This window comes from Primulina huaijiensis, chromosome 8, assembly GCF_012295235.1.
Source record: "Primulina huaijiensis isolate GDHJ02 chromosome 8, ASM1229523v2, whole genome shotgun sequence".
In the NCBI taxonomy this organism is placed as follows: Eukaryota; Viridiplantae; Streptophyta; class Magnoliopsida; order Lamiales; family Gesneriaceae; genus Primulina; species Primulina huaijiensis.
In genome coordinates this window covers 19,387,230-19,506,105 of record NC_133313.1, presented here as the reverse complement: position 1 = coordinate 19,506,105, position 118,876 = coordinate 19,387,230, and the positions used below count along the sequence as shown (strand labels likewise).

The 118,876-nt window shown below is 33.2% G+C and overlaps 14 protein-coding genes, 2 long non-coding RNA genes and 2 pseudogenes across 25 annotated transcripts; 9 read left to right on the top strand and 9 right to left on the bottom strand.

Moving 5' to 3' along the window:
- Positions 1-1,983: 1,983 nt before the first annotated feature.
- On the top strand, positions 1,984-2,902 carry LOC140983345 (transcription repressor OFP13-like). The gene has a single exon (XM_073450358.1). The coding sequence runs from the start codon at positions 2,043-2,045 to the stop codon at positions 2,727-2,729; it is 687 nt and encodes a 228-aa protein (XP_073306459.1). The 5' UTR covers positions 1,984-2,042; the 3' UTR covers positions 2,730-2,902.
- A 1,907-nt stretch (positions 2,903-4,809) lies between these two features.
- Positions 4,810-9,816, top strand: LOC140981992 (uncharacterized). The gene is made up of 8 exons (XM_073448404.1): positions 4,810-5,361; positions 5,454-5,545; positions 6,131-6,202; positions 6,305-6,411; positions 6,552-6,607; positions 7,301-7,475; positions 8,359-8,652; positions 8,852-9,816. The coding sequence occupies exons 1-8, from the start codon at positions 5,209-5,211 to the stop codon at positions 9,682-9,684; spliced, it is 1,782 nt and encodes a 593-aa protein (XP_073304505.1). The 5' UTR covers positions 4,810-5,208; the 3' UTR covers positions 9,685-9,816.
- Positions 9,817-11,828: 2,012 nt separating this feature from the next.
- On the bottom strand, positions 11,829-14,940 carry LOC140982978 (eukaryotic peptide chain release factor subunit 1-3-like). The gene is made up of 2 exons (XM_073449793.1): positions 14,811-14,940; positions 11,829-13,479 (listed from the first exon to the last, which is right to left on the bottom strand). Exon 2 carries the CDS (start codon positions 13,448-13,450, stop codon positions 12,137-12,139), a length of 1,314 nt encoding a protein of 437 aa, XP_073305894.1. The 5' UTR covers positions 13,451-13,479; positions 14,811-14,940; the 3' UTR covers positions 11,829-12,136.
- Positions 14,941-15,711: 771 nt separating this feature from the next.
- On the bottom strand, positions 15,712-18,829 carry LOC140983594 (protein SMAX1-LIKE 3-like). The gene is made up of 3 exons (XM_073450688.1): positions 17,448-18,829; positions 17,107-17,344; positions 15,712-17,004 (listed from the first exon to the last, which is right to left on the bottom strand). Exons 1-3 carry the CDS (start codon positions 18,617-18,619, stop codon positions 15,880-15,882), a joined length of 2,535 nt encoding a protein of 844 aa, XP_073306789.1. The 5' UTR covers positions 18,620-18,829; the 3' UTR covers positions 15,712-15,879.
- An 8,318-nt stretch (positions 18,830-27,147) lies between these two features.
- LOC140983264 (probable inositol oxygenase) lies at positions 27,148-31,293 on the bottom strand. Its single transcript, XM_073450227.1, has 10 exons — positions 31,004-31,293; positions 30,675-30,774; positions 29,956-30,037; positions 29,641-29,845; positions 28,653-28,712; positions 28,509-28,561; positions 27,931-28,000; positions 27,626-27,704; positions 27,440-27,521; positions 27,148-27,320 (listed from the first exon to the last, which is right to left on the bottom strand). The coding sequence occupies exons 1-10, from the start codon at positions 31,182-31,184 to the stop codon at positions 27,294-27,296; spliced, it is 939 nt and encodes a 312-aa protein (XP_073306328.1). The 5' UTR covers positions 31,185-31,293; the 3' UTR covers positions 27,148-27,293.
- Positions 31,294-31,825: 532 nt separating this feature from the next.
- On the bottom strand, positions 31,826-40,250 carry LOC140983467 (uricase-like; annotated as a pseudogene).
- Positions 40,251-46,297: 6,047 nt separating this feature from the next.
- On the top strand, positions 46,298-47,655 carry LOC140982150 (uncharacterized; annotated as a pseudogene).
- A 361-nt stretch (positions 47,656-48,016) lies between these two features.
- LOC140983015 (vacuolar protein sorting-associated protein 60.1-like) lies at positions 48,017-53,596 on the top strand. Of its 2 annotated transcripts, none has more exons than XR_012176374.1 (7): positions 48,017-48,209; positions 48,565-48,716; positions 49,498-49,591; positions 50,316-50,387; positions 50,486-50,597; positions 52,460-52,825; positions 53,371-53,596. XR_012176374.1 is itself a non-coding variant. In XM_073449870.1 (7 exons), the coding sequence occupies exons 1-7, from the start codon at positions 48,021-48,023 to the stop codon at positions 53,422-53,424; spliced, it is 801 nt and encodes a 266-aa protein (XP_073305971.1). In that variant the 5' UTR covers positions 48,019-48,020; the 3' UTR covers positions 53,425-53,596. The 2 variants fall into 2 exon arrangements, 1 of the variants encoding a protein (XP_073305971.1); XM_073449870.1 differs by having other exon boundaries at positions 48,019-48,209; positions 52,698-52,825.
- On the bottom strand, positions 48,825-49,490 carry LOC140983018 (uncharacterized). The gene is made up of 2 exons (XR_012176376.1): positions 49,113-49,490; positions 48,825-48,995 (listed from the first exon to the last, which is right to left on the bottom strand). It is a non-coding gene; the product is annotated as an uncharacterized lncRNA (long non-coding RNA).
- Positions 53,597-53,826: 230 nt separating the features above from the next.
- Positions 53,827-54,651, bottom strand: LOC140983016 (uncharacterized). Its single transcript, XR_012176375.1, has 2 exons — positions 54,374-54,651; positions 53,827-54,217 (listed from the first exon to the last, which is right to left on the bottom strand). It is a non-coding gene; the product is annotated as an uncharacterized lncRNA (long non-coding RNA).
- A 490-nt stretch (positions 54,652-55,141) lies between these two features.
- On the top strand, positions 55,142-56,657 carry LOC140983462 (uncharacterized protein At3g28850-like). Its single transcript, XM_073450524.1, has one exon. It carries the CDS (start codon positions 55,401-55,403, stop codon positions 56,532-56,534), a length of 1,134 nt encoding a protein of 377 aa, XP_073306625.1. The 5' UTR covers positions 55,142-55,400; the 3' UTR covers positions 56,535-56,657.
- Positions 56,658-58,815: 2,158 nt separating this feature from the next.
- On the top strand, positions 58,816-62,443 carry LOC140983379 (uncharacterized). Of its 3 annotated transcripts, none has more exons than XM_073450418.1 (7): positions 58,816-58,977; positions 59,120-59,303; positions 59,548-59,604; positions 59,749-59,845; positions 60,057-61,292; positions 61,463-61,675; positions 62,027-62,443. In XM_073450418.1, the coding sequence occupies exons 5-7, from the start codon at positions 61,206-61,208 to the stop codon at positions 62,090-62,092; spliced, it is 366 nt and encodes a 121-aa protein (XP_073306519.1). In that variant the 5' UTR covers positions 58,816-58,977; positions 59,120-59,303; positions 59,548-59,604; positions 59,749-59,845; positions 60,057-61,205; the 3' UTR covers positions 62,093-62,443. The 3 variants fall into 3 exon arrangements, 2 of the variants coding, with proteins under 2 accessions (XP_073306519.1, XP_073306518.1); XM_073450417.1 differs by having other exon boundaries at positions 59,448-59,604; XR_012176419.1 differs by lacking the exon at positions 61,463-61,675 and having other exon boundaries at positions 59,448-59,604.
- A 461-nt stretch (positions 62,444-62,904) lies between these two features.
- Positions 62,905-66,562, bottom strand: LOC140983269 (uncharacterized). Of its 2 annotated transcripts, none has more exons than XM_073450236.1 (4): positions 65,932-66,562; positions 65,019-65,162; positions 64,247-64,927; positions 62,905-64,069 (listed from the first exon to the last, which is right to left on the bottom strand). In XM_073450236.1, the coding sequence occupies exons 1-4, from the start codon at positions 66,268-66,270 to the stop codon at positions 63,065-63,067; spliced, it is 2,169 nt and encodes a 722-aa protein (XP_073306337.1). In that variant the 5' UTR covers positions 66,271-66,562; the 3' UTR covers positions 62,905-63,064. The 2 variants fall into 2 exon arrangements, with proteins under 2 accessions (XP_073306337.1, XP_073306336.1); XM_073450235.1 differs by having other exon boundaries at positions 65,019-65,174; positions 65,932-66,561.
- Positions 66,563-75,355: 8,793 nt separating this feature from the next.
- LOC140982195 (uncharacterized) lies at positions 75,356-78,681 on the top strand. The gene is made up of 4 exons (XM_073448616.1): positions 75,356-75,505; positions 76,608-76,877; positions 77,714-77,958; positions 78,144-78,681. The coding sequence occupies exons 2-4, from the start codon at positions 76,640-76,642 to the stop codon at positions 78,450-78,452; spliced, it is 792 nt and encodes a 263-aa protein (XP_073304717.1). The 5' UTR covers positions 75,356-75,505; positions 76,608-76,639; the 3' UTR covers positions 78,453-78,681.
- A 1,725-nt stretch (positions 78,682-80,406) lies between these two features.
- Positions 80,407-87,450, bottom strand: LOC140982424 (calcium-dependent protein kinase 1-like). 3 transcript variants are annotated; one of them, XM_073448920.1, is made up of 8 exons: positions 87,164-87,450; positions 86,008-86,938; positions 84,923-85,066; positions 84,637-84,789; positions 81,922-82,037; positions 81,673-81,840; positions 80,894-81,118; positions 80,407-80,769 (listed from the first exon to the last, which is right to left on the bottom strand). In XM_073448920.1, exons 2-8 carry the CDS (start codon positions 86,789-86,791, stop codon positions 80,638-80,640), a joined length of 1,722 nt encoding a protein of 573 aa, XP_073305021.1. In that variant the 5' UTR covers positions 86,792-86,938; positions 87,164-87,450; the 3' UTR covers positions 80,407-80,637. The 3 variants fall into 3 exon arrangements, with proteins under 3 accessions (XP_073305021.1, XP_073305022.1, XP_073305020.1); XM_073448921.1 differs by having other exon boundaries at positions 86,008-86,891; XM_073448919.1 differs by having other exon boundaries at positions 86,008-86,903; positions 87,164-87,449.
- Positions 87,451-88,922: 1,472 nt separating this feature from the next.
- On the top strand, positions 88,923-95,006 carry LOC140983485 (protein PELOTA 1-like). Its single transcript, XM_073450559.1, has 16 exons — positions 88,923-89,165; positions 89,349-89,431; positions 90,139-90,214; positions 90,404-90,478; positions 90,555-90,611; positions 91,421-91,466; positions 91,976-92,051; positions 92,346-92,421; positions 92,529-92,561; positions 92,659-92,727; positions 92,876-92,982; positions 93,557-93,629; positions 93,753-93,791; positions 93,986-94,080; positions 94,555-94,661; positions 94,796-95,006. Exons 1-16 carry the CDS (start codon positions 89,115-89,117, stop codon positions 94,867-94,869), a joined length of 1,137 nt encoding a protein of 378 aa, XP_073306660.1. The 5' UTR covers positions 88,923-89,114; the 3' UTR covers positions 94,870-95,006.
- A 2,379-nt stretch (positions 95,007-97,385) lies between these two features.
- LOC140982351 (GDSL esterase/lipase At5g33370-like) lies at positions 97,386-100,396 on the bottom strand. The gene is made up of 5 exons (XM_073448831.1): positions 100,092-100,396; positions 99,735-99,865; positions 98,809-99,051; positions 97,968-98,220; positions 97,386-97,803 (listed from the first exon to the last, which is right to left on the bottom strand). The coding sequence occupies exons 1-5, from the start codon at positions 100,321-100,323 to the stop codon at positions 97,571-97,573; spliced, it is 1,092 nt and encodes a 363-aa protein (XP_073304932.1). The 5' UTR covers positions 100,324-100,396; the 3' UTR covers positions 97,386-97,570.
- Positions 100,397-114,433: 14,037 nt separating this feature from the next.
- LOC140982199 (GRF1-interacting factor 1-like) lies at positions 114,434-118,048 on the top strand. 4 transcript variants are annotated; one of them, XM_073448620.1, is made up of 5 exons: positions 114,434-114,560; positions 114,740-114,850; positions 115,913-115,989; positions 117,265-117,349; positions 117,437-118,048. In XM_073448620.1, the coding sequence occupies exons 2-5, from the start codon at positions 114,785-114,787 to the stop codon at positions 117,842-117,844; spliced, it is 636 nt and encodes a 211-aa protein (XP_073304721.1). In that variant the 5' UTR covers positions 114,434-114,560; positions 114,740-114,784; the 3' UTR covers positions 117,845-118,048. The 4 variants fall into 4 exon arrangements, with proteins under 4 accessions (XP_073304721.1, XP_073304722.1, XP_073304723.1 ...); XM_073448621.1 differs by having other exon boundaries at positions 114,461-114,689; positions 114,776-114,850; XM_073448622.1 differs by having other exon boundaries at positions 114,462-114,689; positions 114,779-114,850.
- Positions 118,049-118,876: the final 828 nt, after the last annotated feature.

Below are 118,876 nucleotides of genomic sequence, written 5' to 3'. Positions count from 1 at the left end.
TTTATAAAGGGTAGGTCTCTTGTGAGACGGTCTCACGAATCTTTATTTATGAGACGGGTCAACCTTACCGACATTAACAATAAAAAATAATCTCTTCGCATAAAAAGTAATACTTTTTCATGGATGACCCAAATAAGAGATCTGTCTCACAAAATACGACCCGTGAAACCATCTCATACAAGTTTTTGTGTTTTATAAAATACTTATCCAAACAGAGTCTTAATGTTTGGTTTCGCCGGAAAAAAAGTTCAATTAATTCACTTTTGAACTATTCGATCCGGTAGAATATTCGATTTAATCCAAAGCTCAACCCTAATGGTATAAATTATTTGGTCTTTCATTATTCTAATTTTGTTGACAATGTAATATTTAAAAATAAATTAAATAATAAGAACAACAAAACGATAATAATTAGTTAGTGCAGAAGGGAACTTGCTCTATTTTTGTCGAAGTTGTGTCATTTTGTGAAAAAATAGAAACTATACGAATTTTATTATGAATGTGTGAAAGTATTCACATTTGGAAATATCTCGATAGATTTCGATCCAACGGTTGAAAACGAGTCCAACTTTATACCCTTTCATGTGCTTTCGAGCCAGCGCAGGTGGGGGTCTACTGGGAATGACACTACGCATCATTTTAATTGATAGTACAAGAAGACAAATTTTTTTAATAAAAAAAATCAAGTCTTTTTTTATATATTTATATAAATTTTTTTCATAGAAAAAAATTTATATTTATATTCAGTGATCAAATATAAGCTATTTTTAGGCAAACTATATCTTAAAAAATTACATATGTATGAACATGTATAGATGAGTGTCGAGATTCATTAATACTAATAAAAGATGCACACGCGTTGCATATATTATTATTATTTTTAGTTTGATCAAATAATACTAAAAAACTAACACGAAATTATTTTCAATTTAGAAGATTTGTTCGATTTAAAATGAAAGTTTTTTTTACGTAAAATATGGAGCTAGTGACTTAATGAGGTTTTTAATAGTGTAAGAAGAGTAATTATAAAATTAAATATTTCGATGTCCTCTAAAATAGTTACTCTAAGTATCTCACACTTAATAATATAATATAAATAGCTAATGATATTGAAATGTGAGAAGAATTGATCCCAGCGAAACATAGACTAACTCGATTTGGTATATATATAAAGCAATGATAACCTGCACACCATTCTCCTGCACACCTGTGGGCGCCTGTCTACGTGGTACGCCCACAACCACACAAAATTTTTTGTTTTGTTTTTTAAAAAATGNTTTATTGACTCACATGATATCTGGCTCTTCATGTGTGCTCCTACTCATTTTACCAATTCCATCAACTTTACTTTTGCTCTTTTCTAATTATATATATTAATTTTACTTAAAAAAATTGTGATCCTTCATTTAATTTGGCATGAAAGAAACATATATAATTCAAAATTTTTTTTAACCTTTTCAACAATATTTTATTTGACGATCTCAATTTTTAAATCTAAAGTATCAACAAAATTGTGTTGAAATGAAATTATAGAGAGTAGTAATGTTTAATTTAAAGAATGTCGTTGGGTCATGATGGCTGTGATTTTATTATTCCAAATAAATAATAATAATATAATAGTTTTATATGAAATTTCAAATTATTTATTTATTTATCTGAAATATAATTAGTATTCAAGTTGACAAAGTGTAGTGTTGGTTAATTTGTTGTGAGCTAGCTTTCATTTAATAACATTAAATAATTGGAAACTGAATTAGATACACTCATGAGAGGTCTCTAAGCTCACTACCGGGTTTTGTTCATGTCATCCTTATGGATAGCACCCTTATACACTCATCATATGACACGTTTACTGAGTAGATATATTATATATGATCGTTCATTCAATCATGATATATAGTAATCATTATTTATTATTTAGCACATGTATTATGTATTGAGTTGATGACGAGACATATTATATTAAATTAAATAACTTACCTCATAATCCTCCTCGATCGTCACTATTAAAACCTATCATTTTTGCATATAAACATCATCCAATGTCCAAGAAAATGAAGATCCCTTCCATTTTCAAGAATAGAAAGGCAATGCAACCATGGCAATGGCCCTCATGCAAGCATCCCAAAACCCTTTCTTTTCGAGCGGGCGATCATGACAACATGTTCAAGACCGTTAACTCTATGTATCTCGACCCGACCTACGTGGTGGAGACCTCGGAATCTTGGTTCACCAATACCTCGGAAAGCGCGAGCTTTTCGACCGATGAGTTCTCCCAGCCCCAGGAGAACACGAATTCGGGGGCGGAGTGGTTGGAGACGGTCATCCGTGGGGTGAGACTATCAGAGAGGCTGTTTTTCGAACCCAGAGACACGAGTTCTATACTCAAAGTGGATGAGAAGAATCATCAAGGAGCGTTGCCATTCAAAGAAAGCGTGGCATTGGCATTGGAATCCAGTGATCCCTACACGGATTTCAAGAAATCCATGCAAGAAATGGTGGAGAGTCAAGGGTTAAAGAATTGGGACTGCTTGGAAGAGTTGTTGGGATGGTATTTGAAGATGAATGGGAAGATGAATCATCGTTACATCGTCGGTGCATTCGTAGATTTGCTTGTTGGACTCGCTTCTGTCTCTCCTACTACGGAATCCTCCGCCATTCTGTGCCGTAACTCAGACTCCACTTCCTATTCGTCGGCCGCGTCATCTTTCTCGTCTTCTCCACTCTAGATCTCCGACCAGAAAGAGCCATTGACGAGGAAAATATTGTATTACAACCTTAACTTTCAATGCATCTTAATTAATTTTGTGTGTATAGTAATTAATATTTCACTTAATTAGAACCTGTAAAAACAAGTTTTCCCCCTATCTCCTTTTCTACACACAGTTCTTTGAAACATAACTTATTTTTGGATTCATGACGTACGAACATCTGGTAATTTTATGGAATTTACGACACATATCAGTTCGAATAACAAAACATCAAATGTGTTTGCAGCCTATGAATTTTCTTTTCACAAATTTATGAAAGAGATAGGAATCACTACCTAAATATGGTGGACAAATTATAGCTAGCTGTAGGAAAATTTGAACCGACTGGATGTTTCTATTGCATGGATGGTCCTTTTGAAACATATGGAGCAAATTATTTCCAAGTTGCTGAACTACCATATTTAATTAGCATTTTTAATTTTGAAAAGTTCTCGCAAAAAATAATATTAATGCATCATTAAATATTTTAAAACATATAAGAAATAAATACGTAATTAAATTCGAAGTCTTTTCATTTTTTTTAAAAAAAATTCAAATTTGTACCCCTTGAAAATATAAACTAAATTTAAGTGTTTGCATTTATTATATCATTTCATTTACTTTCGATTATAGTTTTGTATATTTTATATGTTTAATCTCACTACTTTCTATATATTAAATAAAATATAATTTCTTTTAATGTTATATTATATATTTCAACTTTTTAAAAGAATGTCGTAAATTTTTTAAATATTGACTGTAAATAAATTGCTATTATTATTGTGTGTATCTTAATTAGAATTTTTTTAATATAAATATTTTAATTTATCCTCAAAAATAATTAAAAATTTTAATAAAAATTTATTTATATAATGAATTACGAAAATTGTGACAATTGTTTTTAAAAAGAGTTGATATTCTTAATTTATTTTGTGTTATCAAACCACTTCATGTTTAAATATCTTTTCATTAGCAACATTTCTACGCAATCAAATTAACAAAATCAATTTAACGTTAACCTAATTTAAACACTATCTCAAATGATATTTTGACATAACACTACAAAAAAACGGTTGGATTAGCGACGGTTATAGGATAAAGCGACGGTTTATCAAAAACCATCGCCTACTAAATTAAAGGACGGTTTATGAAAAATCATAGTTAATATTGCGACTGTTTGAATTAATCCGTCTTCATTTTGTGTGACGGGTTTTTTGACTTTCGCTGTTGGCGATGTTTATATTTAAGTTCGTCCTAGGCGATGTGCGACGGACCTTCGCAAAATTCGGCAACGGTTTATAGACCGTCGCTATTAGCGACAGTCTTAATCGCCACACGCGACGGTTTTGCATAACCCGTCGCCGATTCTAGATCGGCGACGGTTTACAAAATCTGTCGCTTTTGGCGACGGTTTAATTCCAAACCGTCGCCAATAGCAACGGTTTTATCAGAAACCGTTGCTATTGGCGACGGTATAACTTAAAACCGTCGCTATTTTAAAAACCGAGGCTATGATTCTGTATATATACCCAGTTTCGCGAACATTTTCTTCAGCGATTTTCGCCTTTCTTATCTGGTAGTAGCGAATCAATTTTTTTTCAGTTTCGATTTTTTTACTTTGTACTAACATTTTTTCGTATTAATTTCGTAGATTTGCTCATCGGTGTGACCTTCCAGCGTTACGTGGATCTGCACATCTTCGCGCACGTCAGGTTTTTAAAGCGTTTTCTTTACAGAAAATTTAATATTTAATTTTAATTTTTGCGTAGTATTTTATTTATGAATTTTAGCGTAATAGATTATTTATTTTGTAAATAATGGGTGAGTTTTTTTTACTAGATAATTAAGTTAAGTTGATTAAAAACAGTCCTTTCATTAAGCTACGATTTTTTCAAAAACCGTCGCTTAATATATCGACGGTTTTGTCAAAATCATCGCTTAGTATATTTATTAATTAATAAAATATAGATATAGATAAATATTTTATAGTTTTAAAAATCTAAGAAAGTGAAATGATTAGATATGATGGTCATAATCGAATTATATTTTATAAATTTTCTACAATAAACTTTCATTATGTTTTATGAAATGATGATATAAGAAGGATGTATTTGTATTTGTTTAATTAAAATATTTGCTAGAGTTTGATATTTGTATATATTATCGAAGATAATCATTTTTAAAATAAGAAAATATTTTCATTTTTTTTAATAACTTTGAATATACTAAAAAAACTTAAATTTTTTTTAAAAAATTAATTAGTAAGTGAAAAAATTGTGGGATACTTTTATTATTTTAGAATATATTGGCTCAATCACCACCCAAACTCTACTCGTCGCCGCCACTGTTCGGCCCCTTCGCTTCCGATACGCTTTTGGGATTTTCTTCTGCCAGTTTTATTCTGTTCCACTTCTTTTACTGGTGAGGCCCAGGGAAAGAAAGGGAAGAGTAATAAGCTATGGATAACACACTGTTTGCTTATAACGAAAGCCTAACACACGAATCCGACGACTTCAAAACTGTGAGTTGGTTAAGCTGGGATGACTGGCGGTTCGTCAGAAGATCTCTTTTCTCATCTTCTCCAGATTTAGTTGCCTCTGCCCTTCAAAGAGTAAGTACTTTATGCAATAATTAATTTAGCATTTACTTTATGTCTATACGATTGAATAAACATCGTTTTTTTTTTTTTTTGAGTTTTTTTAGATACGGACGTGGCAGAGTAGGAGCTGCATTCCTGTGGCGGTTGAAGTTACAGCTTCGATTATTAAAACTCAGCAGCAAGATCCGTCCTTAAGGTAATCCTTGTTTTTTTACACATTATAAAAGAAGCATCTTTCGAGTTGGATATGATTAATCTGTGATAGTGTGTATGACTTTTTGTCTAGTTTTGTGGAATTCGGAAAAAAATAGGCTTCTCGATGCTTGTTAGTTTTTCGTGGACCCATTGAAACCGATCCTTTTTTTTTTTACCTTCATTTGTTTGGTGAAACTGTTATGCCTCTCAGTAAGTAAAATCAGCAATATAATATGCTAGTTTCGAAGGCCTTTTGGTTCGTTTGTTTTTATCTAGTAAAAATTTTAATGATGAAATTCAACAAAGTTGATTTTTTTGAATTCATATGTTAGTGCCTTGTAGAATTTCAGCTAGAGAATACTTCTTTAATATTTAGAAAAATATGTGTCCATTATTTAAATTATCACTTATTTCAAATGAAGTTACGCATGACACGATAAGTATAACAAGCATTCTACTCGATTACCTTAATGCATGTTTTAAATCCAGTTGATAGGTTGCTGAAGGAATCTTAATTTGATAGTGTACGTGGTACATTACTTTCTACTTTTCTCTCTATAGTTTTGTTTCTGTGTTTTAATCACAGACATGACTTGAATGAAAGTGCTCAGCAGTCAGAGGAAGCGTTGTCCATGCAATATTGCATGGCAATTATGAGGTAGCTATTCTATTTTCTGTTTTCAACATTTTGATCTTTAAGTTTGAGAATATGTTTAATGTTATTTTCTTTGGTTCTTTTTGTTTTTTCGGATTTCTAAAGGCTCGTCAATGGCATAATTGAGAAAACACGGATAAAGAATGAAATTTCAATTGGTGAAGCAGCTAATGCCATTGGCATCCCACGAATGCTGATCGACATTCGTCATGGTGAGTAACCCCTTAATATATTTTTGGTTGAATTTTAGTTTTGTCTTCTTTTAAATTATCTCAACAGTTATTTCATATGTCAACACGTTTGTGTTTGTTCTCTTACCTATGATCTGTTTGTGATATCGGGATACTTGTAGAAGGTTCTCATCGTGATCTCCCTTCTCTCCGACTTCTCCGTTGTGCCTCAGAAAAGGTTAGTTTTGATTCTAACTAATGACTAATAGCTTGTTATCGGATATTATGTTTTAAGTTTCTCTTTATTTCTCGATTGTTTTCTGCATAAATTTGTTGTGATTTTGGCTTTTCCTTGAAAACATTGGCTATGTTTGGATCTGTTTTTTGTTTTTTCCGCAAAATAGTTTTAGGAAAATAATTCATGGAAAATTTTTGGACAACTTCATATATTTTCTGTTTCGTTTTCCAAACATATCCCACATTTGTGAGGAAATATTGTATGGGATTATTTAAAATTTTGTTGATAAAAAGGTTAATCTAGCTAGCTTTCTAAATGACTAAGGGGAGTTCTATATGTTGTAGATTTCCCATTCTAACATATATTGCATTGATCATTCTTCATGTCCCTGCTTTTAATGTCTCAAACACACCTTATTCCTTTTCTTCAGAAACCTTGATCTGTTTGCTATGGAGGCCGGTGGACATGTTACCTTGGAATGGTTACAGAAATAACTTTGGGGAAACATTTTAATCTTGCCATTTATCTATTCCCTGAAAAACAATTGAACATCTATGTTCTTATCTGTTGAAGTTTCTATACCAGCTTATAATGTGATCTTTGAGTTTTATATAGTGTAATTGTATCTTCAAATGGCTATTGCTGTATGTTTTTGAGATATGGATGCTTTTGGATCTGTTATTTAACTTGCAGGCAAAAGATTGGTTAATATCATATTATTGGGAACCTCAAGAAAAGGTCATTCCTAATCAAAACATTCAGAAGGAAAATCTCGAGAAAAAAATTAAGCATCGACTACAGAAAGTTACTTTCTGTCGTAAAGCAAAAATAGCTGTACGAGCTAGTAATTCAAGTCTGAAGGGAAAATGTGAGTTGAATTTTTTTTTATCTTTATTTAGTTGAGTCCTGATGAATTTGCGTCATAATTACTTCATTTATGACCGGAACATAGTTAGTTAATTGTTTTTACCAGCCTGTGTATGTACAATACATCTTTCTCCCCATGAAAATCAAATTATGCAGCCTCTCAAGATTCACCTAGGTCGCATGGATTTTATGAATTTATAAGAATTTAGATAGTTTATAGTTTTGGTTCGAACTTGATACGAAGTATTATAATTTATAACAGGAAATAAAATTCATTTATTGCTTAAAGATTTGAAATTGATGGTTTTAAAAAATAAATTTTTCTTCTAAATGATGGATGAATGCCAAATTAGTGCAAAGTGACAAATCAGTGGCATATATTCCATAGCTAATAGTTACCGAGGTGTATTTGGATGAGTGAAGTGGGATTTTATGGATACTTTTATTTCAATTATTCTCATACCAATTTGTCTTGAACATCATATTCACATGATAGGATAAGTCTATTGCTGTTGAAAAGCATCAGGTGTAGCGTAGATTGATGTGTTACCTAATACGTATGGATTTTACTTGAAATTTATATGGCACCCATGTGTATAATGAATAATATAGTGGTTATGCCACATTAGGTTATGGTGTACTGTATAACAAAGCACAAAATAAATTTCTTTTTCTTGCTGTCGGAAAGCAATCATATTCTAAATTTGCTGAACCTGAGCGTATGATTTTTATTTTGTATTTATGAAAAACTTTTGAATGTATAAAAACAAGTTTAACTTACCATTTATTGCTTAGTTTATTGGGATTTTGCATTGTGCAGCTTAATATTATCTTATTTTCGCAAGGGCCCTAATCTGTGTGGGGGAAATGCTCTAACATTTCAGGTTATAAGAGCCAACTTAGCAAAATGAAAAACCGGCATTCCAAACTACTGAAGAAAGTTCTGCTTTTATATTCTTCATTTTCTCCTCAAGTGGCACATGTTCTGTTGGAGTTCTTGCTTAGTGCATTAGAATTGTCCAATTTAAAAAAGCACTCGGAATATTCACAAATTGAACAGAGTACTGAAAATAAGCAAACTGCATATGATGACTGGAAATCTATTGTCTTGAAATTATCCAGAAGAGAACCAGAATTTCTTGTAACGCTTGCTGACACCATTCTTGAAAAGATGGAAGGTAACTAAACAATTGTTTTTCACCTTATTCTCGCGTGTCTGTAGGGCATGTAATGTTGGAATATCATCCATGGTTGTTTATGTATCCACTAAGAGTTCTATTATGCATGTAATCTTACTGGCTGTCTTTGTACAATTAGTTCGAAGAACCCATCTTGTATTTTCATCCGTGGTTTAATGATCTTGTGAATCTTCATCAGGGGAACACCGGCTTCTAGAGAATTCACTCAAAGCTCACGGATTTGAGTTATTTTTGTGTTTGTTTGAGTCGCTTGTTCCACATTTGAAGATCTTAACTACTGGTAGTCTTGAAGAATCTTCAGAAAACCAAGGTTTTCTGGCTGTGAAACGCAAAGCATCTTTAACTGGACTTCTCCATAGATGTCTTTTGATATCCTTTCCTGAAAACAAGCAACTAATGGGATCTGCCTTAATTATCGCACGTCTGATCGGCGACTTCTCTTTTCTCCATAAACTTAAGAAACTTTCTTTACTTGGACCATCAGATTTGGAATCTAACTCTAATCCTCCAGGTGAGGTCATCCCTCTTTCTCAACTAGAAGATTCTCTCCTTCGCGCTCAAGAGAAATTTGAGTTGATCAGACAGTCTCGAATCAATGGCAAGGCTATAGAACCAAAAGAATCCAACTCGAGACCAAAGAGCTGTCGAGGTGTGGTCAAATCGTGGAAACCCTGTCCCATTGGCATGCTTCCTTGTACAACAGGTTTTTCGGGCCGTCTTCCGTTCTTTGACTGCACCAATGAAAGCTCGGAAGTAGTAAAATTATCCAAGAACAAAGAGTTTAGGGAACTGAAGCAATGCAACAAGAGAAAAGTTGAGTTCGCCATCCAAGACTTGGATGAGAATTCTATTAAGAAAGTGAAGAAGACTGAGCCAGATTGTGAATCATACAATGGGGGCCATATTAGTCTAGAAGGTGTTAAAGGGCATCTGATGATTGATGGAGTGCGGACGAAAGTTGGAGAGGAGGAGTTTTTTGCTATTGCATCTTCAGTAAGGTTATTAGTTTGATTATTATTGTGTTCGTCTGAAGTTTCTCTTCATACTCTATTAGTTTAGGGAAGATATTGCGATTTATCATCATTTTTCATAGTAAAACTAGCACCAATTGTTTGATGTTATAATGGACTCATTTATTTTGTGTGTGTGTGTATTCATTTTGATTAATTTTAAAATTGTTTACAATTTTTGTTTTTTTTTTATGCATGCCAAAAGATGTTAGTGTGTGTATATATATATATATNTAAAAAAAATCTGATTATTATTCCCAAACATATACATATGCACGTGTCTGTTTTTAATTAAAAATATTTTTTTACTCTCTAATACCTTCGTTTTTCAAGTGACCTCGAAAAGAATATAGCGAGCAAAAACAAGAACCAAAACATGAAAAAAATTACATGTACTTTCAATAAACGGATTTAATATCATACAATACATTATACATTGAATGATTGAAGAGATATAATCGATATGGAAAACATGCAACCCTACTCTAATTGATGATACAAGAAAAATAAATTAGTGACAGAAGAAAACGCAGAAATAAAGACTTCTGGGCATATAAAAAGCTTCTAAAAATGTGTAATCAAGACTTACCAAAGCTGCTGTAACACTCAATTAGGTATGTATCCTAGTCATGATTTGTCCATATTAATCAGGCATAATAAACTTCCAAAATTAAGACAAGGTTTGCTTGCAAAAGATAGCAGCCGAAAACATCCAGACGGATCAAGAGTTCTAATCTATCCTCGATACAAGAGTCTGGGGCCCTTCGTAGATTTGATCGTCGGTGTGATCTTCCAGCATTACGTGGATCTGCATATCTTCGCGCACGTTAGATTTTTAAAGCGTTTTCTTTACAGAAAATTTAATATTTAATTTTAATTTTTGCGTAGTATTTTATTTATGAATTTTAGCGTAGTAGATTATTTATTTTGTAAATCATGCGTGAGTTTTTTTTTACTAGATAATTAAGTTAAGTTGATTAAAAACAGTCACTTCATTAAATTAGCGATGGTTTGTATGTAACCATCGCTAAATTAGCGACATTATTTTTCAACAAAACCGTCGCTAATTTGACGACGATTATTGAGAAACCGTCGTAATAGAAGGCGACGCGACCTCCTGTTACGGGCCACCAAACCGTCGCTAAAACCGTCGTCTAACAGCCCCCTTTTTTTGTAGTGTAACAATATTTAAAATTTAAATATATTCATTATATTATATCTATAATTTTAAATAATTAATCAAAAATTTATGCTTATTAATTTTAATCATTAATTAGGCTTCGTGCAGGGGCTATCAATCCAGATGCAAGTGTAATAACACCACTGTCTGTAAAAACTCATCCACTGTACTGTGGTCAAAATCTCGATTCCTCCAAAACATTGAATGACTATCCATAAAATATGAAGATCTCACGCAATCCAAAGATATCAAGTGATCGAGTTTTACTCGAGAAAGCCAAAACCGATATTTGTTGAAGAAGAAGAAGAAGAAGAAGAAGAAGAAGAAGAATTGAAGTGTACATATATTTGACAAAGACAACACAGCAATTTTCTATCAGAAGTTTATATACATTTGTCCAAACAACATAAGATTGTGCCCGGATGTTGAGTTATTACCATACATTCTCCACGTGTATTTCTCATCCGGACAATGATCAAATTGTACTAACAGAGTAATCGAATATGGATGAATCATGTTATGTATCATATCTATAGCACCAATCATCCCATCAAGTTTACTACTTTCTTCTCATTATCTTACATTTTATACCAGCAGTAGGCACAAAGCACAAAGGAGCTATTGTTGTTTCTTGAACACGAAAGGATGTCAGATAAAGACTCATGATTTGAGAGAGGGATGCGGCATAGGTATAGGGCACAACTCGATGAAATAAAATTTCAAGTTTTAACATCTCAGGGCAATATCCTCGTATGTAATGACGCGCTAGCAAGCGAGACTACCACAGTGAAGTTCAACCCTCAAGGAGTTGCACGATATACTGAGCACAAATCAATAAGTTTTACTATTTAGTGTTTATCTCATTTATGGATTTCCACCAAACTAACATCGTGTTGTGTTTGGGTATTCACATAGCATAATTTATAGAAAGAAATAAAAAACAAATAAAAAAGTGGGCCAACAAATCATAAAAGTTCCACTTATCATGTGTGTCCCGCTTATATTCGTCAAATCATAAACTTTGGTTCAAGTAATAACCCAGATCTCACATTTGCTACTAGTAGAGCAGGAACAAACAGCTGGAGTTCATAAACATAATATTAAACAACAAGTCCCGCTAGACCACTCAAAGAACCAGTAATTATGACAGAAATTTCAAAAATCAAAAAGAAATTTAAATTCATGTAATGATATACCAGGAAACTCAAAAGCGGCTCCAAGCTACACTAACTTGAAGGTCAATCAAAAGCCAGGAAGGGCTCACTGACTCATCCTAATCCGAATCCTCATAAATTTCTCCTTCATCAGATGGCTCGTCAAAGGTTCGCATATCAAGTTGGTAGCGAAGAATTCCACCAATGCCACCGAATCCTCGGCAAAACTGGGATCCTTCTTGAGATCTATTCGTGACAAACTCAAGCGCGCAGCCAAAGTTTTTGTATTCATTGGCAAACCATTCGAGTAATGGCATTTTGTCTTGAACCTCCAATTCGGCAGAAGTAACCGAATCCTTGAAGTTGTTCTGGTCAGTCTCTTGATCCTTGGTCAAGTATTTAATGATAGTCTCATTGGTCACGCTGTTTTTGAAAACATAACGATTTACATCTAAGTTTTCCCATACAATTAAAGTTTCAACGGCTCCCATTTCTAAAGCTTTTATAGTGTCATCCACACCAAAAACATATTTTCCAGTGTCTTGACTGATTTCTTCAAAAAATTTCCCTATCAAACGCTTCTCTTGTATAAACTTCACGTTGGATAGAATCTCAGCAGATAATTCAATGGCCTGATTGAATCCATTTTCCCCTCCATATGACACATCCGCCACATTAAGTATCTTGGCTTGCAGACGAGGATCAAACATGTCAGATTGACTCAGCTCAGTTTTAAAATCAGCAGAACCGGCAAGTATTAGCCCTGATACATTTGGCTGACTGGTAGTAGGATTAATAAAGAATTGAGTTGCAAGCTCAGCGGTCTTCCGAACATAATTATGGCGCTTTTCCATTCGAAGACGAGCAAATCGAAGAGCTGATTGCCCACCTCTTCCGTGTTTTTTGGGAAGATCAACCGTGAACTTGTGAAGCACTTCGCGAGTATTACCACTTAAGGTCCCGAAAAGGGTACCATTGCCATCCATGACAATAAACCCAAACTTCTCATCAGATTCTAAGAGCTGAGCCAGAGGTTCCGTGTGAAATTTATTGTCACAAAGGTACAAAGAAGCGTTTATGGGCTTGAAAGGCATAAAGTCAAAGGTGACCTTTTTTTCTTTTCCATCATCAGTGACAACAGTTCCAGTGTAAAGAACTAGCCCATTCGGGGGTACTTTGTTGTACAACTTAAGCCTCTGCTGCGCAGATGTGATAGCACCTAAAACAGATTGACGATTCACCCTGCTTTTAATATTTGAAGCAGTACCATATTCTTCAGCCAGCATTTTCGTGATCCGGGAAACTTGATCACCAGGGGGAATGATAAGGGATATCATGCTAGTACCATTTCCTCTAGCAGACTCCAAAGCCTTGATCAGTTTCTTTATTTTCCATATTTCGATATTCTTATCATTTTCTTGACCATCAGTCATGGTGAATTGTCTTGTCAGCCGCAAACAACCTTAAAAAAGAACAAATGAAAAAATAATGTATATAGAGATTAAATCATTAAAGAGAAAAGGAGTAAAAGGCCCAAAAATTAGAAATGCTAAAAGGAAAAGGCAAATAAATGTCACCAAGAAGGAAATATTATATCACGATATAGAGAATTGTGTTTCAACCTTCGGACAAGAGAAGCGTTTCCTCCGCCATATTTCCAAACAAACATTTAACAATGCAACAATTCATGATGCACATCTTAAAGCATGAAAAGCTAGGAACAATACCAGGAAAAATAAAGTTAACAAGCGACTCTTTTAACGCTGCAAATTGATGTGATGGACTGTTTTCCACAATTCACATACTTTTCCCTGGGGCCCTCTATTTTATGGTGGGCATGAATTGACATGACAGGATGAAGAGTTCGAGACCCTTGCATATAATCGATATGGGCAATCTTACCTTCAAAAACCTGTGTGCATGCCCGTATGAGGGTGGTGCTGTACGCGCATGGGAACTTTCCATAATACACTTTTACACATTGGCAACCCAACGAAGATGCGATCCACCAACAAATAAATAAAACTTTAAATTTCGGATGTTCATTGTTTCAATTTTTGTGCCCCTAATAACAGAGTCACTCCCCCAAATTCTATAGAGAGGCTCCCGTATCCTATTTTGGACCCCTTTCCCAGAATCCCTGGATCAGGCCCTGCCCTTATGTATGTGTGCACGCGCACACACATTCACACAAAATTCACACATATGTATGTCAGAATGCAAGTGTTACTACGTTGTAACACATAAAGGATTCATCGTGTGCTTTCTGCCTTCACGACTCCCTTACCATGTTGCGTGAAAGGAAAACAAAATCTTATCCAACAAAGGAGTCAGGCAACTAACAATTTTACTATAATTTTCCCCTGGAACCATAAAATGACCAAAAAAGAAGAAGAAGAAAACTTATGAATAACAATTCCAAAATTATAAGTTTCACCAGAAAAAACCTCAACACCTTGATCAACTCACTGAACGGGCCTTGTCATTTTACCACGTTCATCCATACCCTCCTCATCAATCTCTTGAATACACATGAAATAGGGCGGGCCCGAGAGTCAAAAACAAATCGAAAACAAAAACCTAGAAATCCCGATATAAGCACATAAGAAAATTCTAAATTCAGACCCATCAGAAAAGGGCTGAAAAGATTCAAACTTAACATCAATTCAAACCAAAGGATACACTAAAATAAATAGAAAAGCGATGAAAAACACAGTGATTCGTATTAAGCCAAACATGTTTAAGCAGAAAAATCATCCAAGCACATCAACCGCCGAGATGTAGCTGACTCACCTGAGATGGGAAGTTTAATTTGTGAACGAGTTTGAAAGAGTTCCTTTTTCTTTGCAATAGCAACCGCCGCCGCTAACCTATACAGCGGCTCCGATTAATAGAATTGTGAAATGCCTCTTTGATAAAATTCCTCTTTGATAAAATTCCTCGTATTTATACTATTTTTATTTTTATTCATTTATTTACAAAGCTCAATTATATAATAAGATTATTAATAATTTAATTATATAAGTAAAAGAATAAATTTACATTAAAATTATTGTAAAAATATGCTTTAATGGTTTGAATAAGAGTTTAGTCAACTAAAAGATTGTTGAAATTAATTTTTCTCTATAAAATATTACTAGTATTTATTATAATTATGAATTCTTTAATTTATTTTAAATGTAAAAAAATAAACTTTCCATCATGTCAAAATAAAATCGAAATATTCGTCCAATATTTACTAATTTAAACAGAGCCAGAAATTGATTAAGGGAGGAGCTAATTTTTTTGAAAAGTTAATGTACGAATAAAATTTATAGAATATAAAAATAATAATTCGATTTTACCTATAAAAAGTAATAATTCAATTGGATTTGGGTCAATACTTAAAACTAAAATTCATTTAGATTAGGAGTAGAAAACAATTTGTTTTTATTAAAAAATATATCTATTATGAGCTTAAGTAGGTTTGAATTACGTCAAACACAAAAATTATTGTGAGATGATATCACAGTTTAATTTTGTGAGACATATTTTTTTTATTTTTGATCATCTATGAAAATATTATTTTTTATTATAAATATATGTTACAATATAGGTAGGGTCGATCCGTCTCACGAAATACTTACTCGAAAATCGACAATATTATATATTAGTTTGTAAAACTGTATAACGCATGAAAGGAAAAAAAAAAACAGGGGAACAATTGTGTATAAGGTTAGACTAAGATCCGGTAATAAAACTTACAACCTGAAATGTTTCAGAAGTATACCATCACCCCGTGTATCAAAGATCGAGAACTAGTCTGAAGTACAAAACATATAAAACAAAACAAAGATTTTGCACTTTTTCGGTTTTCTTACAACTAAAGCACCTGAATCTTGAACACAAACTGCTCATCCACTAGCTCTAAAATCCCATTATCAGACACTGAATGATACTCACCTTGATTGTACTCTTCTGTTGCAATATTCAGATCAAGCAAGCCACATTCTTCCTCTATCTTTTTCTCATGAATATACCTTTCTTTGATTGGAGGAGAACAAGCTCTTGATGCAGAACTAAAGCTTTCACAACTGAAAATGACAATGGCATCCTTGAAAACAACTTCTTCTTCACTGTCTGATAGTGTAAATGTCCCGTCCTTGATCGCCCTTTTGAAGCGCTTGAGAGAAAGGTGATCCATTTGATCGAAATCTTCCAAGAAAAATACCTGGCTGGGATTCTCCCGAACGCCTTCCAAGAATCTCTCGAACGGGCTTCCACCGTGCTCATTTCTTGCCCTTTTGTTGTTGCTTACTTCCTCAGTTGAATCGGCTATGGTTGACGAGAAACTACTGAGATATATCGGGTTGAAACTGTCGTATGAACCGAATATGGTCCTGGCAAGTTCTCTGGCAACTGTTTCTTTTCCATCAGAATCAACTCCTAAGAAAAGAAGCCAACTTTCTTCTCTGTTTTCTCTGTTCTTGATCATGTTTTTCTTGCTTTTCATCATCCCGGACCGGCACTTTAAGACGGTATTTGCTATCTCAGGAATTATCTCTCTCTGCCACGGAGCATTCTTTCCTAAAGTTTTGCAAAGCATTTTTATGTTCTCCGAGTTAAACTCTTTAAATCTGTGTGTTAGCTCCATATCTCCACTTGTTTCACTAGAGGAAGCCGAATTAGGACTAGAATTCGGGTTAGATAAGAGGTCCGGTTTTGTTTCTGTTAAGTAGTTCTTAAAACATGGTTTAGAAACTTCGGTTTCGTTATCGTGTAGAAAGATTTGGGGCTCAATAGGTGTATTGTTTGGCTCAAAGATTAGCGGCCAATCTAGAAGGCTTTTTTGAAGCTTAGATTTGTTCTGATCATTTGAAGATATAGAGGTCGAAGGAGATCGTGAAGGTAACTCGAAAACTACTTTTTCAAGAAAATGCGGCTTTTTATGAACAGATGTGCAGATTGAGTTCCATTTCTTGCAAAGATCTTTGATTTTTTCACATTCCTGAAAACCATAAAGTATAACAAGAAAAATATGAGATACCTATATGCACATTTCATTAATTACAAATATTTTTTTATTCAAACTCGAAAGAACTAAGTTTACCTGATCATTGCTAAGTTGTTCCGTGTTCTCATTTTTGTACTGCCGGAGCCATGAAGGCAAGTTTGAGCTGCAAGAAACAGCGCTGAACTCTTGTTTCGAGCTCGTTATACCTCGAGCTTCTCTCTCGAAGTTTGCTGAGCAGTCTGAACAGCAAACCAGATGTTTCTTGACTCCGGCCTTTTGAAATAGCCACTTGGAATCATCAACTGCCTCTTTGCTGAACCGATCATACGTTTCACTGCATCAAATGAAATAAAAGTCACATAAAACAATCATCCTGTATCATTATCCAGATTCCAACAACCCATTGTAAAAGATAAGAAAAATGCAAAAAAAATTACCCATCGAGGCTCAAACTAAGCGCCAAGCTGCTATTATCTTGGATTGTAAGAGGATAAAGGCTCCAAAGTGTCTCTAAAGAAGGGTGACCACTTTTGCATTTTGCATAAGTTTTAAAGTTAGCAACTCCCATAAGCCATATTCTTCTGTTTTCTCCAACTCCATTGATTAATCTGCTGAGTTCCATCATCATATACTCCACAGGGCATGAGTAAAAGCCTTTTCTTTGCTCTCTATGCTTACACCAAAACTCAGAAACCCAATCAAGATTTCCCAAGTACAAAACCGCCCCACTATTTGCATAAGCTTTTACAATGGACCTCAGCTCTCCAAGCTTCACTTCAAACTCTTGTTTCGAGATGTTTTGTAGCGTAAAAAGTGGGACACTTATGAATTGCACGGACTTCATGACACTAGGAACGTCTCTCCTGTCGAACTTATCGATCACTTTCCGAACAATCCTCTCCGCAGTAGATGAACACTCACTAACAATGACAGTGTTTCTTCTTTTCTTGTTCATCAATGCCTCAAAAACACTCATCACATCATCATTCTTGACTAAATTCTCGGTTCTGCCGAGAGAGAGACTGTTTCCAAGAACCAAGGATTTGGTAATTTCTTTGGAGGGACAACTTAAAACTGGACTCTTAGACCTACAAATCTCCAAGGAAACAGATTGTTCCACATTGATTTTCACTTGCGTGCTTGAAAATCCAGCTTCCCTCATGACTCGACTAATGCTAGGATCATCTAAAATCGAAATGATCAGCTGTTCAATCTCGATTTTGAGTGCTAAAATCGGCTGCTGCTGCTGGTTTTCAATCGAGCCACGACGTTGGTGTGCTTGAGCTCGTTTAAACGCTGCGATAAGGGCGTTAGAGAGAGACGGAAAATGAGAGTGAGGGTTTGAAAGAGGGATGGAAACAGCGGCAGGAAGCCGATTTAGAGCAACATTGAAGCAAAGTTCAAGTGCCCTACACTGGAGTGGATGGGAATTGGTTTTCAGGCAAGCCCTTTTAAGCAAACATGTGGATGAGGCAAGCATAGTACTTGCCACATGAAGAGGAGTAACTTGTGCATGTCCCCTCCTTCGAGCAAAATTTATCGCTTGCTTAACAATGGCTGCTGATTCGGGACTTAGAGATTGCTGAAGTGTGTATCCTCCACTTCTCATGGTTGTTTCAAGATTTGGAGTTCTCAAGATATATTCGAAAGCGCCGGGTTCGTTTCTAAGGATGTTGTGCTACTTTCTTGATGATAGAAAGACTAGGTAGGTTATGGGGTTTCCTGAGTACTTTCATAAGTTTGTGTAATCTTGGGTATGTGCATGGGAAGTTGGAGTTTTAATAAGAGATCAAAGTGTGAAGTGTGTTTGTGCTTTCCTTGTTGCTGTTAGTTTTGCATGCTAAAGTTATTTTAAAGAAAATTTGTATTAAAGGTGAATGCATGTGAAACAAAGCTAAGTTGTCTTGCATCTTTTACCAGTACAGGAGATAAAGCTGGATTGATAAATTTGAAGAAGTTAGATTGCTTTCTCTTTTTTAGAAAGTAACAACAATATTTGGTGCATAAAATATGCATACTTCATTGGTACAAAAGGACTCAAAATGGGTACAAAAAGAAAAAGAAAAAAAGAGTAGCTAGCTGATANATAATGTTGTCCAATATTTTAAATCAAATGTGTGAATTTTATAGGACTTTTTTATTTTGTTTGGGCTCATAAATAATGTTGGTAGAGTCATGATTAAGACATTATTATGTGACAACTTAGGAAAAAAGAGAATGAACATCAACAGTAACCAAAGCCTGAAAAGGAAGTGTTGTGTTGTGTTGTGTTTGAAGGAATTTGGGAAGTTAGAGTAGCTTCTTCTTGTTTTTTTGTTGTTTTGTTTTTAATTAATTAATTCATTTATTATTATTATTAATTTATTAATATAATTATTTTTGTGAGTAAAGAAAAGCAGAGAATAAAGCAATTTCAAATGATTGATACAATAGAAAGGACTAAAAGATGGGGACTCTTTTCTTCTTTTCTTTTTCAATTTTCCTTCCTTCTATACTCACGAGACCAGCTTGTTTTTGAATTCAGAAATCAGAATCAGACACGAATTAAAGCTTATAATCCATATTAAACATGCAATTAATTAAAGAACCCATTTTCTCACTTCTCATGTATAGGTGGTGGATAAATTGTAAGTAATGAATGAAAGGAAGTGGGAGTTGTCTCATGTTGGAAAACGTGCGAATAATAATCTTCTTTGTTAGCTCCAAGTTTGAGCTAAGGGTTTCGACCTCACGGGACATCATGAGTTTTTGGAAGGAGGAAGACGTTGATAAGTTGGATTTCGGTGAAACACACACGCGCGTGGTCGGCTCGGTGAGATCTCTTGACCGTATTAATCTTTTTGGACAAAATTTATTGGGAAGTGCGTCCGTCCAGAAGACTGCATTTGATCCCATGCATCCCTTGGCCTTTCTCTCGCATCTTTGCTGCATTCCCTTCTCATTCACTTAGTGCTTGAATGTTTTGTACATTTCGTTCGCTGTTATTAAGAGTTGTTGTGATGCATTCTCTTGATTCGAAGTCGTTGTATCTTAGATACAATTGCCTCAATATAGAACACTGTTATATGAGCAATTTCGTCTCGCGAATAAAAAACTTATCATTGCCTCGACTTACTGCTTCATGTTGCTACACATTATTCCAGTGTCAATGATCCAGAATAGTCACAATAGTCTCACGAACATACATGCCAGTCAATATATGGTTATTTTTCTTTATATTAATAAAATAATTTCTTAAAAAAATAATGAAGTAACGCATTCAATAATAGAAAATACAAATATATACACTATTTAAATTTGGTTTAGCAACTTTTATCCAACCCTAATAATTATTTAATTAGTGGCAATCTTTGTCGATAGAAGATACTATGATCATCTCGAGCTTCGCTCCCATCATGGAATGAATTATATAAAAGTGAATGATCTCATCGACAACAAAAGAATATGTATATATCTATCTAGTTAGCATAGTTTTAAGGGTAATGCGTGCATTAGTACATACGAGAGTTTACTCAGTGTACATCATAAATTAACAACTGCAGGTTTTATTGTCATAAAAAAAACATGATGACGTACATCTAACTAAACGAGGAGAGTTAGTTCTTTTATAAATAAGAAATTGTGAATTTAAATAATATTTATTTATTTATTTATTTTTTGTATAAATTTTGTTAGCTCAAAAGATAGTAAATCCATCTTTATTCACAAATATCAAAATGTTCGATCCAATATTGATTAGGAACATGAAAGTTGAAACTTCCACAAGGGTGGAGGTATATATATATAAATAAAGTGGTCAAAAGAACTTCTTTTCCATCTCAAAAGACTTGTAGCACTATTGCCTTTAATTAAGCTGTTAATTTTGCCACACCGATTGGTATATAAATTTTAGGTCCGATTTTGTACAAAATTTAGTCCGAAATATCATACATTTTATTTTTCTAATGCAACCTATCCTTTTTGAACTAAAAGTTAATATATTAATGTTAATTAAATAAATTATCCACCAAAAAAATTTTATATGTGTGTGTGTGAATGTTTTTTTTTTTTTGAAAAAATTGTGAGTATGAAGTAAATAATTAATGGTTATATTATGATCACATAGCCGTTAGAAGAAAAGCATGATCTATATATAATCAAGAAATCATTATTATGGGAAATATCCCAAAGGATAGGCACTAAAAATGTGCCTTTTAAGGTTTAATATATTGATCTAAAGTACCCATTATGTAAGTACTTTTTTGGGCAATGCAATTTTATTTTTGTCATCAATGGCAGCCAAAAACGCAGTCATATATATATATATATATATACACACACTAGGAATGTACACGTGCATCGCACGTGGGTGACTAATAACGAAAAATATAATCACGAGAATTAGATAATATTTAAAGTCGTTTGAATAACATCATGTTTATAAGTATTTATCAATCTAAATATATCAAAACACAATACATAAAAATACATCATGACAATAAATCAAATATATTCACTTATTTATATGATATTTTTCAATCTGCGACATAATGACAACTCTCTTAAATGATAAATCAGCAAAAATATTTTTCATCCAAATATCATTCAAAATGAAAAACAATAAAAATAAAATTAACAGAATATTGAATTTTACCAAAATCAAAACTAAAATGTACTTAAATGGAGTACACATAGACAAAGGTCATAAAATTCTCTTAAATTACTAAATTATCATAATAATGTTAAAATAAAACCATTAAACTTGCTATTAAGTTAAATATCACTTTTGCTTTTGCTAACTTTTAATCCATTGCGGATTTTATTTAATTTATATGTTTTTTTAGAATACATATTATAGATAATTAATTTTATATCAGGATCAATCATTTATAAATTAATATGAGTGAATAATAATTTCAGTGAAACAACATTTTAACATAATATCACTCAAATAAATATGTATATGTAATACTCAGTTAAAAAATTTATAAGTAAAATTATAATATATAACAAATGATAATAAACTATCCATATAATTTACATTTATTATAAGGATTATATTGATTAAACTTTTTTTAAGGATTATATCAGAAATTTAGTTCAAAAGTAGAAAATAATTTTCATTCTTTTTAATTTATTATTACTTTTTCTCTAGATGAAAAAAGTTAAAATAAATCAAACTAATCAAATTATACTGTAAATAAAATATAATTTTGTTTTGCAAAAAAGCATATAGAATCTACATGCACACAATATTTATTTTTATTGGAAAAAGATCATAAGAAAATGACATTTACTGACACGATTTTAATGAAACTTGTAGAAAAGTGTAAGCTTGATATATTAATTAAATATCATAGTTTAATAAGTTAAAAATAAAATAAAGTATCATATTAAGGTATTTTGTAATATTTGTCGTTAATTCAACCAAATAATGAAATAAGGTTACTATCATTTTCAATCTGAATCCTTAAATATATTTTTCTCAAATAATTTACAATGCGTTATTAATTTAGTTAAATTAACATAATATTAATCGAGTTATACCCGATCACAAATCAAATGATCTTATCCGAAAGTTAACCGATATACTATTCTAACCACACTTTATACCAACTATTTCATCATGAAAAATTTTGAGTGGAGGTGATAGTGACAATCATTTACCCACACATACGCTCCATTGAGTTGCAATAATATATAATAATAATAATAATAATAATAATAAATACTATTTATTAGTAATCATGACTTAGTTAAAATGGTGTTGTATATTAGTAATATTTAAACAATAGGTTAAAAGTTCTTAATATAATAAAACTAAAATAAATATAGATTAATATATAATTCTGAAGATGAGAACTTAAAATGACTACAAAATAAATCTTTGGAAATTAATATAATCTCATAATTTTGTGAAAGATGATAAATATATTATATAGATTAACTGAACTGTAAAAAAGATGATAAATATAGATTAATATATAATTCGGAAGATGAGAACTTAAAATAACTACAAAATAAATCTTTGGAAACTAATATAATCTCATAATTTTGTGAAAGATGATAAATATATTAGATAGATTAACTGAACTGTAAAAAAGATGAAGGAAAAGAAACAGTAATAAAACACGAACCATCGATAAATTAAACTAATTAAATCAAGAAAACTAACGTAACATCAAATAATTAAGTAAAAAAACTCATAAAAGAGGAAAATAGATCATCACTACAATAAAATGAAACACTAAAAGATCCAATAGATTAAACAAATTATGTAATAAAAGTAAAATAAATATATACTATATAGTTTGGATAGGAGAGTTCAAAATAAACATCAAAATAAATCATTAGAGACCAAGATATAATCTTCAAATTTTGTGAAAAGTGACACGACTTATTAAAATAATTAAATCAAGGAAACTAACGTAACATCAAATAATTAAGTAAAAAAACTCATAGGAGGAAAATAGATAATCACTAAAATAAAATGAAACACTAAAAGATCGAATGCATCATCAAACAAATTAATGTAATAAAAGTAAAATAAATATAGACTATATAGTCTGGATAGATGATCTCAAAATAACCATCAAAATAAATCCTTAGATACCAAGATATAATCTTCAAATTTTGTGAAAAGTGACAAGAATCAACCGACTTTGGGAAAAAAAAAAAAGAAGTCATGTAGAATCATAAGGAGGAAAAAATAAGAATGAATTCAATGTTTTCAATGAATATTAATGCTCATATATTAATAATAAGTAATTAGTTATAGTTATTTAAGATAAGTAAAGAAATTACAAGTTAACCCATATAAGAATATAATTTGCTAAGCTAGATAAGAAGGGCATATAGAGAAATTCACAATTGGAATTGATATATTTATATGTAAGTAGATTAAAAGTAAAATAAATATAGATTATATAGTTTGGATAGAGTAGTTCAAAATAACCATCAAAATAAATCCTTAAAGACCAATATATAATCTTTAAATTTTGTGAAAAGTGACAAGAATCAACCGACTTTGGAAAAAAAAAAATCATGTAGAACCACAAGGAGGAAAAAATAAGAATGAATTCAATAGAAATTACAAGTTAACCCATATAAGAATATAAATTGTTAAGCTAGAGAAGAAGGGCATATAGGAAAATTCACAATTGGAAGTGGTATATTTATATGTAAGTCTAAGTAATTAGGTATAGTTATTTAAGATAAGTAAAGAAATTACAAGTTAACTCATATAAGAATATAACTTGTTAAGCTAGATAAGAAGGGCATATAGGAAAATTCACAATTGGAAGTAGTATATTTATATGTAAGTAGATTGGAAGTGATATATTTATATGTAAGTCTAAGTAATTAGTTATAATTATTTAAGATTAGTAAAGAAATTACAAGTTAACCCATATAAGAATATAACTTGTTAAGCTAGATAAGAAGGACATATAGGGAAATTCACAATTGGAACTGGTATATTTATATGTAAGTCTAAGTAATTAGTTATAGTTATTTAAGATAAGTAAAAAAATTACAAGTTAACCCATATAAGAATATAACTTGTTAAGCTAGACAAGAAGGGCATATATGAAAATTCACAATCGAAAGTGGTATATTTATTACAAGTGGTATATTTATATGTAAGTCTAAGTAATTAGGTATAGTTATTTAAGATAAGTAAAGAAATTACAAGTTAACCAATATAAGAATATAACTTGTTAAGTTAGATAAGAAAGGCATATAGGGAAATTCACAATTGGAAGTGATATATTTATATGTAAGTAAAGAAATTACAAGTTAACTCATATAAGAATATAACTTGTTAAGCTAGACAAGAAGGACATATAGGGAAATTAACAATTGGAAGTGGTATATTTATTAGAAGTAGTATATTTATATGTAAGTCTAAGTAATTAGGTATAGTTATTTAAGATAAGTAAAGAAACTACAAGTTAACCCATATAAGAATATAACTTGTTAAGTGAGATAAGAAGGGCATATAGGGAAGAAATTACAAGTTAACCCATATAAGAATATAACTTGTTAAGTTAGATAAGAAGGGCATATAGGGAAATTCACAATTGGAAGTGGTACATTTATATGTAATAAGTAGATATATGTGTGTGTGTGTGTGTGTGTTTGCGCGCGCACACACACATGAGATATACATGGTATGTTGTGTATTTAATTTTTTTTTTACGACGATAAAACCCGCAACCACTATCTTTCAATAGTATGTAGCAAACCATGCTAGTCAGATAAAACATATTGTGCAAACCTTGTGAAACAGGCTCGTCTTATAATATGTTGGTAGGAAGAATCAAACTCATGACATTTGAACAAGCGCTCACATACTTCATCGACTCGAACGCACTAAGAGCAGATTTCACGTAGATAATATAAATGATCTACTTATAGTTCCCAAGATTAGATGTTATTCTTTGCTAGATTTTGATGTACATTTGCCTATAAGGATATTAAGTCTTTAAATTACAATATAAAAAAGATGTAGGAAAATTAAACGAGGCCTAGAAAAATAGTGATTGGAGTTGTAATTATCTCCAAAAAGGATTGTAAAATGGAATTTGGAAAAGTTTAGGGGACTTGAAATGGAGACAAAGTTTCCACATATTGATCTTTTTGCAGTCTTTTCTTTAGCAAAAGAAAAGGTATATACATTATCCTTTTAAATATTGTCACTCTCTTGCATTCATAAAGCCTTTTGCTTTCTATAATACATCGCCACTCATTTTTGCATCAAAATAATGGAAGCCTCGGATCTCATCAAACTCCCTCCCACCAATATTTGTTATGAAATAATATGTCCTATCTCGTCTCATATATATTCAAGAGTATGTCTCTTGTGAGACGGTCTCACGAATCATTATCTGTGAGACGAGTCAACTCTACCGATATTCACAATAAAAAGTAATACTCTTAGCATAAAAAATAATATTTTTTCATGAATGACCCAAATAAGAGATATGTCTCACAAAATATGACACGTGAGATCGTCTCACACAAGTTTTTGCCTATATTCAATGTGAAATAAAAATTTAGACTTCCAAAAAAATTTAAAAATTTAATTATAATGAATAAATTTAAATATTATTTGATGGAGAAATTGTTTTTAGACAGATGAAAATGAGGTAATTAGGGGTGTGATGTGATGTTATGAAAACTTTTTTGCTTTCACAAAAAACAATGAATGCCTTGGATCCCTCAAAAAAAATCATAAGATTCACTATGATTTTGGATTTGGTAACAAATAACCAAGAAAAAAAGAAAAAAGAAAAGTGTAATTCAGATTGTGTTGTGGGGGCAATTCCCAGCTTAGACGGATAGGGTTCATGACTTGGTCAAAAAAGGGCAATTCACACTAAAGAAAAAAGGTAAACGAGAATGTTTTCCTTTTTCTTTTCATATAAAAAGAAAATGGGTGTGCTGTAATAATTGTTTTGATCATTTTTTAAAAAATACAAAGGAGAAATACTAATAAGAGTATAAGAGCAGGCTAATTATGTAATGTGTGGTTTTAATTTGATTTAGGCGCATGGTAATTTGTTCAATGTTTGTAATAAGTTTTTTTGAGATGAAAAAAATTGTTATAATTGAGTCTTGAATCTGAAACCTCACACAAATACACACGTTATTCAAACTTGACAGGAAGGACAATAAAAGTTTCATCCTCGAGAAATGGATGATCTAGTTTTCATTGTACTTGTGAGAACTTGAACTTTCGACAAGACTAACAATTTCAACAGCTAGTAAATTCAATAGCCGATAATTTTTCAGAAGAAAAAATTCAGTAGTAGCAGAAATTCAGCAGCTGCAAGTATTGTGCAGCAACTTACATTTTCAACAGTCGAAAATTCAGTAGCTCATACTATTTCAATAGCCTCCCAATTAGTGTTCATTATTTGTCATTATCTGACATGAGTTTTGCTAGACTTCTGTTATTATTTTGAATCTGTAAAAACAATGTAACTTCAGTGTTATGGATGAAAGACTGGTTTTCGAGTTCCTGAAATCCGCGACTTCCGAAGTTTGTTGTTTTCGAATGCATATTTGAGAGCAACGTCGATATCAATCATCTCGGTTCGAGGGAATGACAATACTAACATAATAATTAATTTTCGGATGGGAAAAAAAAACCAATAAAAGTCGGTGTGCATTTATTTTCTCGGAACTCATTCAAGAGAGAATGATACAATATCATTCATTATTAAAAACAAAAAAAGATTAATCTTCAAAAGAAAACACAAATATTCTCTAAACCAGCCATGCAAAGGTTGAATGATTTTTCACCACTTGAGCTTTGATGGGAAATACTGTATCAGAGGCAAAAATAAATAATAAAAATCCACGTTTTATTAAATTAATCAAAACAAATATAATCAAGAAAATGTGTATTATATAATAAAAATTTATAAATAAAATGAAAATTCACCTTCTGAATGAGGGAGATGTAGTATGGCTTAACTTTCTCCACATCAATATTCACGTTGCTTTTGCTATAAAGATCATATTTGCTTCCACAATTTATTTATTTATTCACATCCAAAATATATATCGTTAGTTTGAATTCACAATAAATTATAATAAATAAAACCCATAAAACAAAAATAAGGCTTACTTGAATATTTGGAGCCATTTTAGGTTTTCAAAATCCTCTTCATTCATTAGGTGTCCATACGCTCCCGACCCATGCAATGCTTAATTACCATATTGACACACAATTATTAAAATTAAGTAATATGCAAACATTAAGTATAAACACACGTATGTAGGACCGAGCGCTTGCCGCTTTACTAAAAGTTATAGCTGGTGATAACTGTGCAATTCAAATCTTTTAAACTGCATAGCAACCCAAGCACCATGATTCGATCGCTCTACCTAACATAGACAATTATTGCACCTCAACAATGTATTAATACTTACAATAAAATGAATGATATCTGATAACAAATAATGCAGCAGATGGTAAGGTGGTTTTGTTTTCCTTAGCGACCTGAAACATGAAGACACGTATGTATAACATAGACTAAAACGAATTTTTTTTTTTTTTAAAAANAGTCTAGTCCACATCCTTTGGAATAAATTCCAAACTTAGTGTTGTAAGCAATATTTTTGTGATCAGGGTTGTCTTTAAAGAACTGCAAAGCCATTTTGGTAAATTTATTATAGGTTATATTTGCATAAATTTATTTTGCGTTCGACGAGGAGTAATTATTCATATATCTTAATATTATTAAAACATGTGTATCTTTCACGTATTAATAGAAGTTGACATTACGCTGATGATCGAATGACTAAAATTGAACCACATTATACGAGGATAACTACTTCAGATGTAGCATAGAAAACTCCAGATTTATGCATTTCTGCTTCTAATTTTGCTGTTTGTTATAACTTAGGCGGATTTATCATTAAATTTTTGAGTAATAATAGAGCAATTTGAAAAAAAAAAACTATCGTAATTTCATTCATTGGTGTGTGTATTAGTTAGACATACGTACCTTGTAATGAATAATGGACTCATCGAATGCGCAGCCTAGAGGGAATGTGTCACCTATGCATAATATACAAGATAAGGCTATTATATTAGCATATTATAAAAGATTTTATGGATATTCATAAAATTCTAAAATAAAATTTCTCACCAACAACTGCCCATTGTGGGAGACCTCCAAAACTTGGAAGAAGAAGAACTTTTCCAAGATCTATGACATTATGAACATAAATAGTCAAGAACTTAAAATCAGTTCAAAATCTCACCGTAATCTCTAAAAACTACTTCATATAATCGAAATTTTCGTCGATCAAGAAGTTTGGAAAACAAACACGAATAAAAACGCATAATTACTCATATATAAAGCGAAGGAGAATCGATTTATTCATCCGAGTTAGACTTGAGAGAGAGGCCCAAGAGACCTCCGCCTGAGCCAGAGCCTTACAAGGGGGGGAAAATTAAATAATTATATGTTATTTAAGTCCAAAATTAGTTTTATTCTTTAAAAGTTAACCTAAAAATTGTGCAACTATATAAATGGACCAAAAATATACACACCCATGTTTTAAATCCCCACTAAGAATATGACATGTGTTATGTTTCTTCCATGGGTTGCGTTATCTAACATTAATCAACTTTTATTTTGAAAAATGACCATATGATGTATTTCAATACACGGAGATTTTTAAGACGTCCACCAAACATTTTCACTCATCTAGCTAATATATGAGTGTCACTTCGGTGGTGGACACAGAGGTGAGCATAATGGGTGTACAACATATACACCCACTGTGCACACTTTACGTGAGCACCGATGAGGTGATACTCAACTATTGAATGTACAATTTTGATATGTTTCGTTACATCTAATAAATAAGTGTTTTATCATCGATGCTCACATAAAGTGTACACGATGGGTATATGTTGCACACTTACCGTGCCCACCTCTTTGTCCACTACTGAGGTGACACTTATCTATTAGATGAGTATTTTTATTGTAATGAAAAATTGAATATCCGTCTCACATTAGTTTTTGTGTATTTTGAATATTTGATATTTTTAAATCTTATACAAGTCTTTGTGGTGAGAGTTTAATATTTGAGGTTCAAGTACACGCACCGATCTTGAGTAGTAGTTACCATGAATAAGGGCAGTCAAGTGTAACCAATCTTGATTGGGGTAGTCTTTTCTGATGGCCTCGGCAGCTTGCAGCAAATGTTGAATCTGCGGTGCATCCAAATCAGGATCACTTTCATCCACCACTTGGTTTAGAAGCTCGCAGCATTCCCATATGCTCATTTCTATCCTATCCAATTTTCCGTATATTTCCCTCATTTGCATCACCTGAAAATCAATCGATTCAACTAGTGTCTTTATTTTTTAATCAATCACTGGAAATATATGTGTGTTGACTAAACGATGATTGATATGAAATGATTATCAGATGTGCTTACAAAATCATATGTTTGGTTGAGGTGCTTCAGTCGATAGATTTCCGTCACGCTCTCTTTTCTTTCACTTCCGGCTTCATAATCCCTGTCATTTTTTACACACAAACAGAATCAATACCCACCACCGCCTAGCATTTAGACAGTTTTTTTTTATTACCTAAATATCTGATTCTTCTGGTTCATCTCTATATTTCTTAAATAATTCGTTTATATTTGATTCAAATTTGAAATCAATGGCACATTCATCTTCATCCGATATAAATTGATTGAATAAAATGCTAAACAATCTTTTTGAAAAAATTCTATATATCATATTAGATGACTGTCTAGGCGGATTTTGAGTCGCTCAGGCAGGCTGCCGATTTTGTTAACAGCGTCTTCTTTTTAAAATATTGGAATAAGTTAACATTTATTTTATTAAAGCGGAAGTTACAATTTTTTATCTTTATATATGTCTTTTCGCGATTTTGGTCAATCATTTCTTAAATTTCAATCTTAGTCCATTTCTTTTAATTTTTTGTAATTTTAGTCATTTTCCTTATGGAGCCGAATGAGGTACGGATACAACACACAAACGCTTCTAATACCATGTAATAATCCTATCTGACTAAAAATTTTGCAAAACAAAATCAATTTTATTTTTTTAAAAAAAAATGAAAGATAATGAACTAAGATTCAATTTTCTAAAATTATAGATTTTATGCAAATATAATCTGTAATACCTGAATGAATTGCCATAGGAGTTTCGAATAGGAACTTCAAATCCCCCATTCAAATGATCTGTTTCAGAAACCACCTTTTGTTGTACCTCTGCTTCCACCCCTGATGAAAGATATTGCATATATCTTTATATTGCATATATCTAATTATACCATTAAATGTTTCTCACATGTTTCACCGTTTATAAACGATCCATATTCCTTTAAATTACAAAAAAAAAAAGACAATATATATTCAGTTAGTGCAAGTGTAACAAGTAAAATACAGAGAACTGGTGGAAGCAAAGTGCTTGAAATATAACAAGGAGGTGACCAAAAACATGCCAATGTACCTGAGGAATGGATTCCGGCCGATGATATCTGAGCACGCAAGGTACTTCTCATGTTCAGAGAGTGGGGAGAGATTGGAGGAAAGGGGATCGTGTTTCCCCAAGAAAATGAGGAACCAGAGGCCAAATTTGCTGCACTGATCATTGTTTTAGAATGGAGATGGTGTAAATTGATTGAAGACATTATAAAGATAGAGATGAATAGTATTTGATGGTTTTTGGCATGAAAGAGTGTTTGCTAGAATCTTGAAATGCGAAAAGTATAATCAATTCAACCCTCTTTTAGTGTGAGATACGCATTATGAATGAGTCTAAAGATGAAGGTGTTCAATTTGTGACATCCTATTGCACACACGAAAGATGTGTGAGTGCGATAGTTAGATAAGTAAATTTTGTCGAAACTCATGTTCAAGGCCTAAGTGGTTATAATTTTAAATATAAAATCTAACCATTGTTATAATTTTTTTTCTTAATTTGAGAAAAAGGGTTTGAATGATAAAATCCATAATGGATAGTTTTATTACACAACTAAAATATTCATTACATGGTAAAAAATAAGATTTTAATAAATTATTATAAGACATTTATATTATGAATTACTTCACAGGTGGGACTAAAATAAACCAGTATTGCAAATGAATCACTGAATTTCACACTATCACCCGCAACCTAATGAATGCAAGAAAATATTCGAGAACGGATCTTTCAGTACCTATTTGTACACTTTCTTGACATATTTTTTAGTCTGCATGTCGTAGTCTGTGCCGTATAGACACGAATACAGTAAAGCCTTTTGTGCAAATAAAAAGTTCAAGATTTGTCCAACTCAAAATGCAATAAGAATAATATAGAGTCAGTTTGACAATGAAAATAAATCTGGAGAAAGCCAAAGTCGAAATCAAAAGTCATTGCAACTAAATTATTTTTTTTTAAAAAAAATGATACTAGGTGGTTTAATACCCTCCCACGTACCGTTTATTTTAACAAAAATTTAACATATTTACAGTTGAGTGCATGAAAAGCACCACGTACACCAGAAGCATCTTATTGAAGTACCAAAGGGAAATAGACTGTCTTTAATGGTTATTTCAGGGGATACACCTACACTTGGCAGCAAATTTCACATCTTTGACGAAATGCGACTCAAGCTAGCTTCAATAGTTCCATGGGGTTTGTCTGCTGGTGAATATACATCATCTTCAAACTGTTAACAATCACCAAATTTGTAAAACATCAGCTCTTTCCTCCAAGCTTGGATATGACCAAGGTGTTGAAAATATAGACAACCAAAATTGAAAAGAAAAAAAGAAGAACAAAATTAACAAATGCGGGCAGGTGGGAATAATTGGTTTAAATTTCTGTAGTGCAAGTTTAATACCATACTCGAAATAAAACACCAAATAGATACCAAACTCCTTAGATGTTCAATTCATTGTCCGCTTAAGAAACAAAAATCCAACCAAAGCTTTGAATATATGAGAGCAATCTACACAACTCTTTTCAAATTTAATAGTGTTGCTCTTAACATTCCATCATGCAAAACTTCCCCTGTTAATATAATTAATACTTTTCTGCCATGAACAACAAAATGATCTGAGACATGTACATAGTACTTGGCCAACTAGAAGTGCATCTAGGCTCAAGTCATGACCAAACTTAGACCTTGTACATAGACACGAGTCAAGCTACAGCCATGAAACAAGCACTTCAGCCATGGACCACGATCCTTGGTGTGTTACAAAAGGCAGATGCCTTCTAATCGTGTATTAAAAGGACATTCATTTTTGCTCAAAGGCTAATAACTATTTGTCAATTGTTATTTTTAATAGTTTGTAAATCTTACAATGGATGATATATAATAAAACTTTTACAAGTATCTGAATTCTAGTATGTTATTCCTTGGTGCGCCTCACTTCAATAAAACACGTGTCCTGTGCCTTACACCTCCGCTACACAATACTCATGAGTCTTAATACGAATTTGTACCAATAGTAATAAATATGGTTACATAGAAATGAGAATGATAAAATTCACAATAACAGGACTAAGTGTAGAATGTAATTCAAGAAATAACATGCTTCACCAAACTCTGCAAAGTTATGGTTTCCAGTCAGTAGGAAGAGACAAGGTTATTTCAAAATTTATTTGGTTCTCTGTTCTGCTGCTAATAAAAAAATTCTACCTGGACCATAACTGGGTTATCTTTGCTAGATAATTTGACAGGCAGAAAGTGGATATTAGGCATTTTCAACTGCACTGATGATATATCAGGAAACCTGAAACACACAATTATCAAAAGTGTCAATATATTTAGGAATACACATGTTGTGGTTCAACTGGATGGGATGGAGTGCAGGGGGTAGAGGGGCGGCAGAGGGGAGAGAGATAGAGAAGACCTAACAAGAATTGCATTTGCCACATGATAGAGAGTACTTTGAACAGATGGACCGTACACCCCATCCGTAGGAGGACAAAAGAAAGTGTCCACCAAGACACTTTTTACATCCATACATCTCTCCATGAAGTAAATTTTTTTTGCAGGGATACTTGCTAGAGCATTGAAAGGGTACCTGAATTGAGAAATAATCTTGTGTTAAACACGATAGAATCCTACTACTTACAAAAGGCACGGGTTATCACATAAACAAAAACTGGACATATGAGTTGCAACTTCGGATCTAAATTTCGTAACTAAAGTATATTGTGTTAATTACCTCCAAGAAGCCGTGACCTCTGTTGCCAACATCCTCTCTCGTGTGTCAGGCAATATTGTGTACTTGTCTCTTACGAATCCTTCAAAACCTGACTGCCGAACAGTCAAATTTAGAGTGAGTCAAATAGGTAAATCAGTCAAATAAAATCAAGCAAATTTACAACTACAGATGAAATTGCAATTTTTGCAGTCAATAACTTTTTCTGACAAATGTAGGGCTGGAAACGAATCGAACCGGTTCACGAGCTTTTCGAGCCGGCTCGATAAATATTTCATTCGTATTTGAACTTATCGAACTCGAGCCGAAATTATTTTGTTTGATAGTTCACAAGCCGCTCGCGAGCCTTAATATTTTATTAATATAATATTATTATACATTAAATATGTATATATTTCGAGCATTTTGGACATTTCGAGCTTTCGAACTTTCATTCTCGAACTTTAATATCCGAACAATAGTTCGAATAGCTCCCGAATAGGTTCGAACATTTTGAACCAAGCACGAACTCGAACTTCATTTCAAGTCGAACTCGAGCCAAAAAAATAAAATTTTCGAACTTCGAATCGACCTCAAACTCGAATATACTTAATTCGAGCCGAATTCGAACCTTGAATTTTTAATAATATTTGGCTCGATTCAGTTTGTTTACACCCCTAGACAAATGATAATTACAGTTGACATCTTTTTCATGCATGTCAATGCTCTGAATAATCTTGATGTGGATGATAAGGTTAGGAGAGGAAAAAATTGAGCGGTCGCTACAAGTTCTTTAGAAGACAAGCAACAAAGACAATGTCACTCAAGCAAAAAAATAAAAGGTTTAGAGCAGATTAGGCAAAAATGTTACAAGATCTTTGATTTTCATTTTTTTGATCATAAAAGATCTGTAATTTTATAATAACTCACTTTGGTTGTCTTCAGTATGGCCAATCCTTCAAGACAAGAAATCATCTGCACTTCACCAGATTTTTTTTATCACGACTTCAGTTGTGTGCTTCTCCGATCCAAGCTTAAAACCTTGATATGAGTCATCAGTGACGCTCGTTAAATATGAAATTCTTCCATCTCCATGTCCTCTCACCTTTGGCAAACATTCTCCATAAAACATTCCCATCCCACCCCACCCAATAGCTAAAAAAGTGGGAAGAAGTTGACCTTTTACGTTAAAATATTGACAGAAGTGCTTTTATTTTGAAGTAGAAACCACAATATTTTTTTAATTTGAAAAGTTAACAAACAAGCCTTAGAGTCCAAAGGCTTATGATTTTGAGTAGCGTGTCTCAACTCATCATTGCAAGAGAAATGAATATCAAAATAAATCTTTTACGGGAATGTGTTGTGGAGTTTCAAATCCTCCTTGCTGCACCATTGAATCATGGTGCATTTCCTAGAGATGATTCTTGTTCTTTTGTGTCTTCTTTAATCAAAATTCATCGATTCAAATAGTGCCCTAAATTAACTTACCATGTTCATGTGGTTGACCATTTACATAAACGTGCTCCCATGGCTTCTCGACTAATTTGATTATTGCAACAGCGACTTACAAAATTTACGAGATTAAACCTGATCACACGGTACTGCCAGAAGATATATTTTGTTTCATAGCCCATGAATAATGCTGGTCACTAGCAGACAGAAATACTGTTTCTTCCACTCGTGCCAATTAGCTGTCCTAGATCTATAGCGAATAAATCGTTGACTTCGACACCACCCAAACCAAGTCCAATTCTTTCAAAGATCTAGCCCACAAGCCGCTCATGAATGCACAATGAATGAGCATATGATCCTGTGTTTCCATATCATTCCTACACAACACACACCAATTGGGGCACATAACAATTGAGGGCAACTTCTTTTGCATCATCTCCGAGGTCGGCAATTTACCCAGAATCGATATCCATGAGAATACCTAGATCTTTGTTGGAACTGGAACCTTTCATATAACATAGAAGAAATATAGAAAACGGGAAAGCTACTTTCGGGAAAAAATGAATAAAAGAAGGATTTGACAGAGAAAAGACAAGAGGATCCTCACTCCACACTCGCCTATCATCTACCCCTTTAATCAACCAAATCCTATCTAACACACCTAATAACTCAGTCAATTCTAATAACTCCTCATCAGTCACAACCCTTCGAAAATGCAATCCCATGATTGGGAAGACGACAAATTGTCAAAGTGAACAAAGTATGATATAGGTATATTATGAACCGCTGATAGCTTAAATAAAGACATGTAAAGATCTTTAAAAGAAGAATTCCCCCCCCCCCCCCCCCCCCCCCCCCCCCNCTCCCACCCCACCAAATGTCATCCCCAAACCTAGCTTTGTTACCTCTTCTAATCTTTATTGTCACTAATTGTTGAAAAGTAAGGTAAGATCGGGAAATAAACTCCCATGGGCATCTGAATGTCACATTTCTTGCTAAACCTGCATCCCACCCATTCTCTTGTAACTCATATTTACTCACTATGATCTTCTTCCACAATGTCCTATTTTCCACATAAACCTCCACCACCATTTCCCCAACATAGTCTTGCTTCTCAAAACAATATTCCCAATACCCAATCTGCTTTTTTCTTTATGTTTGCACACATGCTCCCAGGCAACCAAATAACTATGTGCATCACCATCAGCTCCATCCCATAAGAATTTCCTTGAAATTTTCTCCAGCGAGTCCTCTATTCCTTTTGGCACCCTAAAAGAGACATGTAATAAATTGGGAGTGCATTTAAAACCGATGTTATCAACGTTAACCTTCCCCATCTTGGCAGAAAAGCTCTCTTCCAACTTTTCGACGTCTTAGACAGAATGGGTTCCCAGAACGAGACTTGTAATGGATTTCCTCCTAAAGGCACTCCCAAATACTTAATCGGCCACTTCTCCTTACCACATCCAATTTGTTGTGTTAACAGTTCAACTTCTTATTTTTCAAAATATATACCCAACAAAGCACTCTTTTCCCACTTGATTTTTAATCCAGACATGTCGCAAAATGATCTCACAACTTCCACCAAAAACCTTATATGATCCTCTTTCTTGGCAAAAAAAAAAGTGTATCGTCCGCAAATTGAATATGAGATATCTCTATCCTGTCTCTACCAACCTCGATCCCTCTGATTAAATTCATGTCCTTAGCTTTATCAACCAACCTCCCCGACACATCCACTACCAAGTTAAACAAAAAAAAAGAGACAACAGATCACTTTTTCTAAGCCTTTTGTGAGAATTAAATTTATCATTTGGCCTTCCATTAATCATAATAGAAAATGATACGTTCGATACACATCATTTGATCCACCTTCTCCATTTCCCTCCAAAAACCCCGTCTTTCTTAATACAAAATCCAAAAAATCCCAATCTACATTGTTGTATGCCTTTTCGAAATCTACCTTCAATACCCACCCTTTTTTCTTCTTCCCCATTCCCTCTTCCAATAGTTCGTTCGCAATAAGACAACAATCGAGTATCACTACAAGAAATTCTGCATACAACAACGCACATACGACAACGGTTTTTCACAAAAACCGTTGTCGTATGTTTTTTAACAACGATTTTATCGAAAACCGTTGATTTTGGGGGGGGGGGGTCAAAGACAACTTTTTGGGGGTCAAAGACAACGGTTTTTGGGATCAATGACAACGGTTTTATAGAACCGTTGTCTTTGAGCGTTTTTTTTTGGGTCAACGACAACGGTTCTATGAACTGTTGTCGATTAGCGTGTTTTTTTGGACAATTGACATCGGTTTGAAGAAACCGTTGTCGATTAGCGTGGTTTTTTTGACAAACAACAACGGTTTTGAAAAACGTTGCAATATTTAGCGACGGTTTTTTCCAAAACAGTGTCGCTAATTTTAGCGACGGTTTTGACAAACCGTCGCTACGTTTAAATTAGCAACGGTTTTGGAAATAACCGTCGCTAATGTTAGCGACTGTTTTCAAAAACCCGTCGCATCTTTAAATTTAGCGACAGTTTTGACAAACTCGTCGCTAAAATTAGCGACATTATTTTGAAACCGTCGCTAATTTTAGCGACGGTTTGAATCCAAACCGTTACCAAATAAAAATATGCGCGACGGTTTAACCAAAACCTGTCGCAAACTGTCTATAAATATCTCCATTTTCTTTCCATTTTCCTCCACAACACTTAAAATTTTTCTCTTTTACACCATTTTATCACTTCACACAACACTTAAAATTTTTCTCACCACTTCATAACACTTAAAATTTTTCTATCTTACACCATTTCATCACTTCACACAACACTTAAAATTTTTTTTCTCTTACACAATTTTATCACTTTCACACAACACGTAAAATTTTTCTAACCACTTCATAACACTTAAAATTTTTCTCTTTTACACGATTTTACTACTTCACAACACTTAAATTTTTTTCTTTTACACGATTTTAGTTTTGATTATTAGTTTCTTTTAGATTTATTAAATTATTAAAAGTGTTTTTTTTTTATTTTTCGAAACAAATTAGCGACGGAAATCTTGACAGATGACCGTCGCTAATTTAGCGACGGTCGTGATTGCTACCCGTCGCTAATTTTAAATTAGCGACAGTTTTATTCATACCCGTCGAAAACCGTCGCAAATTTGATCTACCACAACGGATAAAAACAGTTGTCGTTGAACAGACTTTCAACAACACCCTCAGTTACAACAGTTTTTAAATGGCTACGACAACGGATAAAATCCGTTGTCGTTTGCCGTTTTTGTTTGTAGTAGTGTATCTGTCTTCCCTCAACAAAAGCATTATGAGATTCGGATATTATATCTGACAGCACATTCTTAATCCTTGCAGTTAAAACTTTGGCTATTATCTTATACAATCTTGTTGTGAGACTGATCGGTTTGAAGTCCTTAACCTTGATTGATTCATTTTTCTTCCGGATCAAACAAATGTATGTTTCATTGGTGACACCATTCATGATTCCGCTTTTAGAAAACTCATTGATAACCTTCCTTAAATCTCCTTTAACAATATCTCAGCACTAGTCTATCAATTCATTATATACAACGAGTTTTTTATAACTTCTAAACTTACTCGCTTGAAATCCAAAATCATTTTAGCAAAACACTTGATTAAGGTAATTACAAGCCATTTTCAAATCTTGCTGAAATCTCCATATTCATGCACTTAACTGTGATTCATCACAAAGCAATATTTTCAGTGAAAAGTTCCAGCGACCTTCGTCATACTTTTTACTAAACTATCTGACTATGCAAGCCACAATTTAAGTACACTGGCAACCCAACTTTTAATAAAATTACCTGCTGATAAAAGGAGGTAAAGTGCTAGCCAAGTATAATAGCATGTCCTCCACTGAAAGTTGTTCGTTGCATTTTTTGGCTTTCACATATACCTGCATGGTCTGGTCATCAGTATCCAAAAGACAAAGGAACAAGGAAATCAATAATGGCACTGCAACTACAGATATAGGACATCATGAATTGATTCATCCTGTGATGACATGAAAGTATCAGAAAAAAATTTCATGGCCACGTCTTACAAGCCAAGAAATGCACAACATACTAGCAATAAGTCAACTCAGCAGGGGTCTCAAAGAAATAACTAGACTAATGAGTTTAAAAGTTGAAACAAGCGCATCAAAAAGAAGCTAACAACAAACAACGAAAGCTATTGCATTTACATATGGAATCACACATTGTTCTTCTACTGAATCTCTAAGGTGATGCAACCAAATGTAAAGCATCCAAGTCAGGTTGAGGAATTCATCGAAGGACAGAAGATATGAAAGACCTTCAAAAGCCTCATTTTCTTCCCATCTCTTTCTGCTAATTATTTTATGATCACACTGAAACTCCACTCTCTAGAACAGGGTATAATATTATAAATGTAACACATCGAATATTAAAAGCAATAAAGAGTAGCTTATAATCCTTCTTTCTGGTTTTATCACTCAATAGCCAAACCTTTTGGGATGCTACCAAGAACCTCTTGGGTTTATAACCTAAGATATACGGATTTGTCTGATTTCCAAAACGCACACGCACAGTAACATATTTTTGGTACGAAAACAAGGAAATTCCCGCTTTGACTATCTTCATGAGTGTCAACTCTAACGTCTATAATGCCAAAAAAAAAGTTCTGTTTCCTTATATAATAATCTAATCCAGAAAACTCGTTCGTCAGACATGAAAACAAATATAAGTAGAGCCAAATGATCCCATAACATTAACCAAATCTCCAAGAAAATCAAATCAATAATAAAAGAAACTCTCCAGAAATTCTGAACTCCATAGACCATAGTACCATCATCAAAAGATACAATTGATTTGTAATGAGAAAAAACAGAAAGATCAATCGAATTACGGTGTTTTTAATGGTATCGGTGGCGAAGATATCAGAATTGTCTCCTCCAGTGTACGCGGGGATGCAATCGGAGAGAAGACTGATGCTGACGTTCCACTCGACGAAATGGTGAGTTCCGCCTGGTTGCTTCCAAACCCTCCCAACTCTCACTCTCGCTTTCCCGTGCTTCTGCTCCAATTTCAGACCCTCCATTCAAGAGAAAAGCTAGTGATGGAGATCGGGATTTAGGTATCAGTGATCATTCAGTCTCCGTGGCGCAAGTATAATTACTTTTTTCCTGTGAAACTGCAATTTAGTCATCTAATGCATCTTCGTAAGTTATTTTTGTTATTAGAACCTAATAATTAATATTTTATATTAATCGAACTGAACACACATTTAACTATTGAGATAAAAATTTATTAATCATTAGCTCTTACAAAATCTAGCATGCAGTATTAAAACTTAATAAATCAAAATCAGAGTAAAATAAGAAATGTAGAAATTGAAAAAACCAATAGGTAGTATAATCATAATATCATCCGCAACACTGGTGAAAAACCTGAATAAACTTATACAATCGTATGGAACTAGTATATGAAAAACCCAAAAAAAAAAAAAACAACAACCAGCACTAAACCAAACCCTGGTAAGAACTGCTCTGAAGGCATCATTTTCTAATGTCTCTCCCCGGCTCTTTCTGGTTCGTCCAACCTGAGACTTGTCCTGTGGAATAGTGCGTCCAAGATGAAAGCTAGGATGTGAGCGACAAGTCTGGTACGTAATATATGAGTATATAAATCTGTATGTGTATGCATAAATCATGAACCGGTGATCAGTTATCAAACTGAAAACTTGTCCTCAGACAAGAAGACGTTAAAAGTATGTAGCCTGTTCGCGGATCAGACGTCTGGGTGACTTGCATATCTCTAACAGACGCAGACCTACAATGTCTTGGGACACAATATCATGTTGTCATGTCGGATCTGATGGTAACTAGTGCTCGATCGTCTACAAGGAATGGAACTGGTTATCTCAAGGATACATGCTCGACATGATATAAAAATGCCGCGTAATATCATAACATGCATCATAAACCATATAACAAGTAAAATGCAATACATAGGCATGTATACTCAGTTGGATACCTCGGTCAGTATTTGTACATATCTACACTGGTTTGGGTAAAAGGTATATCTATGCACTGATCCTAAACATTACAAATCAACAAATGCATTACGCTCTGATCATGCTTTATATTTCCAGTATTATCCTCCAAATATCATTAAGGCCCTCAAATCATACATACATCCTTTGTAGCCCACTACAACAAAAATGGCTTTTCGCAGCGCGCAAATTCGCAGCGCACATTGCACGCTGCAAAGTTGAAAGCTGTTGAAAGTTCAAGATTATCCGCGGCGTGCTGCACGCCGTTAATACAAACTATTATTCGCGGCGCACCTATGCACGTTGTTGATAGTCATAGCATAACCGTCGCTAAGTAGCGACAGTTTCAACATTCCGTCGCTAAGATTAGCGACGGATTTTATTTAAATTCCGTCGCTACTTAGCGACAGAATATTTAAAACACCGTCGCTATATTGCGACGGTGTCTCAAAATTTCCGTCGCTAATTAGCGACCGAATTAAAATAAAATCCGTTGCTAATCTTGTTCTTACGATAAAAAAAATTTACGTTTATAATTTACTAAATCTTAAAAAAACGTACACTATAATAACAATATTCATCTTAACTAACACTAAAAAATTTAAAAAAAATTGAAACAAAAATACGTACCTTAAATCGAAATTTAAAAAAAAATTGAAACAAAAAAACGTACCTTAAATTGAAATTTAAATTGTTTGAGAGAGAAAAATTTTAAGTGTTATGAAGTGTTGTGGTAGGTTTTAGGTTTTAGGTTTTACCGTCGCTTTAGGTCTTAACTAACAATTTGCGACGGTTTAGGTTTTACCGTCGCTTTTAACAACAGTTTTGTATTAAACTGTCGCTAATGGCGACGGTTGTGAATTTGTCGCTAATAGCGACGTACTTATTCCGTCGCTATTAGCGACGGTTATAATATAACCGTCGCTAATTTGAATTTCTGGCGACGGTTATATTTAACTGTCGCTAATGTTAGCGACAGCTTGACTAAAACCGTCGCTACTTTAGCGACGAATTGAAAGAAACCGTCGCTAATATAAATATTGCGACGGATTTCAAAAAACCGTCGCTAAATATTAATGGCGCACATTTTATGCACGCTGTCGTTTATATGATTTTTTAACGGCACACATAAACGCACGCCGCGGATAAGTAATATCCGCAGCGTGCGTTTTAAGCACGCCGTTAATACTGTCAAGTGCAATAATATCAACAGCGCACATATGAGTGCACGCCGTTAAAAGTAATATTCGCAGCGTGCTTTTAATGCACGCCGTTGATGACGTGCTGCGGAAAATCATTTTTCTTGTAGTGGTCCTTCAGGGTCAACAACCTCGTAGCTCGATCCTTGAGTCGCGACTTGCTCCATGAGCTATGCACAACTCGTGTGAACATCAAAAACGGTTTTGGAAAATCCTAGAATACATTGGAAATCGAGAGTACAATGAAAGAGGTGTGATAATTTTGAATCCCGAGTGCCATGTTTATGCGTAGAGTTCAGAAGCTCCGAACTCGGGTTCGGAAGATCTGAACTATACGTGTCACCTGCATCTTGACACCTCATGGTTCTGAAGCTCTGAACGCCTACGTGTCGATGCTCATCGGCCATGATATTTTTTTTGGTTGCATGGATTTGGAAGATTAGAACTAGGGTTCTGAAGGTCCAATCTGATCGGTGGTTTCGAACTGGCCTTGGGTCTTTCCGAATCGATTAGTTTTTTTAAGTGTCAGGTTATCACATCTCAATTCAGTACTTTCAGAATAAAAATTCAAATCAAACCAAATCTTATCGGTTTACAAAATTTCAAATCAAACGAAACCAAATTATGAATAATTCCGATTTGGTTTGATTTAGATTATTAATTTTAAATTTTGAGTTTCATAATAAATTAATACATGAGATTTATAATTTACCAAGTTACATAATTTTTAAACTTATAAGAAAACGTAAAATTTGTTATTGTGGTTATGTTTATGGGGTAAATTCTGTAATAAATAAATTCTCGATGTAATTATACTACTTACAAAACTTACTAACAATCAATAAAATATTTCATATTCAAGATAAATAACATAAAAGTAGCAAAATATTTTACATAATTATTTATATTAATATAATCGGTGTGGTTTGATTTATTTTTATTTAAAACTTTAACAAAACCAAATTTTTTTGTTTGGTTGCTTTTAAAACCAATTTAAATTGTGGTTGACTCTAATCGATCCAAATAGTTTGGTTTTATAGCTCGGTTTCTGAGCACCCCTATTAAGAATGTTAAGCAAAAATTTAATCGATTTTCATTTTGGATTTTCTATTTCTGTACATTGAATTGAGATTTAGTAAAATAGTGTGTGGTAACCTAGTACGCAAAGTCTCTATGTTGCCCAGTCAAAAAAACTAATGGTGTACAACTATAACCGCTGACTAATCATCTCGATAGCGATAACCATTTGAAAAGTCCGAAGGAATGTTGTTTAGTAACTTATCATATGATAACTTATTTTTATGATTGGACATCTTCATTTTCATACTAACGAAACGTGACGTTTAAAATCACAGATGTTATAAGTATCGAGCTCGAACGACCTTTATCCTTATTTATATATCTAAATCGTCTATGAACGAGTTTAGAATATATGGTAACTAAAATGTGTTTCATGATCAATGTAACATGTACCATCTCATTGTACCTTAGTATATTCAAGGTATTTAACTATGTAACTTGTATGAGTATATAGATAAAGCGTAAAATATTGTTAAAATGAAGATTGTTTATTATATAAGAGTCAATAAAGCTCACACCACAAGTTGGGTTGTTAAACACCTCCTATAATATTATCATCATTTTTAAGCTCATGGGTCGCAATGTGGGTTAACTTCATTTGTTTTGGTTGGCATTTTTTCTATTAGATTTGAAATTTTGATGGTAATGAACTTTATTTTTTACAACACCAAATCTTGTTAGCTTCATAATTAAGGGAAACAGAAAATGAAATGTAGTCCGATTATTGAAATAAGAATTTTGTTTTGATTTCATGTGCTATAGGACATTTATATGTGGTTGGAACAGTTTTTAAGATGGATATTTGGACTTAACTCAACTCTAAAAGTTAGTTTAAGGGAAAAAGATTTTTCAAGTCCATATATACAAATCTCGAGGATTTTTAATCCAACCGATGTGAGACATTTTACACACCTGAAAATGTCTTGTAAACTTCATGCTCCAATTGTTCATTGCTGAGTAAATATTGTAACTTGGACCTAACTCAATCTCAAAATCTAGCTCAAGAGGGAGGATTTTCCAAGCTTATTTATACAACTTCCAATTATTTAAATCAGCCGATGTGGGATATCTAATACATCATCACATGCCCAAGAACGAACAACTGAATCATAGAGTTTACAAGACAATACCGGGTGGCTCTTAGGGAAGTCCAACACATAACAGTAGGTCTGAGCTCTAATATCATGTTAAGATTGAGATTTTGACATAATTCAACTCCAAAATCTAACTTAAAGGAGGATTGTCCACGCTCATATACACAACTCTCAAGGACTTAATTCATCTTATGTGAGATATTTAACATATCAGCTCACGCCCAAGAATAAACAACTAGAACATGAAGTTTACAAGATATTATCAAGTGATCCATATGAGCAGTTCAACATATAACAGTGAGTCTAAGCTTTGATATCGTGTTAAGATTGAAATTTCGAACTAACACAACTTCAAAAACTACCTCAATATGAAGAATTTTCCAAATCTATATATATTTGTTCTCAGCAAATTTTGAAATAAAAATCCAAGAATAATTTTTGTAAGAGATTGAAAATGTAGTAAGTAGTTCAGCAAAATCCCATAAGCACAATGTTTGACGTGAATTCTACAGGCTTGTAGGTCGAAGCCGCCAATATGAGATAAATCCAATATATATGCATTGACGAATTATTGGTCTATATATATAGATTCTACACACAGACTAATCAATGGATGAGATTATACGATAATATCAATTCCCTTATTATTGGTCTACCATTCGTCGTTTTATCAAAAATTATAATTGATGGTAACGATGTAACTCAAATCTTTTAAACCATACAACAGCTCCAACATTGCGTTTCGATCACTGTAACGAACATAGATAATTATTGTACTCAACAATCAATATCGCAAAAATTGCATTTGCTGCAATCAATGAGAAACGAACATGTGATCTTGACTTTGATACCAATTATAAGATCGAACGTTTTTTGCTTTATCAAAACTTATATCTGGTGGTAACGATACAACTCAAATTTTTTAACTCGTACAACAATTCAAGCACTACTTTTCGATTGCTCTAACCGATAGGAACAATTATTACACCCAACAAAAACCTTACTGCCACTTTACAGAACCGTATATGATATTTTCACCTCATACGGCTGTTGAGATCATGTTCTCACGATCGAATTTTATACTAAATTTTTTTAAAAAATTACATAATTTTTTATTTAATCAAAATTATGATGTCCAACACCTCCAAAAAAAAGTGTCGCTTGATAAAGTTCAAACATTTAACAAAATGGATCGAATTTAAATTTAAGATTAATTTGAATTGAGCTTGATCAAAAATATCATTTTACATACTTGTTTGGATTTATTTAGACATAAATTTCTATTTTTCAAATTTTAGAAAATGGATTTTATCATTTATCTCTTGGAGAAATTAATTAATTAATCTATTACTATATTAAAGTTGAGACATTTATTTGTATGTGGTGTGATCTTTTTATATTGCCTCTATCAATTTTTAAAATCTCCATATTACCTTTTATTTTTTTATTTAAACGATTTATTTACTAGGTTAAAGTCAAGACATATATTGGTCCTCCATATGGCTTTTTCATATTGCCCTTTATCCATTTTTATGATTATGATATTGCATCTATTTTTTATTTAAATAATAAAATTATCTTTATTCTACAACCTTCAAAAATTGATGAAACAAAAATAATAAATTAAAAAAACTAAGATTGAACAAGCATCGTATCAATTATACTCGAGTGTAGTTCAATTCTCGAGGTAGCCCGGGTGGTAAGATACCTAGGTGCTTGTATGAGAATCCGGACTCTTGACTGCCCGGGAAGAGAAGTAATGCACGGGTCTTGAATAAAGTGCTCGGTATATGAACTCTGATCTGGGCTATCCAATGAATAAATCGGGTCATCCATAACCCAGATCTTTATGGGGATATCATTTTGTAATGTTGTTTATCAATTATGTGTCGACAAAATTACAGATAACATTAAATGTGGAGACAAATTGACATATGACATTGAATATGCAAGATTTGTTGAAAAATTAAAGTCATATTTTTCGGAGTTGTCAAATTTAGATGATATTTGTCTTCTCTTGTTGACAAGTCAAAAGAACTCTATAAATAGATGATATTTGTCTTCTCTCATGCCATTCTCGAATATTGCTCTCATTTTCTCCGATTAAGCGCTCCATTGCTCACCACAAAACTGACACCTTTTCCAGCTCCTCAACGATGAACGATGGCGTATTGTTGGAGGGGGCCCGACAGGTGTAGAGCTAGCGGGAGAAATCAGTGTAGATTTCCCTGATAAAAAAGTAACAATAGTGCACCGGAGATCAAGATTATTGGAATTTATTGGAGAAAAGGCAGGAGAAAAGCGCTAAATTGGTTGACTTCAAAGAAAGTTGAGGTCATTTCGAACCAATCTGCCAACCTGAACTCTGCTGTTTATGAAACATCACGTGGGAGAGAGAACAGTAGCTGATTGCCATTTCCTTTGTACGGGTCTGGGAATTAGTTCATCTTGGTTAAAGGAGACGATCTTGAGAGATTAGCTTAGACATGGAAGAGAGCTTGATGGTTGATGCTAACTTGCGGGTCAAGGGTCACCCAAATGTCTTCGCCATTGGAGATATAACTGATATTTCGGTAAGCTTTTTTTATTTCATCCTAGATTAATAATAATCTCCCTTGTCCGTCGCTCTATGTAGCAAAGAGGAGTTATGTTGGGACAATACTGTACTTGAATCGTTCATTTATTATTCGAAATCGCTTCTTGTAGGAACTAAAACTAGGATTCTTGACCAGTTACCATGCCTCCTTTGCTGCCAAGAACTTGAAGTTGCTAATGAGTGGCAGAAACAAAACTAAACTCTCTACGTACACGCCTGGTCCGCCAGCAGCTATGCAAATCCGCTGCCTTACACTTTCAGGGCGTATTCATGGTATGATGAAATCCGGAGATTTGTTTGTGACAAAATCACGCGAGGAACTTGGTCTGAGGTCTTCGTTCTATTTGATGGAACTATTTCCAGCATTGAGAAGATTTGATTTACATTCTGGTGCAGCTTGTAGCAACACACTGTATTTTTCGCGTTTTCTTGTGGAATATTTGAAAAAGAGTGGTGTTCTCCGAGCATTTGGCCTTTGGTAAAAACACATATCGGGTGTGGAAAATATGGGACAGTGTGTGCTATAAGAAGTGACAGAAACAGAAATATGGATCTATTCGAATTAAAATTTTAAACTCTAAAATCTTTTAATATTTTTCTCGTTTTATAAAAACACCTCAAAAGTTCAAACTTTTTTATGAATTTCAATCAAGAAATTAAAACATTTTGTCGTGCTAAATATAAAATATGCGGATTATATGTAATGTTTCATATCTTTGTCAAATAATTTAATTAAAATTATCAGAATATAGTTGTTGTCAATAATATATCAACTAATTGTTTTAATAGATCCGGATCCTGTCGGGTTCAAATTCGAGTCTAATTAGAGTAAGCCCGACCCATTCGGATGAAATCGAAAATATTCGATCTCCTTTTATTTTTACACCGCTGCCGTTTGATCAGCGGAGTTCTGCTGTGTCGATTTCCTTTGAAATTTGTTTGTCATTCATTCCCGGTTAGAGAGAAGATGAGGCGAGTTTTTGGTGCGAAGAAAGAGAAAGAACCACAGCCATCACTTCAAGAATCCTCCGACCGGGTATGTAGTTTTAGTAATTCTGAATTCAATTTTGCTCAAGGGTTTGGGGGATTCACCGAATTGCCGTGGTTGTCTTTTTGTCGAATTTTATGAGTCGATCTCTGTTCTGTGCATTAGCGTCCATATGGCATTAAATGTATTTCTGTGGTATCAGTATTGCTGATTTTCTGGTTTAAGTTTGGTTGTAGTTTCCGGACATAAATGTAATTTGTGGCCCCTTATGAACTCGTGTTTCTCTTCGTAGACTCACCATTCTATATTTTTCTCTAGCGAATCAAATTTGTGTGATTTTGTTGTGTAGTTGAGTAATTACTCTGTTGGATCGTTAAACATGCGCAGATGGTTTTAATTTCAGATAAATAAAAGAGGTGATACCATTGACGAGAAGATAAAAAAACTTGATACTGAACTTGCTAGATACAAAGAGCAGATCAAGAAAACTCGACCCGGTCCAGCACAAGAAGCTGTCAAAGCTAGAGCCATGAGGGTTCTCAAGCAAAAGAGAATGTGAGTTACTTCCTTTACGTAATTGGTTATTAGTTTCTGTTGCTACTCTGTCCACATTTTGGTAATCGAATTATTCTTCTTGCTAACGGTTTAGATGGGTAATTTTCATTTTGACATGAGGCGATATAAAGGATTTCTTAAAGAAAGTCGATCGCCGAGCGTTGGGTTTCATTGGATTTGATTTTTATATGTTTGTACCTTTGATTATAAGAAGTTGGAAGCTAGGCTCCAGTCCAAAGTTATCTACAATGATGATTTGAAATCCAGCTCAGATGCCAACTGTTGATCTCGTCACCCACTCTGTTACCCTGTTTAATTTTGGATCAAAACTTCTGTAGTAAACATGACCCTTTGTTTATCTGCATCGATGATTAGAAATCCAGCTAAGATGTCAACTGTTGGTTCCCATCACCCAGTCTGTTTCCCTGTTTTAGTTAGGCTCAAAACCGACCTAGTGAACATAACCCTTTATTTATCTTACGAACTGTTTGACCCAGCTGATGTGAAGTATGGGGTCGGAAAGCAGTTTGTGGTTTAGTGGAAGTGTTCAACTTGAGTTTTCACAACTCTTTTCGATTTTTCGAGCCCGATGTGTTCTGAAAATAAAGATGGAGGATGAAAAAAAGCTTGGTATTTTGTTGATTGCCAGTGTGCAATAGTAAGGAAGTTAACATCCACTAGAACACACTTTACGTATTACTTGAATTGCAACATACAAATATAGTGCCAGGTCACTCACGTTTTGATAAAATTAACAGTTTTTTGAAATATATTCGAACAGGTATGAAGGTCAACGCGATATGCTATTCAATCAGACATTCAACCTAGATCAAGTTGCCTTTGCGGCAGATGGAATCAAAGATGCCCAACAAACAGTATGTTTTAGAGATCTTTCATTTGCTGTGTTCTCCTTGATGACTCCATGTCAAAATGCACACTCAATCCATTCCCCATTTTCCCATTGTTTTTTCTAGGAGAATTAAATTGTATTGTTAAATTTTCGGATATGCGTTTTGTAGAAGTCGAATGTCATAGATATGTGTATTATAGATTGTGTTGTTTATGTATCCACAGCCCTGATCAACAGATCTTCTGCATGATATTGATCTACTATTGACTTATTTTATGGTTTAGAACATTTGTTTTGTTGTGGTCTAAAGCAAATTGTTTTCTTTATGTTTGTTTTACTCTTTGCATTTAGCCCGTCAATTCTGGAGCTTTGTGATGAATACCTTATAGAACAATTTATGATCCTGTCATCGAGTATCACTTTTCTGGGTTCGTCAAATTCACAGAACAATGTCTTTTCCTTGTTAGCACCCCACAGGGAAAAGTTCAAGACTTGTGAGGCGGAGCTTATTCTGTAACGTGATTGGAAACTGCTGCCTACCTCCTTAGAGGTAGGGGGATCACCCATTTGTCATGAAGAAGGGGACTTCGGTTGTGATATTTTGTGACTAATCCTGCAGTAGTAATCTGATATGCTTTCGTGTGCCTATCAAAGATGCAAATGTTTTCTTGGTTGGCACTTTTAGAAACTCATATACATTTGTTTATCACTTGTGCTATTTATAACTAGTTATATCACATGTTTTCAAGATGTCTGCTTTGAAGTCGGCGAATAAAGAGCTCAAAGGAATGATGAAGACTGTGAAAATTCAAGATGTAGATGTTTGTGCCTCACTCCTAACACCCTTTCTCATTTAAGCAAAGGATTTTTTTGTTTGATATTTTTCTTATATTTCCTAGTGGAATTTTATTGTTTGTAGAACTTACAAGATGAAATGTTGGACCTCATGGATGTGAGCAATGACATCCAAGAGTCTCTTGGTAGAAGCTATAATGTACCTGATGACGTTGATGAGGATGAACTGTTGTGTGGTAAAGTTGAATCTAAACTCCGTTTGTTAATCGAAATCAATAGCATTTTTGTATTTTGATGAAGGATGTTGATCGATATGATAGTTTGCGAATTGCGTTGATGAAATACTAGAATTGTACTTCTGCATAAATAATGAAAATACGAAAATTTAAGCTGTTTTTGCTTTCATTCCATCTAATGATAATGTAGCGTCCTTACCCGAGCCACTACTAAACAGACTACTAAGCATGCAACATTAAAACTTAATAACAACAATTAAACAGCGGAAACCAAATACTTAATCATCTTACAACCCAAATTAAAACAGAGCAAACAACAGCAGTCTTAAACATTAATACAACCATATCGAAACATAATTCTAAACAATAAAACGATGAACCACATAAAACCTCCACTGGATCACCACCGAAAACTCAACTGCTCTAGCCACTGCCCTGGTCGTCCGAACCGTCCAACCTAAGACCTGCCCCGTGGAATGGGGTGCCCAAGATGAAAACAAGGACGTGAGCGACAATCGTCCAATACGAGAATGTACGAGTATACAAACTGATATGATGCATGCGAAATGCAATATGCTCGGATATCAAGGATCAAGTCAAGAATCTCATGCTCAGTCTAGAGGCGCCTGAGTGTGTAGTCTCTGATCTGCCCTAGGCATGTTTTGGCTCCCACACTCATCATCAAGACGTGGACCTACAATGTCCAGGTCATCAGAGCCCGCGGGTCCCGTCGGACACTGTAGCTCTCGATGCCCCATCGTCCACAATACAGAATAGGGCTGAGCGGCCCCAACAAACGAGGTATATCTCAAAAGATATCAGGCTCAACATGATATGTCATGCATAATATGCCAAAGCAGTAAAACATGTATAATGCAACACATAAATATGCAGCATATAAGTGTGTATACTACGCTTGGATATCTCAGTCAGTACATCACGTACCTTACTAAAACAATCTGACAGAAAGCTCTTAACCTAGACAATACCAACAATATGAAATCACTATCAAACCAGATTCTGAATTACCAAACATGCTATAAAGTTCTTCCTAAAGGCTTTAGGATTATACCTGCGTCCGTCGTCAGCCCACTGATGATGTCTCGATCTCAGCTCACCGACCCCCCCGAGTCGACACTAGCTCTGAAACTTCCCGACACCAAAGTGCCCTAGAAACTGACTAGAAAACCTAAGGTAAAAGACTATAACTCTCTCTCTGAAGGATGCGGTGTAGGAAACAAAAGAATTCGGCTTCCATTTATAGGCTGCATCCTGACTATTTCAGAAATCCGAATCAATCTTATCTGCCAAGTGGCAGAATCTCATTCGTCTGGTTGGATTTCTCGAGATAACGTAATCGGAAGTAGATCAGGTTATCCATTTAAAATTCGGTGGATCCAACAGATTAATCCCAAATTATCAATTCGTTAATAATACTTAATTAACAACTCTTTAATTATCTCTTAATTAATACTTCATTCAAAATAAGAATTCAGGTCATTACAGATAAACTTGGTTCTTATTCCAAACATTGTGCTATATTAAGATGATCAACCACCCATCTTCAAATTTCCATCTGACGGGTTCATGTGATAAATTCTTATCTTTTTTGCTTTGTACATGTGCAAACAGATGTTTTTATACCCTCTAATCAATTGATGGTGATAATAATTGTTTTGATTTTGATGTTGAGTGACATATATTAAAGTACTTGCTTTGAATTTATGTGTCCCATTAGACAATAAACATTAGCTAAATGTTTGTTTCTAAGTTTTGCTGCAATCACTCGGAAAGAGAAGAAAATTTAATCTCCTGCACAGAGTGAATAAATGATGTCACTCTTGCTTCTTTTTGCATGTAAGTGTGTCAGATTCTTCCACTAAATGAAACACGGATCACACATCCAAGCCTTTAAAGTAGTAGAGGAATATAAATCTGAATCAGGGGATCTGGAGCCCAACAACTTGGTGCACGGGGAGAGCTAGAATTTCTTCCTAATTCTCACTGGCATGCTATGTTAGGGTTCAGGCTAAGTAGTGTCTTTGGATGCTTCAGAGATTCTGCATTCCTTGAATGAACATATTTTGTATGGTTATTCAGAGCTTGATGCTCTAGAAGCAGACATGGGTTTTGAAACTGAAAGTGATGGAGTCCCTGCATATCTTCAACCTGACAAGGAAGCAGAACTCGATTTTCCATCAGCACCAACGGGCAAAGCAAATGTGCAGGTAACCTTTTTTTTCCCAAATCAAAAGTTTTTTCTTTTCTTTTCTTTTTTCTTTTTCCTGTAAAAGTTGTTTTTTGTTATGCTAGATTGCTGTAGTTTTAGCTAATTTTATTTTGCATATTTGAAAATATCTTCACTGATGTTCGAGAGATAATTGGAATATAACCTTATTTGTATATGGTTACTTATCATGTCTACATCTTTGAGTACCCCGGTCTACTGTTTTTTTTTATCATTTCAAAGCTTGAGTTTTGGCACAGGAGGAATAACAGTTTTAAAATTTATGTGATATACCCTAGCTCATTAATTTGAAATAAGAACCAAGTTTAATCGCTATGCACCATATACAAGAGCAACACCTCCTGCAGTGTATATTATTCGAAAAATACATTAAAATGTGCCTGAAAAAGAAATACGTGAGGAGACCTGGGCATCGCAGTTTGTAGGTTTATGCATTATTCTAAATTTTATGCACCATTTCTTGTTATTGTATATTTTGTTATGGCCATCTCTATCCTATCCTTGAGACACTTTTTTGCTTGACAGGATGTGGATGAACTAGGATTACCTTCTGTTCCTGAAGCATCACTCCGAAGTTAGAGATCAAGTTGCAGAACTTTGTTAAATATCAAATGTAATATTTCGTCTGTCCCTATATTGGCATTCTGAATTTTCATGGTTGTTTGACACAGATATTGGTATTGGATGATGTGAAACATACAGAACTCGTGATAAAACGAAAGCAAATGTTAGAATAAATATATTTTGTTGATGTCCGATTTGAATCATCAACTGAAACCGAGCCATCTTTTTAAAATCAGAACACGAATAGTTGCCATATCTTTCAATTTAAGTTTTCAAATATCAGAACTTTATCACCTGAAACAATGTACAAGTTATTTTAAACAAACAAAAAGCACCAGCACCATTAAACGATTGCCTAATTCGACCTAACTTGAGGACATTATCTTCATGATAAATCAAATGAGCGAACCGACAGAACTAGTATGAGCATCAAACCGGTGCATCAAATTACATAGCAATCAAGTTCAGTATTATATTCAAAATTCACCAACATTTTGCTTGCACTCAATCTAGTGAACACTAGGTGCTTGAGAAGAATATGGACTATTAGCTGAGGGAGAGGAAGAGGGAGAGGGGCTCAAATTCGGTGCAATATCTATGGCTTTTTCTTCAACTCTAACACTGACTCGTTGCCCCAATCTGCAGTAATTGGAAATATTACATATAAAATAGAACACCCCCTTTTCTGTAAGATCAACTACCGCTGGTCCATCCACGAAGGCCTTGAAGGGTTGATTTGTGCTGCAACTATCATATTCCCCTCTCGACACTTGGTTCACATCGTAAAAACCCGAATCGAAGTCGAAATCTGTGTGGAAATTAAAATGAAATAGAGAGAGATGTATCAAGCATGTCATTCCAATTTAAAGACGGAATTTTCATGTTTTAACTGTTTCAAATCCATGACATGAAATAGTTTCTTTTGTCGTAATGAATGTGAAATGCAAGAAAAATCAAGAATTACATAATTTGTCGCCAATCTGAAAGGACTGACAGGACGACCAATTGGTGTAGAAGCCATTTGCCGGCGGGATGGACCAAATTGAGTCGCCAACGATGTGTTGCAAACTATACGAACCATCCATCAACACAAGCAACAGTAGTGCGACTGTAAGAAAAATCCCACTTTGTTTTGCCATATTTTTTATGGTTGGAAGAAGAAGAGTATGTTTCATAGATGGCAGTTAAAAAGTTTGTAGGGTGCGTGACGGTTAAGGAGAAACCTCGTATACATTCTTTTAGATTATATTAGATTTTAGAATAACATATTGGTCTGAATCTTTAATTAGATCCCGTCTCTTTGAATTCTTTTTAAAAACCGGCCACGTATGAAAATTTAAAGAAATCGGATTTCATAAAATTTATGTATAATATATTCTATTTTATTAAAATTGAGAACATGATAGTAACATCTTAAGAAGAACACCAACTTTTTCTTATTGCACTTTTGTTTTTTGTTTTAAATTTCAACACACTTTTATTTTTATTTTTTTTATTTCACCAATTCAAATATCAATTTAGTCTCTCCATAATTTGTCAAATTTCACTTTAGTCCATCGATAATGATAAAAAAGACTGTATATACATGCATAGCGTGTGCAAAATAACTAGTTTTAATGAAGTGCAATGCGCCTTAAATATACCACTTGCATAAGAAATTATAATATATGAATTTCTAATAAATATGAAATTTGACCTGAAAAAATGAAAAATAATGGTAATTAATCGGCAAACCAGCTCAATGCACCGTTTCCCACCGAATCGTTTTCAAATAAAAGAAGGAAGCTCATATCTTTCTAGCCGTTAACGTCTACCACATTATCTCCTCTCTTGCATCCACACCCAACAAAATTTTGTTTCTTTTTAATCCTCAAACCTGTAAAATCCAATTTAAACTCTTGATCGTCCCTCGGATCCTGTTTCTCAATAGCTCAAAATCTTGAATCCCACCTCAGAATTCGCATATCTGAATCAGTAGAGGTGGACAAAAAATGAAAGGAGTGAAAGGGAAGCTGATGAAGAAATTTCAGACAGTCAAAGAAATTGGGTACTTGAAAACTGAGAGAATCCTTCAGGTAAATGTGTTAGATTATGGTTTTTATACATCCAGTTCGATTGAGGGTCCCGCGACTAGTTCGCCTTTGATGGCCATTCAGAAAAAACCTGTAAACCAACTATTTGATGACAAGTTTCAAGTTCAAGAACCTAATATCGTTGATGTACCAGAGCTTGTGAAAGGCCTTGATGATGATCAAGAATTGAAATTTCCGGCCGATAGTGATGATAAAGAAAATATCCGGCCGGAAATGAAGGAGAAAAACCTTGATGATTCGAAAGAAAATTCGTGGTCAATCAATACATGGAGGTCGAAAGATGAGATCTTGGAGGGTAATGAACTCCGGGAAATGGAGAGGGAAACGGTCCCTTTGTCAGAGATTGATGTGTCGTCTTTCAGGCGGCCAGATTTGGATTCGAGGACCCTTTTTGATCCCAAACTTCTTGCAGCTTTCGAGCAGGCGGTTATGGAAGTTAAGGCCCTAGAGGCAGAGAGGAGATCAAGAAATATGGTAAAAATCTTCCAAGAAAATGATGATACTGAACAACCCCCAATAAAATCCCGAAAATTGGAGGAAACCACCGATCCCCTACATGAATTTGATGAGAAGTGCCCACCAGGGGGGAGCGACTCAGTCGTTCTTTACACAACCGGCCTAAGAGGGGTACGAAAAACATTCGAGGACTGCCATAGGATCAGATCTTTGTTAGAAAATCTTAAAATCTTGTTCTTGGAGAGAGACATATCAATGCATTCGGAGTTTAAGGAAGAACTGTGGTTGATTTTGGGTACCAAAGAAGTTCCCCCAAGATTGTTTATAAAGGGAAGATACATAGGAGGAGCCGAAGAAGTGTTGTCATTGCATGAATTGGGGAAACTAAGGCCACTTTTTGAAGGGATTCCAATTGATAGGAGTGAAGGGCCTTGTGAAGGGTGTGGTGGGATAAGGTTCATTGTGTGTTTTAATTGCAATGGCAGCCACAAAATAATGGTCGAAGGAGGTTTTGAGGCAATAATTTGCTCGGAATGTAATGAGAATGGGGTGATTATATGCCCATTTTGTTGTTGAATTATTGTTCAAAATGTTGTTTATGTGTGCAGGGATGATATATTCTTTCATTTGTTAATAAAGGGTGTGGCTAATGTGACTTGGGAGATTTGACTTCCATTGTTGTGTACTATATTTTTTTGATTCATTTTAAATACATGTTAGAATCATATATTTATTTACCTAAATAGATTGTTGCAGATTACCTAAGTGATGCAATGCAATGCAATGCAATCCCTTGGCACAGTGGTAAAAGGTGAGACCCGAGATCTATATTGTAAGGCCCGAGATTTTATCATTTTAATCCGAGATTATTTGATTTATGAACTTTGGAATGATGAATTAGATTTCACGGTTTTTGTAATTAATTAGGATTGAAATGACACTAAAAAGCGATGTGAGGACCAAATCGCAAATAGTGAAGACTTCAAGGTTTAAAGTGCAATTATGGGATTTGAGGACACTTGTCTCCACCATAGAATGGGCTATATACACCTTGCATTTCCCTTCAATTTGACAGAAAGAAAACCGAGAGCTTCAGCACGAACCGAGCCCAATTCTCCGAGAAATCCCTTCAACTCTAGTTTTTGTGATTTGTGATTTCGTGTGATCCGTATATCAGAAATTAAATCCGGACACAGTACCATACTCCTCTCGTCGACAGCTACAACTGGACGTAAGTTGTACTGAGTTCTGTTATCAGTTGAAAATATGATGTTGTAGGAATTTGATATGATTTATATATGGTGTTCTGGATATGTTAGACATCGTAGAATTGAAGTCAGATCGAAGAACAGACTGATTATGAAATTGTTATGATTTTTTGATTATACCGATTGAAAATGGGACAGATTTGAATTATGAATTGATCATGGATTATATCAGATATGGGTTATGATTTGTAATTAATATCTGGTGATATTGTATTGACGGGAATATTGAGACTGTGCCGTTATGCCGTTAATTTGAATTGAATTTAGATTGATCAGATTCAGTATTGACTTGAGAATGGAATGTTGATATTATTATTCTCGATACGTCATTTCAGATTTACAGAGACAGTCTTGAATTCAGAACTTCTATTCTTCAGACCGAGACTACAAAAAGAAAGGTATAAGTCAATGTGGTATTTGGAGATCGACTTGAGTAGGACATACTTGAGTTTCCCTAAATCACATACTGATTGTTGTTAGATGCCTTGATTTGAATTGATATGCTTGTTTATATTGATTTATAGGAAGCATGTTATAGGCGAGTATTAGACGAGTAATCTTGTAACAGAAGTGCCGGATAGTGATGGAATCGTCATTGGCACATTGCACTCTGTTACAGGATAGTGTATTAGCGAAAGTGCTAAGGTTTGTGACGGATAGGTCAAGACACTGGATGTTGGTTATATCGATGTTGATTAGAATTGGAGTTTCTTCTATCACGGATATTCGATATGGAATGCCATCATCTGGAAACCGGGATCCCTAGACTAGGATTGAGTCTAGTCTGAGACGTGGAGTCACGAGTTTATTTACAGTTTTATATGGATTCATGTTTCAGATTTGACATTTATTCCTGATATTNTTTTATGACCCTAATTACTGGATTAATAAATTGATCCTAATGATGATTAAGAATTGATTAGCGTCCGGGTCCCCACATATATGGTCTTGAGTTCTAATCTCACTTGAGCAGCAGTTAAATTAGTTAAAAAATTCATTCATACTTGATGTATAAAAAAAATGTCGATTAATTTAACTCCACATCTTTTGTGACATGTAGTATTTTGTATACATTTTATGAAACTTTTTAGGATTAAAAAAAGAAAACGACATAAAGGATGAGTTTTGTAATATGTAATTCCTAAAAGCCTATTTAAAAATAGGCAAAAACTTGTGTGAGACGGTCTTACGGGTCGTATTTTGTGAGACAGATATCTTATTTGTGTCATCCATGAAAAATATTACTTTTTATGCTAAGAGTATTACTTTTTATCGTGAATATCGGTAGGGTTGACCCGTCTTATAGATAAAGATTCGTGAGACCGTCTCACAGGAGATTTACTCTTAAAAATATAGTCATGAACTCACACAACTATTAAAATTAAAATACTGACACATCTAAATTTATATATTTAGTTTTTTTTTTTTTTAGTTTCTGGATCTCGAAATTAAGATCTTATCTTAAATTTATTAAATTTGAAGTCAAATGGATTATAAGTACGAATTTACATCTTTAATTGGTTGGATGAGATGGGCTTTACTACGACAGATCGGGTCGGTTCAACCCAAACCCACCAATGAAGGAACACGAGGAATTGCCATGGTTTCAAAATTACTGACAGATAATAATCCACAATTCTTCTTACTTCCTTTCTCACGAGAAATCTGCTTCGCACTTCATTTCGTCAGAGTTACTGTGCACCAATTTTCAATCTGCTGCCTCGATTTATTCATATGTCCTTCAAACTCAGGTGCACCATTTTGTAATCCACATTATATGTTATCAAATGAAAAAATGAATGGCATTCACACAAAATTGTACAGCGTATATTTGATATACATCGCCACGAATTTATTCTCTCGCTTGTTACATCAGTGGGTTTCGTTATTTAGGTGATTTGATACACTGCATGACAGAATAGTGTGTGGTGCCAGCAGATACACCAAGAGTGGAAAACATCAAGGTGAAATCATGGAGTATGTTGTGTTTGATGGCGCTGAAGTAATGGTGGGTGACCCTCAGTTTCTTCAGAGAAAAATGTCTGCTGTTCGATTCTAGGGTTCAGCAAAGCTTCAGGTTTTGTCTTTTGTTTTTGGTCCAAATTTTAATAATTGTTTTTGGTGCGGATTTATTTGAGCCAGAATGTGAAGCTTATATGTTACATTGTTTGAATTGCATTTATAGAATAATTACGCTCAAAAGTTTGATTTTTTTCCATAGGAGAGGATGAGAGAGATATGTTGTGATGATGGTGGCAGAGAATCCAAAATTCATGCAAATATTATAGTAATTTTCTGAAGTAGATTAGTGTCTCTTGCAGAAGAACAGCGTTCCTGTCCTTATATTTTCTGCTGGCCTTGCGGATATAATTGAAGAGGTTGGTTATCTGAGTTTAGTTGTTTCTCATGATTCTGAATTTCTGTTGAGTTATATATTAGTATTTTATCAAGCTATATGCCTTGGAGAATTGGAGGTAGAAAACATTTCTATTTAGGGCTTATATTTGGTGGCTTCTTATCAGGTGCTGAGGCTGAAACTTCATAGGTCTTTTTATAATGTTAAAATTGTATCAAACCAAATGGTTTTCAATCAGAGCAGCAATCTTGTGTCATTTAAAGGTACTATTCTTGTTTTCACTAGAAGTATCCGTTGAAGTAACTTGTGTTGCCTCGATTACCTGTGATTAATTTTCTAATACTATATTAATGTCGTGTTTGGAGGTTTGTTGAACGACAAATAATCGAAAGTCAATGAATCTGAATGGACCACCGATTTTTTCTTCCTTGCTTAGAAAAAAATATCACTAAGGATAATCCTTTTTGGTTACAGGGAAAACAATCCATGTACTGAATAAGAACGAGCATGTGATTGATATGGCTGGACCTGTCCATGGTTAACTAGGTGATTCGAATGGAATGACAAATGATGCATCCTTTGTTAAATTGAGAACGAACGTGCTACTTCTGGATGATCACATTGGAGATTTGGGAATGTCTGATGGATTGAATTACAATACAAGAATATCTATGGGATTTGATTTGAAAATTTGATGGGTGTATTGCATCTTAAATTCAATTTTGCTTGGCAGGGAAATGTGTATGAGCTTTAGTTGGCAACAGTGCCTTCAGTTTTTGTTGTTATTAAGATTTTAATTTAATATGTCAATATATTTTTAACAGAAGTGATATGTCCATATTTTGCACGAGGGTGAAAATATTGATAAAATCACCGGTCGATAAGTTATGTTTCTAAATGATCTCATTTTTCATTTTAAACTTCTTCACTTGGATCTTATAATAAAGACTTTAAATATGTTTTTGTAATTAATGATTCTGTATATTATTGAGTGATTAAGACGTGTTGCAAAGGTGGAAAGAAATATGGGATTTCTTCAATGGAAACGTGGGATTTGATTTTTATTGATCATCTGATATATTTTTTTATACATCTAGGGATAACTCATAAGTATGTTATCAGTATTATCACAACCTAGCTCAGTATGATAGAATTTAGCATATGAGGATAAATAGGAATTTCATCCAGACTAGGACTGGGCATGGATCAATTAATCTTCATAGCACCTCTATAGAAGTTCAAGAAGTTGATTTTCTCACAAAAGTTTTGCATAAGTTGGATCTGAGTCCAATATTTGTGAGCTGGAATGATTGATGATATTTAATTTATCTAGGGATAATGCATGTCTATCTCTATATGTTGTAAATTGTACTCTGCAGACCAATGAATTTTATGAAAATGATATAGTTGAATTATTTGCTCTTAAGACTCTAAGCACTGTCCTATAAAAATAAGTCCACCTGTAATGGCATGCATACGTTTTGTTGCCAACAGTGCTCCAGTATTAGTTGTTTAATGAGAAATTCCCTGTTATTGTAACTTTCTCTTGTCATTTGTTATTTTTAGTAATGAATCATATATAACTGCAATTCTGAGACGCATTATTCAAACTATTTTAGACACATGACCTTATCAAGTAATTGTCGCAGGAATGACAAAATTGAGAGTTCTAGTGATACCTACTGCAAATCATTTGATGTGGTGTATATGGTGAGTACAAAACTTCTGATAACTTGCCCATTCGCTGCAGCAAATATTTACAGAATGGTTATCTCTACCACAATGATGGAAAAAGCTGATGTTTTATCCTAGTGGCTGCTGTGTCTATCACTGGGAAATATTTATGTTTCAGCTTAGTTGATATTGATTATTTTTGCCAGAGACAAGTGCGCATGTTCAGCTTGTCTCCTTGGATTTCACTTTTCAAATGTCAGAATCAAGCTTATGCATCTTATCCATGTGCTGGTGCAAACCCAAACAAATCTGCTCTTCGCAAAGAAATAATGGAAGAAAAACAATTCACCTTATCCTTCTGCAATGGGCATGAGCTATTGTTGTACAAAATAATCTCAAAGCCACGGAAAAGTCCATCTGTGAGATTTCTAAATACTACACCAGATGCACTTATTGTAATTTGATCTCGTGAATTCTGAGTTCAATGTCATATGAAAAAATAGCTACTAATGCACTTGGTGTCTCGAAGGAAAACAGTTTCTGGTAAAAAGATTAGAGGGGTTGATGGTGTGATTTAGTTATCAGTTAAGCATTTGATGAACATGTATCTTTTGCCATATGCCTATGGGGCAAGCATCTAAGTGCACGATACTCGTGATTTTTGAGTCGTTGCAACAGAAGATTTTACACCGTAGCTACAGATTTAAAATTATGCACTGGGTTATAGTATTAAAAAGATTTTTCAATTTCTAAAGTGGTTTGTTGTGCAGAATGATGCATCTGCGTGGGGAGTTGTGAAGCTTGCCTCTCAGCTTTGTTCACCTGTAAGTGATTGAAAGTTACGGGTCCCTTGCAAAATAACATGGCTCGAGTTGTTCCTTGTTTCCAAGGTGGGACGACTGTAACAGAGCTTGCACGTCCAAAGTAGTATTGTGTAAGCTATTTCAGTTGATGGCTTCTCGTCATTAGTACTGATTTTTTGGGTTCAGTTCTATATTTGCTAAATTAGAAATTCATACTGATAAAATTGGCTCAAATTTTGGATTCAAGAAATCACTGATTATTATATTATTATTTCATAAGTGAGATGCAGTCATCATCATTCTGTCATGATTGAATTGTTTATTTAGCGGCCTTGCTTAATTGAGTCGGATTTGGAAAGCTTTACTGCACTCTTTCTTTTCATTCTCGTTCATTAACTGATAGAAATATCAGTTTTTATCAGTTAATCCATCATATTTTTTCTTGACAGTGACAAAAAAATAGACGTACTAATAACTAACAAAATCCTTTTTGAATTATAGTTAGAAATTTTACAAGTTAAAATGTCACATCTATTCACCAAGAAAGGTTTATACTATAATATAATCTAAATTAGTGCCTGAGTTTTCATATGCGGCATCTGGTTCGAATGATATATCAACATATCATTAAACGCTTCGAATGATATATCATTAATGATATATAATATATCAATGATAATATATATGATTCTAATCAATTTTAGAATTTGAGTAAAAAGTGAAAATGAAACAAAGATAAATATGTTGTAATTCTATAAATATATATATTAAAAAATAAATTAATAAACGTTTGAACTTTTATTTAATTGAATTCTCTTGTTAAATATGAATTAACCAGATCGAGATCCAATTCAAATTCTAAGTCCATATAAACTTAGTGCTCAAGTTCAAATATAACAAGTGAGGAACATTCACCTTTGATTTAGTTCCTTAAACTAATCAAAAAACAAAAGAGAAGAAAATATATTTGTCAACTTTATCGTTTCATTATATTACAATGCAACTTTATAATTCATCAGGTTCAGTTGGTGCTAATGATAACATTACTGGTGATTCTGTTTTATGTATTGGCAAGCACCTAGTGAAATGGAATTCGATTTGCAGCCGATGATGAATGCTTGTCGATGCAACCAATCCCTTTTTCAGGTCATCTTCCAGCTCCCTGATCGGAATGGCAGCCAAGAAGCTCTTGATGTACTCCTTGCACGAATCTTTACCCACACATAGCACCGATGATTCGTCTTCGTCATTTCTCGGAGCGTCGTCATCATTTTGGGCTTTTTCATCAGATTTTCGAGCCTCGTTTTCAATCTGATGTATAGTTGTATCTTTATCAAACTTCAACATAAAGGCTTGGTTGCAACCCTCGAAAAGCCTCTCGCCTAGAGTGTCGATGATGTAGCAACAATTGTGTTCAATCTTCAGTACAAAGAAATGGTCGTTCCAACTGATGATATAGAGCAAGGGGTCGTTGGAGGAAGTTTCATTCTTTGAGGCACAAGTGCATATCTCATCCCATATGCTGTCAAACGTCATTGCCCCTTGGAGGAAATCAAACCCTTTGTCCTCTAGTCCATCCGGGTGGAAAAAACCGACAAAGGATTTTTCAGGTACGACGGAAAGTGGACGAACTTTAGCCTCGAGGACTGTCTCAAGGTCAAAATGCTTGTCGGGGAACCTTTCTCGATAAGTCTCGTTCTCACAGAGATTCCTCCACTCGAGCGAACCTTCACGGATCAGGCTGTCGAGCTGGGACTTAATCGGCATTTCATCTTGGTTGGACTGTAACCAGTTGGCAATCACAGCTACGAGTGCTGTGCATGCACTTTCACCAGATGCTCGTTCACTCCTCTGGTCGATTGAAGCAAAGAAAACTTGAGTTTTCAACTTCTTTAGTCCATCGCGGCTAAAAATCTCCTTATCCTCCCACACACCAACGGCAAAATTGTCATCTCCAAACACACAAGATGATGGCTGATCCGCGATTGAATCTTCTTCGGTTTTTTGTTTCTGTCACATTTATAGACAACATTTAAACATGAAATTGCCAACATTTTTCAAAGTTGGTATCTGTTGTTACGAGCAATCAAGATAAGTAAATGAATCGTGGAAAAAAACTACGATTCGTTGAGACGACATCAAGATGATCACGCGCGACTGAAAAAGAGCAAGGAAATGGATACAAACCTCAAAAGTGGTTTCATCCGAAGAGCCAATTTGCCGACGATCAAAATCAATATCATCTCCTCCTTCCTCTCCGTAATAATTTTTCAACAATGGCTCTCCTTTAATTTTAGGGGATCTGAAACTTAACTTCCTCTTCCTCCAGGGTAGAAGTCTGTTCTTGAAACCATGTGGCGGTGACTTATCTAGCTTTGATGCATCACTATCCCCGGAATACACTTGCCCCACATCTGAATTACGATGGCTAAAGTAGATCCAGTCCTCATCCTCACTACTGCTGGTGTTCGAGTATATGGAAACCCCAGCATGATTTGTATAGGCCAATGTTCCATAACTGAACGATTTTCGAGCAAAAGAGACTTCCTTTACTTCCTTAGTCTCCCTTTCATCAGAGTCATCGGATGATTCAGTTTCACGTGAGAAAGTAAACTCGGTGTCCTCGCTTTTAATTGAGCTCCTTCCATCACTGACTTCCTCTTCATGACCGGTCCTTTTACCTCTTTGTGCGAAAATCCCTTTAAAGGTATTTGCTTTTTTTGAACCTGTTCTAAGATCAGGTAACTCCTCTTTGTCCCGTGAAATGACCTCTCCATAACAAGGGGATCGTGGAAACGAAAAGATGGATCTCGAGGTCGATTCAGAAGTTTCATCGAGATTCTTCAATTCTAGAAGGAAAACTGACAGCTGCAATTATTTAAATGAACAAAGTCTTAGCCAAAATTAAGGTACAAAAAGAGTCATTTGAAAAAAAAACGAAAGATGACTAGTAGCTCACCGAAAGAGACGTGATACTGCAAACGGTGTCGCCGCATGTGGCCAGAGGAATGTTAAGTTCACTGCCATGTTTTGCAGCCGCAGTGGCAAAGTCAGCAAGGTTCAAAGATGCAGAGGCGAAAATAGGGGCCTTGTTATTTGAATTCTGTTTTGAACCCTGATTCAGGACATCATTCGTCAGCATTCTGATGCCATGAATTTTAACCAAAAATGGGCAGTCAAATTTTTAAACGTTTTCCAGTATTACCATCTCTTCCAATGGTTAAAAGTTCACATAGATATTATATTACAATACTCGAATCACAGCTATTATACAGACATTCGAAGTGAACAAAACAAAATATTTAAATTCATTGTATACTGTACTTAAACGAACATTTCACAATAAACATATTCTTCTTTGTTTTACTCGTCAATTCAACAGAATTTTTAGCCTGAAAAAACAGCAAAACTCAAGATAAAAATAATTTTCCACCAGAAGGGAAGAACACAGAAAGAAAAAAAAGATGTTAGTTCTTCAAATATGTTCATATATGACAACCTTTCAATGATCAGCTACCAAATATGTGTGAAAAATAAAGTTTTAAAAAGAGTGATCAGTAAGTTCTGAGAAGCATGGATCAGTTAGAATTTTCACCGCAGATCATCCTCTCAATCCCAAAACAAGTAATATATATAGGTAGAAAAATCAAACGTCTTTTCCTCTCTAAATGTGAAATTTTGGGAAAATGCATCATTTCTTGATTATAAGAACTAAGGTACATAATTCACCAGAAGTTCTATGCACAAGAAATTACACTGCTTCAATATAAAATACCACACCACAATAATAATTATAAAAAAAAAAAAAGGTCAAACCACATCACTTAACACCAAATAACCAAGAAAAAAACAATACCCATTGCCCAACTCACATTTAGAACTGTAACCGAAACCTCCCATGGATGAAAGACACCATCCTTGCAAATAGACAAATTGCAAACACTTTGAAACTCCTCATTCCATTCAACAACCCAATCTTCTTCTCTTAAAATCTCCTCCTTTGTGAAATTCCTCCTCACGCTTCTTCTCAATGAAGTCAAAACATTTCCCTTCGAACCTTTCCACTTTATTTCAACCGAAAATCTCGGAGCTGGAGGATCTTGTAGCTGAGATGATGATGATGACGATTTGAGACCTTTGAGTTGATGAACCGTGATATTGGCTACAAATTTCTTGGACGAGGCCTTCCAGTTAATCATCTTCACCACCATTTTTCTTCAAATCTTTTGGCTTTCACAATAAATATGACCAACAACAACAAATGAAAAAGACTCGATTTTTGCAGAGTTTTTTGCGAAATTGTGGGCTGGATGATCAAGAAAATGGATTTTTAAGAGATGGGACTCAATCTAAACAGGGAATATGAACGTTAGTTTGGATATATCGGAAGGAGATTCTATGCAAAGTGTGTAAGCATGCTCGTGTACACCACCACTTTCAAAGGAGAAAATAGAGATGCCGGCCTACGACACAAGGACCAACGCCTTTGCCAGGAAACTTTTAACATGAAAATGAGATGCATGTCAAACAATTATTAATTCAGATTGATTTTATTTATTTTTTTAACAGATAATTTGTTGTGTATTTAAGCGTCTTGATTAATATTTTCTATAATATATATCATTTTGATAGAAATATTAATTAATTTAATATAATATAAAATATATTTATTGTTCCATACCATTTCTAGATGAGATGATATTATAAAATAAAAACTATAAAATACATAAAAAGAAGAGTAGGTTTTTTGTGAGACGGCTCACAAATTTTTATCTGTGAAAAGGGTCAACCCTACCGATATTCACAATAAAAAGTAATACTCTTAGCATAAAAATTAATATTTTTCATAAATGACCCAAATAAGATATCCGTCTCACAAAATACGACTCGTGAGACCGTCACACACAAATTTTTGCCGAAAAGAAAACTCTTCCATTATTATATTATTAAATATAAGATTAACATGATTGTTACTTTTGTTATCTATAATATACCAATTTTTTCTCAAAATATCTTCTTAGAGATGACAATCTCTTTCGAAAACTTCCACTTTCATGATGACAAAAAACTTAGTGAATCTACACACAAAGTTTGATAAATAAAAAAAATTTATTACTTTACATATGATATATTATTGTCGAATTCGACCATTTTAACTAGATTATATTAGAATTACATTGCAAGAATATTATGTATAAAACATATTTTAATAATGAAGTATTGATGAAATACACCTTCTTTTTGACTTGCGAAAAGGAGTTGGGAATCTGGGAATGAATCACGCTACTTATTCCTTGTAAAATAAGAACAATTATTGAACCAGAAATTATTTGATTTTAAATACTACAAAATATTAATAAATACTATGCGATGCATGCCATATAATTTTTTGTTGTAAAAATTATATATTATTTTATTAGGGCATGATATTTATAGATTATTAATTTGATAAGATTTAATAATAATTTAAAATTTTAGATAAATTAGAGATAAGTCGGATAAAAAATCGAAAAAAATTGAGAGATAATATACAACTTACTAATAAACACACATCAGTAAAGTTAGCAAGCAAATATTATGAAGGGTAAAAATGTAATGAAACGATCATAAACTAGATTTAGTTAGTATTATGGGTGATATATTGTATTGTACTGAAATTATATACCTTATATCGTATCGATAAATGTGGTATAAGCAAATTTTGTACCGATAACGTATCGAAATTTTCGGTATACCGATTATATCGAAATTGTATGGTATACCGAGAGTTTGGTACAATATCGGTATATACTGTTTTATACCAAAAAACCTTACAATTTTAAAATTTATAAACTTATTATTTTAAAATATTAGATATTTTATATATTTTTTTCGATATTTCAGTATATATCGAAATTTTCAAATTTCATATCGTTATCATATCGAAAAATTCAGTATTGTTATCGTACCAAGATACCGAAAATTCGGTAAATTCGATATTTTTTCGGTACGATAATCTTAATATATCGAAAATTCGATATTTTTTCCCACATCTTGTTAATATAAGGTGGTCAAATAAGTAATAATATTGTATGAATATTAAAGTATAGTAAGCTATTAACGAATAATTTTGACTCAAAAACAACACAAAAAATTCATCTGCATACTCTCGATTTTTGCTTAAATGTAATTAACAATTACAAATATAAATCAAATATTACTTAAATATGCACAAATATATGCTCGTGTTCTTGTATGTATTACGTATTCACGGGTGTAAATATTTCAATAATCAAATATAAAAATGTATATAAATAATGACGATCATTTAGTTTGTCAATAACCCAAAATTTATGCTACTTGCTTAGTCAACTATGGTAGAATATAATTAAATATTTGGAGCTTTTTAAAATATATTATTTGACCAAGTTTATTCTTTATAATGTCGTGAAATGATCTAATTATAGTGTTGAGACTTAAAATAGAAAGTGAATTATTCTCAATGAATGATAGACTAACTCTATTTTGTAGTTATATATATAATGGATTGCTGATGGAACAAACAATCTTACGCACATATATATTAATTATATAGTAGATTTTTTGTGAGACCGTTTCATATTTTGTTCTTGGATAAATCAATCCAGTCTGTATCTAAAGTAAAAAAAATTAGCATGAAAATAACTTTTTTCATGGATCGATAGGATATTTGTTTCACAAAATTGATATGTGAGACGGTTTCATAAGAGTTTTGTGTTAATTGTAATAATTATAATAATATCAAAATTTTGATGCAATCCATCTTCTTGGAAATTTTGACTAATTTATGCGTTTAAATTTTTTCCAAAGAACATATTATTGGGGTTTCCGTACTTTTGTTTTGATTTTCTCGTACAGCTCCTCGTATCAGTCGTATGTATTCTATTATCAATTTTATGTTTTTTTTAATTAAAAAAAACCTTGGAAAGAAATTTATCAAGATAAAACGTAAATTCGAAATTTCTTCTGTTTATTAATCAAATTTAATAAACCAGTTTAATNAAGTATGTAATTTCCTTTAAAGGGAAAATTAAAATATAGCATTGAGTTGATTTAATTGGTTTTTGAGAAAATACTATTTTCAAGTTAAATAAATAAAATTTTATCCTGGATCTATATATAAGGACGCGATCGAGCATCGAGTCGTATTATTCATAATGTTTTTACATGTTTAGCTAAAACCAAGATAAGTCATTATTGTTATTGATTTTTTTTTATGACGATGAAACTCGCAACCGCTATTTTCTGGTGCACATTGAGTAAAACTTTTAAGCCAACATAGTAGTCTGCAAACCACGCTAATGAAGATAACCACACTGTTATTGTTATTGTTATTAATTTTTAGATAATTAGAATTAGGAGATCTAATAAAGCTCAATTATTATAAAATAATGTAACAAAAAAATATCATAGATTAATTATACCTGGTCGTTGTCTAAAATTTTAATTTATTTGATAATTTTAAAAAAATTAATTGATCTTGAATATTCTGACTGATTCTATATGTAAATATATTATTAAATAATTTTATGACTAATATATAATATTTTTAAATAAATAAAATATTATGCGTACAGAATTGGTCCTTTCGTACTGCATACATTTATCGTGCGACGTACTTCTAGTCCAAAACAATCAAAATCCAAATGATCATAATATATATTAATTATTTTATAAGACAAATTCCTTCTAAAATAAATTTTGTTATATTCTTTCTAAAATAAATTTTGTTAAATATAAATTATTTTTAAAAATATATATATACATATAATTTTAAATTAACCCATTTTTCAACCTACATCGCTTATGCATAAAAATAAAACCGAAAGTGAAAAGGTTTTCCAATATACTATTATTTATTCTATAGGTAGCTTTTCACCTTCTACGCTTTGATTTTTGTTCATTCAATATATTTACTTACTCTATAGGTTGACATTTGCACTATTGGTTTATTAGTATTGTTATTATTAAAAAAATAACAAATATATATGTGTATTTATAACTCATATAATAAAGAATTATGTTACTGTTTGGCTAGTTGGATAAGACGATGAAAATTATATAATACAAAAATAATAAACTTATATACATAAATAACATGACGATTGATCATAACTATAATCAAAGGCGGAGCCAACATAGGCCCAGTGTGGGCACTAAAAAAAAATTTAATTTTTGTATGTTATTATTATATATTTAGTTGTCTATACTAATTCAAAAAAATAAAAAAAAATTCTTTTTATAATTTGGTATATCCAAATTTTAAGTCAATTTTTACATATTATTAATATCCAAGTATATACTTTATAGTCTTCTGTATGTGTTTTCTCTTCACGAGTCACGAACATCATACACTTTGATTAACAATAAATCCAATTCATTTTAATTACTGCTTCATCTTCCATAATCTCTAAACAATCCAAAATGTCACCAAATTTTAGGTTCGTTTTTCGCTCAATGTTTATCGATCATTCAATTATTTTATAATTTTATGCTTTTTCCAATCGATAATGAATTCATTTTTATTTTCGAACGTATATTTTATATTTTATATCATATTTTGTTTTGATTTCAGATTTTGTACATGATGTTGTTCGTAATTTTTCTGACGTTTTTCCATTAATTATCAATGCTACTGGATGTGCATAACTTGTGTTCAAACTTTATGACACGTTATTTTTAGTTGTCATTAATCAGTGCTCTTTTTTTTGCTTTATTAATTATAATATATTGTTGCCTACACTGAACCAAGATCCTGACTCCGTCCTTGACTATAATAGTTGAATCAAACTTAAAATGAAAAAAACATGTATAATTAATTAATGAGTAAGTCTCTTGTGAGACGGTCTCACGAATCTTTATCTGTGAGACGGGTCAACTCTACCGATATTCACAATAAAAAGTAATAGTCTTAACATAAAAAATAATACTTTTTCATGGATGACCTAAATAAGATATTCGATCAACGAAATTTATCCGTAAAATTATATGAGAAGAGTTTTTGTATTAATTAATATAACATCATTGGCATTATATGTCGGTCCATACAATAGATGTAATAATAGCCTAAAACATGATGGGAATTTTGAGTTGGGTCAAACCATAGACTTTATTTCCATTGCAACTTTATTATGCCCTAGGGAAAAAAACAAAGGAGGGAATTTTTTGATGATTTTACCAAACAATCTAATACATTTTAAAGTAACATTATGTTCACCAAAAGAAAAAGAAAAAGAAAAAAAAAGTGTTATTCCATTTTCATTTGTAATTTAATGCAATATAGTCAATAGTAATGAATGTGTGGTTCTGCTTTCATGAGCTGTTCTAACTGTGACCAATTATTAAAATTTCGATTCCCTCAATCAGCATGTTCTCAGGTAAGTTTGTCACACATGACTTTCCAACATAGGTTACTTGACTAACGTAGTTTCACTACAACAAAAATGGCTTTTCGCAGCGCACATCGCACACTGCAAAGTTGAAAGCTGTTGAAAGTTCAAGATTATCCGCGGCGTGCATAAGCACGCCGTTAATAAAAACTATTATTCGCGGCGCGCCTACGCACGCTGTTGATAGTGATAGCATAACCGTCGCTTTTAACATTCCGTCGCTAGCATAACCGTCGCTTTTAACATTCCGTCGTCGCTTTTAACATTCCGTCGCTAAGATTAGCGACGTATTTTATTTTAGTTCTGTCGCTACTTAGCGACAGAATGTTTTAAAAGACCGTCGCTATATTGCAACGATGTTTCAAAAATTCCGTCGCTAATTAGCGATCGAATTAAAATAAAATCCGTCGCTAATCTTGTTATAACAATAAAAAAAATTACGTTTATAATTTAATAAATATAAAAAAAACGTACACTATAATAACAATATTCATCTTAACTAACACTTAAAAGTTTACAAAAAATTGAAACAAAAAAACGTACCTTAAATCGAAATTAAAAAAATGAAACAAAAAAACGTACCTTAAATCGAAATTTAAATTGCTTGAGAGAGAAAAATTTTAATTGTTATGAAGTGTTGTGGTAAAATATGGTTCGACTGGTGGTATTTAAAGACAATTTGCGACGATTTTTGGTTTTACCGTCGCTTTTAGCAACGGTTTTGTATTAAACCGTCGCTAATGGCGACGGTTGTTAATTTGTCGTTAATAACGACGTACTTATATCGTCGCTATTAGAGACAGTTATAATATAACCGTCGTTAATTTGAATTTTGCGACGTCGCTAATGTTAGCGACGGTTTTAACCGTCGCTAATATAGCGACTGTTTGAAAGTAACTGTCGCTAATATAAATATTGCGTCGGTTTTCAAAAAACCGTCGCTAAATATTAACGGCGCACATTTTCATGCACGCTGTCGTTTATATAATTTTTGAACGGCACACATAAACGCACGCCGCGGATAATAAAAGCACGTACTTATCCGCAGCGTGCGTTTTAAGCACGCCGTTAATACTGTCAAGTGCAATAATATCAACAGCGCACATATGAGTGCACGTCGTTAAAAGTAATATTCGCAGCGTGCTTTTAATACACGCCGTTCATGGCGTGCTGCGAAAAATCATTTTTTTTGTAGTGTTTATAAGCTATTGCGTTAGTTTGAGAATTTAACCATGTAAACCAAATAATAGTGACAGAATCTTCCACGTAAAAAAAAAAAATGTGTGGTTCCTAATTCTTATTATTGGTGTCCATTATGCACATAGCTCCATAGGCTTTTTGACTTGTTGAATTGACCAATATATCGAAATGACAAACTCGAGTCGACTCACTTTACTTTGCCACTAAGTAGTAGGGTTTGCATGTATCTTTTTTTTATATTCCCTGCTAGAACAAGTTATAATAATGAATAAAATAGCTAAATTATTAAATTATATATATATATAATTAAACTTGATTTATATTCGATTTTTTGCATCGAACTAAAAATTCATTATTTGCCTTGTAGACAAACCGTCGTGGTACTTCTCAAAGATCTTCGGGCTCGAGGGTCGAATCTATAAAATGCAATTTTAAATTAGAATTCAATAAATTGTTGTGTCTTTGACCCAAATTGATTCCTAACGATGTTGATTGTATCGTTTCCGAAACATAATTTGAAAATTCCAATAAAATTATGACATAGTTTATGTTCTAGAAGGTCTCAAATTTGTGAAATAATTAAAACATAAGTGAAATCCATCGAACGAATAATGCATAGGATAATTGTGCACGCAAATTGAATATCAAATGATATACGTAAATAGCTGAGTATTTCATATTTAATATGAGAATATTAATTTTTGAACAATATGAGATTAATTTAGAGATGTTGTTGCCTCTATTTTTTTTTTTTTTTTTAACTGAAGAATGTTATAATTGGATCTCAAACATGAATTATTTTCTAAACTAAAGACTTTGTTGTCAGATGAGTTACAATTCATTGACTTGTTACTACGTCTTTATTTTTATTGAAGTGATAGATCTTGAAATGTATCTTTTAAACAAAAATTCTTGTGAGACGGTCTCACAAATCAATTTGTGAGACATATATTATATTCAAGTCGTCCATAAAAAATATTATTTTTATTGTAAATATATGTATTGTTAATTCGTCTCACGAATAAAAATCCATGAGACCGTCTCACAATAGACCTAATATATCTTTTATTTGGTTATTTTGTGACATTGATTTGGCTGCCCCAAAAACTAAAATCAGGGAGACCCATTTTCAAGAAAAAGTAAAAATAAAATAAAGAAATGAGGGAGACCCAATCGAGTTGGATATACGATCATAAATTTGAAACAAGGAAATGAAGCACAAAATTTATATTATGACGATTATTGGAATAATTTTTTTTAAAAAAAATTATGTTACATTGATATCAACTTATAGGCTTAAACAAAATTTTTTAAAAAAAAAACTAACTTATAGGCTTAAACAGATCAAATTAACCTTTTTAAATGAAAACAAACCGACCGAAACAGATCAAATTAACCTTTTTAAATGAAAACAAACCGACCGAACCCAAACGATAAACAATGGGTCTGTCAACCGTGTCAATTTGTGTTCACAAATGAGGTGATACTCATCTATTGGATATGATGAATCATATCAAAATTGTATATCCAATAAATGAGTGTCCCTCATTGACCGACACAAAAGTTAGCACGGTTGATGAACAACATAACAAAACTATTTATATATATACACACTGTTTTAGTTTAGTAAACCAAGAACATGTAATTAAATTATCACAAACGAGTGAATACAATAAATAAGGATTATTTAGAAGTTAGATACAAAGTTTTGATTTTTTAACTTATAATTATAATCTTTGATTTTTTTCCTTCATAACTTTCTCATTTTTTTAAAGTACATAATAATATACAGGGTACAATTTTTGTGTATAAACATATAAATAAGACGAGATTTTCCAATACAGTTTGACAGAATAATATTAAATAACAAAATTTTCCACTAACATAAATTATAAGTAATTAACGCAACAACTTGCAAAATGAAATCAACCCTATTCTCTTACGTTTATTCTTCATAAATTAGCTAAGTCCAAATTCGGGATAATGGTTTGGGTCTAACCAGTTTCCGACCCAACTCGGCTTGTTTGGGACGAGTATGAGTATGAAACGATAGCTTGGATCGGGTAAGAGTATCAAATTTTGTGTACTGACAATTATGAATCCTACAAGAGTACAAGACTCAGCTCATACAATTACCCCCAACATGTGTATAATATATTAATGAGTAAGTCTCTTATGAGATGATCTCACGAGTTTTTATCTATGACACGGGTCAATTCTATCGATATTCACAATAAAAATTAATACTATTAGCATAAAAAGTAATACTCTTTCATGGATGACCCAAATAAGATATTCGACCCACGAAATTGATCCGTGAAACCGTATCACAAGAGTTTTTATGTATATTAATAGTGTATCTATGTGATTTTATATTTTTAAAGTACAAAATGACACAAATATAAATATATTTTTAATTATATTTCCATAACAATATAGTAAATTATATCATTTAACAAATTGTATCTCATCTTTATGTATAAAAATAAACATAGCTTAAATGTATAAAATATATATATATATGGTGATGAGAAATAATTTCAAAAATAATATTTTGAATTAATTATGTAATAAGAACATTAATTTGTTTATTTTTTGTTATTATTATATTATTTAAAAATTAGATATTTCAAAATATAATATAAATATAATTTTTGACAGTTAAAAATGGTAACGGATCAAATATCGGTCCGACCCGTTGTCATCCCATACCCTAATCCAAATCCACCGTGAAAATCCAGCAGCATCTGGCATTGAAAGGAGAAAAGCAACCCCTTTTCATCAAATTTTCTTCGGATGCAGGAGGGAAGATAAAGAAGATATCCGTACGATTCAATAGGTGAGGAGCATTTGTTTCTTTGCTATCTTGCTTCGGTTTCGGTATAGTTCATCGATCACAGTTGCATTTTAATTTCTGGGTTGTGTGTTTAGATTCATCTAGGTGTCCTCTTATCAAGAATTTGTTAGTTCAAGAATTCTTTGGGATAGCCATTTACACACTATGGATCCTTAACAAATGTTGGATGCTACAACTTCACAAATAGTAATGTTTCTCATGGAGCTACTGTGTGATCTTTCAGAAGCCACTGCTCCACATTTTTTTAGTATATCTCTTGGCGCCACGTCGGCACCCTAATCAGATGATTGTTATTCACCTCTGGGATGGATGAAAGCTCTTTCCCTGGTGATTGCTCATGTGCCATGAGTCTAAGCAAGAGAAATGTTAGGATTTACTAAGTAAAGGAGAGCTCAGCTCATTTATTCGATTAGGTGAATAGTGCCGGTGAATGGTGCCGCTACACATTCCTTCCGTGGGGGCTGGGGCAGGGGTGGAGTTTGGTTGTTAGTTTTCATTTTTATTAAGAAGGGTGATTGGATCTTTTATGATTTAAGAAAGGGTGATTGGTTGTTTCATGATTTGTTTGAAAAACGGCATAAAAATGTTTAGAAATTTTATATCCCAGTATCCATTTTGAGGTTGCAAAGAATGCAACATGTTATTGATGCTTATTGTGCTGAGTAAGCGAGCATAAAATAAAATTTCCTGGTGAGCTGGAAGCACATATCAAGAGGGGGAATGTAGCGATGGGTAAAGAAGCCTAGTGCGCTGGTGCTGTAGGCTTGTTTAGCTAAACATTCATTTTCGGGAAGTTGATATTCATGTTAATTTATTTAGTGTCTTAAGTTGGGTGGATTGGTAGAATGGAGGCGAGTAGGGTGATCTTTCTCTCATTTGAGAAAAAATTCAAAATTTATGTATTCTTTTTCTAAAGATGCATGTCTAGCCCTTTCTCAACATATTACTAACTCGCTTTCAATATTGAATTTCGTTGTTCCGCTTGTTATCTTTAGATTCTTTACCCTGCACATGAGTCAATTTCATCAAGAATATAGCTGCTCTATGTTTTTTAGGCTTTATTACATTGTATTTTTGTTGTTAGGTTGAGCAAAATTTGGCACGCTATTAAACAAAATGATGAATAGGAGGGTGCCTTATTCTGATGGGATCGCAACTCCATATACTTCTCATATGCAGCATATAGCTGTGCATGACACACAAGAAAATCCTGCTATGGATATTTTTCCTGGACAAAATAACAACTTACGTGCAGGACCAGCAATAAGTTCTTATATTTTGTCTCAGGATGATAGAGATGTACCAAGAATGCCGGCACAAAATCAATTGCTGACTCAAATATACCCTGATGCAAGTACTTCTCTTACATTCCTTCTCCCTTTGGTGCTATATAAACTTTGGTTATCTGTAACACTGCAAAATGTTGACTGTTCATCTTTATTATATCACACATTGCATGTTTGACAACATTGTGGTGTAGAATGATGTGTTAGATTGCTTTATGGTCTTGTGACTCTCGTCTCCATATGAAGTTAACACATGGAATTTACATGCTAAAGTTGGAACATACTGGCCTGGATTTTAGATATTTTAACTTGAGGGTTAAAGCACTTACTGTCAAAGTTCTTTTTATATGCATTTATAGTTTGAGGCATATGACCTGAATAAATGGGTGATTAGAAACATGACCAAGACATAAACTTGTTAGCGCCCGATATTTGCGCAGGAATTTAATTCGATCCATTGAATAATTTTGGCACATATGTATCTGTTATCTATTCAGGGTAATAGTGTTCATATCTTTCAAAAACTTACTTGTTCCATTTCAGACACTATATCTGTAAGTCACCAAAGGCACATCTTTCCGTAATTGCTTTCTTGTTGGTTTTGATCACACCAGGTAAAATTCAAAGGTGAATTTACACCTACACTTGGCTTTTTGCCCAGGCAGCCTCTACCCTTTGTATCTTTTTCTTTTTAAATATTTTGTTTTTTATGTACATGTACGTACACAGGTAGAGGTCTACATATACCTCAGTTTTGTTGAATTGTAATCACACCCATGATAATGTTCATTCAGGTTTCCTTATTCACGTAGATCCTATTCTTTCTTTTGTACTAAATTTGAAGGGATATCCCGTTGCGGATTTGTTGCATCTGTCTTACCTTTTTTTCTTATTGAATGAACAGGACCAGGAAGCAATTCAATTTCACGTTACCACAGGTCAGCATCCGATTCAACTGCGGATTTAGCAAATATAGTTAGCAGAGAGGCTGGAAATCAGTCCCATGAACAAGACATGGAAATTGGATACGAGGATAAACCCCAACTCGTAACTTTTGAAGGCCTGGAAAGAAGATTTAAAGATGAAATATTCAATCTAATAAAGGAACAAGCCGATGCAGAAGATGCTGAAAATACGAGGCACAAAGAGGTATGTTCCTTGTTAAAAAAAACTCCCGTTAACTTTTGAAAACCTGTGAGGTGCCTTCCCATTTTAAAATTCCGTCACAATTTGATTATTAACATTAGTGATTATAAAAATAAAAAGTGTATCGGCATCCTAAACTTTGGAAGAATATATAGCTCATGAGCTTACAACTGTATTACCTTTTTCAGAAGTTGATCGAACTTAATGACAAGTACCAAGAGAAACTATCTACACTTCGTGCGCAACAAGCAAGTAGAAGAAAAGAGTTTCTTGGAAAGGAATTAGAGGAAAGACAAAGACAGTACCAGCAAACTGAGACTGGCAACCCTTGGATCACAAATGTTCCAAACGACCCCCACAGTTACGCCGGAACTTATCATAGTGCACACGCTGGTCGTCCAGAGAGGGCATCATTTCCTAGGTGGAGCCAAGGTGCTGAAGAAAGGGTACCATACCCTCGGGGACGAGACTATGACCAAACCGGTGCTCGGTACTAGTGGACTTATCTTGAAAGGAAGCAAGACTCTGATTGTATCTGTACTTGTCTTGATAGGAAGCAAGGGTCTGATTGCTTACAGGTACGACTGCCATGTAAGATGTTTATTTTAAAAACAAATGGTTAGAGATGGCAGGTAGTAACACTCGGTACTAGGAATTCAGATCTGACATGTTTTTCTAGTGACTAAATTGTTGGTTTTTTATTGGATGACTGCTACTATCTCATAAACAAACTTCAAAACTAAGCATACAAAACTAAATTTTTGGTATAAATTATTTTAATTTTTGGTGGAAATTAAAATAATTAATAGAGTATGTAAACATAAATATTTTAACATTTTATAGTTACAGGTTTGTAAATTTGTTGAAATAATAGTTTATAGATTTTAATTTTGTGGAACAAATGAATTGAACTTCATACGATTGCACAACCTTTAAATTAGACGCAAGCTTTCAGATTGATTTTTTGTCCCAGTTGTTTACGGAATCTTGTTTCACAAAAACTCATATAACATCTTACGGTAAAACTCATATGACATCTTACGGTCCGCTTAACGAGGAATAAAAAAAAGGACCTCTTTCAGGAGTGAAGTTCTACCCTGGCTCTCCATTGTGAGCTACCTCCAGACCCTGGGAAGAGTTTGAGCTGGGTGATGAAAAGTTTGATAAACAATAGAACTAAAAGGCAGAATTGACTAGTTTACACGGGGATTCAAAGAAAAGGCGGAGAGTAGAGCTAATGTGCCTAATTTGAAGCTTTTTGGTCATCCATTTCGGGGTTAAGAGCGTGGGAATGTTATATTCTAACTTGAAAAACATGCGTTCAGATACCCGATCAGACTAGAAAGTCATTCAAAATTTGATCGAAAAAAGAGGGTTTATTAAAGAAGCTATAGAGTCAAAATACCCCAAAATCCGAAAGCTGGCGGGAGCGAGTTTTTGGGCTCACGAGAATATGGTTAGGATCCAAGATTGAGCTCCCCTCTTTTGGGTGCTCTTGGCAATTTGCTTACAATAGACTCTTCAAGATAAACTAGTGATTATTGTCATGAATGCTGCTCTCAAGGACGTGTGTATCGTTACACATGTTAATTTTGTGAAACGAATCTTCAATTTAACTCGATTCATAAAAAATATTATTTTAAATTATAAATATGGATCAGATTGAAGTGTCTCAAAAAGATAACTACTCATTTTATTTTGATAGAATTTTATGTTTATTTAATTATGGAGTATAAATATAAATATCAATAAAATATTGCAAACACTATATATATGCAACAGAATCTTTAAATAAAATTATGGGAAGCTTACGTAGAATTAATTGAGAAATTTTGAAAAACGATATTTTTCGCATGTATTTAAAAAAATATTATATTTGTTAAAATAATATAAAGTTACGAATTATAGTATTTTTTTTAGCAAATGGGGGTCTTTTTTTAAAATTAACGTTAAAGAGGGTTAGAAATTTAAATGCCCAAAATTTATATATATTTGTATGTATAATATTTTCATATAAAATAAACAAATATTTTAGTTGTTCTTTTATTTAATATTTAATTTCGGATAATAGTTTTAAATTATTTTTAAAAGACTTTTAAATTGTTTAATAGAGTTGTATTTTATTTTCTATGTTTTGTGTTTATAAGGGAGCAAAAAAAAATTTGGAGATTACATTCAAACTAAGATCCTTAACTATTTTCTTTATATATATATATAATAATAAAAAAATTTATTGAAGGTAATTTTTTACGCTCCACCTATATTTTATTAACATATGTAAATATAGAATCATAAATACTGTAAATAAAATCAATTTTTATGTATAATCTAAGAGGTTTAACCCATATATTTCAAGTATTTGATTGATATGACATTTTTACGCTAATCATGCATGTCATACACAAGCACACAAAGTCCATTTTCAACCAGAGGTTCAAATCAAGGACAAAATTAAAGGGAAGTTTTTCTCCTGTCTTCACAATGTGTTCTTGATGCAATCAGAAAACAGTCAAAAAACCGAATCCGGATTCGGCCCGGAGAAAAACTGAGCAAGACTGATGCACAATCAGGACTTAGTACTGACTATACAGGTATAGCATCACAGCCATTTCATCTTAAAAAGGATCGAAAATGAATGAAAAATTAATGGAACCAGAACATAAGGGTGTGGCGATTTGAAGGCTATGTGAGTTTCAAGGCATCCCTAAAGTTGATGCTGAAACTGTTCTCCAAGCTTCGTTTACCACCTCCACCAGCAACCGGGTTGCCCTTTTGCATCATCGTAACAAACTCGTTGTAATCAATACGTCCATCCTGAAAAAGAGCCCAAGAAGCCAAGTTGCAAGTTAACTTAGTTGAAAAATGCACAACATACAACTCCCAATAGATGCCTATTATATTCAACTTTAAATAGCACTCTAAAAAAGTATGAACTAACATTGTCCTGGTCAACTTCTCGAATCATCTCTTCAAGGCGGGAATCATCGAACCCATACTCCTGACAAACATGTTGAAGCTCATCTGGGGTGATATAGCCACTTCCATCTTTATCAAAGTATGAGAAAGCAGCAAACAGGTGATCCTCTCTCTCGATTTTGTTGAGATGCAATGTTGCAGCTACAAACTCTCCATAATCGATTGTTCCGCTGTTATCAACATCAGCCTGCGATATCAGAAAGAGGGGCAGATTACATACAGAGATGGAACCGAAGATTAAGATTATGACACTGAGGTCTATGTATTTATGACATATACAAAAGGAAAATTTTCAAATAATAATAATGAATCTGCTGGATGAGAGATATGACAGACCGCTAAGGAGAGGCAACAGGGCAGGTGGGTGGGAGTTCAAGTCTATTCTAACCCAGCCCAGTTGTTAAGAAAATTGCTTCACTCGGTTATTAACAAACAAACCCGATTGATAACCAGATTTAACCAGGAAGAGTTCAATTGGGGTGGTTTTTATATATGGAAGCTATTTCGGTTCACACACCTAATACTGCCAATAGTTGGTACCCAAGCTCATCTCAGACCACTAAGTGGAAGTTAAGAACACAGGATTTTGACCAAAAGAAAATATGTTATCTTGTTTAAGTCATTCCCTACTTTGTTAATTTCAGTTCAAATCTCGAACAAGAGATATCATATCAAATTTATTAGAACGTATTATTCTGAAGTAACAAAAATCAAAGAAAGCATCCTGGTTTAGTTACTCACTGCTTGCATTAAATCATAAATCTCAGATTCATTTAGATGGGCACCAGCTCTCTTAAGTCCAGCTTTGAGCTCTTCAAAAGTGATTTGGCCACTATTATCTGCATCTATCATTTTGAACATTTCTTTAAGACCAGCTATTTCTTCTTCAGATAACGACTCCGCAATGACCTGAAAGATACAATTCCACCTCAATATAGCGCCATCAGATGGCATATTTTACTATATTCGCATGTTAAAAGTAAAACATACTCTAAGAGCCATTTTCTTTAGTCTGTTCATAGCCGAAAAATGTTTCAGGCGGCTTAAAACTGCAGAGTCCAGAGGTTTATCTGGTGCCACACCATCAACTTGAACCCAAGGGTCACCTACAAAAATTCAACAGACACACAATCAAATCTAACTGATTTCACACTGAAAGATACCGAATCTTTTAGCTTGCATAAAATAGTAAATGAAAATAATTGTCTATCAAATATTTTAAAAAAATTTGCATTTATTCCCATAAAAAATTTTGGGCATGTTAAGAACTTAAATAGCAGAGCAGATTGTTGACGCGGGGAATTTATTGCTTCGACTGAAAAGCAAATGACTCTGCCTGTTTTAACTAATCTTTATTTACAAGGTTTACAGCGCCGTTCATTGGATCACTGGTTTTTTATTCTAGAAATATTTAGATAGGTTCATATTGATCTTGAAGTCATATTGATACATTGTTCCAATGTCCTGACTAGCGAGAGAGTGTTTTCTGGGTATGTCATTCTATACTGGTTTGCGTCCATCTCGGTGATCAATAAATTACTAAAGAAGAAAATAACTTACTAAAATTAAAAGGAATTAGGCTCATGATATTTGCTTGTGGCTTAAAAGAGAGGTTATTGAGCCAAAAGTTAGTAACAAATGAGAGGTTGAGTATTCAAATAAATTCCCAGGAGGATGTCTCTCAGATAATTTCCCGTCTCGAGAAAACATTTCATAAGTTCCCATAACAAAAAGGATTCCAACTACATCAGGACATAAACCGTTTAAAGCCAATAGATAGGGAATTGTACCATATGGCCGGTATTCAAGCAATTTAGGAAAAATTCTGGCAGGGATTTGGACAGTTTAAAATATTCTAAATTACAAGGTTATCCAGGAAGGTAGGAGAGAACATCTCAAATATCTTATTCATCTACTCAATGAAGTAAAAAGAAACAAAAAATATAGTGTGTACTAGCTGCTAATCTCTTATCTCACTAAAAATCATTGAACTAGGATTTCGCCCTTACTCAGAATTCAAATAATGGAGAAAATTTTGAGCTCACATGACAGTTGATCACAACGGAAGGAGAATGTACTAATCTGTTTCTATCTTGTTACATGACAAATATTTTGCACAATCTATAGATGTAATGCAAGAGGAAGCACGTTTAAAATGAAAAACACAAGTTAGGAAAGTAGATTAATTGCTGACTGATAGAAACATGACATCAACTTGGATAGGCATGGCTGACCCCATCATATGCTCTAGTATTTAACAAGAATATAGTTTATTTTTGGATTTCTTTTGTCATTCTAAAATAGCTATACCGGAAAATCATGAATTTAGAACCTCAAAGTCATGCATTTTACAAATTCATTCAATTACGTCAAAGGTCTAACTATTGAACTCTGAATTTACATTATCAAACTATTGTCCTCAGGGACTCTAAACCTGGAGATTTTGGTGGCATTCCTCTTCCTTAATCTTTCAAGTTTGAAATAATACAACGTACCTACTAGTTCATGTCCTAAAATGAACAACCAAAGAAACTTGATACCTTAAATTATCTTCTATGGGCCCCCTTTGGTATTCTTTCTTTGATTCTCGACCTCTTCACACTGCTGATAGAATTTTCAATTTTTTTGAGATGTTACATATGTAGCCTTAATGACTCATTTAGGGCCTTAATTCCCAACAAGAGTATAAGTTTGACTCAGATCCTGAGGATGAATTGTCCTTTTAGATGACTGACAGGGGTGGAGAAACTCAATGGATTTAGGAAGCTAATATTTTAACCAAATCACATAAACTTCAATTTTTTGTTTAATCACCCCTTCCTCAACCTCTATTGGGTCCTCCCTAGTTCATAGACCAGATTGATTTGATTATGGATTGGTCAATTCATCTGTGATCCAAGATTTTGAGCGAATCAAACAATCTTGTTCCTTTTGGTATTGTCCACTTAAGGTTCCAAAAGTGGAAATCTTAGGAAAGCAATTAGACAGCTAAGACAGGTAACAATTCTTTTCTGAAAACTAATAATATTACATGTTTAAACAATTGAAAAATAAATAAAATATGTAAAAAAGACCAAGGATTTTTTACATGGAAAAGCCCCTTCGAAAAGCTTATTTTAAATGGAAGCAACACTTCAAATCTTCATTGTACATGGGAAAACAAATAACTTACAAATAAAAATAAGTGTAATACATGCATGCTTTAAAATACATCTGTTATGACATACAGAAAGTCGACAGACATACCGAAAGTCGAACTCTTAAAAGAAAATTGAGAGATTGAGAGGTATTGATAGATTTTGCGTAAAAAAAGGCAATGTGAGGAATGGAATTACGGGGATAAAATAATAAATATTGCCAGATTGGAACTCTTTCCTTAATGGTTGTAGATTGGACAGGTTCAAAATTCTTAGCACACCAAATTTTAAGCAGTTCCCAATTCCAATGCGTAAGCTCAAATTAATTCATTAAACCACAGAACTGTGTTGGCATTAGATGCAATGGGTTGGCAGCTGAATCCACAGTCGCGTTCAGATTTTTATTAACAACATTCAAATAGTCAAAATCCAAACACAAAATTCTCCTAAAATAAGTAAGAATAATTAAACTATTATGAAAATCCTGAACTCTATTTATATGAACATGAATGATTTCCTAATGTCTTAATTTAGACAATTTAGAAAATATTCCATAAGGAATACTCACAAAGGACTTCATGAGCACTTAATCGTTGTCTAGGGTCTCGAACAAGCATTCTCCTTACTAAGTCTTTTGCACCTTCTGAGATACTTGGCCAGGGGTCTGATGAGAAGTCAAGTTCGCCGTTCAGGACTTGTTCAAATATTCCTTGCTCGCTTTCTGAAGTCGAGGATATTTTATGATAAAAATAAGTGAAAAAGAAAAATCATGTCAAGATAAATCTTATTTTTGTGGTCATGGTCTGACAAAATATGTGGCTATATTTAACCAAATGAATATAAATAATTCTCACCAGCCCAGAAAGGTGGAACTCCACTGAGTAAAATGTAAACAATTACTCCAGCACTCCAGACATCAGCTTCTGGACCATATCGTTTTTGAAGAACTTCAGGTGCAACGTAATATGGGCTGCCTACCACGTCAGCGAACTTTTCTCCTGAGAAAGTAAATATTAGCTTTTAAATGACAAAAAAGAAATAGATAACATGCCTATCTTTAAACAAGTCAAAATAGTTCAACTACATCAACAATCTGATATTAAACCTAATTATAATTCCGATGATTCCCATGTCCTTGGTGACTAAAACAATGTTTCTGGTATATTTATCATCCGAGGGGCTGTCACAGTTAATTTAAGAGGATCTATATAATTATTTCCAGCGTCGAGAAATGCCAACATAGATAATATAAGCACCTTGAGTAGTGACTGGAAGAGGAAGGTAAGCACCTACATTTTATACTAAACAAAAAATTTATTTTGCCCTTCAAATTGGTATTCTTCTCTTGTTCAAGAAGTCAAAGAATGTGCCTAAATTTATACTATAAGTTTGGATAATAGTTAAGAGTTAATCTGAAACAACGAATTCACAATTATAGCAACTGATCACATCGCTCTGATGCAAAAAACTTGTGTTGAGGTATTAGCTATAAACTCAATGATTCGACTCCATCCAAGTAATTAAATACTATTAGCGAAAAGGGGAAGGCTATTACCCAATATCCTCCTCCCAATACTTGATAAAAATAACATGATAAAATCTACTAATATGTCTATTACCCGGTATCCTCCTCCCATTACTTACTGGAAAATAACACGATAAAATCTACTGATAGAGAAACTTTAGTTCTAAATGATGAGTTGATAAATACACATAACTATCACAACAAAGCATTTTAGTGCGGCTCTAATTTGGATCATGTTGGTTTTCTCGACAAACTTTATCACAATATGGAGGTGGTCCGTATGCTCATTTCTAATCCAGAAAATGCCAAACCCAATCTAGAGAAGTACACAATCTAACAAAATCTACAAGAAACATGCATCTCTCAAATAGCAACTTCACCGTTAAAACATATGATAAGAGTTGACTAGCATACCTGGCTTAAAGAATATCGACAACCCAAAATCAATTGTTTTGAGAAGCGATTCTTCCTTTTGACTGACAAAAAGAAAATTTTCCGGCTTAAGATCACGATGCATAACACCCAAAGAATGACAAGCTTCTACCACTCCAACAATAGTCCTGGTAAGCTCGGCTGCCTTCCGTTCCGTATAATGCCCACGTTGTATTATCCTGTCAAAAAGCTCTCCCCCCGCACATAACTCCATGACAACATGAACAGCATTAACATCTTCATATGCCCCCTTAATGGATATAACGTTTGGATGCCCAGCCAAATGGTGCATGATTTGAATTTCCCTTCTGACATCCTCCACATCATCATCAGTCAATAACTTTCGCTTTGCAATTGATTTGCACGCGTATTCCTTCCCTGTCGCCTTCTCCACACAGAGGAATGTTATTCCAAATTGCCCTTGTCCTAATTTCTTCCCAAGAGCAAAAAACTCCTTCAAGTTCACAGTTTTCCGTTGTAAAACCGAACTAGTTTGAAGTCCTGCACTAGTATTCCTCTTCATATGCTTTTTTGGCTTCGCTGGTTGCTCTTGTTTTGTTTCCGACTTTGGAATTATCACATGTTCCGGTGGTGTGCTTTGAACTGGCATTGCTGATTCGTGCTCTTTTGGTGTCTCGTTTTTGGCATTCTCTCCATTGACTGAAGATTCAGTACCATCTGGCATGCGAGATCGCCACACTGCAGCAGATACCGATTGAAAAATAGCATTTTTTGATATGCTAGGTCCAACACAAGTATTTCCCATCTATGCCCAAACTAAATAATTTCTTCTTCAAAGTTCCTCAATCTCCACCATCAAATCTTATTCTGCCACCAGGAAGAAAGCCCAGGTGATGAAAGAAGATCTACGTTTTGATCTATATTCAAAGCAAAGTCAATTTTTCCCTTTTCACTTCAAATCCACGATAACAAATCCATAAGCACATGCAACAGCAGCACGATTGCGAAGGAAATATCAAAATCAAGTATCAGAACAAAATTTCAGCTTACTAGAGATTGCAAATCAGTTCACATAGGATAAAATATATATAATATCAACCACAAATAAAAACACATCAAAATTCAGGATTTCAACCATGAAAAAAAATCATAAAACAAGATTGGGAAACAGTCAAACCTGTTCGACTCAAAGGGTTCAAACTAGCAATAAAGACAACAAAGAAACTGTTAGCAAAGAGCAAATCCCATCAAGAAAGCTGTGAGTAATCGTCCGTTTCTTTAGGACATGCTCCTCTTCGAAAAAATGGTACGGTCAAACACTGGAAGCGAAGCATAAATGTGCAGGCTAGCAGCTAGAATACTCAGTGGAAAAAGTCGAGATCTTGACAAGAAGCAGGTCAAAACCGATCGATTTCTTTGGTGGGTTCTTATTAAACAAGTATTTAATGGGTGTGTACTCACAAATCTATGCATACGGAAGTTCCGGAGCTTTGGATGCATACGGACAACACTATAACAAGAAACGCGTTTTTGGTCGTTTTAATAGGAGCTAGTCATTTTTTTTTCTTCTTGCAACTAAATCACCCATGTAAAAATCATTATTATTTTTTTCAAAAAATACTTCCCACAAAATTAATGTCATATGATTACTGTAAGAAGTGCAATCGCTTTGTATTGTAAACCGATCACAAGGAATATGTCGCGCCTACAATGAGAGTTACATGTTATGTTACACATTATATTTGAAATTATAAAATCATCTCAAATGTATGTTAATTTAATTTTTTTTTAAAATGCAGTCGGAATAACTTTTTAATTTTAAAAATAATATATAACATAAGATGTAACTATCGTTGTACATGCAATATTTTTCAATTTTAATATCAAACTAGATTTGGAAATAGCCCTTCAAATTCACTAATGAATGATAGTAAATTAAAAATCATCACATACATTTTTAATATGATACACACTTATGTGAACACTGATGAGATGACACTCATTTATTAGATGTACAAATTTTTATGTTTAATCACATTAAAGAATATCACCTTATCGATCTGTGTGCAATGAATATGCATTATATCAAATTTGTAATCACCTTTAACTAAAAGTCCTCAAATTCGTATTATGTAAATTAAATACTCACTGTTGTTTATGATCATATTTGAAAATTTTATAATGAGTCCTTTAAATTAGGTATTGTCTCGAACATGGAGCACCATGCCAAATGTGTCCGAAGAAGAAGAGCAAAGCAAACGAAGCATGCCCAAAAGTAAACCACCCCCTTGGACTGCTACGAAAAACACCATCGGATTTCAAAGTTGCACGATCTAATTCAAAAATTTCACCCAATTGAGCGCGTCTAGCATATTTTTTTACAGCAACGGGGTCACTATAACAGACTCCATTGAGTTCGCCGCCATATAACTCAATGGTTACACCTACTTGTTCAACACTATACTTAGATTCTGCCCTTCTAAAAGGAATATCAGCTCTAACAATTCCATCATCGTCTACCAAAACGACTGGAAATGTTTCAAAAAAAGTAGGCATACGACGTACAAAAAGCTCACGCCCCTCTTTATCTCGAAAGATAGGGAGTCCTAACCATCCAACCGCTATTCCATCTCCGTTATCCATTGAACCTGCCTTGAATAACCCTCCTTTTGCCGGATTATTGCCGATATAATCATAAAAGGCTAATTTTTCAGGAATTTTAGACCAAGCTTCTGATAAACTTTGATTTTTAAGAAATTTTCAAGAAATTATTTTTAGTTTTTATAAATATTTATAAATAAAAAGTTATTAAATATATTATTATTATAGACATAATTATCTTATTTAATTAAATTTAAAATATTTATAATCAAGATAAATATGAAAATATCTGTAAATATTTGTATCTTACTGTCTCCCTTATAAATATCGCACTTTTCAATTCTCTCTGCTTTCTCTGTATCTTTTATGATTTATAACAAAAATATAATTCATAGGACTTCAACTGTTTTTGCAATTTGCGTCCAATCTCAAGATTCTCAACACAATCGAACCAACGAATATTTTCTCATCGGTCTTGAAGCAGAAACGAAGGGGAGAAACTAAGAAAACAACATAGAAAAATTATTATGAAGATCGTTCGCAGAGATTTCATACGTGATGGCCCTGGAAGCGTTAAGGTTGTTTCTTCACTTTTTCTTTTGTTTTCTCCTCGAGCAGTAATTTCAAGATACCTTGAAACTTTTATCAAGGTTCTTCTTTTATTCTTGTTCGACCTCTTCTTGGCATAAACAAAGGTGGGTTTCAGTAATTTGGATTCAAATTTGAAATTTCTTTGTTTCGGTTTCTGGGTTTTGATGCAGATGGTTCCTGAAGAGGCGGATGATTTGTGGCTTGCTTACAATTTGATATCTGAGGGTGACAGTGTCTTGGCTGTCACAGTGAGGTAACTTTTGGGTTCTTTATGTTGTGTTGAGCCGGTTTTTATAGTTTTTTTTTTAAATATGGTTTTTATAGTCTTTTTAGTGTAAAAACTTGAATTTATGTGTCAACTGTCAAGCTTTTGTTAGTTGCTTTAAATCATATATTTTCTCCCACACACAGTCTCATTTTTTTGGGCTTTTTTTTATCTATAATTTAAATTTATGCTTATTATACCAGTGAGCAAGGCATTGCTCTTTTTATTGGCATCCTTGTTTTCAGTCCTTTAAAGATAGATTGAATATCCGTGTAGTCACACGATCGCAACTTCATAAGAAAATAGATAATGTAGTAGAAAATAATAAGATAGGGGCTTTCCATGTAAACGACAAGTTTTCTTGTGATGCTAATATATATTCGTTAACTTAAGGGAGATCGGATTGAGGATTACATATTCAAGCAAGTAATATGCTCCTAAAATTTTAGGGGAAGGCAAAAGCAAGGAGAAGAAAAATTTCTAAATACTATTATTTTTTATTATGGTTTTTTCTACGTGTTTGTCATCCTGGAAACTCAAAGTTGAATTTTATGCCTATTTAACAATGATTATGTAGGTTTTACATATTGTATGTCATTTGTGTTATGAAATGGAATAATTTTGAACTAGTGCCCTGAAATGTTTAATCTGATTGTTGTATGAGAGTACGTTTGATGATTATTGTCTGTGTATAGGAAGGTTTTGAGAGAAGCTGCTTCGGGAGGAAGAGATGCAGAAAGAGTGAAACTGAAGCTTGAAATCAAAGTCGAGGTATATTAGTATGTCAAAAAAGATTTGAAGTATGACCAATTTTTATTGGAAGAACTTCACACAGTCCAATTTGGTTTTTCGTATATTGTAGTTGATCACAATAAGAATCTTAAATGCCTTAGCGGTTGCATTAATCTTGTCCACAAATCCTAGACTGAAATGAATTATATATGTGCATATTTAAATTAGGGCATTGAGTATGACAAAGAAGGATCTGTCCTACGTATACGCGGGAAGAATATTTTGGAGAACGAACATGTCAAGGTTTGTGGCCATTACTCCTTATATTCTTTTTTTTTTAAAATAACATTTGGGCTACTATATTGTTATCATGCTGCAGATTGGGGCATTTCACACTCTAGAAGTTGAGCTCCACCGACCGTTTTTGTTAAGGAAGGTGTGTCATTTTTTCCTAGTTTATTGAAGTTTTTGCCACTCTCCTTTACGTTTTTTCAGTCATAAATTTGATTGCATCTATACTCATCGCAGCAAGACTTTAATGTTAATTTGATATTGTGCGTTGAACAAAAAACATGAAATTGTATATGTGCCTGCCTCAGTTAACATAAGTTTGACTTTAGTGTCTTGGTCCTACTACTTGTTTCATTAACCAATTTAGAGCCTTGCCTCAGAATATTAGGCTGGGTCCGGTTGAAGTGACAGGGTCACAAAATGATAAATTATACTAAGAATATTGAATTATATGATCGGAAAAGAAAAAGACTGCTGATAATGGGTTTGGTGTGGGATGAAGGTGAAATAGCATTATGCCTCTAATAATTATGTTTACTAGGACTAGAATTGTATCTTACTCTTCTCAATTTCATTTTTTGGGTTGATGAGATTAACAATAACATGAGAGAAACGGGATGAAATATCACGTGTGAATAGTGAACAATGATGAGCTTATGGATTTTGATTATTGGACTTGATTTCAAACGAAGAAGTGATAAATATGGATTATTAATGGCACCCTCCACTAAGACAACCTAGCGCAAAGTTAAGGAAACACAGGGAAACTACGCAGTTATATTTTTTTTATATAAAATGCAGACTTAATGGTACAATGAGGATACTCTTGATATCCTTCATTCATGGAATTTTTTTTTGCTATGCTACTATGAATCTGCGCCGATAACATAAATGCCAAAAAATTGCAGCATAAATAATTTTGCACTAATTAAGTCTTTACATGTCGTTTGCTAGGAAATCTGGGACTCGGTGACATTGGATGTGCTGCATCAAGCATCTGGTATGGAATTTCAACTGATCCATGCAACCTCTTTATTTATCTTTCGTGTTGTGCTACATACTTTTAATTTTCATCGAGCTACTAATAAAAACGATCAAATTCTATATTACTCATCTTTTTGGGACTACTGACCTTGTTTACAGTTTTACGCATTAATGGTTATATTCCATACATGGACATGTGATCGCCTCAACAAACTGTGAAATACAGAAGTAGACGATTTTATCAGCATGTTATGTTACCTCATGACCATCTGAGAATGTCAGAATAGTTGGGTGTGGTATGATGGTAAACCATGATAACTATTAACCAGTTTGATCTTGCACCATAAGTTTAAAATTACTGGGGAAAATGTGAACATGCGTCTTCCTATGGTGTTTGTACCAAGAATCTGCTTTTATCCTTGATTTGCTTTTCATATGTAGTGCTAGCAGGATTTGCATTTTTTTTCCTGAAATTATGGTTATTTGTATGTATGCTGATTTGAAGCTTACATTTTAATGTTTCAGATCCTACGGCAAGTGCGGACCTTGCTGTTGTTCTGATGCAAGAAGGCCTGGCTCATATTTTACTTGTTGGCAAAAGGTACTGATATCAGTATTAAAAATTTCGATAGATCATGCTGTACTGGACTGTATTTTTTCTAATTGTGATTTTCATGATTCCCTAAGGCACTTGTTTTTGTGATTTCATCTTATTCCAATTAGTTTATGAGTGTATCATATTAATTTGATCTTCTATCTGGACTTTATTAGATAGTTTCATTGGATGGAACTGTTTAAAATCGGTTTCTTAGGAAAGAACTACTAAATTTTGAGTTTGTTACAGATTACTGTCTTCTAACCACATTCTAATGTTTAAATGGATTAATATTAACAGCGTGACAACAACTCGTTCTCGTGTAGAGACTTCAATACCACGCAAGCATGGACCTGCAGTTGCAGGTTATGACAAAGTATGACCGTTAGTTGTTTCCCAAAATATTGTTCGACTAAATCTGCTAGCTTTTTTCCCTGTGATTATAGCACGTGAGTCCTTACTGATATATGCTTGTTTTGACAGGCATTGAACAAGTTTTTCGACAATGTTTTAATGGTAAAATTCAGTGCCTACCTGTTTTTTTGTACTCGTTCTGTGTCTATTTCAGAAACATTACTAAATAGGATAAACTATTTTGTTCTACTTGTTTTAGTCATTCCTTAAACATGTTGATTTCAACGTTGTTCGCTGTGCTGTGATTGCAAGTCCCGGTTTTACCAAGGTAGCTATTCTCCTATCGATAAGCATATCAATGAGTTATTCCGATTTTCTCTATGAATTTCTTGGTTTTTAGCTCGATTCGTACTAAAATTATTTATTTCATAATAATAACGAAATAATGGCATTGGATCATTTCCATGCATGTTCAGGATCAATTTCATCGACACTTGATGTTGGAGGCGGAGAGGAAGTCGCTTAGATCCATCATCGAGAATAAATCACGTATAGTTCTTGTGCATACTACTTCTGGATACAAGTACGACTGTCTTTCTCTTTCTGTCCATTTTCTTGTTTTGCTGTTGTCTTGTTGCCTTATTTATAACAAGTTTGGATCTTGTCTGATGTGGACTTTGCTCATTGGATCTCATTAATCAGTGTGGTAGCATTACTGAAAATTATTCTACTAAATGTCTCTTTGTTTATCTGTTATTCACCCCAAATAACAAAGACGGAATTATATAATTAGAAAACAGCAATAGGGGGCAGAACCTTTTTAATTTATGTATGAAAGTAGAATCTTGGTGTGGAAACAGCATCTACAAATTAATCAACAAATCTGTTGGATACTCCAACGCTTCCAATTGTATCAATTTTGTGAAACTGTATTTGATGTTTGGGAATATGGCCGTGAATGTGAAATGAGATGAAAAATAAATTATAAGAACTTTTCTTCAAAATAAGATTCAATCATCCTACAGGTTGGCTTTTCAATATATTGAATCGATATTTGGAGTTCATTGAATCTACTTGTGTTGAGATAATTCAACTGGCAGTGTGATGTTTTTTTTATCATAACTCATTATAATCTTATATTTAAAAATTATACCCAGGCATAGTTTGAGGGAGGTTTTGGATGCTCCAAATGTCATGAATATGATTAAAGACACAAAAGCTGCACAAGAGGTAGAAATATGCCTAGTTCACTATGTTGCTATCATTTAGCGTTCGAAATATCGGGTTGGTTTCTGTTTTGTGTGTTAATATTGTTTTCTTGTAGGATTTATTATTTATTTCATTTTAATGCAGGTCCGGGCACTCAAGGATTTCTTTGCCATGCTATCAAATGTCCGTTCTCTCTTTACCTATGTTCACAATTTGCTAGTATTTCTGCCTCTCTTTTTTGTCTGAATTCACAATATATCTGTCTGCATGCTTCCATGACTATTAAGCTTATTAAAAATCAAATTATAATCTATCAAATTATAATCTACATGGTTTAGTTTGGTTTGTTTTAGTTAATATGTGGTGGCTTTGGATAGGATCCTGCTCGAGCTTGTTATGGACCAAAACACGTTGAAGTTGCCCATGAGCGACTAGCTGTCCAGACGCTTCTCATTACGGATGAGCTCTTTAGGTTAGTGATTTTTATTATCTCTCAAAGACCTCCCAGTAATCGGATGGAACGGACTAATGATCAGAATTTTGTTTCTGATTCACTGAAATTGTTGCCTTCATCGATTAAGCCTATTTCTAAAGGGCAACCGCTCACCGATGCCCACTTGTCACGGCCTATTGTTCTATCATCCGTTAATCTGCCCTTGCATTCTCCTTGTGCTTAAGCATGTTTGTTAAACATGGTGTACATTAATTATTAACCCGATCCAGGCAGCCTGCTTTATATCGAGCTTGTATTTAAAGAAAAGTTGTGTAGCGAAAGAAGTATGATTTGAAAGTAGTAAAACGTGGATCAAGATATTCGAGATTAGCTTAAGTTTTGGCCTCTATTTGAATCCATACCCCAAATTGGATGGTGAATTCTACCACTTCCTCAAGAAATTGAAACCACATATGATCACTTTCTTATCAGTCAAAAACGATGTTTTCCCAGGAATTCTGATATACCAACGAGGCAAAGGTATGTGAACTTGGTAGATTCCGTCAAGAACTCAGGCGGCACTACTCACATCTTCTCCTCTATGCATGTGTCAGGAGAGCGTAAGTACATCCTTATTTTATTTTGTCGAACCCCTGTATACATCCTTTGCGCGTAATTGTATTAAAAAATTTATTCTTATTATCATATATGACCAAATCTTAACAAACTTTCCTTTTTCATGCCTGAGGTTCAGAACTGGCACAACTTACTGGTATCGCGGCAATACTTCGTTTTCCTTTGCCAGACTTGGAAGACATAGAAATGTAGATGATAGTTGAAGAGAGCTGATCGAATATTTTTGTGCTGCATCTGTATCATAGTTCATAGTATTATCATTATTATTTTTCATTTAAATATTTACTCATAATGTGTGCAAAAGGTTGCAATAAAACATTTTATATGTACTATGGTTTGGAGTAGAATTGAGGCACATATTCACCCCCCACTGTTTTTAGCTTTAAGCTGTGGGTTGAATGTACACAATTTATATTTGAGTTTAATTTTTTTCAAATTTGCTGAAGAATTAGCTATTTTGCTGGACTGGTAGTTGGCCGCAACCATTAGAATCCTAGGAAGCCAACTCGAGACCTGGTGGAGTTGAAAATTTGGGAGAATTGATCCAATTTCAATGAAGTTTGGTTTGATCCTGGCTGCATTTGGTTTCAAATTGTAATTGTGGATGGAATTTTTCTCCGCATTCAGACAAAAATTTTTGTGAGACGGATCTCTTGCTCAATTCAATTCATGAAAAATATTATTTTTCATTGTAAGTATGATCAGATTAATCCTTTTCAGAAATATAGATAAGTGAGATTGTTTAATAATATACATTTCGTTATTTTAATTGAAAGATATGTATAGTTAAATATAGTTGAAAAGCAAAATTAAATATTTTTTATTTATAGTAATATATTTTTGCATGTACATATTTTGAGACAGGAAAAATATAAAGAATTAGGACTGGAAATGGTTCTTCAGGCGTACATTTGTAATATTGTATCTATAATCTGACTAAAATCTAGGATTTCAAATATAACTATGATTCATGAAAAAATGGAAACGGATATTTTTTACCAACGTAAACCGAATCAAAACGTGCGGACTGATTTCGTTTTCCAAGCAAAATTTCTCTTTTTCACAAGTTTTGGTTTCTTGTTATTAATCAATTTTAAACACACAAAACACACACACACATATATAACCATAATAAGTTAGAGTAGGTATCTTGTGAGACGGTCTCACGGATCTTTATCTGTGAGACGAGTCAACCCTATCGCGATATTCACAATAAAAAGTAATACTCTTAGCATAAAAAGTAATATTTTTTCATGGATGACCCAAATAAGAGATCAGTCTCACAAAATACGACACGTGAGACCGTCTCACACAAGTTTTTGCCTTAAATTTAACCCTAAAAAATAACTAACTTTTTAGTGAAGTTTTTTTATAATTCAAAAAATATCTTTTAACCACTAATTCTCATATTCCACTTTTTTTTTATTTTCATATTATCTTCTCTCTTATCATTTTTATTTTAAAAATTAATAACTTTATTTATTTTTTATTTTTTTAAAAATTTCTTCCTCCATCTTTTTCCAGGACACCGTTAATTTATTATTTACTGTTACATGTTTCAATAATTTATGGACTTTCCGGGCTTGGGTTCAGAACCAGGGCCCAAATCACAGTGCAAATACTGGTGTGCGGGGTTGGCCCAATGAAACTTGGCTGGACAAGTTCTGGGTTTAAGCTAGTTGGTCCACCGGTTCTTCGGCCCGATCTAATTTCTATATAGAATTTGACTTCAAATCATCCAAATTTCATTGTGTGTTATTTTTCAGGTGTTATTTCTTCACGGATTTATCACCCTAGATACCACGATTATCATTTCACTCATCTACCTCACCTCGTCTGCTGCTATGCTTTATTTCCAACACGAAACTCAAGGCTTCCCCGAGCCATCGACAGACCTAAAGTACGTCGGTCTCGTGGCGTTTTTGGTTGGGAATCAGTGGCAATTTTTATCACCATTACATACTTTCCAAGATAAGATCAGAAAGTAGTGATAAAGGCCACAAAATTCCCAAAGGTGGCATTCCAACAAGGTTGAATGTCCCCATTATCTTTTTGAAATAATTGGTTTTCTTGAGAGTTTTCCCGAAGAATATCAAGGCTTTGATTCCATATGTTTTTTAGACTATTGATATAATAATCTTTAATATTACTTATATTTCAAGCAATGGTCGAAATAGTGTAATTGATGTGCTCAATGCATATTAAGGAAATTCCGAATAATAATGTAAATATAGAAAAATACTTGATTTTTTTTTTATATATGGATTGGACTTCTACACCAAATCAATATTTTTTTTCTAAGAACAAATCTAAGAAACGGTTATATCACATATCGGTTAAGATTAAATTATTGAGAATTGTATATATGGACTTATATAATCCTCCAATTTGAACTAGTTTTTAGGGTTGAGTTAGATACAAGTCATAATCTTAACATAATATCAGAGCTCAGATTTCACCGTACGTTATGTGTTGGATTTGTTCTACCCATATTCGAGTCACTTGTAAACGTCACACTTCAAATATTCATTCATGTCTAGAGCGTGATAAAGTGTGTTAATTGTCAGTTGCATATATGGACTTGTACAATCCTCCTCCGTTGTAAAATTTCACGCTCCAGATGTTCATTCCTGAGCATGATGGAAGTTTGTTAATTGTCCCACATCGATTGGATAAAATCCTTGAGAATTACATATATGAACTTAGACAATCCTCCCCTTTATATAGCTTTTGAGATTTAGATACGTAAGTCTTAATCTTAACATAAACTTATAAAAATTTAAATAGAGCTGACGTTCGTACGCACAATCAACGGGCTTGTTAATGCCTGAAAATCAATCTAAAAAATTATGTAAATTGAACAAATATGTGTGACCTTGACGACGATACTGCATTATGTCTGAGCATCTAAAGCCATAATGGTGCTGAGGTTCATAGGGTTCATGTATTCGACCGTGCCCGAGAACATCTGATTGACGATCAATCGGTTAGCCCTTTCGGATGGATGGAATGCATCCCAGAATAAAAAAATGTCTCTGTTGGGGCACAAGTTAGATACTGGTGTGCATAGTCCTAATCCATTGAATGGCCCTTGTCCACAACATGCCACCTTAGAGGTAATAAATCCTACATACGTACAACAAATAAAATATTTGAAGTTAATTTTAAGTTTTTTTTTTTAGAGAACCCTTTTTTCAAAATTAAGTTTATTTTTTTCATTTCATATTTTGAATGGAATATATATATGAGAGAATAAAACGTAGAAAAGAAAAGAAAAGAAAAGAACAAACCAAATGCTTCAGGATTGCTGAAGAAATCATAGTGGGTCACTTGTGTATTGGAAGCAATGAAGACGGTTGCACCTATTTCACTATTCAACCTTAATATCATTTGGTTGAGCTGTGGATTAAACAGCGATGCTGCTCGTTGGAGTTCAACTGAGCATTCACCGTTTCTACCTCGCATCGCTAGTTCCGCAGGAACGCAGCCTAGCGGCCCTGTCCCCGTCACCAAGACTCGTCGAGCTCCTAGTTCATAAAGTCTCTGCAATCACAAAACCAAAGGTCATTTCATGATATTCATCAATTCGAACACCCAAAAAGGATTGATTCAAATTCCCACAAGGTAAAAACATATTACAAAAACAATGAAATATGTACTAATTATTTCTCCAAGTCTTCTTGTGCCAATCTACATTCATATTAGCTTTTTAAAACATGAATATTTAAAATAATTGAAGTTAACGCTTTTATTTGATTGAAGTTGGGATAAATACGTTAAAACCAGGTAGAAAATTAATTATTACAACGTACGCCCACAGACAGGATGTCCCACGACGGTCACATGCTGGTGTGTACTATTTTATTAAATTAAAATTAAATGCTAGTAATTGCATCCACCTAGCACCATTCCTCCTATGATGTATTATTTATTAGTATGCATAATCGTTGAGTGTTTGTACGATATTTTAATGTACTTAAAAAATATGATATGAAAACATACCATATTATAATCGATTTGTACGATTAGGTAAGGGATTTTAAATTTGGGACATTGATACCTGATGAACGATAAGACATCACTGATGGGGATGTTAGTTAATATATATAATGGATTAAAGGATATAATTACCAGCAAAATCTTTTTGTATTCGGAGATGATAAAGGGCACATAATCTTGAATAGCAAATTGTCGAGATCTTGCTGAGACAGGGACTAAATAATAGTTATTGACAAAATCGTTGCCTCCTAGTGTGATGAGAATCAATGCTTGATTCACGAGTCTTTTCGTCTCGAATGCTCCGATGAATCTAGCCACCCTTTCTTGATATTGCTGGAAATAAGCCAATTGTTGGCCAATCCTTATTATGTTCACCTGCATAAGTCATTAATTTTATGTCATTTATATTTTGACAACTACAATGTTGCTATTAGTATAATAGTATGTTTATTGTTAACCGATATTCTAAAATCTTTATTCGTTTGACGGATCAATCGTGCTTATTTTTACAATCAAAAATAATATTTTTAACATAAAAAATAATACTTTTTCATGGGTGATCCAAATAAAATATATGTCTAACAAAATTGACATTTGAGACCGTCTCACATAAATTTATGTTAGTTATTCATCCATAATATAAACATCCCATGAAATTCTTGACTAGCTATATTTTGAATTAGGAAAGTACATGTCTCCTTATGATTTGGTTTTCTATTTTATTAAATTTAATTTTGGTCCGCTATATTCTATTTTTTTCAATTTATATTTTTTTCGACGTGACACGTGGCTTCGACATGACGTTGATAAGTACATCTTCCGATAAAAATGACTAAAATCTTCGAAAATTGAAAGATACATGACTCATGCTGAAATTAATTGAACAATATATGAGATTAAAATCGTAAATAATAAACATATATGATCGAAATTGTAATTTTTTATTTTAACAAGTTGATTGCACGCAAAAATCTAGTTGATTCAATACTTGTTGGGTTGAAATAACAAATTTTGTGAGCAAAAAAAAAACTATTTTGAGTATTTAATAGTAAACTCACAAATTGTACGCCAGTGTCATTAAGAATTCCAACCCCAGCCGAGGCAAAGTTGGCTCCCACCAATAGCCTTTCTCCGTTCAGCTCCGGACTCAGGTATGGCAACGGTGATTCTCTACCACCAATTTTCTGACCTAAAACAACGAACCAATCATAAAATTAAATAACCGAAATCTTTTTCTTTCTTTTTTTTTTTAAAAAAAACTTATCGGGTCATAATTCAATAATTCGGAAACCTTCAAGTTCTTACTAATTAATTAACAATAATCCTTCAATATTAGAAGATTAAGACAACTTATAACATGTGGTAATGTCAAAAATTCATCAGAGTTTAAGGACATAATTAATGTGGATACTCACTGATAAGATCCGGGATAATAAAACCATTGGAGAAACGCCCGCTCGGCCGATGCGTCGGGTAATCGAGGCCGTATGGAGGTGCATCCGCGCGAGCGGTAGTAGCTAAGTAGTTATTGTTCCCACTGTCCACAAGCGAATCCCCAAACACGAAAAAAGCTCGAGCCTCGACTCGTTTGACCCCAAGCAATGTAGCTAAAAATAAGGCCAAAAGAATCCTATAATGTGGAGACATATTGGTATAAATTTTGCAAGCAAATGCTAATAAAGAGTGAGGAGTGTTAGTTTTTAACAGTTTGAATGCACACTTTGACACAAACACGATCGAGTGTGTGTGTATNTAGATGTAAAGCGGGGAAATTAAATAAGGACCACTAGGGAAAAAAATACAATGCGGGAAGCTATGTTTGTATTTAATAGCACAGTTGACGAGCAGGTAAGAATGTTTAATGATGGTAAAAATAAGGAAACACAACGAATTCATTAAAAGTGTGATGTAATCAAAGTTACTAAATGCACTTGGCATTAAATAGTTATTGTTCATTGATTGGGATTGTACGAAATTAGCTAGGATAGCACTTGGCAATGGCATATATAGTCGTAAATGTTAGTGAAATTCGGAAGAGAAGAAACTTAGATTGATACTTAATAGATGAGCCCATCGAAATCGAGCTCACATCAGATCATGAGCTTCGACCCATCTTTAGTCAAGGTAGAAGGCCCATGACAGGCTCAAATATTCTCCTATAAATATCAAGTTAGAGCGTACGATTCATATATTCATTATATTATTTTTCAAAAGCACCCTTAGCTGCTCCCCTTATATCTTCAGTCTTTGATTTGAGCGTCGGATGGGCTACACCGGGACACCCTCTCGGCCCTCTTCTAACGGTCTTCTTCGTCATTTCAGGCTCATGACAAATTCGAAACTTGCGTTTAGACTAGAGTCACTTGCTGGAACCGGATCCTAAATTTTCAGTGAGTATCATAGATTACTGGAAAAAAAATTTATAAACAAAATTCGTATTTTTTTTTTATTTTTATTTAATTCATTCAAAAAATGACTACATGATTTCCAAACTTAGTTGATATGAGTATAGTGTAAAAAAAAATGCTACAACTATGAACTGGACTATGTATTTGGGACAACCGAAATGAAGTTTATATATAATTAATTGGGATGGAGAAAGTGTGTGTGTCTNAGTTGTTTCATATCAGTTTGATAAAATACATGTTAATTGCATATATGGACTTGGAGAATCCTCCTTCCTTGAACTAGCTTTTGGGATTGAGTTAGGTCCAAGTCTCAGTTTCAACAACTAATATACTCATATCCGCCTAATGCCTGGACAGTTTTCTTTTAGCCTACATCTCCAATTCTTCTTGTTGTTCTTATCCATATTTCTCCAATTCTTCTTATATATTAGAATCAAACTCAAAATTCATGATATATTCTTCGTATTCGTCTCATACAAATTCTTATTTGTGAAGTTCTCTTACATTTTCAATATTTGTCTCAACATCTTCATCTCCATCATCAACAATTCATCATTGTGCCATAATTACTTCACCAGCGTTTAGATTTTTTATATTTTTAATCATATTTTAAAATTATATGTATGTTAATTAATACGTCCAGGCTGCCATTTTTGTGGCCACGCCTCTTTGTAGAAACCAACCAGAGTAGTCGGATGGTATAACCTTTTTTTTCTCATTTTCCATTTCTTTTTCTTTTTTATTTATTTTTATGGTCAATTTAAAAAATGTCAAAATATATCAGATAAATTTTTATAATTTAAACAACAAAGAAAATTTTTAAAAAAAAATCAAATATTGGACAAGCACCAACGTGTGAGGGGAGGGAGGTAGACCGACCAAATCGATCTGATGGTATGGCCTGTATTATTTATTTTTCTTTCTTTATTCCTTTTTTATATGGTCAATTTTAAAAATTGCCGAAGTACAGATCATTTTTTATAATTTAATCTTCAAAAAATTCCAAAAAAAATTAAATATTGTACAAATACATAACACTTACCTGGGACACTAATGTATACAATTCATGCATGCATTGGAATTTCAGTTAAAAATATTCCAAATTGATTTGAGTATTGTCAAACAAGAAGTAAGAGATGATAATGAGGTAGGGCGAGGACGGGTTTGTGATCATCTTCATTCTCGTTCCTGAATTCCTTCCATATCTCCACATCCGCCATGATCCCCGTTTTTTGCAGGTTCGAGGAATCCCCATCTCTGCCCTCATCCTCATTTCAAAAATATTAATGAAGCAAGATGAGGACGAATACGAGAATTCTCCAAACCAAAACTTATTATTATCTATTATTTATTATAATATTATTTTATTAATACTAATAATATCATTATTTTCGCGTGGGTAGGAGGATGGGCTCCAAACTATTTCGGGAATTTTAAAAAATCACCAAATCTGAACCCAAAAAAATCGAAAATTTCCGTCCTCGTTTTGAGTTTTTCTCGCAAGTTCCCAAGCATATGAGAAAAATTGTCATCCTTAACAAGAAGTGGAACCCGAAAAGGCGCAGGGGAGCAAGCCAACTACAAGCGTTAGATTCAGCTCTAAGTAGCATATGGGCTGATTGAGAAATGACATGCATGTGAGCAAAATAAATGAAGCTCAACAAGATATCAACTCACAATAACTCGAACATTATATGAAAGACATTTTTATTTGGGGTTTAATGATAACGATTGGGGTGGTCCACGATCCAATTAGTGATAGTTAGTACTAGTACTGATACTAATAATTCACTTTAGTCGATCTTTTGTGTGACGATCTCACATATATTTATATGTGATATGAGTCAATTATGTTCATATTTACAATAATAAGTAACATTTTTGACATAAAAAATAATATTTATTCATAGGTGAACCAAATTGAAGATCTGTTTCATTAAATTGATTCGTGAGATCATCTCACCAAAATTTTTGTGTAAAAATGGAATGAAATGAAGGCCTAATAATTAATTTTCTTGTCTTTATCTGATGGAGCTAAGCTTTAATTTTTTTATTAAAAAAAAGGAATTAGAATTCAAGAATGTGATTAATTAATTAATTAAAATTCCCTTTGTGTTTTAATTTGATTATTAAAGTGTGATGTTTTAAGACATATAACTTAATCGAGTTATTAAGTATTAAAAATCCAAATCTTCTCACTAATGCAATTGTTGAAATATAAATACATATGAAAATGATATATTGTCTATCGACTGTGCCCACCGTTAAAGTAACATTGATGATATAACGGATATAAATATATAATAGAATATATCGTCAAAAAATATATATATATATATTATAATATAAATGCTCATATCTCAAAGTGGGGTAAACAATATCGGATTTTGCAACGGCCAACCGAAATATCATTAGGACAGTTAGACTTGATTGATGTCTAGCTTGATAATATTGAATAGGTCTCTTGTGTGATGGTCTCACGATCTTTCTCTGTGAGACGGGTCAATTCTACCGATATTCACAATAAAAAGTAATACTCTTAGTATAAAAAATAATATTTTTTCATGGATGACTCAAATAAGAGATCTGTCTCACAAAACACGACTCGTGAGACCATCTCACACAAGTTTTTGTCAATAATATTTTGATTAATTTAAAATTGTAATAATTTTTTTAGTAATATTTCTAAAAAATTAATGTCAATTTCTATTTTGGCCTACAAACTCTTTTTGGGCATTCGGAATTTCGGAGCATGAATGAAATGTCTAGTGATCCATGATAACTACAAACAATACATTACATCATACGTGAATATATTAAATAAAATTTTCAATGAGAATTTCTGATTTCTTGTTGTGCATAAATTGATGACTTTGGGATTTGATTCAAATTTCTTGATTTTCTTTGTTGAAAAAAAATATAAAGCTCATTTCAAATAAAGCTCATTTCAATAATACTTGTAGTTAATTTCAAATTTACCCGAGATTGGTTTTATTTAAAATACATTCATCAAATATATCCTCAAATCAAATCCATCAATCCAAACAAAACCCCAATTTAATAATCCGAAAAATCAAAGAAACGTTAATATGCACTAAATAAATTTGTAGGTAAACGAAATTACATCTCAATAAAATTAAAGTTTTTGTGTTTTGAATTATATTTATAGAACTAAACATATACATGCATAGCCAACTATGTTTTGGTAATTCTTATTTTAGATGTGTAAAAAACTATAAGGTTGCGTTTTGATTGACGGATTTGGATTTGAGAAGATATTTGAGAAGAGAATTTGAAATAATTTCACGTCGATATGAATTTGAAATTCATTACAATGACTTAAAAAATAACTATTTAGAATTTGAAATTCATTGTCAAGTGAATTACCTCAAACAAATCAATGAATTTGTTATTATAAATTTGAAATTCATTCGTTCAAATACAACCTATAATATATTTTATAACGAGCTGATATCATTCGATATTTAGAAGAAGGATGAGACTACAGGCCCAGAACTTTGAAAAATTCATGGGCTTCTGAACCGTAATAAACCGGGGAAGAGGATAGGAAAAGAGGTCCAATAGGAAAAATATTAAATTCAACACTCCCCTCGTCATTCCAGTGTACACAATGCACACAATTCAAATATCACTCATATTTTATAAGATTTTCGTTGACATTTTTTGGCACAATGTCAAAACTATAAAATTCAACAGCTGCCGCCAATGTGTAAAATTCATATATATAATCGAATCGAATTATATAAAAAAAAGAACGAATTTAAATAAATCAATTGGTATACTAAAATATAAATAGATTCATATAAAAAAAATTATGGCATTTAAATTCAAATTACTTGAATCTCGAACGTAAGAAGAACTACAAGTCATCGACACTGTAATAATTTAGAATCCATTTCTTGTGTAAACCCTAATTACCGACAATGGGCATGCAGCCCAAAGAATATGCATCCTAGGAAGGTCGGTTCCAACTTCAAATCCCCTGGCCTGTGTTTGGAATTATGCAAAATACTTCTATTATCATAAATAAAATAATATCCCTAAAATAAAACACCCAAATTTTCCAGGGGATACCATTTTTTTCCCTAAAATATTCCAATTTTTTAGTGTGCAAAAACAATTAAAAAAAGGGATAAAAATTCACACAAAGAATTAAATATAAAAATTATGAACATTTTCTCAGTACCGCAACATTGCACTTAAGCTGCATCACTTAATATGAAACGGGATAGCCTGATATTTGAAATGTTTGGTCTCGTTTTCCTCGCATTTGTAAGTATGATGATGGCGCCTATCCGTTGAACGTGATTTTTAGAAAAAACGATGTCTATGGACGTTGTTAAAATAAAACAACTATCGCTTAGGTGACTCAAAATCCGTCAAGCTAGCCACCTAATTTAATATATAGAACTTTTTTATTTTATAATTTTAAAGTTTTTTAAAAAGATTGTTCGACATTTTTCAATTAATTTGTATCAGATAAAGATGATTAATATGTTATCGATCTTGAGTTTGAACCCGATATAAAAAATTATTAATAGAGAAATATGGAGATGAACAAGAAAAATAAGATATTTAGCCAGAAAAATAAAAACTGTTTTGGGCACCGCCTGAATGGCTACCTAAGCGTCTAGGCGGTAGACGGTGACCGTCCGACTGCCATTTTTTAGGCCTGATATTTAAATCACTCATAATATCAAACCCATTTTTTTAGCATTTTTAAAATCAGAAATATGTATTAAATTAAGCTTGAAATTTCTTTCCATAGAAATATATATTTTTTATATTAACTATAATATAATAATAATTAAAATATTAATTTCAAATATTGTATATGTATATATAATTAGTTAGATATAGTCAAACACGTACACAATCCCACGGCAAACTCGACTCTTTCAACCCCTTATATTATTTATTAATTGAAATGTTTGGCAATATTCCAATATTCAACGCTACTCGTCAAACTTAATTTAAAGCGCTCCGCTGTGTTTCCAACATTCAACTTTTCATTCTAATTACATAGTCAAACATTGTACATGTCTACCTTAATACAAACACTATATAAATACGTGTTCTTCACATAAAATTTTAACTCGATTCAAATCAAATTGTTTGTGACGTGAAAACATTCAAATTTTCATATTTTATCACAAAAAATTTACATCTTTTTTTTTAAAAAAAATAGTGATAATGGCTAATGATAGCCATAGCTTCAAGTTTAGCAACAAATTTGGGATAGTATTGGTTTTCTTAACACTATTTTGTCAAGAAATTTTGGCTACGAGGCCAATGGAAGGCGAGCAATGGCTAAGTCAGAAAAGGCTCGTGATTCAATCGCTTCCCAGGGGTCCTGTCCCGGCTTCCGGCAGCAGTCCATGCACTTATATTCCCGGCGGAAAGAGGCGTGGCCGGTGTACGTTAGCTGAAAATGGAGGCAGTTTTTCCAGCCGTGCCGGAACCACGGCACCTCGTTTAATAACCGGAGGAAAAAATATCGACGAATCCCGGGATTGAGATCCTCTTTGATTCTCATGATTTTGAGGTTGTGGGATTCAAGAAATTTATTCTTTTATTTAGCTGATCAATGGATGTAAATAATTGTTTTTCCAGTGACACCGAATTAAAAGTATATTGTGTTACAAGTTTGATTACATTTTCTTTGTGAGATCAAACATTCTTCGAGTTGTAATTACATGATGGCCGATGGGCATGCAAAAAAGTTGAAATTTTGAAATATTTCATTTATCAATCTTATAAATTTGTTTTTTTTAAATCTATATTTTCCCACTTACTGATAATAACAAATTAAGCATCGAATTTGTTTACTAAATGATAAATTCATAGACTTCGGAGCTCCATAGTCGAATATTTACGTGTAATTTCAACTTACATGCATGTTGAATGAATTATGTAGTTCAATCAGAACGTAATCATATCCTCCATTCAAAAGTTGCTGCTCTCCATTGAATTAATTGGAGCTAATATTTGACCAAAAATTAAATTATTAAAAGAATAATTAAATAGTGAAAAAATGTATGCATAAGCTCGATAACAATGGATTTTTATCTGAGAGCGGAAAATATAAAATCTAATTAGTCGTCGTGTTTGTATGAGAGCAACTTGGTCGATGGAAACACGAGAAGCGTGGTCCTTGACTTTGTCCCGAAATTATAACCCTCGCTTCATTCGACTTCATGAAATTAAAATTAGGTTTCCCTGATATTATTTTGTTCGACCGGCGTTTTCGGGAAGGAGGTACGAGAAAATATTTAAGAGAACAAAATGATTTTTTTTATATAGAAATCGATTAAAAGATATGTCAAAATGGACTAGACTCGTCGGATCAGCTCATCTCAAGATATAAAATAGGTGAGTTGGATTTACAATTTCGACTGGTGTTTTCGGGAAGGAGGTACGAGAAAATATTTAAGAAATCAAAATGATTTTTATTTATTTATAGAAATCGATTAAAAGATATGTCAAAATGAACTAGACTCGTCGGATCAGCTCATCCCAAGATATAAAATAGGTGAGTTGGATTTACAATTTTTCAACTCGTAAAATGGTTTATCAGTCCGTTCCAACATGCCAAATTATACATATAATTAACTAGGCTTCTTGTCGGCCAGGTCCGTCACCTAAAAAACGAATTGGGTTGGTAATTTTTCAAACCATAAAAAAGATAGGCTGGTCTGTCTTGCTAGCTAGTTTTGATATTTTTTTTGAAGAACAATTTTTATATCTGAAACAATAAGAAGAGGAAATTCATGCATGGATCAAATATACTGTCTGTAAAAATTAAAAACTTAATTGGTCTATAACATATTAAGTTATTAAAATGGTAACATTTATGTTAATAATTATATATTGAATAAAAATTATATGAAAATATTGCCAAAAAAATTAATCAAATTAATGGTATGTTGGAATAGATATTCATACATCGTAAAAAATCATAATATAAATTAATTTATTTCTGTAAAAAAAAAACAAGGACAATATTATATAATTTCGTGTTCCACTTAAAATCCTTAAAACGAACTTAAAATCATATTTGTGTCAAGAATACGGTACTATATATATATTGTCCCTTTGATGGATGGAGTCACATGTAAAATACAGTTGTGCTTTGACAAAATATAAAGCTGCAAAATTAGTACTTGGAATATATTGAAATTATATAATTTTTTGTTTCGAGAAAATTAAATGAAAATGAAGGTCACATCCCTATCATGCACGAGAATAGAAAGTAGCTTTTGATATATATTTTTTGAAATAATAATTTCGGACATGTGAACTTTAATTGTCACATAGTAACGAGCTGTCATTTTGGATATGTAATGTATTCCCATTCCCATATATNAATTCAAATTATTTAATAAAATATTTTTTATATTTTAAATGTATTATGTAATTTCCCACTTGTCGGAAATAAAAAATAATAATATTGAAAGAACATTTATTAATATTCTTGGAATGAGACCAAAGTTTGCTCCAATCGATTAATAATATGAAGTTATAAATGAAAGAGAAGACTTACAATATTCTTGTTAAAATTCCATATTGTCTTTTTGTTCTAAATGATGTAAATTGATATTGTCTTGATATTTACCTGCATCTTTTGCATGTTTAATTTAAGATTTGGATCATCTACTGTGTTGAAAACAGAGCACCAGATGCTGTGTATTTTTTACACGAGATGATTACATGATCATCTTGTGGACATCACACCATATGAGATAAATTTAAAAAGTTGTCTGATTAAACGAGATGATCATGTGATCATCTCGTGTAAAAAGTGCACAACACGTAGTGCTGTGTTTTCAACACACTAGAGGATCTAAATCCTTTAATTTAACACATATAAATCTAAATTAATTACAAGATGCCACAAATTAATATGTTTCCCTTTTTTTTGAGTTTTTTTTGAATTTTTTAATAAAATTCTTTTTTTTTTTCCTGGACATATATGAATTACAAATTAAAGTTGGTTGATTAGATTGTTGTGAAATAATATTGTTTCTGATATATACAACAAATAAGTTGAAAAGATTGAAGAAAGGACAAGCTGAACACAAAGAAACAAAATGAAAAATGTAAGAGATCGAGGCACCCTAAAAACCCTTCATGTTAGGATAGACGGGAGCACCACCAACCTTTTCCATGACATGATTCGAATATCAATTATCGACCATGAATCACTCTTTTTGCATCTTATTATAGAAAAATTGGATTTTTTTTGGTTTTAAGTATTTATTTTTTTTAAGATTTTGGTTGTTTATGTTGTTAAATTTCGGTTATCTATTTTTAATTATTATCTTTTTTTTTTTTGAAAATTTTAATCTTTTTCTATCAAGAGTACTGATATATTACTATATCGATGATGAAAATTGTCAAAAAGACTAAAATTACATAAATAAAAATAATATGTTAAAACTAAAATTTGACAATATCGATTTCGAAAATAGGAAAAAAAAATGAAGAACCAAACTAGTAATGACCTTGAAGAAACACATTATTCACATGCATGGGAATGTTCAACTTGCAAACATAGGAAGGAAAATTAGATTCAACAAACTCGGGCCATTGAGCCATATAAACACAGTCATCCAAATGACCCTGAAGAAACACATTATTCGCTTTGAAATCGCAAGCGACATAATAACACAAACAATATAATAGTGGGTTTTTCCACATGACTGAAAGTGTTGGTGTAGGGAAGACCAGGAGTTGGGAGGGTTAGGCATGTGAGATATGATGGCAGGGGCAAGGCTGGTCGCGGGAGATATATAGACTAAGGTTGCGGAGATGTACATGTTGGGTTTCTAGTGTTACAGGACTCGGGTTGGGGGAACAAAGTGGTGAAGAATCTCTAGGCAAGGAATGTTCCAAAGGCACACCAGGCAGCACTCCAGGAGAGGATCCAGCACCAACAAAGTAAGACACATGGTGAAGAAAGGTGGGTAAGTTTATGTGGAGAGTAGGGATAAAGTCAGGGATACCAGAGACAACAAATATTCGAAGATTGGAATGATTTGGAAAAGAACCGAAAAAGCTTTCAAACGTGGAATGCTTTCTTTTGCATATTAATGACGCATAGACTCTATTGAATTTATTAGCTTTCTTGTTGGGAAAAAGTTATCTTGCGTGTAATATTTTCTTCCGAATTTGATTGACATCTTAGCTTAAATTTCGAAATCATTGATTATTGTGTACTGCATTTTCGAATTTAATGCATTTATTGGCTTGAGAATTTCAAATACCATGTTATATTTTCGAATTTATTATTATTTACAATAATACCGAAATTTTGAAAATACAATCTTATATATATCTATAATTAAATAAATAGTTACATGCTCAAAAATCGTGACCTCAAAGTAGAGTGTTGAATTTTTCCGGACATAGATGAGAACCATCAACAAAACCAAACATATCAGGACCAATAACGAGGGTCATGAAATGCAGACGCCATGGGAGATAATTGTTGGAGGTTAGCTTCAAGGGCGCATGAGCAGCAACATTAAAGAAAATCGGAGTAACAGGTGCAGTAGCACTAGGGGAGGCAGCCATAGGGATGTTGGAAGAAAGGGGGAGAAAAAGATGGAAGAGTGGGGGCTGCGACGACGGCGATGGCGGCTCAAGAGCTAAGGTTAGGGTTAGTGGAGTAGGCCAAAGACTCTTCATATATACCATGTATAAACAAATATAATTTTCATATATCTCAAAAAATGAATTTACAACCTAACAAACGTAACATATTACAAAAGATAAATGAAAACAAGATATAGAAAAATAATACAAAATATAAACTTAAAATACTCTAATATACCCAATATGTATATGCGACAATAATAACATCTATATATCTTTGTGCAATATTTATACATCTATACTTGGAACCAAAACAAAGGGCTTCTTACTTTGTATCAGTGATTCAGTATCGTAGCTATCAGTACCACCCAACGCCCCTGCGAAATCATTTTCTTCAAGTTTGACCAAAACCGACTAATTTGACCGAATAATTAAATATATACTAGTTATTCTACACACGCGATGCATATATGTATAATTTTTTTTATAATTATCGAGAGACTAAAGTGCTATTTGAATTGTTAAAATTAAAAAAATAAAAAATGTTTGTTAAATTTTAAAAAAAAATAGCAAAAATAAAAGTGTAATATTGATATTATGTAAGGACAAATTTGGAAAAAAAATTTAGTCTCTATTTTGTGACTAGAGTGGGTCTAATGTGAGACCGTTTCACGGAACTTAATCTGTGAGACGGGTTAACTCTACTCATATTCACAATAAAAAGTAATATTTTTAGCATAAAAAGTAATACTTTTTCATGGAGAAATCCATCTCACAAATACGACCCGTGAGACCGTCTCACACAAGTTTTTGCCTTGTCACTATTAGGAGCATTCTTAATTTATAGTATAGATTTACAACAAATTTTGTTAATGAGTTGGGAGGGAAAGTTTTTAGGGTTTCCCGGATTCCTTTCAAAGTCGTATCACTGATTTTATCGTGAGTAGGGCCTATCAACATGTGATGCCATGCATAGATAGTACTTAAGTATATTTGAATTATATATATATATACACACACACACACAGAGTACTTGTATATCTCTCCTCTCTGTGTGTGTATTTGACGTGAACTTTCCTCACAAATGTGATGAACTTACATCTGTACGTAAACTTAATTATAACTCAATTCACACAATACATCCGAGCAGTGGCGGAGCCCGTCTATTATTTCTATCAGAAATAGAATTTTCTAAATCATTGTTGAACTATAATATTGAAAAATAGAACCTCGAAATACCGAAAAATAAGACAAAATTTTATGTATAAAAAATATCGAAAAAAAACAAGTCATCTGGGCGGAGCAAAACATGGCTCCGCCCGTGTATCCAAGTTCTTTTTCGTTGATAGAAAAGCCAAAGTCACGTTATTTTGTTCGATAATTTATGATTTGATTTTGATATATTGGAGTCATAATCGGAACAATTCCTCAAAATTTTAGACAATGTATAATTACCAAATAGTATACCCTTAATTATCAGATAAATCAGAAAATAATAACGCAAATATTGTTAAAATTATATTTTAATTTATTTTATAAATCTAAAAAAAAATTGGAAAAAGAAAAGAACACTGTTTTAAATAGAAGATCGGATACGGGTCAGCCCACCAGAAACCCACCCTTCCCCATCGCTTTGGGCTACAAGTCACGGACGGGAGAAGTTATTACCACGTCAAAGGTGAGAGCGTGGAGGAGACGAATGATGAGAGACGATTGAGTCCAATGAAAAATAAGGATATGGCGCGTGGGTACTCCTTGAAGATCAGATCTAAAAGGGTAATGACGTCACGGAGGAAAGAAAGGGGACGAGTGACCAATCGTTGGTGTGAAGACCGAGGTGGGGGCGGCTCAAGAACCAAAGGCTGTTGCATGTCTTTGACGTTTGTTTTCACCCTAATTAAATATTTCATTAAATAATATATTTATTATTAAAAAGCCCTTATTATAATTATAAATATTAAAAAATGTACATTATTGTTATGTAAAATATTAATTGTTTAAACATGTAAATAATCATAAAGAGATCAAGACATGAATCATATGAAAAAAAAGGTTAATAAAGAGATCAAAGACATGCATTGTGATGCTATCAAATTCTCGACGCACACACTTCATTCAAGATTCAACATGTTAGAAAACAAGCAAATATGATGGCTCATTCTCTTGTTCGAACGGCCATATCATATGCTAATCTTTTTATTGTGTTTCATCCTCTAAATATCATTTATAATTTCATTTCCCAGGATTATAATGATAACACTTGATAAATGACATTTTTTTAAAAAAAAAAAAAAATGTGACCCCCGTTGTATCGAAAACAATCATTAAAAAAAAAAACAATCAACACATGTAAAAAGGTTTATTTAGTAAAATAATTCAAATAAAATGATATGATTATAAATGTTTCGGAAAACTCGTATACAATCTCTTAGAAGATATAATAAGATATAATTATGATATCCAAAATAGATACAACATAGGAAAAAATAATTATTATGTTTGGGTTTGTGTTGTATTCTTTTCTGAGAAAATAGTTTTTTGTAACAATGTAGTTTCATTAAAATAGTTTACAAGAAAGTAAAAAGTATTTTGAGTTGCTAATGCCCAAAAAGAAAAAAAATTATCTAATTTTTTTTATATACTTTAAAGGTCAGAGAATGATATATAAGATGAAAGATTGTTTGTTGAAGATTCGATGAAGTCTTTATCCAAGTTTATATGGAAAATCAAAAACCATTTGAGAAAACTGAAGCAATTTATTATAGAACTCAATTTGAATTCAAGAACAACAACGATCACAAACACAAATGTAAATAGACACAAGAATTATGTGATTTGATCAAATTGATCTATGTACGTTCATGTAAATATATAATCGCCTTCAGTTACTCGGGCTGCCCAATTAACAACATTAACCGCGTCAACTCTAGTTGATTCAAGTTGAGCCTCTCCAACTCTGTATGTTTCTTCCGGCTCGAGTTTCTTTCGGCTCGAGGTTCGCGACTTCTTACGCTGCTTGTCCAACTCTAACGTTTTGTCCACACTCTAGTTGTTTGCCCGATTTATATTTAAAATGAAAATAATATTTTTTAAATGAGTAAAATTAATTTGGAGATTCGTCTCACAAAATTGACACGTAATATAGCTTTATAGAAATTTTGTGAATAAAATAAATCCAGACTTACGGCCATGGCTAAAAAGAATAATTCCTTTTGTTGTTCTAGTTGCATGGTTTTTTTTATATCACTTTATTTTTTTCGTCAAATTGTTAAATATTAAACTTTTATATGTTGGAAATATGTATTTTTCATTTATAAAACTAAGCACAAGCTATATCAATCAAAATGGGGAAAAAAAAAACTAATTAAGTTTGTGATTATCTCTAATTGAATTGCTAATATAAAATTTTCCTAAATAGAAATAATATTTATTTTTTGAAAGGGAAAAAATATTTAATTTTAATTTAGTTAGATTAACCATATTTGGGTGTTTAGTACATCACCTCGTCACGTGACCAATCCACGGCAGCAGACCAAACCCCAAAGTAAAACCTCTTTTTTCTTGCTGATTACTTATATAATAAATATTTTACCTGTGCACCCGCTGTCTCTTTCTTTTGCAGATTCTTTTCACCCTCACACTCTCTAAAGAGCGTTTCTTTTTTCATCTTTTGTCCTTATTTTTCACGTACTACAATGCAATTATCTGCGCAATTAGCCAAGCAGTCCACTCTCCACACGTTTCACACACGCACCGATGATAATTTCAAACAGTGTTTTGTACAGTGACGGATTGCACAACAGTCTTCCCCTTGTTACTTGAAACCATGTCACTATTCAACTTCAAGTGGAGTTTTTGGTAAGAAAACGGATAATAAACCCAAAAACAAGAGGGGCTGTCTCTTTTCTTTAGCGCTTCTTTCTCGTTGACGCTTATTTTTCCTGGTCAAACTTTGCAGAAGGATATAAAATTTACAGTGTGTGACGGGTACTGTTCTTTATTTATTTATATTATTTATTTATTTGGTGTTATTTTAGCGGTGGGGGTGAGTATAAAGAGAGAGGGTATTGCAGCAGCACCTGATGCAGATGCATCCCATGATGGCAGCCTATTACCCCAGCAACGTCACTACTGATCATATTCAACAGGTTTTCTTTTTGCATTCCATTCTTCCTAGCTCCCCTCCGTTTTTTCTTTGCTCTTTCTCTGTGTTTTCTGTTCAGTTTTGGCATTTCTGCAGAAAATCTGATTTGTTTGGTATTTCTGACTAACTTTGGTAGCAGAAATTTTTTGATGAATGGGTATCTTTTCTTGGTTCATGGGGTCTGATGTTTCTTCATGAGTCAATACCAGATGGCCAGCTATCATCCTTGTGTGTGATTTCTGATAGGGATGGGTGTTTGATTGCTTGTACTGTTTCGCTAGCCTGAAAATTGTCATCTTTTTTTGGGTATGATATTGTTGACATAAATCACTTCATCCTAAAGTTCTTGGGGGGTTATGTGTACCATTTTCATTCTGGGATTTTATTTTTCCCTTTTTCTTTATTAGCATCAACTGTGTACCTATAGGGTTTGCTCTTTGACCCTTAAAACTTTGTGCGTGCTTTTAATAGGGTTTATTAATAAATCTTGCTAGAAAGATGGTATCTTTGGATGCAATTTTTGGGTTTCGATTTGGTGGTTGGGAGAGAGTTGTGAGGAATTCTTTTTGTTCATTTTTTGTCCTTTTGCTTTGTTCTTGATATTCCTTTAACAAACCCTACGCAGTGATTTTATGTACATATTCTATTTTTAACCATGTGGTGTTCTTCTGTGGGATTTTACATTTTGTGCTTTTGGTATTCTAGGTGAGTTTTCCCCATTTCTAACCATTATGCTTCTGGGGAACATAACCATTTCTCGATTATGGAGTATTATTATAAGTATTGCCAAAGTAATTTACTGACCGCAGTATTAATTTATTCCACATGTCCTTGGGAGGATTTTTTTACATAGTTTATGATGTGCTTATTTGTTATCTCATGTGTTCTTTCCTTCCCCCAAACACACACACACACACACACACGGTATCAAATTATTATGAACCCTTTCCTCACATTTGTTTTTTGCTGTGTCTATTTTGCCATTCTACTTGCATGCAAGTGTTAGTTGAGCATGTATTTTAACTTCGTTTTTCTGAAGAAAGCTATTTTTTTTAATGTTATGCAGTATCTGGATGAAAACAAATCACTGATTCTAAAAATTGTCGAGAGCCAAAATTCTGGAAAGTTGAGTGAGTGTGCAGAGTAAGTGAAGGAGTACTCGTTTCTTTTGTCTTGGTAATTTTGTATCATTTTTACTTTAATTGCATGATTTACTAGAATATTTAGTATATGGTGACCTCTCGGTTCTCTTATTTTGTGACGATGGGATCTGGGATTATTTGGATACTGTGTGTAAGATCCTTTGAAGAAACATCAAGATAAATTAATATTTTCTTGGGTTAAGATGAAGATTTTAACATGATAGTGGACGTTTGCAAGAAGCTTCAGATGTGTGCAATTATGTTTTTTGTAAACCTGAGTTCATTGTATTTAGTTCTATGGTTCCACATTGATAATTATTTTTTACTATATATCCCAATTTTGAACACTTGTATTGACAACATTTATCCATAAAAAACAAAATATTGTGCAGGCTTTTTATCAGATAAACCTCCCTCTCCCTCCTGCTTGATCACACTGAAGGTTGAAAAAAAGAAAATTTTGAAGTGATTCTGTAAAATCATGGTTAATTTTTAAAGAAATTTGAAGTTTGAACTTCTGGTTAACAAGTCTTCGCCTTTGCAGTCAGCTTAAGTACTGGCATGGTTTTGAAAACAAGTGTTTCAATAGGCATGCTACAATTTTACTTTGTCTTAAGAAAAAGTTTATAATTTTTTAGGACGTGCATGGCTTTCCAGTTTGCATTTTCGCGGCATTCTTTCTTACTTAAGTCCGTGGCCCTATTCATGTTGATTTCTATTGTTAAAAATGTTTGGTGGTTGCTGAATAACCGCAGAATGTTCCCTCGGCAATATATGATCGAAATCCGTTCTGTACTACACCAGGTTTTTTTTACCTATTTATGTAAACCAACTATAGGCACATCATTTTGTTTCAAATCCAAAATGTATAATATAAGTAGCCGTAGGAATGTAGTTGACATATGAAGCAGATTACCACACTTGAAAGTTCAACTTGACTAGCATTGTTCGCTTTTTTGTTTGGAAAGGATGCTTGAGAAATACAAAATTTATTTACTTACGTTTTCCATTTGGAAAATTTGCCAAAATTTTAACGCTTTGGAGTGTATCTGCTTTTAGCACATGGATCCGGCCGCTTGCTTTGGCTGTGGCAAGTGTTCCTTAACCGCTGAAATTGGCACCAGGCCCATTGCTTCTCTACTGAATGCTGCCTCTACCGGTGTTAAAATACTTAAAATAACGAGTTCTCCTTTTGTGGGTAGTCTGAGAGTCGTGATATTTTGAGAAGTATTATGGTTGAATATTTGCTTGATTGCGTATTTTTCAAATCTTGTAGGAACCAAGCCCGGCTGCAGAGGAACTTGATGTATCTCGCTGCCATAGCGGATTCACAACCTCAACAACCAACCATGCACTCTCAGGTGCATGACTAGGTTTCCCGTCCCTGATCGAATTAATGTCATTTACAGTTTGTATTAAATAGTTGCATCATAACTCGGGTGTTGCAGTATTCTGCTGGTGGGATCATGCAGCCTAGTGCACATTACCTGCAGCAGCAGCAAGCTCAACAAATGACGCCACAATCTCTCATGGCTGCACGCTCCTCGTTACTTTATGGGCAACAGCAGTATCCCACCCTTCAACAGCAGGCCTTGCACAGCCAACTCGGTATGAGCTCTGCAGGAAGCAGCGGTCTTATGCTCCAAGGTGAGCCCCATACCACTGTTGGCCTTGGCAGCCTTGGTGGAGGGTTTCCGGATTTCAGCCGTGGCAGTGGTAGTGATAACCTGCTAGCCACTGGACGTGCTCTCGCCGTTGGTAGCAAGCAAGAAATTGGGAGCCATTTGTCAGCCGAAGGGCGCGGAGGAGATGGGGGTGATACCATTTACTTGAAAAGTTCTGATGATGGAAATTAAGGTAAGAAAACGTTGACGAATGAACTTTAGAATGTGTTATTAGGTCTTGGTAATATATATCCTTGTGTCATTGAAACTTGGATTGGTGTTTGCTTATGGACTTGTAATCTTCTATAGTAGAAGAATTCTATTTTGGTGTCAAACTTTGAATTCTCTCGAGTACTTTTGGTGATGTAATGTGGTGTAAATTCATAGTTTTAAGTATCAAGTGCACGATGTTTATGCCTCCAATTTTTAAAGTTCGGAGCCATCTGCTTCATCCTTGAATCCTCCTTTCCAGTTTATGGATACAAAAACAGTATCACAATTCACAGACCACATGATTTCTTTTGTTTTGTTTTTCTTTAATCGTGCTATATAATGTTTAAAATGTATGTATTTTTATGATCAAGATAGAGTGAAATATGTTTTTGTTGATGCACGCATTATGTATATGCATGAATCAGCTAAAAACCTTCCACGACAAATTGACAGTGTATGTATGAAAGGTTATTTGAAAATTGCAGAAATATCATAATATTAAAAAGGGCTGCTTGGTGAAAAATCTATTGTCTTCCAGTTATTATTCTTGACTGTGGAGAGTTTGAAAATGTGAATTTTTTTCGTTTACGATGAAAATTTCACAGCTTTAACCTTGAAATGAAGTGTACCAAGTTTAATGTTAAATATTGTTATAAATATTTACCTTTTTATATAATTAAAATCTATTTAATTATATATTATTCAATAGTAAAACAATATTTTAAATATATACTTTGGGATGTTCATTGGTCGGTTCGGTTTTTTTATTGAAATGGTTCGGTTATTTTGGTCGGTTATTTCGGTTTTGATACAATTATTTAAATTAATAAGATAAATATATTGTTTTGGTATAATTATTTAAATTAATAAGATAAATATATTGTAAAATATAATATGTTATATTTTTACACGATTTTTTAGTAAAACATTTAAATATAAAGTTAAATAAACTAAATAAAGAACAATTAACTAAATATTATTCAAAATAATTCATAATTCATTCGCTGATAT

Bases quoted from the DNA above. Each gene is read 5' to 3' on its own strand.
- LOC140983462 (XM_073450524.1), top strand. From the start codon at position 55,401: ATGAAAGGAGTGAAAGGGAAGCTGATGAAGAAATTTCAGACAGTCAAA.
- LOC140982351 (XM_073448831.1), bottom strand. From the start codon at position 100,323: ATGTCTCCACATTATAGGATTCTTTTGGCCTTATTTTTAGCTACATTG. The intron at 99,866-100,091 runs GTGAGTATCCAC...TCGTTGTTTTAG, and splicing joins TATTATCCCGGATCTTATCA to GTCAGAAAATTGGTGGTAGA. The intron at 99,052-99,734 runs GTGAGTTTACTA...TGACTTATGCAG, and splicing joins ATGACACTGGCGTACAATTT to GTGAACATAATAAGGATTGG.
- LOC140983269 (XM_073450235.1), bottom strand. From the start codon at position 66,270: ATGGTGGTGAAGATGATTAACTGGAAGGCCTCGTCCAAGAAATTTGTA. The intron at 64,928-65,018 runs GTGAGCTACTAG...AAATAATTGCAG, and splicing joins GCAGTATCACGTCTCTTTCG to CTGTCAGTTTTCCTTCTAGA. The intron at 64,070-64,246 runs GTTTGTATCCAT...TAAATGTGACAG, and splicing joins CGGATGAAACCACTTTTGAG to AAACAAAAAACCGAAGAAGA.
- LOC140982978 (XM_073449793.1), bottom strand. From the start codon at position 13,450: ATGACTGATGGTCAAGAAAATGATAAGAATATCGAAATATGGAAAATA.
- LOC140983264 (XM_073450227.1), bottom strand. From the start codon at position 31,184: ATGTCTTCAATCAATTTACACCATCTCCATTCTAAAACAATGATCAGT. The intron at 30,775-31,003 runs GTACATTGGCAT...ATCTTTCATCAG, and splicing joins GGCCGGAATCCATTCCTCAG to GGGTGGAAGCAGAGGTACAA. The intron at 27,522-27,625 runs GTAAGCCTTATT...AAATTGTGGAAG, and splicing joins AAATGGCTCCAAATATTCAA to CAAATATGATCTTTATAGCA.
- LOC140983015 (XM_073449870.1), top strand. From the start codon at position 48,021: ATGAAATCGAAAATATTCGATCTCCTTTTATTTTTACACCGCTGCCGT. The intron at 49,592-50,315 runs GTATGTTTTAGA...CATGTTTTCAAG, and splicing joins TCAAAGATGCCCAACAAACA to ATGTCTGCTTTGAAGTCGGC. The intron at 50,388-50,485 runs GTTTGTGCCTCA...TATTGTTTGTAG, and splicing joins TGAAAATTCAAGATGTAGAT to AACTTACAAGATGAAATGTT.
- LOC140983345 (XM_073450358.1), top strand. From the start codon at position 2,043: ATGTCCAAGAAAATGAAGATCCCTTCCATTTTCAAGAATAGAAAGGCA.
- LOC140981992 (XM_073448404.1), top strand. From the start codon at position 5,209: ATGGATAACACACTGTTTGCTTATAACGAAAGCCTAACACACGAATCC. The intron at 5,362-5,453 runs GTAAGTACTTTA...GAGTTTTTTTAG, and splicing joins TTGCCTCTGCCCTTCAAAGA to ATACGGACGTGGCAGAGTAG. The intron at 6,203-6,304 runs GTAGCTATTCTA...GGATTTCTAAAG, and splicing joins TATTGCATGGCAATTATGAG to GCTCGTCAATGGCATAATTG.
- LOC140982199 (XM_073448620.1), top strand. From the start codon at position 114,785: ATGCAGATGCATCCCATGATGGCAGCCTATTACCCCAGCAACGTCACT. The intron at 114,851-115,912 runs GTTTTCTTTTTG...AATGTTATGCAG, and splicing joins CTACTGATCATATTCAACAG to TATCTGGATGAAAACAAATC. The intron at 117,350-117,436 runs GTGCATGACTAG...CGGGTGTTGCAG, and splicing joins AACCAACCATGCACTCTCAG to TATTCTGCTGGTGGGATCAT.
- LOC140983485 (XM_073450559.1), top strand. From the start codon at position 89,115: ATGAAGATCGTTCGCAGAGATTTCATACGTGATGGCCCTGGAAGCGTT. The intron at 89,432-90,138 runs GTAACTTTTGGG...GTCTGTGTATAG, and splicing joins GTCTTGGCTGTCACAGTGAG to GAAGGTTTTGAGAGAAGCTG. The intron at 94,662-94,795 runs GTAAGTACATCC...CCTGAGGTTCAG, and splicing joins TATGCATGTGTCAGGAGAGC to AACTGGCACAACTTACTGGT.
- LOC140983379 (XM_073450418.1), top strand. From the start codon at position 61,206: ATGACCTTATCAAGTAATTGTCGCAGGAATGACAAAATTGAGAGTTCT. The intron at 61,293-61,462 runs GTGAGTACAAAA...TATTTTTGCCAG, and splicing joins CATTTGATGTGGTGTATATG to AGACAAGTGCGCATGTTCAG. The intron at 61,676-62,026 runs GTGAGATTTCTA...TTTGTTGTGCAG, and splicing joins AGCCACGGAAAAGTCCATCT to AATGATGCATCTGCGTGGGG.
- LOC140982424 (XM_073448920.1), bottom strand. From the start codon at position 86,791: ATGGGAAATACTTGTGTTGGACCTAGCATATCAAAAAATGCTATTTTT. The intron at 81,841-81,921 runs GTATGTTTTACT...TGTATCTTTCAG, and splicing joins TAAAGAAAATGGCTCTTAGA to GTCATTGCGGAGTCGTTATC. The intron at 80,770-80,893 runs GTTAGTTCATAC...GCTCTTTTTCAG, and splicing joins GAGAAGTTGACCAGGACAAT to GATGGACGTATTGATTACAA.
- LOC140983594 (XM_073450688.1), bottom strand. From the start codon at position 18,619: ATGAGAAGTGGAGGATACACACTTCAGCAATCTCTAAGTCCCGAATCA. The intron at 17,345-17,447 runs GTAATTTTTTTT...CATTTGATGCAG, and splicing joins CTTAGTTTGAGCCTCGATGG to TGAAACGTATGATCGGTTCA. The intron at 17,005-17,106 runs GTAAACTTAGTT...TATGGTTTTCAG, and splicing joins AACAACTTAGCAATGATCAG to GAATGTGAAAAAATCAAAGA.
- LOC140982195 (XM_073448616.1), top strand. From the start codon at position 76,640: ATGATGAATAGGAGGGTGCCTTATTCTGATGGGATCGCAACTCCATAT. The intron at 76,878-77,713 runs GTACTTCTCTTA...TTGAATGAACAG, and splicing joins TCAAATATACCCTGATGCAA to GACCAGGAAGCAATTCAATT. The intron at 77,959-78,143 runs GTATGTTCCTTG...TACCTTTTTCAG, and splicing joins AAAATACGAGGCACAAAGAG to AAGTTGATCGAACTTAATGA.